The sequence below is a fragment of the Lacerta agilis genome, chromosome 1 (genome assembly GCF_009819535.1).
Source record: "Lacerta agilis isolate rLacAgi1 chromosome 1, rLacAgi1.pri, whole genome shotgun sequence".
Classification (NCBI taxonomy): Eukaryota; Metazoa; Chordata; class Lepidosauria; order Squamata; family Lacertidae; genus Lacerta; species Lacerta agilis.
In genome coordinates, this window is record NC_046312.1 from 28,875,644 (window position 1) to 28,997,539 (window position 121,896).

General features: G+C 43.3%; 2 protein-coding genes across 2 annotated transcripts; one reads left to right on the plus strand and one right to left on the minus strand.

Annotated features, from left to right (window-relative positions):
• Positions 1–37,910: 37,910 nt before the first annotated feature.
• Positions 37,911–94,920, minus strand: IFT43 (intraflagellar transport 43). The gene is made up of 9 exons (XM_033142443.1): positions 94,832–94,920; positions 94,201–94,287; positions 83,881–83,951; positions 63,330–63,365; positions 62,655–62,701; positions 41,055–41,127; positions 40,479–40,554; positions 39,844–39,906; positions 37,911–38,200 (listed from the first exon to the last, which is right to left on the minus strand). Exons 1-9 carry the CDS (start codon positions 94,871–94,873, stop codon positions 38,081–38,083), a joined length of 615 nt encoding a protein of 204 aa, XP_032998334.1. The 5' UTR covers positions 94,874–94,920; the 3' UTR covers positions 37,911–38,080.
• A 4,336-nt stretch (positions 94,921–99,256) lies between these two features.
• On the plus strand, positions 99,257–119,333 carry TGFB3 (transforming growth factor beta 3). The gene is made up of 7 exons (XM_033142430.1): positions 99,257–99,848; positions 106,952–107,115; positions 108,110–108,239; positions 113,175–113,282; positions 114,603–114,777; positions 115,473–115,626; positions 118,356–119,333. Exons 1-7 carry the CDS (start codon positions 99,503–99,505, stop codon positions 118,512–118,514), a joined length of 1,236 nt encoding a protein of 411 aa, XP_032998321.1. The 5' UTR covers positions 99,257–99,502; the 3' UTR covers positions 118,515–119,333.
• The last annotated feature ends 2,563 nt before the right edge of the window (positions 119,334–121,896 follow it).

Here is a 121,896-nt window from a genome sequence, read left to right on the forward strand (position 1 = left end):
TTACTTTAATAACTTCTCATCTCTGAAATTAAATCATTTAAAAATCAAAACTAAACATACTTCTTAAAATCTTGTTTTTGCTTCACAATAATCTATCACTCCTTAACTTAAATCAAATCTATTCCAAGTATAACTTCATAATAATTAATAATACAACTTCCTAACACAACATATTGCTTCTTATATCAAATCATGTCATACATCTTCTTTCACTTAGACTGCTGCTAATAAAAAAAAGATTCAAATATCTCTTCTCTAGTTCAAAAACTTAAAATCTTAACACACCGGCTTCAGGGTACCATAATAAACCATCCTAATTTTATCCTTAATACATTTCACCCTATCCCTTTTCTAACCATTTTCTTTCGCCATTTTGGGGTCTCCTCCCAAACGTTCCTCCATCTTACACCAAAATCATTTTTCTGAATGTCCTCTTTTCTTATAAGTCCACAGTTCCAGACATAGTCCACAACAGTCCTTACAGGGAGCATCAGGGTACGCAGATCATCACCTTCCAGCATCTCCGGTTCAAAATTCCGTTCCTCTTCTAATTGTAAATATATAAATCTTTTCCCCATCATTCCTGGGCTCTCACCCCAGGAATTGGATATAAAAAATCTTCTCATCCTGGGTCTCCCACCCCAACAGGACTTTTCATCTTCTCGGAGTTGCAAAAGCATTGTACTTTGTTCTTCAATAATTCCCTTCAGCTCTCTGCCAAGGTTTTCTTCCATTTTAACAATGTTTTGAATGGTCTTTCCTGTGAGATATAAATTGTCATCCTGATTCAGCAAGGTTAATTTCTGGTTCAGCAATTCTAAATTCAAAAAAATAATCCTTTGTTCGTGAGTCAGCCCAGAGTCTAAAACCAGCTTGAAAACGAAACCCAACATGGTAGAAGTGGGCATAGGGTATCAAGTTTCAGTATTTTTCCATCTTAGTCACAGTACTTTTCCATCTCAATCACCAGTCTCCGCAGCCATTTCCCCTGGAGTCAGGGCGAAAAGATACATTCTGTCCACTTTAAGAAGAAATATTCCCACCAACTTAAGTCCCCCAAAAGGGGTCTAATCAGTCTCACTTGTCAAAATCGAAACATTGTATCCATCACTGCAACAGCAGTCGCCATCAAGCAGTTACTTTCTTTCCACCAAAGGGAGAAAAACGGGCTTCCTTTCCGTCGTATCTCCCAGAGCGCCAAATGTCAAAGATAAGTTCAATTGTTCACGTACTCACGGCCAACAGGCTTCTTTTATTTTCCTTCTGCCAGGTAGAACGATATCGCTCATCGCGAGCGGCGGCCGCCGCTTCGCCGGTCCGGTTGGGGCATGCCTCCACAGCCCGGCTCCGTGGTCCCTTCACCCCCACTCCCCCTTTACAGGGGGAACGGGGGAAGGGTTCGGAACCATAGCGGGCTCGCCGGAGAGCCCATGCCGCGGGACGCTCGACCCGCGGTTTAGCGGAGCCCCGCTTTGCGGTAGCGGGGCTCCTACCCCCGGGCCGGCCTGAGTCACTTCGCTGCCGAAGCGACCCACGACCGCCCGCGATGGCGTCCTCGCCGGAAGTCCCCACAAAGTTATTTAAAAGGCCGTAGAATGTTAATCAGCCAAAGACCTGGTTGAAGATGAACATTTTTTTCCTGAGGCCTAAAGGTGTCTTCTTTCTTCTTTGGCGATCACTCGGAGCCGAGTAAGATTGTCTGGGGTGTATAATGAAGGTGCCAGATGAACCTCCCCAGAGAGAGCACACCACAAACACAGAGTCCCTGCAGAAAAGGCCCATTCTCATGTTGCCAACCTCCGGACCTCTTGTGGACGAGGCACACAAGGAAGAGCCTCAGATGATGATCACAAAGTCCAGGTCAGTTTATTTGGGAAGAGGCGATCCTTGAGGTATCACAGTCCTGAGACATTTAAGGCTTTATAGGTCAAAACCAGCACTTTGAATTGGGCCTGGAAACCAATTGGCAGCCAGTGCAGTTGGACCAAGACTGGTGTAATATGTTCAAACTGTCTTGCTCTGGTGAGCAACCTGGCCGCCAAATTCTGCACCAAGTGAAGTTTCCAAACTGTCTTTAAAGACAGCTTTACATATAACTGTAGTCCAAAACATCTGGAAAAAGGCTGGAGAAAATGACCCATCCGCTCTCTCACTTAATGCTATGTACAGATTTATGAAATTTGTGGTATGTAAAAAGAACAGGGGCAGTCAAACCCAACTTTTTCTAGAAGGTTGTCTCAGTCCTCAAGCCGGAACTTCCTGTCTTCCTGGACTGAGACAAAACTTCCTTATATGGAACTTTACAGTTGGGAGCGGCCAACTGTAGCTCAGGCCGGGCTCCATTTTGTCGCTGGTCAGTTGTCGTGTTGATCTCTCTCTCTGACAGTTTAAAAGCAGCATTACTAAAAATGTACCGTTGGCACTAGGCCAAGAGTAGAAAAGGGGGACTTTCTCTCATAAGGAGAAAGTCACCACACGTATATTGTTTAGTAACTTTTAAGCCTGCCTCTAGGATCCTGTGTGTGACTAGATGATTACTTGTGAGTAAACGTTTTTCACTTGGCCGAAGACTGTGAAGTGTCTTATTGAAAGAGGGATAAAAAGGGGAAGACACCAGGATAACATTTTTATGACTCTAGCGAGTCTATGCAAACTATCCGCTGTGCGTGTGAGGTAAAAAGGGAATGTTAGCTCTGCTGATATTATCGAGCTTGTAAACGCAAGTTGGGATAGGATATCCATAACAATATATCCTCTCCCACATCCCTCAACATTCCCACAAAACTTTTTTTTTTAACAGTTTCTTTATTGTTTTGCATCTTAAAAACAAATAAACAACAACAAAACTAGACACATAAATGAACAAAAAATAAATACACTTTTGTCATATTATGTGGTTTGCTGGCTAGCTTAAACTCTGCCGAGTTTTTTGACATTCCCACAAAACTGAGGCCTCTTTGAGCCCTTAAAGGCAACTAAACTACTCTGGAATGAGTTCTCCTGCCTCTTGCACACCTGAGCCATCATCCAAAGTAATAGGAAGGATTTTGCTACAGTTCAAGTACAGATGTGTGGTAAAATGACTATTTGGCTCTCAGTTGCACTTTTTAGTCATAAATTGTCTACTCTCAAAGTATTAAATTATTCAGAATTTCAAAATTCAGTAGACAAGGCAAAGCTGTGAGAACTAGTTTCAAATTCAGACTGAAGTAGTTTGCCATTCCTTGCACCATTGGCAAATTTGTACTGGATACAAATTTGAATCAAACCAAAAACTTCTACCCACTGTGCAAAAATAGACATGGCACCTATTTCCTAATGATATTTCTATCTACTGCTTTTGCTAGGTGCTCAGAGTGCTTCACAATTTTTGCCTTTCCAACAAACCTGTAAGATGGGCAGCATTATTACAGATGTATTACAAATACATAACCCACAGCAGGTGGCACTGTGGGTTAAACCACAGAGCCTAGGGGTTGCCGATCAGAAGGTCGGCGGTTCGAATCCCTGCAACCAGCTGAGCTCCTGTTGCTCGGTCCCTGCTCCTGCCAACCTAGCAGTTCGAAAGCACGAAGTGCAAGTAGATAAATAGGTACCACTCTGGCAGGAAGGTAAATGGTGTTCCCATGCGCTGCTCTGGTTTGCCAGAAGCAGCTTTGTCATGCTGGCCACATGACCCGGAAGCTGTATGCCGGCTCCCTCGGCCAGTAAAGCAAGATGAGTGCTGCAACCCCAGAGTCGTCTGCGTCTGGACTTAACTGTCAGGGGTCCCTTTACCTTTACCTTTACCTTTACCTTTACCTTTACCTTTACCTTTATTACAAATATAGCGTGGGCTGGGCACTTGACATCCACAGTGGCTTTGTCTAATGCTTTCTGCTGAGTTCATATCTGAGCTGGGATTTGAACTGGAAACAAGATAATCACTCAGGCTTCTAATCATCGGACTTTACTATTTTCATAAAGTTTTATACATACCGCTGATATTTAGGCAGGATTATATATTCAGGAAACTATAATGGCTAGAAACCATGAAGATACGGGCCAAACTACAAAGAGAAACTTTTCATGTAATAAGAAGCCTCAAGCAGATCCACAGAATGGGGAAGACAGGCAGCAAATTCTACAGCAGCAGTACAAAACACAGATCCTCCCGAGCTTCACAACCGGAATGACAGGTGTGCATTCCAGTGAACTGAATACAGTGCTGGCTGAGTCATCAGACATGTCCCTCTACCAATCTACATGGTTATAGAATTGTAGAATCCTGGAATTGTAGAGTTGGAGGGGATCCCTGAAGCAGTGGCATAGCATGGAGGGGCCACAGGGGCGATTGTCCCAGGTGCAAAATGGTTAAGGGTGCAAAATTTCAACACCCAGTGCTGCCTCAATACAGCGACATGCCTCCATTGCTGGGCTCCATTGAAAATGGCTTCTCCATACGAACCAGGAAATGACCTCTCCAGACAATGGAACAACTCTTCTTTTCTTACCTCTGCAGCTTTGATCTCTTGGGTGATGTGGACACCATTAGGCAGTTGAATGTGCATGCATACTCCGTCTGTTTCCCTCACACCTACCCCTCTGCATGGCCCTGGGCTCTGGCAACCCACGCTATACCACTGCTCCTAACAACTCTGTCCCTTTAACAAGCTGCATCTCTCAGGCACACCTATTTTGCGTCACAGATAGAAGAGTCTCTGGGAGCCCGGAAGGGCCTCTTGCAACTCCCACCCCCCAGACTAGCAGGGCCCCAGTCTTTCAGAGTAGTGTATGTAGCTCCATGCCCTCCTCCCCACACCTGCCGTTTAACAATGATGGAAGCTGCTGTCAGCACACTGCGACAGTAATAAACACTCTTCTTAATAACACAGGGTGTCCCTCTTATTAAAATGAATAGACTTCAGTGGCAGAGCCGGGCCACCTGCCTCACAGCCTGTTGGGGCTTGCAGCCCTCAAGCAGAGCAGTTTATCTGCTGTAAAATTACTAGTATAACACAGCAGCTCGTCTACTGCACCATTCTTTCCCACGGCACTGCACTACCTTGGCAGAAGAAACAGGTTGCCTTATAAATGGCATGCAGGCAGGCAGGCATGTCCATGCACCAAGGTGAAGGGGCAAACAGCAGGTGAGCACATGAGGGAAATAAGCTGTGAGCACACAAAACATGGATTGTTTAGGAAATGTGCTGTTGCTCAGAGCTTCTGGGCATGCCTTTAAAAAAGCAATAGTGATCACAGCCATGTGCAACACTATAAAAGACTGGTTACAAAGGCACCACCAGTACCCAACTCTTCCTAAAGGAGAAACAGTGGAGCAGCAAATGTTGTGCTCGCCCGTCAAGTCGGGGTGCTTGGTGCCCAAGGCCAGCTAAGTTATTTTGGCAGCTGAAACAGAAAATCCCACAAGCACCTCTCCACCTCCCTCGTCAGCAGTAAAAATACAGTAATAACTAACCATTTGGTGCCCTTTCATGGCACCTAAAAATCAGTCGCCTGCCTAATGATGGTAGTGAAGTGGAAGCAGTTTTTTTTTAAAAAAAACAACGGAGTGGGATAGTTTTGTTTCACACTTCTGCCCGTCCCACACTTTCTAGGCACAGGTCCAAGCAGGTTTGCCTTCGCCCTGCTGCTTTCCCCTGGAAAACCTGCTCTTTAGCACTAAATCAAAACAAACAGCAATCTGTGAAAATCCCCATTGCTGTTTGTTCTGATTCAGCTCTAAACCACAGGTTTTCCAGGGAGAAAGCAACAGAGAAAATGGAGGTGTGGATAAGCACCAAGATGGGCTCTATGGGAGCGGCAGAGCGTATGCCCATGCTGCCCAGGGTGGGTGCAGGGGCATGCCCCCATGGGGGGGTGGGGCACGGAGGGTACCCTCCCAGGCACCACAGTTCAGGGTAGGAGAGGGGTGGAGAAACTTCTGCCCACTCTCCTTCTGCTCTCTGCCACCGGGTCAGGCCTGACCTGGCAGCAGAGCTACTGCAGCCGGATGTGCCTCGCTGCAGCCAAGGTGGGATGCTCTCTGCTGCCAGGTCAGACCCACTCACCTGTTCTCCTCTGCTGGGTCAGGTCTGAGCTGGGGGCCAAGCTGCACCAGGCACAAGCACCGCAGCCAAGGTGCAGCTCCTTCTGGTGCAGAGCCAGGCTCTGATGAAGGAACCTTCTGTTTGCACCACCTCTTAAAACTGTGTCTGGGGCCACAGCACCCACCACGCTATGCCTCTGCTCTATGACAGCTGTTGAAAAAAGTGGCATGGTTTTGGTGTGGCTGAGAAGGTTTGGAATGGCATCCTAATGAAATGATGTGGTTATCTATACACCTTTTGTTACATGAATTAGCTCCAGTTACAGGTAGGTAGCCGTGTTGGTCTGCCATAGTCAAAACAAAATAAAAAATTAAAAAATCATTCCAGTAGCACCTTAGAGACCAACTCAGTTTGTACTTTGGCCACCTCATGAGAAGACTCCCTAGAAAAGACCCTGATGTTGGGAAAGATGGAGGGCACAAGGAGAAGGGGACGACAGAGGACGAGATGGTTGGACAGTGTTCTCGAAGCGACTAGCATGAGTTTGGCCAAACTGTGGGAGGCAGTGAAAGATAGGCGTGCCTGGCGTGCTCTGGTCCATGGGGTCACGAAGAGTCGGACACGACTGAACGACTGAACAACAACAACAAAGTTTGTTCTTGGTATGAGCTTTTGTGTGCATGCACACATCTTCAGATACCTATCTCTTCTATCTGAAGAATTGTGCATGCACATGAAAGCTCATACCAAGAACAAACTTAGTTGGTCTCTAAGGTGCTACTGGGAGGATTTTTATTTTTTATTTTTATTTTTGTTATGAATTAGCTGACAATGATTAAATCTGCCCCAGCCTGGGCAAATTTGCTCCCATTTAAAAGAAACACAAAACATGGTAACTTAACCACAAATGAATGAATGATAAACTTGCAAGCCTCACAAAGATAACACTCATAACTTAGTATTCATGTAACAGCCTCTACATATTTGCAGCATAATTCTTGATTAGCATACATGGCAGAAGATAGACCAGGATCTACTATTGGATCTCTAAGTGATTTGCAGTAGATCTGGAAGGTTGTCTGACTTGGAACTGTTTAAAAACAGCAGTGCCTATGGGCTTGTCTACATCTGAACATTATTCAGCTGTTAATCTTCATTTTCCCCATTTGAATTAGACCAGAGGGATCCGCATCTGCATTTATTTGACTTTATATATATGAGGAGCAACTTCATCCCCCCCACCATTCATACCAGTAGGCATTGCTTTTAATTTGTTGATTCTACGGTGCCAATTAGTTACTGATAGGGCATGTGCACAGATAGCTGCACATGCACCTTGTTTTTGTTCTGTTTTTTAATTGTCATTAAATTGTGCAAAAGTGCACAGTCAGGCAATTGTAAATGTGTTTGTGTGCAGTTTTCTGGTTTTGTGTAAATCTGAGGGACCAAAAGAATTATATATATTTAAAAGGCTATGCTCCTGACTCATCCTTATGATCATGATGGAAAATGAAGAAAACCAATTGAAAATCACACTTTTCAGATTGCTGCCCAACATATCCAGTGTAGAATTATTGTTTTCTGATTTTGTGTCTTTGCACACATTTCCTGTTGCTTTGTATGGGGCACTTTCTGTGTGTGAGAGAGTGTGAGCAGGGTGATTTCTGTGTGATGATATATTCAGTATATGTCTGAGCTGCTCTCTGTGTTTTTGTGTAGGCGCTAAATATACTTTCTCTCTCCTTCCCATGCTCCATCTTTCCCTCCTTTATATTCCTGCCCCTAGAAATATTTAATATGGTTTGCTTGTGCAGTTTTCTGACTGTGCAAATCTGAGGGGTCAAAAGGGAGGAAATAGTTTGGAAAAGAATTGAAAGCACTGAGGAAGCAGTGGTCGTGGAAAAGGGAGAAGCAGAAATTGACAACTGATCCATCTACCCTAGCAAAACACCAAAACAATTTTTCTGCAAATCTGAGCAGAGTGGTTTGGAGCCTGATTTTCCCCAAGTACGGTAGTTGGATTATCACTGTTTTGGGTTGTTGCAGTTTGGGGGATGATGCAGATTTTTTAAAAAATATTATCTTTATTGATTTTCACATTTAATACTACATATACATACTAAATTACGTTATATATTTTACAATTCTCCATTGATCATAAGATCTGACTTCCCTTCTCCCTTCTTCTGTCTTCTTTATGTCAATTCTTTATTTTTCACATTGTCCTTTTCCATTCTATATATTTTATTTCCATTTACAAACATCTACTTATAAATGGTCGAAATATCAATAAACCCTTCTGAATACACAGTGCTTATTGTCTATTTGTATATATTTGTAAATTCCATTTATTTGGTTTAAGTTTATTGTATTTCCTATTCTTTTGTTGTTAATATTCCAATAAAAGTTGTTGAATTCTCATTATGAGGTTTATTCCAATTCTACTGGTATTGTTATTTCAACACATTTTGTCTATATACACCATAAATTTTCCCCATTCTTTTTGAAATGTCTCGTCACCCTGTTGTAGAATACTCCCTGTTAATTTAGCTATTTCAGCATGTTCCATTACTTTCAGTTGCCAATCTTCCACTGTTGGCATTTGTTGTTGCTTCCAGACCTTTGCTAACAATAATCTCGCTGTTGTTGTCGCGTATAAAAAAAAAATCTGTTCATTTTTTAAAATATCTTCCTCCACCATCCCCAACAAGAATGCTTCCAGGTTTTTTTCTGAAAAGTGTATCTAAGGATCTTCTTTAATTCATTATATTTGCTTTCCCAATATATTTTCACCTTATCACACTGCCACCACATATGAAAGAAATTCCCTTCTTTCACCCCACATTTCCAGCAGTTTTTGTTTCCTGTATAATACATTCTTGTTAGTTTGGTTGGAGTGAGATACCATCTGTACATCATTTTTAACAGATTTTCTTTCAACAATGTACATGCAGTAAATTTTGACTCAGTATTCCATAACTTTGACCATTTTTCATATTCAATGTTATGTCCTATGCCCATTGCCCATTTACCGGTAGTAATAACACTCTTTATTTCTTCATCCTTTGTGTGCCATTCAAGTAAAAATTCATAAGTTTTGACAATATTTTTGTATTGTTATGTATTACTGCAGTTTCTAATATTGATCTTGTATGGTCAAATCCCCTTGTTTTTTTATCTTTAGTAAAAATGTCATTCATTTGATGATATTCCATTCACCCTGATAATTTGTCTTTTAATTCTTCATAAGGTCTAATCTTAACTGTATTATCTTCTTCTAACAGCATGTCTCTATACATTAACCACTGTCCTTTCATGTTTAATTTTTTAGGGGGCTGATGCAGATTAAATGGGAACGCAAACAGCTACAAACATATAGCAAGCTCTGGTGTGGACAGATTTTGCAATCTGTCTAACTCAATCAAGAAGGAGAGTTTTTCCTTTTATTATCAATATCACAGGTCTTGCACGACTATGTTAAATCAAATTGATCTCAAACAATAATTTTAAAAACTTAACAAACTGATTATAATAATAAAAACCAGAAGCACATTGGATGAAAAGTTTACTCCTGTGCTTAAATGGGTGATTTCAGTATTGGATGGTAGACAACTAATTCTAGGACCAAACAAGCTCATGAAACAATTAATTAAGTGAGGAAGAACAGGGTGGTCACTATTTTTAATTGTTATTTCTTATTTTTAGGAAAAGGAATTGAGTTGCAAAATGGCTCTGTAACCAGAAATGCAAATGAGTGAAAAGATAGGGCCCTTTACCCACCTTTCCCACAACTTCCACTGGACCTCGGTCAGGTCCATTGGAAGTACTGCTAAGTTGGAAAGGGACTAGATTCCACCATAGCGTTTTTCTTTTTAAAAAGTAATACCTACAGTTTATCAAAACCCCAAAACCTTGATCAACTTAATGCTGCAATCACTATAAACTATTTTCACCAAGATCTTGGTGCTTATGGTGGCAGTTTGATAGATTTGAGGTGCATCCATTTCGTGCATTGCCCGTCAACCAAACATAGCTGTGTGTTGCCCTTTAAGAAAGCACAATGGCTCTCGTGGAATTGATTGGTATAACAGGGAGCTGATATATCTGAGCCTGAAGTACGGTATCTTTTTCTTTTCTTTTGCAGTTCTCATTCAATAAATCAAGCTGTGTGAAGTTCTTTCTTGCCTGGAGACGGGGCAGGGAGGCTCTGAGCTTACAATGCCATTGATGTCTTGCACTAATAAGTCATACACTTGTAGGCAGTAATTAGCCCTTTTGTGGCACCAGAACGAGCAGCCTCTGAGCATACCCAGAGTGCCCTGAAAAAAGAGATATGCAGTTGTCAGAGAAATTATAAAGTTGCCTGCATGTTGCAGGAGAAGAAAGCTTCTGGACGAACACAGAGTGCAATGTATGTAACTAACTGAGACTTCACAGATCACATCCAGAGAGGGGGAACGGACTGCAGTGGGTGTTGAAAAAGGAGGGGACAAATAAACTAATGTGCACTAGCCACAGAGAGCCACATATGGGCAGATGGAAATGATTTAACAATTGCTCATGCTGTCTGCATAGCTTTCAGGTATGGAACCTTGAAAAACTATGTCTACAAAAGCGCCATTAGAAAAACTCAAACTGTGGTGTTTCAGAGGCTGAAGTGTGCATACAACCATAGAGATAATGCTACACCATAGGTAAAGCAAACCAAGGAAGTGAGGGAAAATTGCACAGAAGAAAGGAAGATAGGTAGGAGATCTGGATCTGGATTGTTCATCAGTGCCATGGATGGGTTACCTTGGCCATCTTTCCCAGGGAAACTGCTATAGAATTTTACAGCACAAACAGTTTAACACGTTGAGTGGGATCCAATGTAGTCATCCCATGAAAGGAAGGATCTTCTGTTCACAGAAAGAGAGTTGCAACTCTGCTTCCCTTCAAAGAAACTCCTTCCATGAATGAAGTACTCCCTGTTCAGATTTCCATCTGTAATTATTAAAGTCAAATTATCTGATTTACACAGAACAAAAAGGTATACCCATTTAATTTCTCTCTGCCTTGAAATTACTAATGGAAAAGGAGATTTCTTAGATGAGGAATTGGCAGTGTTAATATAAGATAAATCCCCAGGAAGAAGAAGAAGAATCATGCCTCAATCCAAAACAACATCTGTTTGGAAGAAAATCCCGTTGAATTTGATGTTACTATCTTGGAAGCATGTCTCTTTGGCATTCAGCCATGGATTTGCCTTTTCTCAGTTTAATTCTTTCAATTTCACCAAAAAAGCTGCAAGTTTTAAAACACCATCTAACAAGAGCTTTGCCATTTCGGAAGCGTACAAAAAACGCATTGATGAGTGTCTGCGTCGCCACAAGTGCTTCTTTCCCTCCCTTCATCTCCGTTCTGCAGCTTGCAACCCTGGAGTCCCCACCTGTCTCCCCATCTCTCTTGGACATGACATGTTTCATTCTGGGCTCCTCAATCTTCCCTATTAGGAGAGATTGCAGGTTCAGGGGACAGACATAGGCACCTGTCACAGCTGCTGCATATCACCTCTCAACCAAGCAATGGCCTCATCTTCTTCAATCTATCACCCCAGCTTCCTGCCACGTTCACTCTCATCAAAACGCTGTGAGGTTCCCCCGAGAGCCCCCAAAGATCTGCAAACAGCCCACTCTTCTTTGCTCTTAGATTGATCCTCTCCAGCCTTGTGGCAGGCTGGATAGATTGATGATGATTGCGAGGGATTCAAATGGCGACCAAAGAAATTGCTGACTAGGTGGCACAAAAGATGGCGGCGCCGGGGGTTTTCACGACGATGACAAGATAACAAAGTTATCTACACGGGAAAGAACTTCCTAGAAAATCCCTTATAAAACTTGCTTCCTTAGCAAGATCACTTTCTTAAAGCACTTAAATAAGGTGCTGACTGCAGGGATTGAAAATGCTATTTTAGCACATTTGATGTCTCTATAGAGCACTAAGGCCTGCAAACCTATAAGGCCAGACCAGGGGTAGGCAACCTAAGGCCCGGGGGCCGGATGTGGCCCAATCGCCTTCTTAATCCGGCCCGTGGATAGTCTGGGAATCTGTGTGTTTTTACATGAGTAGAATGTGTGCTTTTATTTAAAATGCATCTTTGGGTTATTTGTGGGGCATAGGAATTTGGTTCCCGCCCCCCCCCCAAAAAATAGTCCGGCCCACCACATGGTCTGAGGGACGGTGGATCATCCCCACGGCTGAAAAAGGTTGCTGACCCCTGGGCCAGACCATCTTGGCCCCTTAGAGATCAAAGAGCTGACAGGAACTGGGGCAGACTGGCCACCTGCATGGGTGGTATCCTAACACAAGGATAGCCCAGGAAAAATATTGCCTGCATTTTTTTGGATAGGAGGGAATACCCCCTGCATTTCTTTCTGGTTAGGTGACATAGAATCAATCTAAATCAGTGCCCGGAAATCAGCCATGTGAACTCAAATGTGGCAAATGTAGAGTTAAGATGGCTTGACTATTCCATATGCATATCACGAATTAGACCATGCTGCATTCTGTAACCCCAAAGGAGGTTCGCTTCTCAGTGACCTGTAGGTTGACCGTTCATCCTGATTTCTTCAGCTGTTTATCAAAGAATAGTTCTGATTTGTTTCTTGGGCAGTTAGGCAACATTGGCTATTTATTGAGCAATAATACTGATTTGTTTAGCCATCATGACTAGCCCTGTCCTCCATTAATTCGCTTAATCCCCTCTTAAAGCCATTTAAGATAATGGCCATTGCTACATCTTGCAACAGCAAAATTATGTGCCGTGCAATGAAGTTCTTTTGTCCATCCTGAATCTCTTGCCAATCGGTTTCATAAAATGACACCAAGTACATAATTAGGAGAGAGGGATAAAATAAAACTAAACTCTGGACACTTTCTCCACATCATGTACCATTTAAAAACCTTTATCAAGATCTCCTTAGGTATTTTGTCGTTGCTCCCTAAACTGAAAAGGAAAAAAAAAACATTTCCTGGGAAACTGCCTGATCATTTTGGTTGCCTCTTTTTGCATCTTTCCAGTCCCATATCATCCTTTTTTAGAGAGGGCGACCTGAGCCAAATATAGGATACCTAATGTGGCATATGGGCATTATGCTTGCAGTTTTAATTTTAATCCCTTTTTAAATAATCCGCTGCCTGCACGTCTTAATTGAACTATCTGTCACGATCCTGAGCTCATTTGCCTGAGTGATGTTGCTGCCCCATCAGTGAGAAGTTAGGAAATTTTGTTTCAACTTTATGTTTATTTGCATTGCCATTTTTCCTGCCCAGTTACAGATTTGGAGAAATCTTTTTGAAGCTCTTAACAGTTTTCACCATCCTGAATAATTGGGTGTTTCCTGCAAGCTTGGCTGTCCCTCCGCTGACCCCTAAGTCTTGGGCAAGCCCCTGGCTCCGTCCCTGTATGTCTCCATTTCATATTTTTGAAAGTAAAGAGTCAACTAAGGGTCAAAGACGTTTGCAGTATATTTCTGGAAACCTTTTTTTTTTACAGTGACAGTAACAAAGTCACCTGTCTGCAGGTAATGGAGGCGGGAGAGATAACAATTAGCATTGCTGCAGGAGTCTATTGGCCTCACTTAAAAAAAAAAAGCTGATTACACATATTTTTCAGAAAACTCAACAAAAGTTCTGAACTCTCCCTCTCACTAGATAAGTGCTTTTTTATTGTAGCTGTAAAGCAGGGGAGTGCACAGCCCCAAAATTGTGCAGGCATGCAGGTGGGTGAGTTGTATTTTTCATCATTAATCATGTCACAGAAAATAATAACAATGAATGAGCAATTGCACATCCCCAAATACAAAACATTGTGCTTTGAGAGGTGGGAAAATGCTGTGTCCCTCCACAACCTTGGAGCAAACATGTAACAAATGAGAAACAGAGACGCATTTATCGTACGTGAAACTGTGCGAAAAGGCCCTCGTTCACTTCAGGTGCTGAAGTGGGCTTTCGGAAGTTATGGAGCAATTGCAAGCCATGATGCAGGGCATTCCCTGTCAGTTTGCATCTAGAGGAGCACTGAACCACAGAAATACAGACCTCTATAGGTGAGTTGGATTTGTGCTCTCCAGAAAGCTGTGAGATGTCAAGTGCCCAATGAAGAAATTATTGAGAGCAAGTGTGTTTTTCTCCTCTTGCCCTCCAGACAAGAACTCATTGGTAGAGAGAGACCTCTAGTGATTGCTGGAGGGAGCCTGCTTCTCCTCTCTTCATGAGTTCCTCTACAAAGCTGTACGGTTCAGAAAGCAGCTTTAGCACTGTAACTGCAACTCTGAGCACATCCAAACGTAAGTGGGTGGATCCATTCTGAAGTATTTCAAAATTTCTTTGACGTAGCATGCCAGATTCCGAGGAAGGAGCTCACACACATGCTATCTACTATGAATTTGTTAGTCCATGTATCATAAAATAAATGTGCCTATTTTATTCTCCCATGTGTTAGATGGTCATGAAGTGAGAGCTCTTTCAGACAACCTGTTTATTGATCATTTATCCTGATTTGCTTGCACAAAGCTTATGTGGTGGTTAGACTATGTTCCGTCTTTACTGAGCATTCATTCTTCTTTGTTTGACGGGGTGGTTATTTGGCAATGAGCATTCATCATGATTTGCTGGTGCTGTGTTTATAAGTCTTCCCATTAATCATTCATTCATTCCACACTTTTGAATACAATTCCCCATCACTTTCCTAACTGCAAAAAGTGAGGTTTTTTGGGGGGTGGGGTGGATTTGTTTCACAAGGGAGACAGATTGCTTTATTCCACTTCAATTGTGCAAACCTAAATTTCTGGTATGTGCTTGATTCCGTCCCACAAAATACTGACAGTCGGGAGGCATCTTGCTGTTCTCCTCTTCAGGTTGCAGTCTTATGCAAACTGCATTAGTATTTCCATGTCAACATGTGCATTGGATTGGGCTTTTGTGTGTGAAATGCATGAAGATTGTCGTGTTTAATAAGCATTTGAAATGTGAGTTTTTTGTTCACTGCATATGCAGTGTAATGACTAACCGAGTGAAAATGTGATGTAATAGATTATGACCAAGGAGACCCAGATTCAAATCCCAACTCAGCCATAAAGCTCACTGAGTTGGTCACCCTGTCCCGACTTCACAGGATTTTTATGAGAATAAAATGGGAGGGAGGGCGCATATGTTGCCGTGTTGGCTAGTAGCAACACCTAATCTAGTTTTCTAGCACATATTCACAGTGTGAAATAGGGGTGGGAGTACCTGTCAATTCTCTCTGTTTCTCATTTTTCCAGTGGTAAATTCACTTCCTCACATTTTGCAACATTTTGCTTTTTTTATTTATGTTTTTTTAAAAATCATTGTGAAAATTCACCCGCATTTTAGTGGCAATTTCTCCAAATAACCACATATTTAAATGGAGTTTTCACTAATGTACACATTCTCTGCAAGCAATTTGCATCAATATAATGCATTTTTGTATGTTATTCTCACTAGTATCTTTACTTTTGTGCACGCTTTCCCCTAATATTTGCATTTGCATGAAAAAGTTTGGTTTGGAGAACTGTATGGCAAAATTTGGAAGAGTGCAAATTTTGAAGGATGGTTTTGTTTCACTTCTTACAATGTTTTGGAAAGTGTGTGTTTGACAGAGTCAGCTTTTTATGCATACTGAATTGAGTATCTCCCCCAATCCTAGTGTGAAATAAGCATGCTGACCAGAATCTACAGGTGAGGTTCACAAAGTCTCCTAAGTGGAATTTGCTGCCAAGGAGTGTGGTGGAGTCTCCTTCTTTGGAGGTCTTTAAGCGGAGGCTTGACAGCCATCTGTCAGGAATGCTTTGATGGTGTTTCCTGCTTGGCAGGGGGTTGGACTAGATGGCCCTTGTGGTCTCTTCCAACTCTATGATTCTAAATGCAATTGACCTGCGTGTAGGAAATCTGCAGCATGCAGCGTGGTCACCTGGTCTCTCAGCAGCTCCCTAAGCACCTTCTGTCTTTCCAGCCTGCTTTCCTGCATCCCAGCCTGCAAATGAATCAGACGGAAAGAGCTGATCTGCCTCCTCCCTACCGTCGCTTATTCCCAAATTAGCCCAAACCCCACCGAACCCCAGATGGGGACGAGGCAAACGATTTCTGCCTGGGCTCCCATTATGTGGGAGAATGTTTTATTTTCTTAAGGGGAATGAAGAGTAATGGGGGGGGGAGCGGTGGAAGTGCAACGCAGCATGTGTACCAGCAGCCAGACGGATGTCCTTGTCCTGCAAGGTTATGGATCTATTCTAGCTTGATTAAAAAAACAACAGCCACTCTTATGGAAGCTGGGGATTCATAAAACAAATAAGAGCCAGGCATCTTGCAGCAACTGCCCATAGTGTGGGAAGGAAATGGGTCATAGTGGAGGAAGTGTTTGCGAGCGACAGAGGTTATCAAAGAGGTGCATTTTAGGAACAGAGAACACTGTGAGGGAAAGAAGGAGATGGCCCTCAAAATCTAAACAGCCACTTTCTGCTCTGCTGTTTATGAGGGCCAAACTGCATGGGTCACAGGTGATTTGTGATGGGATCACCTGATGTCTTTTACTTTCACTAAACTCCACTGTGGGCAGGGACCCTTTTCGTGCCTCCTCTGGTTCTGGGAGACAAGTGGGGAACAGAGCCTGTCGTAGCAGGAGGGGGAAGCACCCGTGACTCTTCACCAGCCAGACTCACCTCTGCCTGTTGGCCTCCCTCCTCCCCTGCTTCAGCTTCTACCTCTGACCCTGGACTTCTCTCTGCCACAGACTCTCCCAGCTCACTAAGCCCAGTTACCCCTTCAGCTGCTGACACCTCCTCTTCCAAGTCTTTTCCCTCTTCTCTCTTCGACCACTCATGGTTGCCCCACCACCACTCCCTGGGCTCTGAACTTTCTGACATATGATAAATATTTACCTCACTTGAAGCCACAGTTGTGATAGGTACAAAATCATCTTCCTAACCCTGGCCCCACGGGTGGTCCAACTTTCATTTCCAGGGATGTTATGGGATGTGTCCTGATGTGAAGACTGCAAAGCAATGCAATGATCCCCCACCCATTCCCAATTCTATGCCTCTCCCCCCCCCCCAAAAAAAAATTATCCATGTATTCCTCTCCCCTGCAGACTGGCAGGCATTTTGCCTGTAAACAAACAGAAAAAAATAAACCCAAGAGCTCCATACTACTGTATTTGTTTTGCTCTCAAAGTACATTTGCTCACTCCTTGGCTGCAGCCCACTGGTCAGCTGTTCACTTAACAGTTTATTTATCTGGTGCAAAAGTTCGAGCCCTTCCCTTCCCCCATCTCCACCCGCCATCTGGCCATTGGTTTGGAAATCTGTTCCACTTGACCTCTAGCTGACCAAAGCTTCTCTGTTTCCACTGTCCTGCCACGGGCTCCTCTAGGCATTCCCAGCTCAGCTCTGGCAGTTTTAGCTGAATATGCAAATATCCCCCCAGCCAGCTGGTGTCTGCCTCCCAGAAACACATGTTCACAAGCCCAGTGGACTGTTGAGGAAAGGAGGGAGCAAATCTCTGCACCCAGGCCTGCGGGCTGAGGAGAGAAAGTGACTTTAGCAAGGAATTATACAGCAAACAGATGGGAGGAAGAGAGCGACGGGATCGGGAGGAACAGGCCAGATTGTCTGTGTATATGTACGTATGTGCTGTATACATATATTTGCCTGTGTGTGCTTGTTAATACATTTATTATAGTTTTGCTAGGCCTTCTCCCAACTGTGTTCTAACTGGGAAGTGTGCACCTCTATGAGGATACTTAGAATGAGGCTGTTTAATGATGCAAGAGTCTAGAAGGCTGTAAATCTATCCGACAATAAGGACAGACCACTAGCACAGCATACACAGTTCATGTAGTTCCAAGAACGGTAAGAAGCTGTTTGACATATGTTGTTCTTTCAGAACTTATTAGGCTTAGCACTGCTTCTTCTCTGAGACTCTTGGGAGGTTTGGAGGTGTTGTGTTTTGAAATGCAAGGCTTAAAGTCAGAACTGTTCGATAGCCATAGCACGTGATTCTCTTGATATTAAAGTATGACCACCAGCTACATATAACTAATACAAACATATCACTGTGGGGTGTTGTTGTTTTTTAACCTGTTAAATGTCATGGCTTTCCCCACCCCCACCCCCAAATGCTGGGACTTATAATTGAGTGATCCCTAGGCCAAAGTGCTTTAAATGGATGTTGAGGATGTGGCCATGAGGGTCACAGTGTTATCCGTGTCATTTGGCCTTGTGTAGGTTTTGGTTTTTTTAAGACCTAGAAGGCATGGAAGAATGAGCTGGTTTAGGGCCATGGCGCAGGATGAGATGGCTTTAATTCTTTGCCATCACCCCTATGTTCATGATCAGAATCAGACACCCTCACACCTGCAATTTGCAACAGGATGAAGGCCTCTATTGGCACCAGCCACACAAGGCCAACCACCACAAATAATATGACAACTAATGTTGCCCTTGCCCTGACACACACCAGGCTGCCCCTCCCCTTTCAAAAAATTACGTAATTTGAAAATCTAACTACAATACCGGTAATAATTTTAAGAACCTAAATATTACCTACATCTTTGTTAGAAAGTGAAGGAAAGTCTAATAGGACCACGTGTCCACAGAAAGGTCATATCCACACCATACATTTAAAGCAAATGACTTCCCCCAAAGAATCCTGGGAATTGTTGTTTGCTAAGGATTCTGGGAGTTGTGGTTCTGCGAGGGACAAGCTACAGTTCCCAGGATTCTTTGGGGGAAGTGATGTGCTTTAAATATATGGTGTGGATTTGAACCAAGTCAAGGCAAGGGCAAAGATCTGACAGCCCTGAACTTTTTATAAAAGTCATCCCAAGGAAAAAACTTCATTTTGAAGTAGTTTGACACCACACATTTATAAAATCCTTTAGGCGCTCCAGTCTAAACATTGCCTTATTAATATGCAGCCTTAATACCGAGAGGGCCAGGAATGGGAAGGGAAAGCTGGGGATCTTATTAACATTAGTCAGCAGCATATGGCTGTCAGTCCTGGCTCATGCTATGGAGAGCCAGTAGCCTACATTGTGGTGCATAAGACTGCTAAGGTTGGAGTGATCAGAGTTAAAATCCTATTCAACCATGGCCATGATGCTCACTGGGTGATATTGGACAAGTCCCTTATGTTTCAGCCTAACCTGCCCCACAAGATTGCTTTGAAAATTAGGAGGGTAAGGAGCTAATACCTTGTCCTAAGCTGTTTGGAAGAAGAGTGGGTGTGATTTTTATCAGTTTCAGGCGTCTCTGGCCAAGACAACTCAGATTTAGTTCAAAGGGAAGTTAGAGAACAGGTGGTCATAATTTCAATATACTGAGAGGACAAAGTTGAGAGGCTATGGCTAGAAGATGTGAAATATGCAGGTTTATAAACCAAAACAGATACAAAATTAATTACAAGCATAGTTTCTTCAGGTTTTAAATGGGAAGAAAGCCTGAGCTTCCCTTTTCACTGAAAAACTGAAGATAAATCCACCTTCCCTTCCCAGCCCAGCCCAGTCCTGGCAGTTGACAGCAGCAGTATGGTCCTTTAAGCAAAGCCCTTTGGGCTTAATGTTAACTTGGTTGGCATGTTCAGATGCAGCCAACAGATGCTGTTTTTCTTCCTGGCTGCAGGCAAGAACTATGAAATCAAGAATCACTAACCATCTCTCCAAGATGGGAAACGAGAAAGGCAGGTTAAATAGGGTAAAAAGGGACGCTCTAGTCAGAGAGATGGGAAGATGTACCGCCCTTGTGTGGGATGATGACATCGACAGATTCAACTGATAAAGAAAGGTTTGATAATGAACAAATAAAAAAATAAAGCACGTTAGTTCTGCCTGGCCTACTTGATCAGTAAATAGTACCAGAAGTTCCATCATATCCTGAATCTTCCCTGTTTCTCTGGAGGCTAACAGATGTATCCAGGAGATGGACTTACTTAAACCATCTGGGGACAGATGGCCCGTGAAGGCTTGCCTAGTTCAGAGATTCTCGGACTTCGGTACAGCAAGCTTCCCTCAGTTATGGGGGAAATAAAAATTGTTGTGTTTGTAGTTTATGGATTTGCCCCACCTTTAAAATCTTGTATTTTATCATTAGAGTCTTATTTGAAAAGATGGAGGGCAAAATGAAGAAAGGAAGGAATAAGGAGATGCACTAGAGACTCTAAGAAAAGAAGATGGACAGGGAGACTCTAAGAAAAGAAGATGGTCAAAGCAGCTATTTTATTTATTTACAGGTATGTAGCTGTGTTGGTCTGCCATAGTCGAAACAAAATAAAAAATAAAAAAATTCCTTCCAGTAGCACCTTAGAGACCAACTAAGTTTGTTCTTGGTATGAGCTTTCGTGTGCATGCACACTTCTTGAGATACACTGAAGCAGAAGTCACCAGACGCTTATATATAGTGAGAGGGTGGTGTGGTGGGAATGGGTCATTGGCTGATAGGAGAGGTAAACCTGTTGACGACTGTTAACGACGACTGCAATTGGCCTTGCAGGAAAAAGCAAGGGGTGAGATGGCTAAAAATAGCTTTGTCATGTATAATGAGATAAGAATCCAATGTCTCTATTCAGACCAGGTCTCTCCATGGTTTTAAGTTTGGTGATAAATTGCAATTCAGCAACTTCTCTTTCCAGACTATTTCTGAAATTCCTTTGTAGTAAGACAGCTACTTTGAGATCTTGTATAGAATGTCCTGGGAGATTGAAGTGTTCTCCTACTGGTTTCTCTGTCTTGTGATTCCTGATGTCAGATTTGTGTCCATTTATCCTTCGGCGTAGGGTTTCACCTGTTTGTCAAATATAGAGAGCTGGAGGGCACTGTCGGCATTTCATCGCCTACAGACAGCCACCCAATCTTAAACAACTCCTCGCCCACAATAATACAACAACCAGACTTAACATGGACACTGGTACCAGAGCCTGCAATAAACCCAGATGCCAACTTTGCTGCCACATACACCCAGACAACACCATTACTGGCCCCAACAACATCAAACATACCATCTCAGGACTACTGAATTGCTCATCTTCTAACATTGTGTATGCCATCAAATGCCAACAGGGCCCTTCAGCTCTCTATATTGGACAAACAGGCCACGACCACCACTTGTGCTAAACCTAGTGACAAATTCGCAACAGCTTCTTCCCAGGGTGTTGACTGCCAGAGTTTTGAAACTCCGATTCAAAGAGGGCCCTTGTATTTTTGCAGTGTCTCCTCAGCGCTGACAAACCAGGGAGAGGCGAGAGCAACAAAACAGCATCCGCTCCGGGGGAAAGGAGCCACAAAAAGCGACGGGAGAGAAAGAAAGAAAAAGAGGAAGAGAGAAGGAGAACGCGTTTCAACTACAGTTTCAATGCAAGCCGGAGTCGTTACCAGCTGGCATGGCCTCTCTGCTCGAAAGCACCAGCCAGACCCAGCGGGGCCAGGGCCCACTTGTGGGTTCAGTCAGCCTAGACCTGCGGAAGCTGACTCGGAGAGCCGCAGAAAGGCGGGCCGGCCGCCCCTCACCGGGGGAACCCAGCCTCCGTCCTTTGGAGCCGACAGATGCAAGGCCGGTCCCGCCCCGCACTTGAAAGGCGGCTTCTCTTTCAGGCCTCCCTCCTCTCAGCCGACAGGGCTGAGCGGCAGCGGGAGGCGGGGAGGGGCTGGCTGGGCTGCCTCGTCTCGTGTCTCGGCTCTCCCTTTGTGCGTACCTCCCGGAACGATTATTAAACGCAAATTACAAAAAGAGGTGACCCAAGCGATCTTTATTTCTTCTTTCAACAAGTGCTGCCCGGAGGGTCCTGATTCCCAATTCTGTTTCAATTACCGCTTGCCATTTTTTATCCGCCCCGCCCCACCCAAACACAAAGTGACTCGTGCCTGCAATTACCAGCCCCCGAAAAAGCAGAGCAGAGCCTGCCTGCCTGCCTGCCAACTTTTTCCTTCTGCAATGGCTGGGGGATTGAAGGCCTCAGTCGGTGAGCTATGGCAGCCCTGCAGTCGGCGGTGAGCAGCGCACATCCCCGCCCGCCTCTCGGCGTTCATCGCTGCTCTGAGGAACAACGGTAGGGCTCCTGGGCTCCTTTGCCAGGTGCACGCACGCGTCAGGATAGTCCAGGGGACACTTTTCTGTCCATAAACTCATCACAAACCCCTACAGAGATCCATGACTGCCAGTCATGTACTCTGACTTAGATTAGAAAATATACCTGTTCTCTCAGGCCAGACATTTTTGGAGGTTCTGAAGGGCCCCTCCAAACAACCTTTTCATTACATTTGCACAATGATTTCTGCTCAGGATGCTATCAGGGCAGTCATACACGTTCCAGCTTTCATTACTGTTCGCACCAGCAAACATTTTGGGGTGGTCATTTCCAACCAGTGCATATCCCCGTAACTTCCTATGGAAATGCCACAACTTTTTATCCTGCAAAATGTTCCTGTTTTTGTCCTATGTTTGTTGTGCAAATAGCCCCTCTGAACAGCACACACACCCAATGAGCATTTAAAGCATGTAACTTCCCTGCAAAGAATCCTGGAAGCCGTGTTTGTTAAGGATACTTGGAATTGTAGCTTGTTGGGGGGGGGGGAATACAGTTTGCAGGATTCTTTGAGGGAAGTAATGTCCTTTAAGGGTGGGAGCACACTGCATGGTGATGTGCATTCCGTGCTGGATGCAGGCGTGTCTTTTGGGGGGGGGGGTGCCATGCGCACGACATCATCCCCATGTTTTGTTGACCCACAATATTTGTTAATCTAAAGCAGGTTCTGCTGGGACAGTTATAATCCATTTTGTCCTTAGGATACTTGCTGCCTTCATTTGTAAATGGAGAGCTCTTTCTCAGGTCATCTATTGGAGCAAGCCTACAGACATTGCCGCTCTCCCCTCACCATGTTTATCTTGTTTGTGAATGAAATACTGTAGGCAAAATAGGAGGCAGTACAGTAATTCAAATGCCTGTGTGTGTGTGTGTGTGTGTGTGTGTGAATCCTCTGTATATCAGGATATATTGGCTACCAGCCATTTTATTGTGTTTTCACCTTCACAACAATCCTGGAGGATAGGTCACTGCTGTTCCCATTTTACAGATGAGGAACCGAAGCGGTGAGAGATCACAACCTGCTCAAGGCCACACGAGGAGTTCAACACTCAGGTGAGATTCATTGCACCCTGTCTGGATTCTCACTACTTCCTTCCTTTTGTGTGGACGGACGTGAAGTTGAAGGGGATGTGGTGCTGCAACTTGGCACGTTTCAAAGCTGATGTTTAATTGCTTTTACCACAAAGTCTGCTGTTCAGTATGCAATAATCAAGGACTCACCTAGACAGCCATTTTATCATCTACTACCAATAGTCTCAAACTGTGTGTGTATGTGTTAGTATCTTGTTAGGGCACATAAGGAGAACAAAAAAAACCATACTCCATGTGAAAATGACCATAAGATTGGGACTCTCCCTACCAAAATCAAGAGGTATGCCAACAATGTGAGATCTGGAATATTGGTATGTGCTGGGCGTCTACATTGTTTTTGAATAAAAAGGATTACCCCTCACAACCACAGCAATATATTTAATAACCTTCCAAGCCAAAAAAATAAAAAAGAACATTTTGTACTTTATTTTTAGAAACCAAGCCACTGAAAGACAGTGTTGTTTCGATCTGGTCAGACAAGGAGTAGAAGAAGATCCTGCCCCCACCCACATTGCACCAAGCTTTTGGTAAGAATTCTCTTATTTTGTTCAATCAGTGGAGTTATACAGGCTGCGTACACACTATACCTTGAAAACACATTTGAAGCATGTTTCCCTCCTCGAAGAATGGTAGGCACTGCAGTTTACTCCTCACAGAGCTACAATTCCCAGCATTCCTTCACAAACTACAGTTCCCAGAATTCTTTGAGGACGGAAATGAGCAACATGTGTGCTTTAAGCAGGCAGTCTGGTACTTAGGAGAGTGCCAGTGGCACCCACAGCTGTAGAATACAGTTGCCTCTAAATTTGAACCATAAATCTACTGTGATGAAGGGAAGCAGCAAAAGAACCAAGTTTTAAAAATAACAAAAACAAATTTAGGCTGAAATTCCAAAGCTGTTCAATTCAGAGCATCTGTATTATATTTGTGGGACATCCCTAGCAATTGAAAGTCCCACATTAATCACTTTTCCTGTTGTAACTGAACAGCTAGATCCTCTGTTCCACCAGTGTCAAGCAAATACCCTTGTGCAGCGTTTATGAAGTAAGTAAGTAAGAAAGAAAGTAAATAAGTAAGTAAGTAAGTGGCATTGCAAAGGGCAGGGCCGGATCAAACACTGACTCACAGGCAGGCACCACTTGTGTCCTTCTGCTAGCTTCAGGAACCTAAGCGAGCTACAACGCCTTCCACCAGCACTGCCATGACTACTAGGCTCCCAGCTTGAGGAAGGTGAGCAGGGGGAAATTTACAACCATGGTTATTGAGTGGTGCGTGAGCTGTTTGTCACACTGAGCCCTGGCACCTTGTCCTACCTGTGTTGTGCGTATTTTATTGGTGTTGAGCAGAACGGAGGCAAGAGCAGAGGGGAGTCTGGGAGGAAAGCCACTCATGTGAAAAATGAACCGAGCCAAACAGGATTGAGAAAGAGAGACATGTAGGGGAAGCGGGTGAAAGGGCCAGATTATAAAACACAAGACGAATGTCCTCCCTGGCAGCAGAGTTAGGCAGAGGAAAGGCTGGGGAGAGAGAATAGAGATGCTGCCTTGTAATGCTCCCACAAAAGGGACTCTTGACAAAGCCAGAAGTAGGGGGTTAGGGAGCCATAGGAGAGCCACATGGAAAATGCCCCAGGGTGACTGACTAGTCTGCTGGGATTTTGCACAAAAAGGCCCTTGCCCTGCGATCACCTGGGAGCCTTCTCCCTCCACCACCAACACCAAAGCAGAGGAGGGAGAGCAGAAGGTCTGTTTTGAATTTCACATGCTTTCCATCTCCCTGAATGCTAAACTTTCAAGGCAGGAGGAAAAAAGCAAGGGAGGGGAGGGAGAGAGAGAGAACACAACAAAATAAGCCTTGCTTTGTTGGCGAGGCCGATCCCAAGATTTCCTGTTAGGAACAAGAAAGGAAAGAGAGAGGAAGGGAGGAAGAGAAGGAAAGAAAGGGAGCGAGACGGAGGGGTTTGCTTTGTGCTTGCAACAAGCCACTAAAGGTGCATTTTTAATTAAATTTATACAAAATGTGTCAGTTTTATCTCTGTGTTTCAAACCTGACTCTTTTCTATCAAAGTAAAGTATTGATCTTCATTGCCCCGAAGCTACCCGACTGAATTAAACAGAATAAATAGAAGGAGGACTGCAAGGGCTTAGAAACAACTGCAGAGAGAGAGAGAGAGAGGCGCATGTTTTAATGGCTCGGCAGTCATTTGCTGCAATTAAAAAACAAAACCATTTAGAGGGGGCTGTTAACACCTTGAAGTCTGAAAAATCCTCACTTCAAAAAAAAAGCCCCAAAACAGCTCCCAGGCAAAACATTTTAATTGCCATAAATACTTCTAACCTCAGCCACGCACTGGTGCATATGCGCAAGGCAGAAACAGAACAAGGGGATTGAAGCAAGGGAGAGAGATGGGCCCAGAGATCTGCTGAACCAACAGGAAGGGGGGGGGAATCATTTGTCTGATATGGTATAGACAGAACAAAGGTGTCCAATAATAGATGACAAACACACGTATACAAAAGACTTGGTGATCAGACTGCAATGTGGACAGATGTCATATGCTTAAATGCTGAATTTGGAAGTATGCAGGAACAGAACAATATATAAACCCACACGCATTCTGATGCACAGAGATCTCCAATCTCTGCCGTAGTCATTCAACGTAATTTAGCATTGATTCACACATGCCTGTGCCTTGCTCCGTGATTTAGCATTCAGTAACTGGCAGATGAATGCGTGAACTGTGCCCACGGGCAACATTTTGTGGTGTTAAGGGATATGAAAACTTAGTTTGTAATACAAGTCATCAGTTTTGCTATTTAGGGGGCAAAGTGGGGGCCGAGCACAGTTCCTTCCCCCTGTGCATGTTCCAGAGCCAAACCACATAAGACAGGAGATCTGGAATCAGGTCTAGTGACACTTACTTAACGTTAAATAAACTTTTAAACTCAGATTGGACATCGCTGATATACTGTACAGTATATCATTCGAGCAGTCGTGGTAGCATACATGAATAACTTCCTTTGTTTTTTGGTACCGCTGAACCTATTATTCGTAAAAGGAAAGCTTCTGGGTTTTTTTAATAAACATTTTTAAAGCATTTTTTTCAACTCATTATAAATCATTTCCCAGGGTGCTTTTGCCCTTACAAGACCACCACATATGAAAAAAGGTACCTTCTTTCTCCTTGCACTTCCAACAGGCATCCAATTCTGATTTACACATCTTTGCTAGTTTACCAGGTGTCAGATAGCAGCTATACATCATTTTTGTGTGATTTTCTTTTATCACAACCTGGCAGTATTTTTAATTGTGTTATTAGCTCCATTGTGGCTAATAACAGCTTGAGAGTTGTTAAGGTGTTGGTGAGGCCCAGTTGCTTGGAGTACGTCATCCTTGTTCTTGCATTGGCTCCCCACTTACCTCTGAACCTTTAGGACCTTTATACTCCTAAATGGTTTGGCCCGTTTCTCCCATCTCATACTGCCCACCAGTTGAGATATTCAAGGATGGGGCTCTGCTCCATGTACCACCACTGTCAGAAGTTAGGTTGGTGGCTATGCATGGGACTGGGCCTCCTCCATGGTGGCTCTTGGGCTTTGCAACTCCCTTCCCTGGGCCACTTCACTTGCCTGTTTTTGGTGGATGGTGAAAGCCGTCCTCTTCCGTCAGACATTTCATGATGATCTATTTGTTCCAGCCCCAGCTTATCTCCTGTTATGTGGTGGATGCTGTTATTTTATCCTGTTCAAATTTAATGGCTTCTATTTTGTATTTTGATTTGTTTTCTGTTTTGAGGGTTTTGGGGCTGAACAGTTAAAAATAAACGTGTTTTTTTTTACAACAACAACATTTATTAGGTTTGTGAGGTCCATGCCTTTACACAAAACACCATACATCCCCGTTAAAAAGTAAACAATAAAATTATTAAAATAGGTTTAAGATTTTAAAAGCCTGTGCCGCGCTGTCGCAGCAAAGGGGACAAATCCAGACCAAACAAAAAACAAAGAGGCAAAAAATGAAACCCAACCCCCCCCCCCCCCATACAGGAAAGAGGATTCAACAGGTTAGGAGAGCGATGGGAGGGCCTTCACTGCCTCATTCAGGAACCTCACCCTGGTTTTCATAGCCCTCGCCATGAAAACCGCTACCACGTGGGTAATCCGTGGGTCAGCGTCCACCAGCAGAAACTTTACTTGGTCCTCAGAATTGACTAATGACTTGGGAATAGTTTGTAAGATCGCATCCCTGAAGGCCGAGTAAATGGGACAGTACAACAAGTAATGTGTGAGGTCCTCTTTGGTTCTCATGTGGCAAGGACATAAACGGTACTCTACCAGGATTTTTGCATATCTGCCTGCCAGATAGGCCGTAGGGATAGTTTGAAAACGGGCCATGGTGAAAGCTCTCCGAAGTGTGGGATCGGTAATATTCGCCAAGTAATTGGCGCAGGTTTTAACTGATTTCAGTCGGGGAAACCAGTGGGAGGACCCTGGGTTCTGTATTTTTGTGATGTCTAACAGGGCGTCTCTCTCCAGGATCCATTCCCGAACTTTGTCCGGGCTCCACAGTTTGAGTATATTAAACTCCGGTAGGGTGTATCTAACCAGGATATCAGATAGGTTTTGACGCCAAGTGGTGTTCTTTTGAAGAGAAACAAAGGCTTGTTTGGCCAGTAAGGTGTTCGAGGTGTTTGCAAGGTTGATGTAAAAACGTAAGAATCTCAAGTGGGCCCTGGCAGACACAGAAGGTAATCCTACCTCCACTCTCAAGTAAGCTGCCGGAGTTCCTTGAGGAAGGCCTAGGATCCTCTTGAGATAGTAATTTTGCAAAATTTCAAGCCGTTCCAACAGCCTCTGGTTCCACCCCCAGAGCTCTACCCCATATAACATCTGGGGAATAGTTTTCCCAACAAAAGCTCTTAGTGCCGGGATCACCAATTGTCCTCCCCGGGTATGGAAGAAGCTAAGCAGGGCACCAATTGTTCTTCGTGTTAGGAGGGTTACAGCCTTAAAGTGGGCTAGCCAACTAGATGTAGCCTGAAATGTAACACCCAGATATTTAAAAAAAGGGCACTGTTCAATTACATGTTCATCTAAAGACCATCTAAAAGTGTGGCGAGCTCTAGAGAACACCACAATTTTTGTTTTGTCGTAGTTTATCTTTAGTGAATTATGAGAACAGTAGGCTGCAATCCCCTCCAACATGCTGCGTAAGCCTCTTCGGGTGAGTGCCATTATAGCCATGTCATCAGCATATAACAATATATTCAAATGTTTGCCTTCGAGGGCTGGAGCCGATGACTTGTACTTTGCCATGTGCTGGACAATATCGTTTATATAAAAGTTAAAAAGAAATGGGGCTAGCAGGCATCCCTGTTTGACCCCTTTCTCCAATGGCAGAGGGTCAGTAAGATTTCCCGATGGCCCGGTTCTGATTTTAACGGTGGTATCTGTGTGTAGCTCTCTGAGAATTTTTAAAAGTCGTCTATCAATATCTGTTTCATATAATTTTTTCCATAGACTATCTCTACAGATTGAGTCAAAGGCGGATGTCAAGTCTACAAAAGCCACGAAGAGTCTGCTCTTATGCGCTTTTGAATATTTAGCTATCAGGGTCTGTAGTACCATGCAATGACCTATCGTATTATGTCCCTTTCTAAATCCTGCCTGTTCCTGGTTGAACAGGTTAGAGTGGTCCGCCCAGTCCACCAACTTATTTAGTAGGTAGCGGGTATAAAGTTTGTATGCGATGTCCAGGAGACTTACAGGGCGATAGTTTGCTGGATCTTGGATATCACCCTTCTTGTAGATAGGGGCTACCAAACTTAGTTTCCAATTTGCTGGAATTTTACATGTGTTATTTATTACCGTAAAAAGTTTGGCCAGAAAGATGGCCCACCATTGGTCATTTGATTTAAACACCTCAGGAGGGATCATGTCCTCACCAGGAGCTTTACCATTTTTTAATGTTTTAATTAGCTGTAGGCACTCTGATTCCGTAACAGGATCCCAGCTAGCTAAATAATCATTCTTCAATGGGAGGGGCAGTCTTGAATTAGCAGAATTTGAGGATGTGTATAGCTGGGAAAAGTGTTGAGTCCACACATCAGATGAGATACTGTTGTTTATAATTTTTCCTTTGGATGAGACTCCCTGTGCTATTATGTCCCAAAATTTTCTATTGTCTCGCAGTTTAATTGCCTTATCGAGTGCCACCCATTGTTCCTTCCTATAAAGGGATTTCTTGAGTTTTAAGGTGTTTTTATAGTAAGAGCGCCACCTGTGGAAATTTACCATGGATGATAGAGTCCTTTCCTGTTTTACCTTGTTTTGTTGTTTCCTGAGCAGGGATCTTAACTTCCGGCAGTCTTTGTCGAACCAAACCCCCGATTTGTTATATTGTTTGGGAGGCCTGGTGTTTATAAGTAATGGGAAGAGAGACTCTGAGATCAGCTGATATAATGAGAAAGGATCGGAGTTAGGTAAAAGACACTGGTCTCTGAGGGCCAATAAGTCTGGAGAGTGCAGGTGTTGTTTAATTTTAAGCTCCAGCTCGCTGTTCCATTTACGCCTGCGAGGGGCCGGTGCTTGAGGAGGGACTGCACAATGGAGATGTTGTAATCCCCCCCGATGCGAGGGGAGTTAGTGAGATTGCTATGGGAAGGTGGTCGCTCTCAGTTCTGTTAAAAGTGTTGAGACCCTGTGCCCTCTCCAAAAATTTTGGGGAGACCAGGATATGGTCAATCACACTTGCGCCACGAGGTCCGATAAAAGAAAAGAAACCTCCCGCCCTGTCCATATAAGTACCATGCAGGTTGTACAAATTATGCTTGAAGGCAGTCTCCAGTAATGTATTACCTGCCTTATTCAGGACCTTTTCGTCTGAGCTCCAAGGGATAAACCAGTCTGCCTCAGGCAGAAACTGGGTTTTGGAGCCATATGAGTTGATGTCGCTGCCTATCCTGGCATTAAAGTCACCTTGCAAATAACCAGAGAGTTGGAAGGGACCTCACTTGCAAAGAATCACAGAACAGGAAGGTCTGATCTCTGCTCAGTGCATGATCTGCAGTGCAGGATATACCTACAGCAGCTTGGATTAGATGACCATGCACTCAGCAAAGGAGAGGCTACCGTCACCTGTGGCAATCTGTTCCACAGTCAAGCAACTCTTACCATGAAGACATTTCTTGTAATGTACCCTAACCCAAAATCTGCTTCTCTGCAATTTCCACCCATTGGTGTTAGACTCGCCCTCTGGAGCAACAGAAAGCAAGTCTGCTCCACCTTGATGGCATGCCTAGAAAAGAACTGTGAAAGAAGGGACAATAGCTCAGTGGCAGAACATCTACTTTGAATGGAGAAGATCCCAACTTCCATCCCTGACATCTGCCGTTAGGGCTGGGAGTGCCACTTACGTGAAACCGTGGAGAGCCACTGCAAGTCCGTGTATAGACAATACTGAATTGGATGGACCAATGGTCTGGTTCAAAATAAGGCAGCTTCCTATAGCCGAAGAAACCATAATCACTAGACAGGCTCATCCCACCCATTTGGAACTATAAACAGCCTTTGCAGAAGACCCTCCTAACATTTCTGTAGACATTAGGGATCACATTCCCAGCCTCCACTGACCATGCTAACAAGGGTGCAAATAGGCATACCTATGGCCTGGTCATGAGTTTGGCCAAACTGCGGGAGGCAGTGGAGGATAGGGGTGCTTGGCATGCTCTGGTCCATGGGGTCATGAAGAGTCGGACATGACTGAATGACTGAACAACAACAAACAACAACAACAACAACAACAACAACAACAACAACAACAACAATGGCCTGGTCCCAGCAGTGACAATCGAGATGTCCTCCCTCTCCAAACTATAGAACTTACTGTGTTGCCCATCCACCTGCTCTTTAAGCCTGAAGATCTCTTCCTATGTATCAGGAGAAGCAATCAGTGTTTTCTTTGCACGGGGAAGAGTAGGCTGACCAGATTTCTTTAATTAAAAAAAGGGATCAGGTTTTATTTCAGATAAGCATGCAGGATTAAAACAGACAGAAAGAATAGACAAGGGGCAGCTGTCAGCACTCGTAACAATCCAGAGTGATTGTTAATAACGATAAGCAGAAGAAGAGGAATAATAAAGGGGTAATGAAGTGGTCTTGAAAGTGACAGGAGATGGACCTTGATAACGGGTTGTGTAGCCTTGCCTTGGAGCTGCTCTGGAAAGGCCTGCAGGAAAACTCAGTGAAAGAGTGAAGAAAGGCAGGAGACTGGAGGGAGAGAAGGAATTGTATGTGTTTTCTCAGGTTGCCATTTTTAAAAGGCACCCCGAAGGACTATGGCTGAGTGGTAGAACATATGCTAAGCAGATCCCAGACTCAACCCCAGCATTTCCAGGTAGGGTTGGGAACGCCTCCTATCTGAAACCCTGGACACCCGCTACCTGTCAGTCTGGTCTGACTCACTATAAGGCACTAAGGCAGTTTCCTGTGTTCCTGACTATGCTCAAGTGCCTTTAACAAAAGGCCACTGCAAAAGCATTTAGCCCTGTGTGCACTCTGGAACCTTGCATTCTTGTTGCCCCTCGGCATCTTGAGGAGTCCGTCATGTTGGCATATGCTGAAGTAAGATTCAATGGTCTTCAGCACCTGAAATGAGGATGGGGGGCATCTTGTCCTTTGCCTCAGGTAGCAAAACGTTTTGGCCCAGCTTTGACTTCCTTGGTGGGATGATAGCAATAGCCACAAATCAAGGCCCAGCAGCAGTTTATGCTAGGAAGTAGTGATTGACTGCAGATTCTGATCAAATGTATAACGCAGTATGTTTGCACAGGTAACTAAAAGGGGCACTCATCTACTAATCAGGGAACCATCACAGAGCCTTCCTTTCAGTTCAGGAGTCATCTTCTTCCCTCAAGCCGCATGTTGTGCTCTAGGGCAACTCGGCTGCAGTGGGTATGGCTCTGGCTTCCCCATCTACCTAGTGAATACAGGCTGCATGCCAAGGCAGAAAAGGATCGGGGGAATGCAAAAATTTGGCTCTCACTCTTTTGCCCTGTGATCCCGCCACTCCAGGCCACCGCAGCAGATGCTGGGAGCATATGCCATGAATTAATTCTGCTTTCCCCGAGAAGCTCCAGCATGAGGAATCATCAGAGTCTTTCCAACTTATTAACATAGCAACCTCCCTAACCTCCAATCATTTTGTCTCACTTAATGATGTAGCCTTTTCTGAGGTTCTGAGCTGGCAAGAGTCTTTTCTGTGAAAGTTGCTCAGAAATCTCCCTGATTTTTAGCCCCTTTCCCCAGATTTCTTGGAGATACAGAGCCTCAATGCATATCTAGCATTTACTATAAAATTGCTACTTGTATTTGATAGGGTTACTAATTTTAATATTGAACTCCTAAGGCAAGTCCATATACAAAATTGGTAGCCTCATTCACTGTGATGTACCACAGCCGCATATTCCTGCATTGCAGAGGGACTAGATCAGCCTCTCTCAGCCTTGGGTCCCCAGATGTTTTTGGCCTACAACTCCCATCATCCCTAGGTAGCAGGACCAGTGGTCAGGGATGATGGGAGTTGTAGGCCAAAAACATCTGGGGACCCAAGGTTGAGAAAGGCAGGACTAGATGATCTTCAGGGTCTCTTACAACCCTACAGTTCTATGATTCTATGCTTCTATTCTGTGGTTGTCACACAGTGACTCTGCAACTTGACAACAGAAGATTTTGGGACACTTGCTACACGAGGGCAACCACACCTGGCTACTTAATGCACAGTGGTGGCCACCAGCAGTTTTCATCTTGTCGATTGTTTACTTGCCCCATGAATAGTGCAACATGGACATATAAACTCACTCAGGGGGCCTGCCTTCATGAATATCCTAGCATGAGGGCAAGTGATCATCACTGGTATGATAAGGAGAGAATCTGACTAGGGTAATTAAGAATGGTTAAGTCAGAAGGGCAAACTTGAGATCAGCTCTAGAAAGGTAGTCGGGCCAGGTGAGGCAGATGCTAGTAGCATGATTGATACAAACTGAGGAAAAGATTGCAAGACCAAGAATCCAAGACAGAAACAGCCAGAAGGGGCAAAGAAGGAAGCAAAGTCTGTGAATGGCATGCAGGATGCTAACAGAAAGATACACCACTTGATTTCTAAGGCCCAAAAGAGGCGTAGTAGCCTAGAGATTCCTGAGTCAGGGCTTCAGGACATCTCCCAGAAGCTTTGTGATTGATGTCTGTCTATGGCTGATGGTCCTGAAATAGATCGTGCAGCAGGGAAAAAAAACAAGAATGTGAAAACACTCCTAATGTGTCAGAGTCACTATAGGTTTTATAATTGAAAATAGTGCTAGGTAGTGTTTTGCATCAGTGGGATGATTTCCACTTGTGCAACAGGACTTCCTTCTTCCTCCATTTAACCCGATAAATCTGTTCTGTTGGGTTCCTCCCCGCCCCCAGATCTGAGGGTGGTACGGTGAGTCCTGTTATGGAAGCGAAAGTTGTTCCACTTGTGCAAATTTAGTTTACACAAAGTCACATTTTGAATGCTTTGCTCCTGCTACCCTTTTAACAGACCTCAATGTTGATTTCAACAGATGCCGAATGCTGGAATCAGCTTGCATGAAATATGTCACTGATGCCATAACTTCAGTGCAACCGAGAGTAGTTACAAAACAGAACATTTTGCTCTGAGATTTTCAACACATGCAGATACTTTCCAGAGAATTCTTTTACAGATCAGGGCTTGCCATGCAGCTCTATCCCAGCCAGGACACCTGGGTGCATTGCAGCACATGGCTGAGAACTTGTTGGAGCCTCCAGTTTTGTCTCATTGTTTCCAGTTGCTTAGAGAGCAGTGATGATGCACAGCTCATCCTGGGACAGTATCAGGTCATGTGAAAGGGGAAGCAGTTCCCAGCCACATTCCAAAGTCAGGATCTTGCCAAAATCAAGATCCCGAAGAAACCTAGCAGAGAGAGATAGAAGAAGATGGGGAAATCACGACACTCTTTCTCCTACTGATGGTGGCTGGAGAATCTGAAAAGCAGGATGCTATGCATTTGCTTCCAAATTGCAAATTGAAGAGTGATGTGTTGAATTAATTGCACATAACTGACATAATGTATTTGGACTGCATCTGGGTTATTACGAACCTAGGAGGCTGCTTTATGCCATGTTAAATCAATCGTTTATGTAGTGCAGTGCTGTTTGCCATGACAAGAAGAAGAAGAAGAAGAAGAGTTTGGATTTGATATCCCGCTTTTTACTACCCGAAGGAGTCTCAAAGCGGCTAACATTCTCCTTTCCCTTCCTCCCCCACAACAAACACTCTGTGAGGTGAGTGGGGCTGAGAGACTTCAGAGAAGTGTGACTAGCCCAAGGTCACCCAGCAGCTGCATGTGGAGGAGTGCAGACACGAACCCGGTTCCCCAGATTACGAGTCTGCCGCTCCTAACCACTACACCAAAAAATGGCTTTCCACAGTTTCAGGCAGAATTTATTCTATGGTCTCCTGTATCAGTCCTGTGGCCTTCTGCATGCAGAGAACATGCTGTACCCCTGGCAGAATTTTGGAATATTGTGGCAAGGGCTGTGGTGGTAGGTTAACTTCTCCTATCCCTATCAAACAAGGGACCATATACCTTCTTCCTCTCTCTAATGCATTGGGCTGAAAAATATTGCAATGCATATAGGGGCAGTATCAAGTCAAAAGAAGATGCAGAATACAATAAATGAATACAGCTGGAACATATTCTGCACATTTCAGCATGGAGATTAGATCCATGGCTCCCCCTGATTTTGTGTGTCCTTGTTTGGAAGAAGCAGCCCTTTGCTCCTCCATTCCAGGTCTGTCCGCCTGAAACACCAGCTGAGCACTCCCTTGTATCCGAATGCAACAGTACCCTGGGCTCACACCTCCTTTTCCCTTTCAGATTTCACTTGCCCAGTATCTGAGTTCCTTTGTTTTCATGTTGAAATGAAGCAGACTTGAGTGCAGTAGAGGGGAGGCTGAGTGCAGCCAGAACATATAGAACAGGGTGTCAAGGGAGCTGCAGTCCACTGCAGTGACCCACTCCTGAGGCTGCTGGGGCCTCCTGCCCTTATTCTCAAGGTAGAGATTCCCTTCAGGTTTCTGAACGCTAAGAAGCGGGAGTGACAAACAACAGCAAGCGCAACCACAGCAGGATGCCAGCTAAACAGGAAAGCAGAGCACACCTGAGTTTGACCCTAGAAGATGAGGAAGAAAGTATTCCTACCCCAGTAAGTCCCACAGCTTATAATTAAGAATCGCAATACGCATTTTGTCTGTGTAGATCTCCAAGGTTTCCAGGTGTGCATCCAAGGGACTCAGCCACTTTGTTTTTCTGAATTTTAATGAGAGGCTTTTCAAGTGGGGTGTGGATGCTAGCCTATGTGTGGGTCTTGGTGGAAGAAAAGGCAGCGGGATGGGGGAAGAATATCATTGAAGATCAGCCCATGCCAAGCAGTTTTCTGTGCTCAGTGAACAAGGATGGTTTTTCTTCTACACATCTAACTACATGCATGCGTGTACAGATGGAGGACATGTCAACTCTCTGCCATCATCCACCCCCATTTCAGATCTTTGGGGGCAAAGACCTTAATTAAAAAAAATCCCAGCAGGGCTAAGAATGCAGAGCACCAGTAGATTTTGGACTTCAGGACCTGCTTCATGGCAGGAGTTCTTAAAGCACTATTATAATTAATATAACAAATGATGCCAACGGAGCACCTCACAGGAAGTCTGACTCCACCACAGGGGTTGGCCTCGCTCTTTCATAAATGAGGAATAAGCAGCAGTCAGTGATCCTTTTCTGAAATTTCTTGTGAACTTTTTGACGGCTCTGGGTTCAGAGCAAGCACTGCTGTAACTCCCAGTGGAATCTAAGCAAGAATCTGCCCCCCCCCCCCGCCCACAAGGAAGTCAGCCTTCCTTCTGCAAAAATTATCACTGAGCAATACAGTGATTTAAATCTACTACCATGATGTGTAAGCACCCCTGACCATGAGTGCTTTAGTCCAGGGGGCGGGGGGAGCGGGCAGCAAAGAAATCATCTCAGCTAGTCTCCAAATGGCCATCTGTCATGGATGCTTTAGCTGAGATTCCTGCATTAGAGGGGGTTGGGCTAGATGACCCTTGAGTCCCTTTCCAACTCTATAATTCTAAATAGAGCAATAAAGTATTGGGGCTTTTGCTCACCTTCCCACCACCCCATCTGAGAGACTTTTTTTTTTAAAATAGGGAGATATTGGCCCCTCCTATCCGCTCTCTAACTAGGGAAAGAAGAGGTAGGAGAAAATAGTAAAAAGATCCCAAGCTTGCAACTTTGGTGCTGGTTTACTTGTGCTCAGGATTATCTCCAACTAAGCCCTGTGTGCTGCTAAGCAGGTGAGGCTGGTCTGGAGGCTGAGGGGAAGTCCCTCCCCTCATGGTATCATATCATGACAACAGCCCTTCCTGGTTAGCAAAGGAGAGGCACTTCCTGAATGTCAAAGACCAATCCACCAGAACCTTCAGAGAACTGGATGATGGGCAGCTCCCCAAAAGACTGTTTCTGTCTCCTCTCCCTTTCAGGAAATGATGGGTCTTTGGTAGCCTTGCTTTCCTCACTTGCAGGGCATTTAACTTCCTAATGCTTTATACCTATTAGGGAGAGGGCCAGTATTATGTCTTCAGCCTGCTTTTAGAAGGGTTTCTCTGTTCTCACAAATATTTTTCCACATACCTGCAAAGTCCCCTGAGTATGCAGAAACTCCTACTTTCTCTGTTGATGGCCTTATTTCGCTGTCCTGCCGGTTTGCACAGGACCATCAAAAAAGAAGGGCTGACACTGATAAAAGCAAGAGGCGCTCACTCATTTTGGTTTGGGGAAAACAAGCAGACATCAAGATCAGCCAGGATCTGGGCTTTCAGTGAAATTCATAACAGAAAACTTCTGCTTGCAGTTTGCGTTTCAGTGTAGAACAAAGCTCAAGACAGAATGTGGTGTTTGGTGCTTTTTTATATGCATGCACCCATTATTGTTTCTTTCTGTGTGTACTTCACGATTTCTCCTCTACATTTCAAATTGTTTTAGAGCACATGCTAGGATTGTCACTCAATTAAATAAACCTTTGTCAAATTATCAATTCAATCTGCATAAATATTTTAGGAAGAATATATAATAGTTCTGAAAGAAAAAAACATACTTCCTTTAGGTCAGTCAAGATATGTATACGATAAATTGCAGGTCTTTGGAAGTCAATCTATAATTCGTTACGTGTACTTATATAAAAATATTTTTAAATGCTGTGCCCAATTAGTAACTCAAAAGATTTTTAATTGCAGTACAAACTTGTGGAAAGGTCCACAAGGTCTGGCTGCATGGGAATCACTGATGAAATATCTAGAGAAGGCAGAAATGGACAAATTAACTGATCTGATTCATAGGAGAAATGGTAGTTCCTAGAGTTCTATGTTTTTTGCAAAGTGGTAAGCTTTGACAAGATCTTGTTTTTACAGTATAAGTATTTTTATTCATCATCTTGATCAGATTATACTAATACTGTAATAGTAATACTCTTTTTAACCAATTAAACTGATTAACTGACAAGGTTGGAGCCCTCACAAACACACCATGAACAAAACTCCTGCTGAGATCTATTAAACAAGTTTATTAAGTGGACTAAAATGATTCCTCAGATACAAAGCATGGGTTCAAAATATAATGGCATTAGTAATCTATAGTTGTGTCGTTGTGGTTGGCAGCTGTGCCTGGTTTTCAAAGGAGGCACTCCTGACTGTCAAAGCTCAACGGCCAAGGCTCAAGCGTTCTTAACTGGAGCAAGGGTCTCCTCTTTTTCTGCCTGCCCCAAGTCCCACTCGCTCAGAAGCTCCGAGGCCACCTCTGTGTAGAGATGATTCCAGTCCCAGCTGATATCATCCTGCCAAAAAAAGAAAAGAAGAAATACTAAGTGGAGAAATTTCCCAAAGCATTGCTACACAGTCCAAATGGCGGAAAGAATGCCATGTCTTGTCTAAAAGCTAATTCATAGCAGTAACCCAAACTCTACTAGAAAGCCTGAAGGTTTGACGGTGTGTGTTAATCCATACCACTTGCAGTGCCACTATTTTATATATCACTGCCAATTATACTGCATATATGATCACAGTAATTGCAAGTCTTCTAGGACTTATTCCAAACAGGGGTTTGGACAGGTTATATGACTGAATTGACTTTGGTCGCCCTGATGGATGACCTTTATTGAGAAAAGGACAGGTGGAGGAGGAGCCTGTTGTTCTTACTTGATCTCTTAGCAGCTTTTGATACCATTGGCCATTGTATCTTCCTGAACTGTCTCCATGAGATGAGCACTGGGGTCACTGTTACACAGTGCTTCAGTTCCTACCTCCAAGGCTGGTTTCAGAGAATAGCGCTGGGCAATTATTTTACAAGCCCCCTGGCAATTGTTTTGTGGGGGGCTGCAGGGTACTACCCTGTCCCCAATGCTATTTAACATCTACAAGAAGCCACAGGGAGTGGTCATTAGGAGAGTTAGGGCAAGGGGCTAGAGGCCCAGCTGACCTCAGTGGCCAGGAGTGCCTTTTACCAACTTTAGTTATAGCCATTTCTGTACTGGGATAGTCTGACAGCTGTTGTTCATGCACTGTTAATTTTGATTGGATTACTGTAATGTGCTTTATGCAGGGCTGCCTTTGAGACTGTCCTGGAAGCTGCAATTAATACAAAATTCAGTGGCTTGACAGCTCACTGTGGCAGGATCTTGCCATATTATACTGCTGCTGAAAGAATTGCACTGGCCACCAACTGGTTACAGGACCAAGTCCAAGCTGCTGGTACTGCTGTGCAAAGTCCTACATAGCTTGGAACCAGGATACCTAAAATATTGTCTCATCCTCCTATATACACAAACACTTGCTACATTGTTCGTTTGGCACAATGTTGTAATCGGGCCTTTAGGGTGGAAAGATATGTTGGTAGATAACCAGTATAAATTTATTTTTAAAGAATAGTCCACAATTCCAAGAACAGGAAGCTTGCATTGTTTAGAACAGGAAGCGTATACAGTTGTACCTTGGTTTTCAAACAAATCCGTTCAAATTCCAAAATGTTTGGAAACCAAAGCATGGCTTCCGATTGCACAGACATGCCAGAAACAATAGTGGAAGCCGCATCAGACATATGGCTTCCAAAAAAAAAGTTCGAAAACCAGAACACTCACTTCCAGGTTTCGATCGTTTGGGAGTCGAAACGTACAAGTACCAAGGTGTTTGACAACCAAGGTGCAACTGTATGAGTAGAAAACTGCCAACAGGAGAGGATTGCAGCAAACAGAAAAAGAAGTAGTACATGTTCTGCATGGAGAAGGACTCAAAATCAATCCCTGGCATTCCTGGGTAGGGCTGGAGAAGACTGAAACCCTGCAGAGCAGCTGCTAGTCGAAGCAGACAACACTGAGCTAGATGGACCAATGGTCTGACTTGGTTTAAGGCAGCTTCCTATGTTCCTGTTCCTGCTGAGCAAAAATAATGGTCTAGTTCTCCTCTTGGTCCAGAGCAAACTCACCTCTCGTACATCCTGTTCTGGAGCTAGAACCTTACTGAGCAACTTCAGGTCAACCTCTCCATCCTGTGGGAGCACATAAAAACGTAATTCAGTTCCAAGAACAATAATGGAAACGCACAAATTGCACACGTCTGTCCTGCTTCTGGATAACTTACATTGCCACTAATGGAGCAAAGCTGTTCAAACGCATCAGCATCTGGATGAGAAAACCAATCCAAAGAGAAATTTTGGCACTCTAACATCTGGAAAAGCCTTTTCACCTTGGGAATGCTCTGCAGCTAGAACTGCATGAGAGCTTTCTAATTCTCTAGTTATCCACATGCTGAGCCTTGGCTCAAAAGTATAAAACGGAGTGTGCTTATTCCTTCTGGAGGGAAGGGAGCTCCACCAAAGGAATTATAACAAAGGGATGGACGCTGGATTTAAGTAAAAATCACTAAAGTGGGAAGTGAAGATGAATGCCCAAAGATGCCTTAGGAGACACTGCAGAGCATATACTATGCAGATCTGCCAAACAGGTACTTAACATCTTGTGTTCCAGAATGGCGCTATCAGTAGAATGCTCACCTTATTCACATGCTGCACTGCCACCCTGGGGTTTCTGGGAATATAGATTTCTATTTTCCTGCACTCACCAAGGTTTGGAAAGCAGCATACTTCATGAGGTCATTGTCCAGGTCACGGTAGGTCAGCACTCTGTTCACCTGAACGCTGCAATTGGGGATAGAGCAAGGAACCAAATAAGAGCACTCCACATCCCTCACCAGAATCCATATGTTCCACTTGGAATGGGTTTACTTGCTTTATTATTGTATATTCCTTAGTTGTAACCTGCCTCGAGATCTTAGGATGAAGGGCAGTTAAGAAATATTATGAATAAATAAAGCGGCTGCCATAAATAAAGACCTGGTCTTCATAAAAAGTTCGTATTTTTTGAGCCTGGCGTGCTCTGGTCCATGGGGTCACGAAGAGTCGGACACGACTGAACGACTGAACAACAACAATTTTTTGAGTTGACACACATATTCAGAGTCCATAGCAGCTGTTCTCTCTCTCCATATGAAAACAGAGTTTATCATAACCACCTGTTATTCGTAGCAACACCATGTAACTGCTCAAGCAAATCACAACAAAATCCGAATGAGTGGGGTCCACTTACAACTACCAGTTCAGCACAAGGATTTCCGTGGCAGTTGTGATCTTGCTGTTACCTGGGTGGGGCTGCAACCTGCATGGCAAAGTCTTCCTCTTGTACCTCCTCCAAGTCAGGGATCACTGGGATATCTGCAAGGGATGGAGGAGTCATAAGGCTGCAGAACTACCAAAACTTTCCCTAGTTTTCTCAGTGTGAAAGTAACGTGGAGGGGTCATAGCTCAGTGTTAAAGCTCATGCTTTGCACACAAAATGTCCAGGTTGACTTCCTGGCACCTCAAGTTAAAAGGATCAGATAGCAGATGGTGGAGAAGACCTCTGCCTGAGATCCTGGAGAGCAGTTGACAAGAGTGGACAATCCTGGGGTAGATGAACCAATGGACACCAGTGTAAAGCAGCGTGATATATTCGTACAATGTATCTCTGAAAACACCAGAGACCCACACTGCAGCGTAAATACCTATGTGGCTGCTGCACCCTCTTTAAATTTAAATGGATGGATTTCTGCTCCAGTGGGAGGAGTATACAGATCCCAAGAAAGAAAGAAAGAAAGAAAGAAAAAAAGAAAGAAAGAAAGAGAAAGAAAGAAAGAAAGAAAGAAAAGCAAAAGGCTCTCTGTGAAGAAGAAGAAGAGTTTGGATTTGATATCCCACTTTTCACTACCCAAAGGAGTCTCAAAGCGGCTAACATTCTCCTTTCCCTTCCTCCCCCACAACAAACACTCTGTGAGTTGAGTGGGGCTGAGAGACTTCAGAGAAGTGTGACTAGCACAAGGTCACCCAGCAGCTGCATGTGGAGGAGTGGAGACGTGAACCCGGTTCCCCAGATTACGAGTCTACCGCTCTTAACCACTACACCACACTGGCTTGAGATTGAGGGATAGCCAGACTGTTATGACAAACTGCCAAATACTACCCAGAGTAATGTTCTTGCAGTCATGTGGCAAAGCATATGAGCTCAGACAGCAAATAGAAGATGATCGGGATTATCTCTGTCTTGTTGTTGGCATCCATCTGTCTCAAGGGACGATGGAGTTCACCTCTGGGGGAGAAGTCAAATTGCTGAATTGGCAGCACTGAAGTAACCTCACTGAGGCACAAGCCTGGGTAGTGTATATGGAGGTCCTGGGCTGCCTAAACGACAAGACCCTCCCCCCTCAGTATCACCGGTGTGGTCCAAAGGAAAGCACAGCAATACATTTGGCACCTGCTTGACTGCAGGAGTTGCCGGAAGGAGGCATACAAGACGCCATCCAACTGCCTTAGAGATTCCACTCCAGATTCGTGTAGGGTTTACTCCTTAGCCTTTTCTTCTCCCAAAGATATCCCTGGTTTAGGTTTAGGATCAGAGTTTTCCTTCTCCTAGGTGGGCTACCTTCTCAGGTTGATGAGCCCCACCTGCCCCTTATCTCCATTGTATTTATGCGACAATTTGGACTGCTGGGCTTCATGTGACAAGAAGCTTCCTCAGGCTTTGCCTACATACATGGCTCAATGTTTTGTGAATAAGGCTGTCTCTCAGGACAGCAAGAGTGATAAAATTAGCTATATTTTCCCCAGGCAAATATTTATAGTTCTATGCAAGTACCTGCCTGTGTCCATCCAGCTCAGTTCTATCTACATTGGCTGGCAGTAACTCTCAAGGATTTCAGAAGAGATCTTTGCCAGTCCTACCTGGAGATGCCAGGGATTGAACCTGTGACTTTCTGCATGCAAAGCATGTGCTCTACCGCTGAGCCAGTGGCCCTTCCCCAAGCTGGCCAGCCAGCTGCCTGCAAGCAGCATCCAGCCTGCCAGAACGTGTTGACTATCTGCAGCTCTGGATAGTTCACACTAGACTTGGTTTCACTGCATTCTAATTTTAAATTTGAATAGTGGATTTCATTTTTCTTTTTCAATGCCAGACATTTTGGCCACCCTGGTATGATGAAATACTCCATAAACACCGCGTTTCCATTTCCAGTGAACTAGCCCTTAAGCAGCTGAGCTCTAAAGTATGCACCTCCTCTGGTTTTAAGATGCTGGCTATCCCTGACTTGTTCTGATTCTGAAAGTTGTTCCAGAATCATACATTCCTCAGCAAACTGGCTGGCAAAGCTTATACTGTGATCCTTTACTCCACTGCCTTAAATGAAGGGGAGATGGCGCCTTGGCAGTGAACAGGCTGCTTCCAATTTTATCCAGAACTGTGCTTTTCTAACTAAGCATTTGACTGTTTCCAGCTCTGCCCAGTCTGCAGCCCAGGCTGAAATGAATATTCAAGAGCTGGAAAGGCGCCCTGCCTGTGGAGTCTGGGGTTCAGGACTGGGTCTTTACAAAAATATATGTTTCCCCTTATAGCCCTCTCCCAGTTCTGAAGTGCACAGGTCCCATCTTCCTATCCGCTCTGCATCCCTGCAGGCTTCCCTGACCCTAGTGGAGGCAGTGCTGGTCCATCTGCAGCAGGGCAAGGGTTAGCCCGGACTCTTGACAAGAGGGCTGTTTGGAGCAACCCACACAGTGGGATTTCTCTCTAATTGGCTGCCTGGTGAAGGGGCTGAATGAAACCGAGACTGAAGCCAGAGCCAAGCTAAAGCAAGAGATGGTGACAGCTTGGACAATCTCTGCAGAGTTGTGCTTTCCAGCTCCCCAACCACTCAAGGACCTGTTGTTTTCAATGCAGCAGCTTTCAGCTCACAGCAACTTGGATAAAGAGGAACCAGAGCACTGGAGGTGCCATCTTTGTGCCAAACAGCACAGAGATACTCTGTGGCCACCTCCTCAGTGCCATAGCACAGGAAGGCCTGTCAATGCTCATGGAAGATTTGCATAAGCTTATTTCACAGCAGAGGCTCTGGCTGAGCAGGCCACAAAAGAATGACAGAGAAATAAAAAGTGGTGAAAGATAAGCTGGAAACAAATCTAAGACCTGAATCTGTAAGGATCTGGTGGCCTATCAAAGGTTTTGCATACTCAGTCATGTCCCTTTTAGGACCTGGTTCTTGCACAGAGAAACCTGCCTTTTAAGTACCACTTTCTGAGTGCAATAAGCTCAGCAGCTATTCAGAAAACATAAATTAAAGGTATTACTTGGGACCCCTTCATGCTACTCATTTAGTATGGCAAGTTCTGCAGCATACACTGAATATCATACTTGCTTGAAATTGGCAGCCAGCCAAGGCCAAACTGATTTTACTATGTGCTGTTAACTCACATTTTGCCAGGCAAAAAAGGCTTAATGCAATTCAGAAACCAGAGGATCAGAATCATGAAATCAAGAGGAAATACCAAGAATGATGAGGTGCCAAAGAGCATTAAACTAAGTAAGGCTTATTTCTTTTAGGTAAGGCTTATTTCTAAGTAGGGTGTATTTCTTTCAGGTAAAGCTTATGTCTTTTAACTTATTCGTCTTGTTCATTGGAAAAAACACACATAAATAGAACCCTGTATGATTATTATTTTTTAAAGATCTAAATGTGCAGGAAAGGGGCATTATTATCCTGCATTATTACTTGGGGAACCTCTTTCCCGCAAGTCAGATTAGGTCTGTCAGGCATCTTAATTTGGTCTGCCAGGCCATTTTCCAGAGCCACACCAACTTGCCCCATACTTTCTGCCATATGATAGCAGGGGTCGGGTAGGTAAAGCCTTGGCTGCAAAGGAACAGTTGGGAGTCTTAGGATGCCCACCTGATTGTTCCACTGCAAGCAGTTTTTGCACCAGACGCCTCTTAAATTTGCCCCCAAATGCAGTCCCCACTGGGATTGGTTCCACTTGGGAGTTCCCAAATGAAGTCAATCCCTGCATTTGACAAGAATATTTGCAGCTATGGTTTGAATTCAAGCAGTGGCTGCAATAATCGGGAGTGCACTTAGAGTACACTTCAAATTCTTTGAAACTTAAGGAAGATGTCAGGTGATTGACAGCTGGGCGGCCCTGCCCACCTGTCAAAAGTGGCCCACCAGTCAGATCAAGTTCTCTACCTCTGTGTTAGCACATATAGGGCTGGTAAAGCTTTATTAATAAAGAGCTATTCACAAATACAGCATTTAAGTCAGCCTTATTCTTTGCTAGAGGTTTTAGTGAAAACATATAGAACCTATTAAACATTTCTCAAGGGTGAAGTACCTTCATAAATTAGTTCCCTACAGATTAATCCACATAGTTCAGATAAGAGCATACAGAGAACAGTACAAGATGCATATCATCAGAGATGCTGATCAAATACAAGAAATCCCCCCCCCATTTAGTTTCATTTCATTTAGAAGCATTTGTTTCTAAAATCTTTATAGTAACTCACGCAGGTACTCCCTGAAACCACTGGCCCTGCCAAACAGTCTGCCTCAGGCAACCCTTGACCCTTGACCTGTTGACCAGTAACTGTATCCCCAATGTTCCCAATTGTTGTCATATGAAAATTCACAAGTTTCTGAAGGCAGAAGAAGAGATGCCTGATGGACTGCATCTCAGATAGGGAAATGAATCTCTATAGATGGGAAATTTCAACATGGGAATTGCTCTTAATTGAAATCCCTCAGCCCATTTCCCGCATTCTCAAATAATGATGCTAGACTCTGGAAAGGGGCCACATGAGAAGCAGGGAACAATGCTGCAGAGAGAGTAAAAAGAAATTGGTGGATTGAGTTTGCCTGGGAATCCTACAACTCTGAAAAACACTGACCTAGTTTGTTCTCAGGAATTATCCAAAGCCCTAAAATAATGCTCTCTGCTGTGCTATGCCACGCTATGTTCCCATTTATTGACCTGCCATTTTCAATAAGCAATTCAGCATGGGAACTCCTCCAAGTATAATCCTAGTTAGTTGCTGTATCCAAAGAATGCAAGAATGCACACCTCTAGAGCTGTGTACATACAAAACTATATAAGAGCAGAGCATGTAGAAAGTGAGATTTTGAAGGCCAGCTCTCTGGGTCCTCCCTGTTTTGTGCACAGCACTATGAGAGGCATTAAAAGCAAAGGAAGTGAGCTAAGTTATATATTTTAACAGAAGAAAACTTCAGCCAGACACAATTCTAATTTCTCTGCTGCTGCAAAACTTTGTTTTACTGAATGCTGTTACCTTCTGCATCACGTTTAGGGAATTTTAAACAGGCAAATGGAAGAAGGTATCTGATTGAAGATGAAGTTAAGTGAAAGAAATTGGTCTCATTTAGCACATGACAGGATTCATCTGTGTTCTCGAGTCCACTGAGGTAGCATCATGGGCGTTTCATATTCATGAGCTGCTGCGACACTGTGTCCCCGCATTTACAAAGCACCGTGTTCAGCAAATTCTGTCCCTGTGGACACCCCATGCATTTCATGGTCTTGTCAGAGAGACATCAAACACGCCAGTAACCAAATACCAGAAAATGGCTTTAATTAGTGCATCTCAATTCGATAATTTTTCCTTCTAAATAGAAAAAGGAGGAATAAAAATAGAGAAGTGGAAAGCAACAGGCTAGAGTCTTCAAAAAAATGCAAGGAACAAGGAATGGAGGCAGCTTCTGTGGAAGACACAAACAAGATTGAGTTCTCCCTTCTTTGAGGGTAATAAGCAAACCAATGGCCTCTCTGGACCACTGGCCAGGGCATAGATGGTGGAGGGTTACAATTTACTCTTCCAGCATCAGGTCACACTACCCATTGGTGATGCCATTCACAGAGAAGTGGGTTTCAAACCTTGTCATTAAAAGTCATAGCCCTAAAAATATGAAGATATCAAGGAAAAACAAAGGGGGGGGGCTGTCCAACTTCCTGAAAGCATTTACGAACAGCTGCAACTATGCCAACATGCTGACTACAGCCAGAAATTATCTAATAAGCTGCAGGATGATCTCATCACCATCCTAGCCCTTGCCCTATGCTGTGTAGTGCCAAAGAACACCACTTTATAAAGGCCTTAATTTTAGGAGAAAACAAAAGCAAGCTGCATTTTATTGTCTCTTATATAATCTAAACCTTGATATTTGGTTGCCTGTTCTGATTTGGGGTGGGGGAGACAAGGAAGCAGCAAACTCACACCCCCTGCAGCAAGGTTGATTCCCCTTCCACTATATGGTATAGAAAAATAATTGTTGCGCTATTGCCTCTGTGTTGAGAATATTCCAAAGAGAGAGAGAAAATCTGGGTGAACTCACTTTGAATGACTTCTTGGCTATCCTTTTAAATAGAATCATAGAACTGTACAGTTGGAAAGGACCCCAAGGGTCATCTCACCTGGGTCTTCTTTTTCCCCCTTTCTCAAACATGGAGGTAACATTTGTGTGCCTCCAGTCCATAGGGCAGTCAACATCTAGTCATTTAGATTCATTCATACTGAACGTTAATATAAGATCATAAGAAGGGAGCCCTGCTTGATAGCCTGAAGGCTGGATGTTCCCCACTCAGCCATTTGCTCCAGAAAGACACCATGTTCAATGGCACTAAAAGCCGCTAAGATTCAGTAGCGCCACATTCTTCTGTCTCTCTTCTAACACAGTATCTGTGCTAAACCAGGCCTGAATCCTGACTGAAATGTATCCAGAAAATCAGTTTAATTTAAGAGAGTCTGAATCTGGTTGGCCACACCTTGGCCAAGAAGGGACATATGCCACTGGGCTAAAATGATGGGTGCCTTCTAGGTCCTAGGGAAGGCTTCTTCAGGAATAGTTTTGCTAATGTCCCTTGCAGGTACCTGAAGATCACCCCCATCTTTCAAAAAGACATTGATCACCTTCCTGAGGCCACTTGGTAACCTTGGGCCAGTCATTGCCTCTCAGCCTAACAGGGTTGTTGTGGGGATTAAATGAAGTAGTGTATACAGGATCACTCTGCTCATGCTTCTGTGCCAAATAGTTAACTAGCTGTGTATGTTAAAGGCTCAGATTCTGGAACCAGTTAATTCCCCCCCCCCCAGCAACTCTGCCTTAATAAACAAATATTTGTGGCTGGCCATTTGCACATTGTACTGATAACAACTGTGGAATGTAACTGCCTGTAGATGCTAAAAAAGAAAATACATGGAACAGATTTCAGTTGTCCTCATATTAATTGTATAAATGTTGCCTGAGGGCGTGATGCAAAGATTACATCTGTAGATGCCATAAATTATTACTTTCTGGAGCAGCTAGTTCTGAGCTGTAGGTAACAAAAAGCAATTTCTCATCTATCACCAAGTGATATACACAAATTGGTCCAAACATTACCAACAGCTGGAGCACCGGAGAACAGGATGCTGTACTAATATAACTAAATGCAGTATTTCTGAAGCCAAAAATGTGTCTGAACTCTCAAATACAGTATCATTACCTTACAAAAGATAGGATACCAGTTTGGGGGGGGGGGGAAATGAATACTGAAGCTGCTACTGAAGTGCCTATAAACCAAAAATCAAAATAAAGGTATATCACCATTAATTAAAACAACACCACCACCAGAAAATGTCAACAAATGTCAAAAATGCAATAAAATGCCATTAAAAGACTAAAAGGCATGCTTTAAAAATAAATGCATTTTTGTTTAATCTTTAATTATGTGAAACAACAAACATATTACATATTATATTTTCCTCCAACTAAATCAAGACATATACTCATACAAGCTAATATGTCAGCAAAATTCTGGACTTTAGTATGCTATATACAAAATATCCCCTTCATGGATCACTGCCTTGTCGTGGCGAAGGGGCTTGAATTACTCAGGGAAGCTATGGACAGGTCAAGATGGACAGGTCATAGTAGAGAGTTTGGACCAAACGTGATCCACCTGGAGTAGGAACTGGCAACCCACTCCAGTATCCCTGCCAAGAAAACTCCATGGACAAAGACAACAGGCATATGAAAGATATGACGCTGGAAGATGAGCCCCTCAGGTCGGAAGGCGTCCAACATGCTACTGGGGAAGAGCGGAGGACAAGTACAAGTAGATCCAGAGCTGATGAAGCGGCTGGGCCAAAGCCGAAAGGACGCTCGGTTGCGGATATGCCTGGAAGCGAAAGGAAAGTCCAATGCTGCAAAGAAAAGTATTGCATAGGAACCTGGAATGTAAGAACCATGAACCTTGGAAAACTGGATGTGGTAAAAAGTGAGATGGCAAGAATAAACATTGACATCCTAGGCATCAGTGAACTAAAATGGACAGGAATGGGCGAATTCAGTTCGGATGACTATCATATCTACTACTGTGGGCAGGAATCCCGTAAAAGAAATGGAGTAGCCCTCATAGTCAACAAAAGAGTGGCGAAAGCTGTACTGGGGTGCAATTTCAAAAATGATAGAATGATCTCGATACGAATCCAAGGCAGACCTTTTAACATCACAGTAATCCAAGTTTATGCACCAACTACCAGTGCTGAAGAAACTGAAATTGATCAATTCTATGAAGACTTACAACACCTTATAGAAATGACACCAAAGAAGGATGTTCTTCTCATTATAGGGGATTGGAATGCTAAAGTAGGGAGTCAAGAGATAAAAGGAACAACTGGCAAGTTTGGCCTTGGAGTTCAAAATGAAGCAGGGCAAAGGCTAATAGAGTTCTGTCAAGAGAACAAGCTGGTCATCACAAACACTCTTTTCCAACAACACAAGAGACGACTCTACACATGGACATCACCAGATGGGCAACATCGAAATCAGATTGATTATATTCTCTGCAGCCAAAGATGGAGAAGCTCTATACAGTCAGCAAAAACAAGACCTGGAGCTGACTGTGGCTCAGATCATCAGCTTCTTATAGCAAAATTCCAGCTTAAACTGAAGAAAGTAGGAAAAACCACTGGGCCAGTAAGATACAATCTAAATCAAATTCCTTATGAATACACAGTTGAAGTGAAGAACAGGTTTAAGGATTTAGATTTGGTGGATAGAGTGCCTGAAGAACTGTGGATGGAGGCTCGTAACATTATACAGGAGACAGCAACGAAAACCATCCCAATGAAAAAGAAATGCAAGAAAGCACAGTGGCTGTCCAAGGAGGCCTTACAAATAGCGGGGGAGAGAAGGCAAGCAAAATGCGAGGGAGATCGTGAAAGATACAGGAAATTGAATGCAGATTTCCAAAGAATAGCAAGGAGAGACAAGAGGGCCTTTCTAAACGAGCAATGCAAAGAAATAGAGGAAAATAACAGAATGGGAAAAACCAGAGATTTGTTCAAGAAAATTGGAGATATGAAAGGAACATTTCGTACAAAGATTACCACAATTAAGGACAAAAGTGGGAAGGACCTAACAGAAGCAGAAGACATCAAGAAGAGGTGGCAAGAATACACAGAAGAATTATACCAGAAAGATATGGAGGTCTCATACACCCCAGGTAATGTGGTTGCTGACCTTGAGCCAGACATCCTGGAGAGTGAAGTCAAATGGGCCTTAGAAAGCCTCGCTAACAACAAGGCCAGTGGAAGCGATGATATTCCAGCTGAACTATTTAAAATTTTAAAAGATGATGCTGTTAAGGTGCTACACTCAATATGCCAGCAAGTTTGGAAAACTCAGCAGTGGCCAGAGGATTGGAGAAGATCAGTCTACATCCCAATACCAAAGAAGGGCAGTGCCAAAGAATGCTCCAACTACCGCACAATTGCACTCATTTCACACGCTAGCAAGGTTATGCTTAAAATTCTACAAGGCAGGCTTAAGCAGTATGTGGACCGAGAACTCCCAGAAGTGCAAGCTGGATTTCGAAGGGGCAGAGGAACCAGAGACCAAATTGCAAACATGCGCTGGATTATGGAGAAAGCTAGAGAGTTCCAGAAAAACATCTACTTCTGCTTCATTGACTACGCAAAAGCATTTGACTGTGTCGACCACAGCAAACTATGGCAAGTTCTTAAAGAAATGGGAGTGCCGGATCACCTCATTTGCCTCCTGAGAAATCTCTATGGGGGACAAGAAGCTACAGTTAGAACTGGATATGGAACAACTGATTGGTTCAAAATTGGGAAAGGAGTACGACAAGGCTGTATATTGTCTCCCTGCTTATTTAACTTATATGCAGAATTCATCATGCGAAAGGCTGGACTGGATGAATCCCAAACCGGAATTAAGATTGCCGGAAAAAATATCAACAACCTCAGATATGCTGACGATACTACCTTGATGGCAGAAAGTGAGGAGGAATTAAAGAACCTTTTAATGAGGGTGAAAGAGGAAAGCGCAAGATATGGTCTGAAGCTCAACATCAAAAAAACTAAGATCATGGCCACTGGTCCCATCACCTCCTGGCAAATAGAAGGGGAAGAAATGGAGGCAGTGAGAGATTTCACTTTCTTGGGTTCCATGATCACTGCAGATGGTGACAGCAGTCACGAAATTAGAAGACGCCTGCTTCTTGGGAGAAAAGCAATGACAAACCTAGACAGCATCTTAAAAAGCAAAGACATCACCTTGCCGACAAAGGTCCGTATAGTTAAAGCTATGGTCTTCCCAGTAGTAATGTACGGAAGTGAGAGCTGGACCATCAAGAAGGCTGATCGCCGAAGAATTGATGCTTTTGAATTATGGTGCTGGAGGAGACTCTTGAGAGTCCCATGGACTGCAAGAAGATCAAACCTATCCATTCTTAAAGAAATCAGCCCTGAGTGCTCACTGGAAGGACAGATCCTGAAACTGAGGCTCCAGTACTTTGGCCACCTCATGAGAAGAGAAGACTCCCTAGAAAAAACCCTGATGTTGGGAAAGATGGAGGGCACAAGGAGAAGGGGATGACAGAGGATGAGATGGTTGGACAGTGTTCTCGAAGCTACTAACATGAGTTTGGCCAAACTGCGAGAGGTAGTGAAGGATAGGCGTGCCTGGCGTGCTCTGGTCCATGGGGTCACGAAGAGTCGGACACGACTGAACGACTGAACAACAACAACAACAACATACAAAATATGCCTGGAATTCACTGTCACAGAACAAATTCTAAAAAATAATTTTCAAAAGTCCTAATCTTTTATTTTGTTAGACTCTAATATAAGTAGGTATCTTTAGCATTTGTGCTGTGTCCCAAATGTTTTTGGTTACAAAAACAACAACAACCAACTGAGGAAAACATCTCCGATGTTCTGGATATGAATAACTGAATCAGAAGCTTCTTCGAATTCCATTTTTAAAAATGAAAGACAATGAATGAGGTAAGGCATCAGTTGTTTATTGTCACAGTGGAAAAAGGTAAGCAATTGGGGAAAAGGTAAGCAATGGGGGGGGGCTGTGGAAATTTTACAGAGAGTACAAATTGTTCAAATCTCTGAAACAGATTGTGAGTTAGCAGAAAGCACTCAGAGAGCTGAAATAATGACTGAGAAACTAAGTGATTAAATTGATTTTTAATTAAGAGCAAAGTCTTTGAAAAAATAATCCCAACTAAACAGACAAGGCATTGGGATTTTAAAACATGCATTACCACAAGACAAGCAAAATAAGGGGCAAGAAATAAACTATGATGTATTACAGTGCACCTTTTTGAATATCTGAACTCATACTGCAATTCAGCCCCAAAACATCTGGGTTGCCAAACCAGAAAAGGATGGGAGAAATCGTCATCAGAACGCAAAAGCTCCATGCAGAAAACCCAAGAGATCAAATCACCATGTTGTGAGTGTGGAAACACCAAGAGTCCAGAACTCAGTGCTCATTCATCTGCTACATCCCACACCCTGCCTGCAACTCAACTTGGGTTCACTGCCATCATTCAGCCCCTTTAAGCAGGTTTCTCATTGTGCATTATAGATTTACTTCAAGTGACTTGTGCCAAAATCAACATGAGTTGACTCAAAACTGCACTTTTAAGCTGCTACTGTAATTTGGTCCTGTGAATTGACTCAAAGAGAGTCGAAAAAGGAATGTGGCCGTACTCCTGACTGTCAGAATAGCAATGGTGGAAATGAACAAATGGAGCTGCAGGTGTCTTGACAATTTTGATCGTAAGCAATCAAAAGGCCTTACTACATAGCTGTCAACTTCCCCTTTTTTTGCAGGAAATTCCCTTATTCCAGCGCCGTTTCCCATTGCAAAAAAAGGAAGGTTGACAGCTCCGCCTTACTCGTTAAGTTAAATGATCTTATTCCCATTGGTTTACAACTGGATCATGCCTGTTGCCTTCAGTATCTGTGTTCTATTTGTATTTAAGACATACCGAACTCCACTCTGGAACATTTTGTTGCAGTTCCAACTTGTTCAGACATTACGTTGCCCAATACTAGATCTTGCCAATGTTGTGTTATAGACTTCCTCACTAGAATGTGACACTAACTGCCTTTGGTGATAGGGGAACTGGCGAGATGGACCATTTATCTGACCTAGGAATGCTGTTCTTAATGCTTCTCCTTGTTCATCTGTGTGTCGTTTCATGCTCAGCACAACTACTTGGCTTTCCCCATCCTTTCAAAATACGCATATACTGTATGTGACATTGTAATTCTTGCCCACGTTCATTTTTAAGACAAAACTCAAGAGGTGATCATTATTATACAGTTTTATCCTACAGTTTAGTCTTTTTGCACATTGAGTAGAGTGCACAGGGTATGGAAGAAATAGAAAACTTCCTTCAGTAATGCCAGTTTGGTGGTTTTTGCCTTAATATGAGGCAAGAAAGAAGTTTCTTATAAGCCTCTCATTGAATTATGTTAGGGAGTAGGTATGTCTGATTCTATTTAATCCCTTTCATGCTCCACTGCAAAAAACAAGACAAACTACATTTCTTTTATGCTAAATTCCTTAGGTTTTTTTATTTTAAAAATCTTATATATATTTATTAAAAAATGCAGCTTTGATCGGTAGCACTCATGACATTTCCACATCCAGAAACTCCTCAGAAGCCCCCTCCCTCCCTGCACACGAGGCCACCACAGCTGACAGCCAACTGGGTTTGATCACAGCCACTTGGAATCGGATTTTCATAAGGCAGACGAAGAGCCTAACTGCTGCTTTCTTTCTCAGTCCTATCAGATGAGAAACTGGGGGGGGGGGAGCAGGTCCTGAGGGAACAACGCTACAATCAAGGGCTATGCGGTACTCTTGCTGTCCCTCTACAGCTGCAATTTTCAAAGAAGCTTGCCTCAGGCACTTTCAAATGATGGCGTCTCAATTCTGTAATCATATTTCAAGAGCTTTTTCTTAAAGGGTCTTTTAGGTAAACCTAGTCCGTCAACTACACTTATGGACTCAACAATCACAGCTGCAATAGGACTGTATATTTAGGGTTTCGCAGAATTGTGCCAGGAAAGCATTGCATGCCAAAAGCCCGTTCTGAAGCAGGCATGCTTATCACTGCCCATTACCATTACTTCAACAGTGTGCATTGTACCACTTTGGCCTTTCCAGGGAAACACTAAGCCCCTCTGTAAAGAAAGGGACTCCAAAAGAGCAGCACCACACTAATGTCTGGTGCCTACACACTTATGTCATTTCATTGCATGTATTTAATGTATTTGTATCTTGGTTTTCAAGACAAGTCTTCTCAAAGTGGGTTACAGCCACAATCTATTCCCTTTGATCAACCTTAGGTCAAGGTCTTTGTAAGTATCCTCACTGCTTGCCTGCCCGGTGACATCCTTTGATCTCTAACTACTCTTTAATGCTATTACAAACCTATCCTGCTGTCCAAACTACAGTCCTCGCTAAACAGAATGCCATGTTTAGAACAGTGTGGGCCAGAACTTTGGTGGCAATCCAAAGTCATGCACATGCCCTAGTATAAATTTGCGGCTGGCCAAATTCAAAGGTGCAAAAATAATTGTCACCTGACCTGATTGTTCCTTAGTCCATCCATTTTGTTCCTTGCTCACTTCTCATCTTAATTTCACCAATGCTCGGTGTTCTTCCTACACAGTTCCTTCCAATACCCACCAGCTCTATACCTCAGAATCTTAACGCTACAAAAAGTCTCATTGCTTAGCCATACTGTCCTGCTCCCCTCCAAAGTTTGGACCCTGTTATTTGTAAACAACTCTTAGTTTATGACTCAAGGGCTCCTATCTGTCTTGAGATCTCAATTTTTAAGATTAGTGAAAGGAGCTATAATACTTCATTGTGTATTTTTTAGGACTGATTTCTTGGAGATTCATTCCCCGTGTCTGCATTCATGGTATTGTTATCTATCACATGACGGTGTATGTTTTCATTCCACAGAGTGGGAAGTGACGGAGACAGGATGCTTGTGTTACTGTGTTCCGTGAAGTGTGACTGTTGTCCTTTGTTCTTTCTCTCTTTGCTAGAGAGAGAGGGAGCCATGTTGCAGTGCTCCGTGTGTGTTTATATGTAAATAAAGTAGATTAGCCAAAATGCTGAGTTGCTGAGGTCTGTTACGCATGCTGCGAAGACTCTGCGGATCCCTGAGTGTGCTAATGCTTTTTGGCATTAAGTCGCTGTGATGTTCGGACAGAAGAAAGCTTTTGAAGCTCCCGAACGATCAAACAGGAGGGAGGGAACATGCCAGGGTCCTACACGAGAGTAGGACGCTCCTGCTAACATGATTCAGCTTGGAGTGGCCTGTTTTGAGTTCTGCTGTAAATCAGACCCCAATCCCAAACTTGCTACTTATTAGTAAAGCACTTGTCAGTAGGGCAGGCTGTAGTTACAGGAGACAGAATAGAGACTGCAATCAGGTAGTTAGTTAAGGCACAGACAGAATCTGCCCCAAGGCACTGGTATGCCAGAGAAAGGGGTCAACCTTTTGCATCTGCCTCAACACCAGTCATCATTGCCAATTTGTTCCAAAGAGGAGGCACAATAAGGCATGAAGGCAGTTAAGGTAGCAGCTCTGCTGAAGCTATGCAGATCTGGGTCTGTGTAATAGTACCTGGATGGTAATCTGCCTTTTAACCCTAAACATGCCACCTTGAGTTCCATGACGGAATTAAATGTAATAATACATCCTAACCGCAGGCTCAATTCTTGAAGAGCTTGTCTTTATATTCAGGTAGGCAAAACAACATTATCCATGCATAAGATGGTGCATGGTATCAGCAGACTTGGGTGGAGATCCAGTTTTCAGAAGTACAGCAAAATATTTACAGTGGGGGGCTTGTGTGGGTGGGTGGGTGGGTTTTTGTGTGGGTGTATATCCAAAATCATCCCAATGAGGACTGAGCATCCTGAAGGACTTGGGGAGGAAAGAGGAAAAACAAGTGGGAGGGGGAATGGGTTGAGTATCTTAGAATTGTAAAATTGTAGAGTTGGAAGGGACCCTGATCCAACCCCCAGCAATGCAGGAATCCTGGGGTGAACAACCAACCTTCTGGTAACAGCCAGACGCACTGGCCTGTTGCGCCACTGGGGCATGGCCAACTGGCTGGAACACTGAAAACACTCTACAGTGCAACATTTCATCACAGGCCCCATGTGTAAATACATATAAGAAATTAAATGTTGCAAAGAAATTTATAGACTCATCAGAGACATTAAATCTGCCTCCCCGCCGCCCAATACCTGACACACAGATTGATGTCATGGAGGGAGTTTTGCTTCTATCCTAACCCTGTTCCCAAGCACAGTGCTTTAATTGCTTCTGGAGAAGTGAGTGGCCACCGTTGACTTCTGTAAAATAACAAAAAGGCTGCATTGGGGCAAAACACCACTCACATGAGGTACCAGGCTGGCCTGCCCATAATTACGTTCCTGGGGTCAACCGAACCCCAAACAACAGAATCCCTTTTTTTTCCTTTCTACTTTTCTTTTTTAAAAAAGCATTCTCTTGGCTCTATTTCTCAAAAAGCATATAAGAGAGTGGGACACTTGTGCAAAGGATGAAGTTGGGTATTACAAGGAATCAGAGGGAAGAGTCTGGGAAGAAGGAAGAATAACCTCTAGTGATGCCCAGAACTACCCACTCAGGAACTGACCACTTACCTGCAGTTACAAAAACAAGAAGGGAAACAAAAGCAAAATGCTGGGTTCAACCTCCAGAGAAGGGTCAGGGACCACCCCTTTCAAAATCCTTGTCCCCCCCCCCCCTTATGTAGGTCTATAGAGCAGCCTGAGCTTAGAAGAAGCACCTAGCTCTGGGAAGGAAATGCTCAACAGATAGCACTTTTCCATTTCACCTAACAGCCTGGCATCTTCCATCTCATCCAGGTCTATTACTGTGCTGAGCTCAGCCACTTCTGCCTATTTTCCCTGTTGACACGGATAGAAAATTGAGCAATTACCCTTAAATGCCTCTCTCTCAATTCACCCAGATTGCTACATACACAATATTAAGCCCCCAATTGCCCCTGGCCAAAAGTGGTTCAACCAGGCCTGTCCTTTAGGAATTAAACAATTTTTGTTGCTTGCAAGAGTTTATTATTCCTAGGGTTGTCACTATATTAAATCCTATTAAAGCAGACTTCCCATGGTGCAGTAAGCCACAGACCTTCTCTTTGAGTCTCAGAGCAAGAGGACTTACTTGGATAGAAACAAGGCAAAAGTAGCAGAGGAATGTTGCCTACTGACTTAGCACACATTGCTTATGCTTAGGTACGTTCATACTTACACACATGCTTGAGCACACAAAGAAGCAAAGTATTGACAAGATCAGTCGGTAGAGCATGAGACTCTTAATCTCAAGGTCGTGGGTTCAAGCTCCACATTGGGCAAAAGATTCCTGCATTGCAGAGAAATGGACTAGATGACTCTCGTGGTCCCTTCCAAATCTACAATTTGATGCTTCTATGAAGACTGTTTGCCTTCATTTTTTTCATGTGTGCAGACTTCCCTAGTGAATCCCAGTATCTGGGACAGAATTTGTATTTCTGAGAATCTTTGATTTTTAAGTAAGTTAGTTTCTAGTTTTCATGACTATGGAAGCACATTAGAAATACATTAGTAAATTCTGATTTTGGTTGGCACGCATATCTTTGGTATGACAAGATCAAGGCCCATAAAGGTTTCAAATTGCATATAATTAGAAAAGCTTTGTTTAAGGTATGGATGAAATATAAAGATTTACTTGAAAGGAAAACACCCAGATGGTTATCACCTCTAGAAGCAAAAGCCCATAAAACAGCAAATATGGATAGACAATGGCCGAAATATAGTGACATTTTGATACAAGAAGGAGAACATGTAAGATTAAAATCATATGACCAATTGAAAGGAAATGTAACAGACTGGTTACAGTATTACCAGATTAATGAAGTATTTAAGTCAGATAGAAAAATCGGTTTTCAGTTAGAAAAATCTAAGTTGAAGACGGAATTGTTAGAGCCTAGATCAAAAAATTTATCCAGAATGTATAATTTATTGCTTGAGTGGCATACAAAAGATGAAATGGTAAAATCAACAATGAGAGATTGGGCTAAGGATGTGGGGCACAATATTATGTTGGAAGATTGGGAAAGGTTGTGGAAAACTGGTATAAAATTTTTAGCGTGTAATATGCTTACGGAAAATATCATGAAGATGATGTACAGGTGGTATTTGACACCGGTTAAATTGGCAAAAATATATCATGGACAAAGTTATAAATGCTGGAAATGCAAGCAGGAAGAAGGAACTTTTTTTCCACATGTGGTGGACGTGCCCAAAGGAAAAAACTTCTGGGAAAAGATTTATAATGAAATGAAAAAAGTGTTGAAAAACACATTTAAAAAGAAACCAGAAGCCTTTTTACTAGGCATCCTAGGCCAAGAAATCCCAAAATGTGATAGAACTGTATTTATGTATGCCACAACAGCAGCTAGAATTTTGATAGGTAAAAACTGGAAGACAGAGGAACTAACTACCAACGATTGAAGAATGGCAGATGAAAATGATGGACTATATGGAACTTGCTGAGATGACCGGGAAAATCTGTGACCAGAGGGACGACCCAGTGGGAGAAGAATGGAAGAAATTTATATTTGAAAAAATATAGTAAGATTGAAATTTAGGAAGTACTTGGAAGAAATACTAGACTGCAGATAAAGAATTATGTTTAGTGTTAATGAAATGTGAAATAATGAATTAAGTATACAATTTAAGAAATAGATAAGACTTTTTTGGAAAATATGGTTGGACAATGTAAAGAAATTACTAAAGATGAAGAACAAAGAACGCAGGAAGGGTAGACGCGTGGAAGTCTAGCAACAATGTTAAGGAAAGAAGCAGTTTTTAACAAATAATTTTTTGTTTTTTAATTTTGCATTTATGTAGTTTGTATAGTTTTTGTTTTTGTATTTGTGGTGTTTGTAGTTGTTGTACTGGTTGATTTTATATGTTTTGTTGATGTTTTGAAAAAAGTTAATAAATACTATAAAAAAAGAAATACATTAGTAAATTCTGCAGAAGTGGAAATAACAGGTTAAGAATATGGCATGTAAGTCAGTTTAATTTGTACAAACCATCTTATATTGTTCTGAGCTCTGAATTTTTTGGCACAGTATTTTATTACTAAAAATAAGTGCTGAAAAATATTTATGTGCCACTAGAAGTATGCTATGCTCTCTGAACACAGAAAATATCCAGACCCCAACCAAAGAGTTACATTCTAAGTGAAGAAGACAGGAAAGAATTACCGGTATGCCACCCATGAAGTATACCTGCCTGTGTAGACCACCAGCTACACTGCATGTATTGGCAGTTTCACTTCATTGGTTGTGTGAGCTGGTTCCTTTTAAAAAATATATTTTTTATTCATTTTCCACAAAAAAACTACAACATACTTACATTAACAATATTGATATATCACATGTCACAATAAAGATTTTTATACTCCTATCTTTCCTCACTTGTTTACATGACTTCCTCTTTGTTGAATTTCATTATAATACATCTTTAGCAGTTTTTCAAATTCATTGTTAAACTTTAAAAATCCTAAAAATAATTAACTTCCTTATCACCCTCTATTTTTACTACCATAATTTTTCATTTTTGCTATTTTCATTATAAACCTAAGCCAGAACTTACTTCCAAATTCTTTCCAATTTTCAAATATTACAATATTTTTTAAATATACTTTAAATTTACTCCAATCTTCCTCCACTGTCTCCTCCTTCTGTTCCCGGACCCGTCCAGTCATCTCAGCCAGTTCCATATAGTCCAACATCTTCATTTGCCATTCTTCTATCGTCGGAATGTCCTGTGTTTTCCAATTTTTGGCAAGCAGTAGTCTCACAGCTGTTGTTGCATACAAAAAGAATCTTCTATCTTTTTTGGGCATTTCTTCACCAGTTATTCCAAGTAAAAAGGCTTCTGGTTTTTTAATAAATGTATTTTTAAATATTTTTTCAATTCATTATATATCTTTTCCCAGAAGTCTTTTACCTTTGGACACATCCACCACATATGATAGAATGTTCCTTCTTTCTCTTTACATTTCCAACATTTATTATCATGTGAATGATACATTTTAGCTAATTTTACCGGTGTTAAGTACCATCTATACATCATTTTCATCATATTTTCTTTCAACAGATAGCATGCGGTAAACTTAACACCCTCCTTCCAAAGCCTTTCCCAATCTTCTAACATTATGTCGTGTCCTATATCTTTTGCCCAGTCAATCATCACTGTTTTCACCATTTCATCTTTTGTATGCCACTCCAGCAACAAATTATACATCTTAGATAAATTTTTGCAATTTGTATCCAACAACTCCGTTTCTAGTTTGGATTTTTCAATAATAAAACCATTTTTCCTATCTTGCTTAAACATTTCATTTATCTGATGATATTGCAACGTCATTCAATTTGTCTTTCAGTTGATCATAGGATTTTAACCCGAATCCATCTTCTTGCTCCTCTAATGCATCCACATATTTTAAGCATTTACTCTCCATATTCAACTTTTTCTTAGCCTTAGCCTCCAGAGGTGATAGCCACCTGGGTGTTTTTCTTTCTAAGAGATCTTTATATCTTATCCATACATTATACAAACATTTTCTAATTATATGGTTCTTAAATCCTTTATGAACTGTTATCTTGTCATACCATAAATATGCATGCCATCCATAAACATTGTCAAAACCTTCCAAATCTAATACATCTGTGTTCTCTATCATAATCCAATCCTTTATCCAACAAAATGCAGCAGCTTCAATATATAACTTTAAGTCTGGCAGGGAGAATTCCTCTCTCTCTTTCACATCTGTTAATATTGTGTGAGCTGGTTCTTGCACCTTTCAAGTAACAAATGTCACCCCATTGTTTTGTTTGAGAATGAGCACATATTGATCAGTTCCTCATCCCATATGTGAAATTCTCTTCTCTTTGTAGGCAAGATTGGGTGGTTTTATTCTTGTGTTTGTGGACATTAACCCTGCAGGTCAGTTCTCACATGGACTGAGATTTAGTCATTTCAAGTTAAACGTAGCACCTGCTGGCAGAAAACATGTCCTTGCCTGCCAGGTTTCCTGCTGCCTTGTAAATGTTTCTCTACAGAAGCACCTTGAACATTTCTCCACTTCTCTTTGCTGATAAAACTGTTCCTAGGTGCTGGAAGCCCACAGCAAACCAGGCATAGCAGAAGCCCAGTCAGGAAGCTGTGGAAAACCACAGTTGCCATTAGAAGGAAAACAGCAGACGGAACATTGCAGGGCTGCACCTGCCCATCCTTTGCAGGCAGGCAGGATGCCAAATGGGCCAGACTCTTTATTTTCAGAGGTATTTTTGTAAGACTTTCAGTATTGTTCTTGAGTTGTGTGAAAGACTTGCCTTGAGGAGGCAAATGAGGGTGTTCAACAGGCATAGGAACAGTTAGTGGTACAGATAAATGGGAAATATCCAAGTTCTATAGACAATTTCTGCCTTATTTAATGCCAAAGCTAAACCCTTCAAACAATTCCCCATGTCCTGCCCCTAGGCTCTCATGCTACTGGTCTGTATCACATTTTCTCCAGTTCTGCAGCAAAGGCACATTTCCTGTAGCTGCTTCCCGTCTTCAACATTCTGGATACTTTTTAGGTGGGTATTTACTCTGGATCAAACACACTTTATTCGCTCACTTTTTAGGTGGCAACCAAAAGTCTTCAAGAGCCAAAGGTGAATTTGATGCTGGTCAGTGATTCTGAAGCATTTGGTCTGGGCGAAAAAGTGTTAATTCCACATATATGCTCATCTTGTCCTGAATTGGTGGTGACTGGCCAGGAGGGGAGCATGCTCCCACAGAGTTCCACAAATGGGACATGCCTGCACATACACAAAAAGCACTATGGCCCTGGTAGCAGAGAAAGTCACTTGCTATGCCACTTGCGCCTTATAGTAGAAGAAATACCTTTTATCTTAAACATCTTAAATTCACTTGACACCTCTGCTAGGGGAGATGCCATCCATCTTAATCTTAACTGAAAAGGCTTCCAGAACACAAATGTAGGCACCTCAGAGCTCCTCCAAACAATCTATTTATTGAGCATTCATCCTGGTTTGGTTGCAAGGTGTTTATACACCTTCCTGTTAATAATCAGTTCATTCCAACTTTTCAATAGCCTGTAATACACAAGGAGCAGGCTTGTTTTCTCCAGCTCCGGAGGGAAGGACATAAACCAATGGATTCAAGCTACAAGAAAGGAGATTCTAGCTAAACATCAGGAAGAGCTTTCTGACGATATGAGAGTGCTTGAGTTAAGATTCCTGCATTGCAGGGGGTTGGACTAGATGACCCTCTGGGTCCCTTCCAACTCTGCAATTCAATGATTCTATGATTCTAAGGGTAACAAAGCCACTTAATTTAATCCACTTCATTTACGCAAACCTACGGTAAATTTTCTGCTGAGCTCCTAAAATCCTTTTTAAAAATTCAGTTAGGAATGCAGGATCTTACCTTCTTCTTCATCCTCTGCCTCTAAGCTCTGCTGTCTCAGGCGATGGCTAGAAGAAACCATAAAGAAGACAATCTTAGAGGCATAACTATAAAATGATGTCTCCTGAAGTTCTGTTTCACTCTACTGGCTGCTGTGCACAACTTCAAAGACAAACAGAATAGGGCAAGGTGATGTGAGGGGCTGGAAGAGAAAGGGGAAATTGTGAAAATTCCCTCCACTCAGTTCCACTCGCAAAAGTGTAAACTAGAGAAAAAAGAGTTTTCTGAAGGTGGTGGGGCAGAATTGGATACAGCCCCCTGTGAATGATGAGGAAGGCAATCTTGGTATCTGTTCCAAATACACCATCACTGAACTTTTGCAATGTCAGTGGCAGTAGAGACAATGTGATGTACAAACAGGTTTTTTTGAGGGGTTTTGCAAATCACGCCTTCATAATCTAAAGATTCGGGAAGTCTTGAGAAGTCAGACTAAACTATTCCTTCTGAGCACTTAAAAAAGAATATGTTCCAAACTTCACTGAGCAAAGCTAACTAAACGTTGATCAGGTTTGCATTAGCAAAAAACTAGGAAGGTCTACTTCCACAGACAGAAAATAAAATACAAAGATGTCACGTTTGGCTGATTCTGTTGATATTTATGCAGAAATGTGGTGGATGGTGAAGCAAGAAACTTACTCTTCCACTTCTTGTTCTGTGGGTCTCTTTTTTGACCTGAAATACAAGAAAAGGCCATTGCTGAAAGGAGTATAGGAATATTTGCAAGGAAGCAGCAGTAGAGAAATGGGCTTTCAGCAACTCTTTTGAAATCTCTCCTAAGGAAAAGTTTATTTCAATGTAATCCTGGTAAAAGATGATGATGATGATGATGATGATGATGATGATTTCTACCCCGCCCATCTGGGTGGCTTTCAACAGAACATTAAAAACAGACTAAAACTTCAAACATTTAAAACTTCCCTAAACAGGGCTGCATTCAGATGTCTTCTAAAAGTCGGATAGTTGGTGTTTTGGTTGATGAGGGCATCTAGATATAACTCAGGATGCTCATAAAACCTAAATGGAAGCCTGTTAAGTAAAGTCTGACTTTTTGTAGTGCCCTCTGTGCAGCAAGTTTTAAAAAGCAAGGGGGAAAGTGTGGCACTTCCTCCACTTCTAAGGCCCAACAAGGCCTTTCATGTGATGACGAAGCAGCAGCAACAGCAGTGGTGGCTACCAAAATGGATGACTTTAAAAGAGGATTAAACAAACGCATGGAGCATAAGGCAATCAGTAACTACTAGACGTGATGACTGTCTTCTATCTCCACTGTCAGAGGCAGCATAGTTGTGAATACCAGTTTCTGGAAACCACCAGAGGGGAGAGTGCTCTTGCATTCAAATCCTGCTTGTGGGCTTCCCATAGGTATTTGGCTGGCCACTGTGATCCAGCAGAACTCTTCTTAAGTTCTTAAGAAACAGCAGGTGCACAAATGACTCATGCAGCCTTCTTTCACACTTCTTGTGTCAAATGCAAACTGTGTGGTGGAAATGCACAAATTTTTATGTTGCACTTTACACTAAAGGGATGTAGAGAGGTTGTACAAGTCACGCCTCACATGTAGACATTGCTGTTCTCCTGTAACATCTGAAAGCTGCTCTTTTTTAAAAAAGCAATGTCCTTTGTATGGGTGGGGGGAGTGCTAAGTGATGGAAGGCAGTCATTGAGCATGTTCTGAGATACAATATTCTAAAATTTACTGGTATATATTGAAAACATAAATAGATGGAGTGAGTGGGTTAAAACTCAAATCAAATGATGGGCTACTGAACAAAAAGGAATTAACAATTGTACAAGGAGTGTCACAACAAAATTGTGGCAAAACAGTTTTCATTTGGGTTCTCTGTTGCCCCGTAAAACTGCCCCTGAACACTAGCCCAAAGCAACAGCAATTTAAAAGAATAGAATCTGCAATCCTTATAGGAAGATTATGCCAGACTAGTGACAGGTACAAACACTTGAGAGAGGAGGCTCTCCCGGCTGTCCCTAGTTCATAAACAAAGAATTTGCTATTTAACCTAGCTGCCTTACATGGCCCTGGAAAAGGCTGGGCCAGACGCCTTGTGGTTCTGGCAAAATCTGGCTGAATTACCCAGAGTTCATCATCATAATAATGTGAAGTTGGAGGGAGAAGGCAGGGCGACAAGGGGGCGGGGGAGATGGCAGGCTGCTCTTTCGCTCGTTCTCCACCCCAGCAAGCCCAGAACTAATTCAGATCCGATTAGGGATGCTTGTTCAATATTCAAAATGTAAAACATGGAGGTTGCTGAACCAGCACTTTGAAAAGTTAATTAAATGCCAGGTTTCTTTTTAGCAGATACTCCATCACTTACTGATTGCTTTGACTATTTCACAGGATGAAGTTTTTTAACTCTGTGTACTGGGAAATACTCTTTTCTCATTTCCTAGAGTGGGGGCACAGCATGACCAAGAACAAAACAGGGCTTTCCTTTACATGTTCTGCCCGCAAGGAAGGACTGCCACCAAAAAAATCAAGAGGCAGTACTTTAAAGGGCTTGGAAATATCTGTCTCCTTAGCTTTTATAGAATCAGGCACTGTCTCTAAGTGGCAAATGTTTTCAAATGTGGCCTCAACTGCCACTATTTCTTGTTAATGTGAGATAGTATGGCACAGGATTCATTTTCCTACACCGCAGAGCTTCTAACTAGGGTGGCCATGTGTTCTGCTTTACGGAAAACAGTTCTTGGTTTGGAGGGCTGTCAAAGGACAGTCATCTATTCAAAGGCATCCTCTGATGGGCTTTCTAGTCCAAGTCTAGTTTAAAGATGAAGGACCATAAGAAGGAAGATCATGAGGGGCCTTGAAGTTGTCCCTCAACAACTAGAACCTAGAGAGAAGAGTGAGCAGGCACAGAGTCCACCTGGCCACAGTCTTTTCTAGTACGGTGAGATTATTTTACTTCAGTTTAAATTATAGTGATTATTTCTAAATTTCCATCTGTAGGTCTAAATTAGTGTGTATTAGAATGTCATAATGTTCTGAACTTTGTAATCTGGCCTGAGATTGCTTATGATGAAGGGCAGAACACAAATCCTGTCAATAAAATAAAGGAAAAATAAAAACAAACAGTTTACATTGTCACGAGTTAGTCACTGTGTGAACACACAAGAGAACCAGCCGGCAGAATGCTAATGGTAGAATGTCAGGTCTGAACACAGGGAACCCCAGTTCAAAGGTCTTTTCAGAAATAAAGCCCAGCTTTTGAAAAGGATCTCTCAGCCTAACCTATCTCATGAGGTAAACAATCGGGCAGGGGGGGGGTGACCTAACCTGAGGCTTTGGGATAGGGGAGGGAAACAACATGGATGACTACAACACCTGGTTCTGTCAAGCCTATCAGAGGATATACTTTTCAAATAGGAATAGCTTCTCTAAACACATTCATTTACACCCACTGATGCTTCCCCTCTTCTCTTTCCCCCTAAGCTACGCACCAGATTTTGGGCGAGGAGGCAATTCTCCTCCATAAGTGCCAGTGTCTCAGAGGTTAAGTGCTGAAGGGTGAAAGGCAGCACTAATGTAGACATCATCTCTGCTAAAATGTTTCTCTCCTATTTAATGGAATACTGTGGAGATTTAATGGAGATAAAATAGCCAGGTTCCAAGAAGAGCAAGGATGTTATATTCATGCAGGATGACAATGTTCAGTAGTTAATTAGACACCGTTAACCTGTTTTAACAGGGGACATAAGTGGGACAAATGTGGGCAAATGCCCTTGATGTTTTGTAATATCCGTAGCTCAACGCAGGCCCTAGTTATTCTTCCTTGTTGTGGTACAGTACAGTACATACAGCTGAGCACCAGGAGGTCAGCCTATTGTACAGGCATGCAACATAAAATGAATAAATTGCATATGAGTGGTGAAGCTGGTAAAGAACAGGGAAATAACATAAGCTACTCTGATAATATATTGGATATGGGAGTGTGTAGTCGAAGAGTGATTGGAGACCATCAATGAGACAGGTTTTCCAGAAAATTCCAAATTACACATTTGTAAGTTGCATAAGTAGTTTGCATGTAAAACTTTTCAGTTTGCATTGGGAAATTTTCTGATGCCCCTGAGTGATCTAATTTTAGAATGTTTTACTTGTATTTGGTAAACAAAAGGAAAAAACTTTGAAACAGTTAAACTTGCAATCCATTCTTTGTTACAAATGAATTTATGAAATGGAATATTTTTTCCCACGGAAAAATAAAATGCAGGGAAATTTCCGATGCCACATCACAGGGCAATATATGAAACAGAATGATTAGGCAGAGAAATCTGAACACCTTGAAGGATATCGCCTTCATCTTCCTGAAACCTACTCCTTTACCAGCCATTACTACTTGCAAGTATTATGTTCAGAATATACACCTCTGGGAAAATACCTGCTGACGCTAACAGTTCTCTCTAAAAAAAAGAAGGTAAACAATATCATGCTGGAACCTTGTTTTCTTTGCAGAAGTAAGTTCATCCTGTCACCCTTGACTGGATGTGGTCAAAAAACAAAGTCTGGGTAAAACAAGACACAATCAGGCAGCACATTTGCTTCAGAGAGAGGCAAAACAAGGTGAATGACCCATGAGATTATAACTCAGGTGAGCAACACATGAATAGCTCTGAGGTTTGGTAAAAGCAAAAGGTGCATTAACAAAATGGAATGAGTTGAGTGTTTGCACAGCAGTCAATTCTGCCTTCTTCTTTCCTACCAGACCTGTATTTTTAAAGCTGGGAGGCCATACTATCGTCTAACTCTGTCACAGCCCCCAGTCCACTTTGGGCAACCCTTAATACCCAATTTATCCATAGAGAATAAGTACTGATGGGGCCGAACTCAGTAGGACAGAGACTGCCAAGGCTGCAACTGTATTGGAGTTTGTGCATATTTCTTTGCAAAGTTTGCCCCCTTCTGACTAAACTTACAACAGCATTTCCATTTAATTCTCTTACCAGCAATTCTCTGCTTTAAATTCTTCACAGCTTCTCCCTCCCCCCCCCCCCGGCAGAAAAATACAAAGAGATCTCATGTTTTCTGGACTTTCATTCAATCATCCCCGCCCAGAGTTCAACTGCCCGTTCAGTTAAAAGACTCCCCCCCTCAGTAGTTATATCTGTCTTTCTTCTGTTCAACTTCATGAGCAGCTGACCCATCATGCATTGCAGACTGTGCCTCTGCATTCAAGAAATGATCTCGATCTCCAAAAAATTACTTTCAGCAATAATTCTGGAAACCAACGTTGACTGTCCTGAACCCTACGACAAGTGGTGTTGTACTCAAAGAGTCATGTTACTTTGAAAACTCCGAAAACAGAAGGCCAATGTAGGCACGCAGGAAGTACAGTGCCTAGTTTTTTCACTTCTGGAGAGTGACATACACAGACAGAGTGACCCAGTAGTGCTAGTTGTGAGGGATGGGGATCGACAGAGCTCTGCAGGGAGCCAAGGACTGGAATATCAAAGATGCTGTAGGTCCAGATGCAGAAGCTCTGTCATCACAGCTGAAGGGGATGTTTCAGCATGGCAGTGAACATACTTCCTAGCCTGTCTATGCCATTTTTCTTTTATGAGTGACCCGCAAAACGAAAGCCCCTTGAAGACGCCCTCTTGCTAGAAGAACAGAAGGGAAAGGAGAGTACTGATGTTCACAGACATTTTATTCTTGAAGAGCGGATTCATCAAAGGGAAAACAGAGCAATTTGTTAGGCTCGTAGCATTCAAAATCTCTCCGCTTCCAAACAAAGCTACTGAAAACATGGGGAGCTTTCGCAGATTGCCACTGGCTCAAGGGACGGAGAAAGGACAGAATTTTACTTCTTGCATAAACAGGAATGCAGCACGGCCAAGTTTTCAGTCCTTATGATATGGTCGCAAGGCCAAGTTTTCAGTCCTTATGATATGGTCTTGTGGACAGAATCTGCCAGAGACTCAGACTACAGAATCAGGACAGAATTTCCAGTGGCTAAGAGCAGCAACTACTTCTGCTTTTACCTGGATTATTGTTTTAGCTCCAAGACATTATCTGCTAAAAACTATAAATTTTTGATCAATGTAAAGTGAATGATTCTCCTTCTTTGTACAGACTACTCCAATGGGGGGGGGGAGTGATTTTAGTGCAATGCTGAAGACCCAGCTGCAACTGCCCAAATTACATGGGGTTGTCTATAACGTGTATGTTTTAGTAGGGTTACTATGAATTTTCTGCAGTGTTGATTTTGGAAGTAAAACAGCAGTTTTGGTGAAATAGTCTTTTCCCTATAGCTACTTCTAATGTGTGAATATTCACTTTTTAAAAATCCTACTTTACTGGATTTTACAGAGACACTGAAAACATTTATTATTTCAAAACTGATTTTTCATATGTGGTGCTGTATTGTTTTAACTGTTGTTTTAACTGTTGTTGTTTTAATGCTCTAATGCTGTAATGTTTTGGTTTTATATTGTGTTATTAATATAGTGTATACAGTAGTACCCCGGTTTACGCACACCCCATGTTGCGGACGTTCGAGTTGCGAATGCCCGCAACCTGGAAGTGTTTCTGGAGTGCGTGCGACCCGCGTGCAACCTCACACATGCGCAGAAGCGCTCAAATTGCGCTACTTCCGGGGTTTGGTTTTTTTTTTTGGTGCGTTCATGATACGCACGCCTGCGTTACGTACCACGACCCGGAATGGATCACGTGCGTAACCTGGGGTAACACTGTATTATAGTTTTGGTGAAAGCTATATTTTGTCTTGAAAGGCAACACATACATTTTTTAAAAAAAATCATCATATCAAGGACTATTGTTTTCTATTCTGTTTCAGTGTATCTGAAGAAGTGTGCATGCACACGAAAGCTTATACCAAGATCAAACTCAGTTGGTCTCTAAGGTGCTACTGGAAAGAATTTTTGATTTTATTGTTTTCTATGTCTGCTTCTGGTCTCTCAACCCCACCCTGGGATCACATAGTGAGCAGGAGGAAGTGGATTTGATTACGTGACTGCATCACTAACACAATTGAATGCGGGAAACGTGCTTCCTGGATTAACCACATTGGTGACCCTAGCCAATCGCTATGCTACATAGTCAATTAGATTTGACTACAGGATATCAATGAGAGTGAGATCAAGTGAGAGCAAGATGAAATCTTTACAAGGTAAAATAATTTCCCCGCCCTAGAATTGCCAATGATATTTGTGAAAATCTGGGGGGAATTTCAGCTCCGTCATTACTAGCACCAGCATGGTGTGCACTTTAGCCATATTCCACCCAGCAAAATCTCTGATCCTGGGAATGGTTATGCTAGTATATATCACTTCCAGGGTCCTTTGTCAGAGGGCAGTGACAGCAGCAAAATTCAAAGATGAACAAAGCAGCCAACTTTCTGACGTTTGCAACTTTATTCTTTTTCACAAAGGAGATTTATGATGAAACAAAAAATATTCGCATTATAAACACAAAATTATAATTAGTGGCATAGCAGCCTCCAACATCAGCTCTTTTACTAGATACAATTCAGATCCCGACTCTCTCAGTATTAAGCTATACATCAGGTGCTGTGTTAAAGCTCATAAAAAAAATTATACCACTCGCCTACGAATGTAACATCCCTGATAGATCAGACCAAAGACTCATGTAGTCAAGCATCTTGTTCTCCCAATAGCGAACCAGATGTTCTGGGAAACCCACAAGTAAGCCCTATGTACCAAAGCCCTCCCCTTCAGCACTCTCTCGCTCATGTTCTCCAGCAACTGGTATTCAGAAGCATCCTGCCTCTTATACAGTTGTACCTCTGGATGCGAATGGGATCCGTTCCGGAACCCCATTCGCATCATGAGCAGTCCACATCTCAAGCACCGCATCTGCGCATGCTTGCGCAATTTGGCGCTCCTGCGCATGACGTCATTTGACGCGTCTGCGCATGTGCAAACTGCCGAACCCGTTCCGGTACTTCCAAACCCGTTCCGGTACTTCCAGGTTTGGCGGGTTCATAACCCGCGACAAACGCAACATGCAGCATTCGTAACACAAGGTACGACTGTACTGCAAATAACAAAGAGCCATTGATAGCCTTATCTCCATTAAGTTATTTTAAAGCCACATAATTTGACTATCATCACTGCCTCTTGTAAATTACAGTTCACTGCGTGAAGCATTTCCATTTATTTATTCCTGGGGTCCCAAATGTGGTGCCTTTGAGCACCATAATGTCCTTAGTCACCTGCGAAGGCCCTGTGCCCTTACCAATTTTATATTATTTTTCTAACTTTGGCGTGGTGGGTTGTGTGGTTTTTGTTGCCTGTGTTTTCTTTGGGGTTTTTGGAGATGGTTGAGCATCGCCCATTTTTCTTCCTTGAAATGCCTCTTTTTTTGTGTTAATGTGTCTCCAGGCCCCAAAGGCTGGGAATACCTTCTCCACCCAGAACTTTCCACCATTCAGCATCCTCTCCTTATCTTTTGTCTGAACCATGCATTGTTTTATACACCTCGATCATGTCCTCTCTTCTTCAACTTTTTCCGAAGCTCAAAAGCCCGCAAAGTAACCTTCTGTCATACTCCATACATTTTATCATGTTGGTTGCCATTTTCTGCACCTTCTCCAGCTTTACTGTTTGACTTACTCTACTTAGAAAACAATGTCTTAAAATGATCAGGTCTTATAAGAAAAAAGCAGAGTAACAAAACTCTACCACCCTGCCCCTATTTTGTAAAAATCCTGCTCTTCCAGAATTTCTGGATAAAAAGTAGAAAAGCAACAACCAATGGTGATTACCCATATACCTCTAGGATTAACAGAACAAATAAACCCAAAGAACAGAACACTGAATTTACTCTACAGCCACCTTTGTACAGGTAGCAGATCCTTAAGTTAAGTCTTCAGCTTCCCCCTTTGCCTTTGCTTTTTTCGTGGTCTCAACATAAGAATTGGCTGTGAAAAGGCAAGGAGAGAACCACCCCAGCAATGACACTGAAGGAGAAGAGGACAGGAGCCAGTTAGCATTCCTGGAACATCCACTCTATAAAAAGAAGAAAAAAAATCCAAACCCACACGCTGCAGCTCTCCCGCCATCTTGATGCCCTTGATGCGTGCTGATGGCATGGAGGCGGCTGGCACCAGAACAGCCCAAGAGAAGGAACGAGAGGCCAATGGAGATTTATGTGAGGAGAGTGAGATGGACAAGGTAAAATTGTCAGGAGGAGTTGTTAGAAAGTAAAATATATTGTGACAATTCCACTCCTGCCGTTCATCAATAAACTGACAGATCATTTAGTGTCAATTAGGTGTGATAGATGGACAAGTCCCCATGATCCCGGGCCAAAATTAATGGCTGGGAGGGAGAGGGTGATTGAAAATGACGGCTGACATTGAGAAGAAAGTCCTGAAGGTCCCCAAGGGGCCATTACTTGCCTCATTCCCTTGCAGATCAATGCAGGGACAAACCCAAAAACAGACACTTCGAGACAAAACTTAATCAGACTTCCTTTCCTTCCTTCCAAGTTCTGCTCACTCACTCTGCTTCCTGCGCCCCCCGCCTCTCCCGGTCCCTGAGCAAGGACATCAACAGGTGGAAGCATATAGGGAAAGGCTTTCATCTAAAGGTAGTTAAGATTCAGGAGCCATGGCAGTGCCACCAGCAAGCCCCCTTCTTAGACTATGGGCTGGTTCAAACACCCAAAGGGGACATTTATTGGCTCCCTCCCATTTAAAATGTTGAATGGAGAAACCTCTCTATGAACCGGGAAGTATGTAGGTATCAGTAGCCGGGGCGGGGGGGGGGGTTCCATTGTAATAGTGGAAGTGGCTCCTACAGGATGCTAGCCATGAACAGCATAATTCTCTTAATTTTTAATGTCTTAATGGTTCAATTTGATTTGTGATAATAGTTACATTTTATTGTTATCTCATTTTTGTCTAATTTTAAGAAAATGTATTGAAATTTGCCATATTGGGTTTTTTATTTTTATGTCAACCACATTATTATATTAAGCAGTACATTTTTAAAATAAAGTATGTGGCGATATCTCTGCATAACCCCCCTCTATTGAATGTTTACTGGGGTGGCCAAAAATAAACATCCAATTTGCAACCCTGACTTTGGCAATAGAAGCTTTTGCTAGCATGAGAGGAGTTACTCTTGAGATTTTATCAGTTCTTAAGAGTCACTATGTACAAAGAAAATACGATGGCATTATTAATAATTTGAATTCAGAGCCCAACTTGTTCTGAAGACGTGGGATGGGAAACTATAAAAATTAGATCATCAATGGAAAATATCCTATTAAAATCAAATTAATTTCCATCTGTGATTAGCAGATTTTCACATCTCTAGAGTTGTCAAATTAAGGATTCAGTCTCCAGTTCGGTTTCCAGTTCTGAGGTGCTAAGCCTCAGGTGCTTAAATGCTTGAAGACTTGTCAGCCTCAACCACTTATTGCTAGCTCAGAACCCAAAGCTGCCACTGATAGATGTCTCTTTAACTTCACATCTTTCCAAAGACACTTCACCTCCCTCTAACCATCTGCAGAGTGAGCTCTCAAAACACTTCTGAATTACAGATGTTCTTGAGGTACAATCTGAAAGTTTTCATACGGAAAACTGCACCCCCAAAAAGATATCGTACAGCTGGAAAATGTTCAGAAAAGAGCAAGCCACACGATCAAGGGGGTGGGGCAGCTCCCCTATGAGGAATGGTCGCAGCATTTGAGGCTTTTTCCATTTAGAGAAAAGGTGAGCAAGAAGCAACATGAAATAATTTCAAAGAACTATACATGGCATGGAGAAAGTGGCTAGAGAGGGAAAAATCTCTCTTATAACAGTAGAACGCGTGGACATTCAGAAAAGTTGAATGATGAAAGATTCAGAACAGACAAATGAAAACGCTTTTTCATGAAGCGCATAATTAAGCTATGGAGGCAGTGAATGGCCACCAACCTTGAATGGCTTTGACATATGAATGGAGGATAAGTCTGTCAGTGGCTACTAGCCACGAAGCAGGCTGTGTTTTGCCTCCACAGTTGCAGGCAGTATGCTTCTGAATACCAATTTTTGGAAACCACAGGAGAGTAAACTGCTCTTGTGCTCCAGTCCTGCTTGTGGGTCTCCTATAGGCATCTGAAAGATGAGGATGTTGGACTAAATCAGCCACTGGCCTGATCCACCAGGCTCTTAGGTCTTAAGTACATTACCATCTTGCCTAGATTATTCAGGAAGAAAAACATTCATCCCTTATAGAAACATTTCTTTCTAGCCCCCACACCCCACCCCACCTTACAGGGGCTCAGATCTTGAATGTAAATCAAAACACATCAAATTTCTCCCCAAGGTCTGATGCCCCTGTTCTATGCATTCAGGCACCCATTAGAGAGATGTTATTTTCCTGTGCTTTAGTCTGATTCCTCTTTAATCATTTTGCTCTGTTCTAGTTGCTGGGTAATGCGCTGCAAGGTGGCTTCCGGGTTCTCCGCGGATCGGAAGGAGTGCGGGTTAGCTCTCAGGAGGTAACCCGAGTTTTGCAGGGATAAGGGGTTTGTTAAAGGCTAAAAACAAACACCCAAACACAGGACGATAAAGTTCTGGAGGCATAGATACGGCGGCGTCCAAAGAAGGTTCCCCAGCTCGGATACCGGACTCGCTTTGAAGAGTCTGGAGGGAGCCGGGTTGAGCCGCGGACGCACGGATTTAAACTAACCTGCAAAGCGCTGCCTCGAACTCCACGAAAAAGCGGAGAGACCTTCCGGAAAAAAGAAAAGAACTCCCGAAGGTCTGCAACATCAGATAAAGAGATTAAAATACAGAGAGAGAAAAGACACGGGAGTTAGCAAAGAGAGCGGAAAGAAAGGAAACCCTTCGGGCGCTGCGGGAGAAAATGGCGCGGGGCGTAGAGCTTTGAGAAGGAGGAACTGCTGAGTAAGTGAGACAAAGTAGCTGAGAGGTGGTAACGCTGAAACAAAGAGACAAACTGAAAGAGGAAGGTTCGCTTCGCTGGGAAAAGCCGAAAGGTACTGTAACGAACTTTAATGAACGGGAATGCTGTTTTTATGTTGCTGACAAAGAACTGACGAGATATTGGGCTATAAGAAAGAGACTCTGACTTTGAACTTTGAAACCTTGGAGAAACTTGAATTGTGGAGCTTTCATAGGGTGAGGGTTGCGAAAGACTGAGAACGCAAAAAAGGGTGGGGGAAAAATCCCGTTTGGTTCACTAGAAGCTGTACATCTTGTCAAGAAGTCGCTGGGATTAAGAAACATTGTGTGAGAGAGAGAGATACTAAAGACTTTACGCTGAATTATTAACGCCCCAGATTGAACTGAGGGGGGTAACAAAAAGACCTAGAGACGACCCAACATCGACCTACAACCTAGAGACGATCCAACTTCGACCCACCACGGGAAAAGTGGAAAGAGGAAGAGCCAAGCGGAGGAGGGGGTTATTGGAGGCGGCAGAAGGAGAAATAGAAACTCTGCAGACTGTGGGGCACGAATCCTAGACTCTGGGGATAAGAAAGGAAAAAGGGGAGAACTGACAAAGAATATAAAAGATAATACACAATGTACAAGGTATAATATATAATTGAACATATAATTGTATTAATTATACCAAATGTATTAGTGGAAGATTAAGTTGGTGTGTAAAGGGAAGAAAAACATTACTGGTAAGGCAGTGGAAAAAGCGACCTCTAGTGATCAAGGGGAGTATAACACACATAAAATGGCACATAAGGCTACAAAAATAACAACACCAATGGAAAGAAGGTCTTCTAAGGCGGAAATAGAAGGGGAAGGGGATTTGGCCAAGATATTATCTGAAATAAGGGAATTAAGGAGAGAAATGAAAGAAAGTGAAAAAAGTATTGGGGAAAAATTGACGGAAATTGTGACAGAATTCTCAAGCCAAATGAAAGATTTAAGCAGTAAAGTACAGTTAGTGGAAGAACAAACTAAGAAAGTTCAAAAAGAAGTCAGGGAGAACAGGAAAGAAGGAGAGAAATTTAAGGCAGAAATGGAGAAATGGGAGAAAATACAAGAATTAACTTTGGACAATATTGCACTGTTGGAAATGAATCAAAAAATACAAAATGTGAAAATTAGAGGTTTAACAGAAGAGGCAGGGGAGAATTTAAGAGGGAAAATTGTTGAAGAAATAGCTAAACTGCTTGATTGGAAAATGGAAGAGGTGGAGAATCAGATTATCAAGGTTTTCAGGATTAGGCCTAACCCAACTCAGGGAAGAGCAAAGAAATACTCAGGAGACTGCTTAGTAACCCTCAACTCTATGGAAGTAAGAAATGAAATTCTAAGGAAAGGGAGAGAGACAAAGTGGATAGTAAATGGGAAACAAATAGTAGTGTTTAAAGACATCCCGAAAAGGTTTTTGCACAAAAGGAATCTTTATAAAGGATTGACTAAGATATTGACGGCAAATAAGATAAGATTCAGGTGGGAATATCCAGAGGGAGTGTCTTTCTTCTATAAAGACAAAAAATTTAAGATTGACTCTATCTTGGAAATAAAGAAATTCGGAAGGAGATATAAGGAATTAGGAAAGATAGAAGGAGTTGAATTGGAGTCAGGTGAATCGGAGTCAGAAGGCGAAAACGAGATACAAGAACAAGAGATTAAAGAGATAGCCTCATAAAGATCTTGCAGCTTTTTCTTTATAGAGATAATTAAAGTGAAATAAAAATTTATTTAATTAAACGAACAAAATGGTGGTTAAAATAATTTCGTGGAATGTGAATGGCATGAATGATAAAAATAAGAGAAATAAAATTGGACATGTATTGGAAAAACAAAAGGCAGACATAATATGTCTGCAAGAAACTCATGTGATAAAAAAACATAATAGAGTCCTTAAAAACAAAAAACTGGGAAATGAATTTATATCCTCGGATACTCAGAAAAAGAGAGGGGTGGTGATATACGTAAAAAATAAATATGAAACGAAGCAAATCTTTAAAGACAAAGAAGGAAGAATTTTAGGACTGCAAGTTCAAATTGAAGAGGAAAAATTAATAGTCGTAGGAATCTACGCACCAAACGATAATAAGGTGGAATTCTATAAGAAATTAGATGAAATATTAAATGATTATATCGACTGTAAAATTATACTGATGGGGGACTTCAATGGAGTACCATCTTTGGAAATGGATAGATCAGAGAAAAAGAGAATGAATCAAGGGAAACTGCCAATGATATTCGAATTGATGGCAGAAAAGAACGGTTTAATTGACATATGGAGATGGAAAAACCCAACGGTGAAAGAATTTTCATTTTATTCAGATGCAAATAGAAGTTGGAGCAGAATCGATCATATATGGACAACGAAAGATTTAACAACCAGAGTTAATAGAGCAGAAATATTACCAAAAACTCTGTCGGATCATAGGGCGGTATGCATGGAGTGGGAGACTAGACGGAAGAAAAACTTTAGGTGGAGAATGAATGAAACTATATTAGATGATGAAAAGATCCTAACAAAAGTGAAAGAACAAGTAAACACATATTTTGAATGTAATTTAAATAAAGGAACTGACATAAATGTAGTATGGGATGCCAGTAAGGCAGTAATAAGAGGTTATCTTATCCAGCAGAGTTCAATTAAGAAGAGAGAAAGAGATAAATACAAAGAAAATATATTGAAGAAAATAAAGGAAGCAGAAAATCAACTGGCTAAAAAACCGGAAGATACAGAAATAAAACAGAAATATAAGCTACTATTAGCACAAATGGAGGGACTAATAAACCAGGAGGTAGAGTGGAAAATGAATATACTGAAATTAAAGAATTTTGAATCTGCTAATAAAACCGGAAGATGGTTAGCTTGGCAGTTGAAGAAGAGAAGGGAGGCAACTACGATAAATAAAATCATTCAAAACAACGAGACATTGGACAAACAAGGAAAGATAAAGAACGCATTCCTGGAATTCTACAAAGAATTATACAAAGCACCAAAAGAGGATGAAGAGAAAATAAAAAAATACCTGGGAAAACATAAATTAAAGGAAATATCACAACAACAGGTAGATATGCTAGAAAAACCTATAACAGAAGAAGAAATCTTAAATGCAATTAAAAGTGGAGAAAATGGAAAAGCGCCCGGGCCCGACGGACTACCTATCAAATATTATAAAAAATTGAGTGAACAGATAATGGCACCATTGAAGGAAGTAATATGGAATGTAGAGAAGACAGGTCGGATACCTAAGACATGGGAAGAAGCCCATATTACTTTGATTCATAAACAAGGATCGGAACAAACAAACGTCAAAAATTATAGGCCGATATCCTTATTAAATTGCGACTACAAAATATTTACAAATATATTAGCACAAAGATTGAAACTGGTGCTGAAAGATCAAATACAGATGGACCAAAGAGGCTTCCTACCGGGTCGACAGCTAAGAGATAATATGAGGAATATTCTCAATATAATTGAATATTTGGATGAAAAAATAGACAAACAGGCAGCCCTGATATTTCTAGACGCGGAGAAAGCGTTTGATAACGTCTCATGGAGTTTTATGAAGGAAAATCTGAAGATGATGGGTATTGGAAAGAACTTCATGAAGTGTATAGAGGCGATATATAGAGATCAAAACGCAAAAATTATTGTAAACGATGAAACTACTCAAAATTTTAAAATAACGAAAGGAACAAGGCAGGGCTGCCCATTATCACCTTTATTATTTATAACAACTGTAGAAGTCTTGCTTCAAAAAATAAGGAAAAATGAAGCCATAATAGGCATCAGACAAGGCTATAGAGAATACAAACTTAAGGCTTATGCAGATGATATAGTCTTAACATTACAAGATCCGCAATACTCATTAAAGGAAGCGTTAAAAGAAGTTGAAGAGTTCGGGGCCCTGGCAGGGTTGAAATTAAATAAAACAAAGACAAACATGATAGTGAAGAATATGAATGAAGAACAAAAAGACCAACTGGAAAAACAAACAGGAATAAAAGCGGTGAAGAAAGTGAAATATCTAGGCATTTGGCTGACAGCAAGAAATCGTGATTTATATAAGGATAATTATTTAACGACGTGGAAGGAGATTACAAAAAACTTGGAAATTTGGGAAAAACTTAAATTGTCATGGTTGGGGAGGATAGCCACAGTTAAAATGATGATCCTGCCTAAAATGCTTTTCCTCTTTCAAACTATACCAATTGTGATGGGTCAAAATCAGTTTAAAGAATGGCAGAAAACAATCTCCAGATTTATATGGCAGTGCAAAAAACCCAGAATAAAATTTAAAATTATGACAGATAAAAAAGAAAGAGGAGGCTTTGCACTGCCAGATCTTAAGATCTATTATGAATCAGCCTGTCTTGTATGGATAAGAGAATGGCTTAAGCTAGAAAACTCAGATTTATTAGATCTGGAAGGCTTCTCAAATAGATTCGGGTGGCACGCATACTTATGGTATGATAAAATTAAAGCTCACAAAGGTTTCTTAAACCATACAATAAGGAAATCATTATTTTTAGTCTGGAACAAATATAAAGAATGGTTTGAGAGAAAAACACCAAGATGGTTGTCACCTCAAGAAGCCTTTACAATAAAAAAAACCAATACTGAGGGAAAATGGATCACATATAGAGACATATTAATAGGTGATAAGAAAGAACTCAATATAAGACCGTATGAAGAGATTAAAGACAGGCTGCAAGGATGGTTGGAATACTGTCAACTGCATAGTGTTTTCCAAAAAGATAAGAAAGAAAGAGGATTTGATCAGGAGGAGACACTGTTAGACAAAATAGTGATGGGAAATGACTCCAAGATCTTGTCTAAAATATATGAATTTTTATTAGAGTGGAATACCAAGGATGAAGAGATAAAAAGTGTCATGATTAGATGGGCAATGGACCTAGGCCACAATATTGAATTTGAAAAGTGGTATAAACTGTGGAATATAAGATTGAAATTTACAGCATCAGTACAGTTGAAAGAAAATATATACAAGATGATATACAGATGGTACATCACCCCAACTAAACTGTACAAAATGTATAAATCAGGAAATAAAAAATGCTGGAAATGTGGGTTGAAGGAGGGAAACTTCATCCACATGTGGTGGAATTGTATTAAAGTGAAACAATATTGGGAAGAAATTTACAATGAACTAAAAAAGATCTATAGATATTCATTTAAAAAACTGCCCGAAGCATTCTTGTTGGGTATGGTAGGAGAGGATGTAGAAAAAGAGGATGTGACTCTATTTATGTACGCAACAACAGGTGCGAGAATCTTATTGGCACAAGTTTGGAAGCAACAACAAATCCCAACTGTAGATGAATGGAGACAAAAAATGGTGAGCTATATGGAAACAGCAAAATTGACAGTGAAAATTCGGCAAACAGGAAGTGGAACATATGAAAAAGAATGGGGAAAATTTCTATTATATTTGAATAGAATATGTGGAATTTGAAATAGTAATTAGAATCTCATCGCTTGATCTAGAACACTTTATTGAGTTGGAAATATATAAGAATATAAAGAGGAAAAGATGAGGACAAAGATGAAAATAATTAAGAACATAGGATAAAAACAATAAAGAGGTTTGAAACCGCAAGAACTGAACAAAAGAAAGAATAAAACAGAGGAAGAAGGGGGGAAGCCGGAGGGGAAAGAAAGGGGGAGGAATAGGGAGGGGTTCAATAATGACAGATTTGCATTGTAAGAAGAATGGAACTCATAGGAGGTAAAAAAGAATATAAGGAGGATATACGACACAAATATATGGAATGAAATATAAACTATGGAATAACAATGTAAATATAATTGACGAGTTCTATGTTTGTATGTTAAAGTAAAAATTTAATAAAAAAGTATGATATAAAAAAAAAAAATTTTCAAGTTCTGCACATTTTAATGGTGAGTTTTATTTACTGTATTGTTTTTATCCATCTATATTGTTATTATATTACGGTCAGCAATTTGGAGCCTATTTTGAGGAAAGAAAGCAGGATAACAACATCATCTCTGGTACGCAATTTAGTACAGGCAAGTTTCTGGCCCCCAAATGAGGTAATTAGGCTACTATCCTATATATACTTGCATGTGTCAGTAGACAAGCATAGGATTGTGTTGTCAATCTAATTATTCATGCTAGTTGTCAATCCCACCCTCCTCCTTTCTTGTTCACTGTGCTTTCTGTGCTGATGGGGCTGGAAAATATATCATATAATATCCCTGTGAAATTCCTTTTCACTCTTTCCAATATTGCTTGTCTGGACAAATCATTTAGAATTCTGCATCAGTGTGATTTTGTATAAAAATTCAATTGCAACAGCAATAACAACAACAATAATAATAGCACTTTATTCAAAGTGCTTCACATACATTATGTTATTGTAATCATTATTACAACTATGTAAGATGGTAAATATTAGTATCCCAATTTTGCTGATGGAAAGTGGCTTATCTGGGTGAGTTTATGATAGAAGTCAATATTTCAATGTCCTGCAGATTTTCCAACTACACCTCATACTCTTAGGCACTACTCTACATTAGCTCTGCTTAAAAACAGTAGTTTGCATATTATTTTAAGTTACAGGTAGGTAGCCGTGTTGGTCTGCCGTAGTTGAAACAAAATAAAAAGCACCTTAGAGACCAACTAAGTTTGTTCTTGGTATGAGCTTTCGTGTGCATGCACACTTCTTCAGATACACTGAAACAGAAGTCACCAGACCCTTATATATAGTGAGAGGGTGGGGAGGGGTATTACTCAGAAGGGTGGTGGGAATGGGTGATTGGCTGATAGGTGTGGTAAACCTGTTGACGACTCTTAACGACTGCAATTGGTCTTACAGGAAAAAGCAAGGGGTGAGATGGCTAAAAATACCGTAGCTTTATCATGTATAATAAGACTCCAATGTTTCTATTCAGACCAGGTCTCTCCATGGTTTTAAGTTTGGTAATAAGTTGCAATTCAGCAACTTCTCTTTCCAGTCTATTTCTGAAATATTATTTTAAGTGTTCAACCACAATGAAGTAAAATGTGTCCTTTATTTAGGCTATGCTGTTTAGGGTGCTTTGAGAAGACTCTGATAGGTGCAGGCAGGGACTTCATGAAATGCGCTTCATGATGCTCTTGTACTCCTCTGGTCCCAATTCCCCAGCTATAATACAGCAATATAGAGACCTATCCACTATCTCTCCTAGGAGAGACATAATTAAGACTACAGCAAGTAAGTAATATATTTTTACTTTAAGACAAAGACAACATAATATGTTTCATGTATGGAAACAAACAGAAATCAGGAATTTATGACCTGGAAACTGCAATTAATTCAGAATGCGGCAGCTAGACTGGTGACTGGGAGTGGCCGCCTGGACCATATAACACTGGTCCTGAGAGATCTACATTGGCTCCCAGTACGTTTCCGAGCACAATTCAAAGTGTTGGTGTTGACCTTTAAAGCCCTAAACGGCCTCGGTCCTGTATACCTGAAGGAGCGTCTCCACCCCCATCGTTCAGCCCGGACACTGAGATCCAGCGCCGAGGGCCTTCTGGCGGTTCCCTCACTGCGAGAAGCAAAGCTACAGGGAACCAGGCAGAAGGCATTCTCGGTAGTGGCACCCACCCTGTGGAACGCCCTCCCATCACAGGTCAAGGAGATAAATAACTATCTGACATTCAGAAAATACCTGAAGGCAGCCCTGTTTAGGGAAGTTTTTAACCTGTGATATTTTAATGTATTTTGATATTTGTTGGAGGCCACCCAGAGTGGCTGGGGGGACCCATCCAGATGGGCAGGGTACAAATAATAAATTATTTACTATTATTATTATTAATATTGGTTGGTTGTTTTGTTTGTTTGTTTGTTTTAAACAAGATCAGAGAAAGGAACAGATACTAACTGTAACAGACTCCATAAAGCAGATCTCTAGAAACTACTGTGTTTTTAGAAAGGTGTCGTGGTGAGTCTCTCACCGCCATCCTCCCTTCATTCCACTGAAATTTCCTAACATGACTACTCTTTGTCAGGCGCCTGATGATCTCTTCAGCAAGCACATGCTCTTTTCCCCTTGTGTCTTATAAATATAATGCATGAGCTAACATAACGGGCCATTTACTGTAAGTCTGTTTATCAAAAGGTAATGATGTCATGAAGCGCCTCTGTGTCCATCAGCTTTCAGAACAGAATTGGAGTGCCCTCTGCTGGTTGGAGATTGTCTTTGCCGCAGAAATAATATATATTAGGACTTCAGCTGACTGTATGCTAAGAGTGGGTGAACTACATTGAGGGCAACTAGACCACAATTTCTTGTTCGCTTTGCTGTTCATACATGCTTTGAATTGTTCCTCTTGTTCTGTGCAAGAATTTGCCCTAATCACTAGTTTCAGTCCTCCTCACACACCTTTCTTGCACACTCTTGAGCAAATAGGGCTACAGGCAAAACGTATTAACACACCTATGTAACCTTTTTTTGCTCTCAAGCTGAATTTCAGGGTATTAGTGTTATATGTTTATTTATACCCTGCCTTTCACCCTGATGGGACTCAAGGCAGCTCATACTGTACATAGAAACAGGAATAGCTAAAAACGTAGAAAAAAACCACAGTTAAAAAAACAATTATATATATTGTTTAAAACATACAAATCATTACAATAAAAATAGCACAGCAGGGCACAAGATTAAACAAAACAAAACAAATACTGGTGTTAATCGTGGGGGGGGGGGAGCTTTACACAGTGTTTACCTGAGTTATATGCACTTCAGTTTCTTTAAAACTTGGTATGTGGAGGGTTGTTTTTTTTAACAGAAAACTAACCAACTATTCATCTAGTAAGAAATAAAATGTCCTCATTAGCATACTCAAACTTAAGCATTAAGTCTGGGCATTCTTTGGGAAGGAAGGGTGATTAAATAAATAATAAAATTAACAGAAATTTGTCATTTTATTTCTTTTGGTATGCCAAAGCTGCTGAAGACATTCATGAGTTCATCTCTGCCAGCTTTGTTGCACTAACCAGAAGAAAAACGGGCTGGGACAAGTATGAAGGGCATCTTCTCTGCAGTCACTGATGTCAGAGGAAATGGAATTTAACAGCCTAAGGAAATGCATCTAACAGGGTGTAAAGACCTAAGGAGCAACAACCAGGAAGATATTTGCTATTCTAGGAAACTGCCCCAGTGACCACAACAGCACACTTTCAATCATTGTTGAGTTAAACAAAACTGCACTCACTTGGAAGCGCTGACGCCAACCGAGCCATACCATACTTTTTGCCGCATTTTTTCCGGTTTAGCTGGCGAATGCTTACAGTAGGCAGCAAGCAATATGAGGGAGAAACAGGAAAGAAAACCTGGGTTATTATTTTATTATATAATAATAATTCGTATCCTGCCCTTCTGTCCTACGAATGGAACCTCCAGGATGGCTTTAACCAATCATAACAAAATCAACAGTCAAACAAACTCATAATAATAATAATAATAATAATAATAATAATAATAATAATTTAAGCAAATAATGCAGACAATATAAATGGTACAAGTTCAGCAAACATTTATACAATAAAGGCAAACATAGAATCATAGAATCATAGAGTTGGAAGAGACCACAAGGGCCACCCAGTCCAACCCCCTGCCAAGCAGGAAACACCATCATAGCATTCCTGACAGATGGCTGTCCAGCCTCTGCTTAAAGACCTCCAAAGAAGGAGACTCCACCACACTCCTTGGTAGCAAATTCCACTGCCGAACATCTCTCACTGTCAGGAAGTTCTTCCTAATGTTTAGGTGGAATCTTCTTTCTTGTAGTTTGAATCCATTGCTCCGTGTCCGCTTCTCTGGAGCAGCAGAAAACAATAACTGCTTAAATTTGTGGAAGTGGGATTTCCCTTGGGATTAGGCTTTGAAGAATGAGGCAGCCCTGGCCAAATCCACAGCAGACACATTTACACCAATATTTACAAAACAGATTTCTCATTCCAAATTCTGATGTAGCATATCACAGAAAACCTGTATATACAGTAAACTCTCTGAGGACTTGCATAGTATCCTAGTCTCTTCCTCACTAAGAAATTGTTCTACTTGTTCAAAAACCTTCAACATCTGTTTGGCAAACCCACCCCATAACCTGAAAAGAGCTAGTGCAGGGCAGTGACTAAGAAACCAATCCATCCCTGGTGTAAATCTCACCAAGTGACCTAAGGCAAACCTCTCTCTCTCTCTCTCTCTCTCTCTCTCTCTCTCTCCCATCTGAAATGTACCACCAGAGATTGAAGGTTCCACATTCCCTCATGATGAGAAAACTAGCACATGTTCTAGCCAGACTGTTCTCATTTTCTATCTGAAGTTTTAAAAAAAAATGTAGGGGAGCATTCAAAATTATTATTTCCCTTGTGCAATCTAAACAGATACAATCCATTCTACCACCTCAGCACTTTCCCACTTCATTCTGCTACATGTTTGGACCTGGCCTCAGCCCAACCAACTCCAGTTGCCACATCTAAAAAAGGATGCCACAACACTGGGGAAAGTATACAAAGTGCAACCACAGTGATAAGTCATTGAATTGTTTTTCCTATTATGAACGGTTTTAAAGCATAGCGGAAAATCTACTATGGGGGAAATCATGTGACAAAGTTTTATAAAGTTATGAATAGTGTGGAGACAATGGTTAGATTCTCTCCCCCCCCCCCCATCCTAGAATTTGGGATCACGTAATAAAATTAGCTGGCAGTAGTTCAGCCTGGCAAAAGAAAGTGGAATTTATGGTACCTAAATATTCAAAACATATGATAATAGAATCAGAATTATAGAGCTGGAAGGGACCATGAGGGTAATCTAGTCCAACCTTCAGCAATGAATGAATCTTTTGCCCAATGTGGGGCTCAAACCCTGAGATTAAGAGCCTCATACTCGGGGCTTTTTTCCAGCCGGAACTCATTGGAACTGAGTTCTGGCATCTCTTTTGCACATTCCAGCACCTCTGCAGCATTGCGATGTCCTTCCCCTAAAAAACTTTGGTTCCGGCACCTCTTTTTTCTATATATAAAAAAGCCCTACCAACTGAGCTATCCTAGGGGATGGACCGCTGGGTTCATGGCCTGCTAGTGTACTTTCCATTTGGTTAGCCGTTCTTGGAATAGGGATGCTGAACAACATGGACCATTGATCAGATCCAGCAGGACCTTATTTTCTTAATAGTTGGTTCCCCAGCTGTAGTCCACAGTGGTGCACTCCTGCAAGGATTACCACATGTTGTTAATACATGTTTGAGCTGACTATCAGGAACTCTAACAACATTTGCAGAGGTGTAAAGTCTTCAGGTCACTTCAGCTTTTTCATTGCTAAAGGGGGTGAGGGGAGAACATTCTGGATTCCTCCAGAAAGTAGCAAGAGAATAGAAAAGATCCCGAGGGTCTCTCAAAAGCCATACACTCTGGTGGAAAGGCCCAGCATCTTCTACAGGTGAGAGGGGGAAATTGTTTCTTGATGTAATGTTTGTGACTGTGGGAAATAGACAATACTTGTCATTGGGGTCTGTTGCCTGCTGGAAGAAGGGGGCACGACCCAACATAGCTCCCTAAGGAGGAGCAGAAATAGTAACTCTCCAAAAATAAACAGGGAGAAGGAATGAGCTGCAGTTTCAAATACCAGCTTTCTTCAGCAAAGGGGGCGCGGAAGGGCAGAGGGACAAACGGATAGCTTGGAACGCAGGAAACACCTTCCTTATATGGGCTCATCCGCAAGCGACAGAGCTCAGTCGACTGGAATGACTGTGTCACAAAATGTGAAGCCTTCAGGGGCTGCAGTGAATGGAGCTTTCTGATCTTTAAACGATTCCTCCAGATTCTTAAGATGCCAAAACCAAGAGGCTGTAGTGCCAAAAAAGGAGCATTTCAAACTGGGATGTTTCGGGAAAACATACCACATATGGATGTACATGCACACATACACAAAAGAGCCTACACATAGTTTGTCATCCTACCAAAATATACCACCAAAATATACACAGAACCTTCTCATGGAATCACATTCATTTGTCTTATATGCAAGCACTGTAACCTATTTACTGTAAAAAAACAAAAACAAAAAAAACCTTTTACATGGAGGTGTCTAATAATATTCTTTGTCCGCTGCCAATAAGTAAATTGCACATATGTACGTCACAGTACAAGCCATCCCCAGGCAACACGCCTATCCTGCTGCTCCATCTCACTGAAAAGTGTACTAACAATCCTTTCTAAAATGGAAATAGGAAGCTCAGATGGCTGTAAGTGCAACCCTTTCCAAAGCCCAACAATTAAGGCAATCCTTCAGCGACACCCACACCAAATTCTATCCTATTCCTAACACAGCGTATAACCCACCATGAAAAGTGCCTCACAAGTGTTCCTTGAGGCATGGGGAACAACTCCCATCAGCTCCAGCAAACGTGGCCGACGGCCAGGGATTATGGAAGTTGTAGTTCAGCAACATCCAGAGGGCCAATGGTTCCCCACTACAGATGTCTCCCCACTTGTGTGCGATCAGCATGTGCACTCCTTCTGACATGTGTGCTGTTTTCAGTGCTGAAAGGGAGAGTGGAATGGGGTGGGGCAAGGGCTGGGGCAGAACAGGGGAATCCCCACTCACATGAGTCTCAGTGACACGCGCAGCAGCTGGGGACAGAGGGAGCCCTGCGTAAGTGGGAATTCCCCTGTATATTATTCATATTGTGAGATGGTTTCCATGACAAACAGAAAAGACAAAGGGATGCAATGCAGTCAAATAGCTCTGGACATTAGTTTTAGGGTGCCCCCCAATTCCCAGAAAAGAATGGGGAAAGTTTACAGAATACTTGGATAAGGTATGCAAGACGTGAATATTGACATATAACTCACGGCGTATAAGAAATGAAGAAGATATTATAAATAAATGTTAGAAGGTGAAAATATGTAACATGGGAGGATATATAATTTGGAAGTGAGATTGATAAAATAATGAGAATGGTGTAGAGGGGAAAATCTAAATGTGTGGAAAGGAATTTAAAGTGCGAAATATAGATGTAAGATATAAGGAAGACATAATATGAAAGAAGGGAAGTTCATGGAATTAAAATTTAAATGTTTTGTGTGATATAATTTTTATTTTTTGTATAATTCTTATTTGTAAAATTATTGTAACAATTCTTGGTTTGTATTTAGAAAAATCAATAAAAAATTATCTACAAAAAAAGAAAAGAAAATGAGTTCCCATGAGCAGAAAGGTAGATCAGCACAAAGGGGACAAGAGAAGTCAGGAGCATGAATGACAATGTGGATGTGTCTTGTATACATACATGCACAGAAAAGAAAGGAGGGCATTTGTGAATATTATTATTATAATTAGTACTAATAATATTTCTATACGGCAAACCCATAAAATATTTCTATGCAGTGAACAGAATTCAAACTAAAACCAATTTTAGACGGAATAGCCATCTCCCCATGTCACATAGCAATGAGGAAAGTTTAAAAAGCAGTTTGTCATGTTTTAAGAAAGTGAATTCCACTAGGTAGCAGAAACCCCTTGCATGGCACTAAGGAGCTCTTTGGATCTAAGCCATTAAGGGGATCATTGAAAATGATTCTTTTGTCTTCAAACTAATTTTGTATGCTGGGTTTTAATACATTTTTTAGGAATCTAGAATTATACATTATGCAGTCAAGTGCAAGCTTTCCAATAGTAAGAATATTCTGACGGACTTAACCTGGGAGACAAAAGTTGCAATCTTATGGAACACGTACTTTGGAAATAACTCCCATGGAATTCAGTGGGATTTACTTTCAAATAAACTTGACCAGGATCTGAAAATAATAATGGAGTGGTGAGAGAGGTGGAGGAATGAGGAATGTACAGAACTTTGAAACTGTAAAATGTGGAGCCATTTGAAGAAAATGGTATAAGGGGTGTTGATGGCAACAGGCAGGTCAATAAACAGCCCTTAGATCTTTGTATAAGGTAATTTGGTGAGAGTAGTTTCAAAAGAGTGAAACAAGCAAAAAATAAGATCAAGCAGAGACCTGGGGGGATAAGTCACAAAGAGTTATAAATTATATGCTTGAAAAATGTGTAAAGGAAAGAGACACACAGAGCAATAAGTGGAAGGAGTGGGATCAAAGGTAGCTTTTTCTAGGAATGGCAGAGATTTGAGCTCTTGAAAACAAAGAGGAAGAAGCCAAATGAACGAAAGATGTCAAGGCACACAAAAAACAAGGTCAATATATGGAAGAGATTGCAAGACTGGAATATAAGAACTTTAAAATATAAGAAAAGCCTGTTGGATTAGGCCAATGGCCTATCTAATCCAATATCCTGTTCTCTCAGTGGCCAACCAGATGCCTGTAAGTAGAACTCAAGTACCAAAGCACTCTCCCCTACTGTCTCTAACTGCGGAGGCAGATCACAGCCATTAACAGATTTATCCTCCATGAATTTAGCTAACCCTCTTTGAAAGCTATTCAGGATGGTGGCTATCCCTGTTTCCTGAGGATGCAAGTTCCATAGATTAACTACACACTGTGTGCAGAATTACTTCATTATCTTTCAGGAATCTTCCAACATTCAGCGCTGAGTTCTAATATTATGACACAGAGAGAAAAAAACTTTTCTCTCTCCACTTTCTCCATGCCATGTATAATTTTATAAATACCTATCATGCCAATTCCTACTTGCCTTTCTCAAAATTAAAAAGTACCAATCATTGCAAACTTTCCTCATAGGGGAGCTGCTTTAACCACTTTATCATTTGATTGCCCTCTTCCAAATGTTTTCCAGCTCTACCATATTCTTTTTGAGGTGAGAACTGTACACAGTATTTCAGATGCACTTACAGCATATATTTGTATAGCAGCATTATGATGTAAGCAGTTTCATTTTCAATTCCTTTGCCTTTTTCACAGCTGCTACAACTTTCATCAAGCTATCCACTATGACAGCAAGATATTGTTCCTGATCAGTAACTGCTAGTTCAGACCCCTTGAACATATATATGAGATTCATATTTTTGCCCTGGCAAGCATCATTTTACACTTGTTTACACCCATTCACTCAGTTTGAAGAGGTCCAGCGTCTTTTTTATAACAATGAACAATTTTGTATCATCCGCAAATTCTCTCACTGAAACTGAACGGGGTCAATTATTGTATCTTCCAATCGTGTCAATTTTTTTCAGTGGAAGCCATTACTATATAGAAATCTGAATATACCTCTTTTGCTGATCACTCTGTGTGATGGAGGCCTTTTCAACCACGTTTGTACATGAAACACATTTGTTCACTGAAAACAAATATGGAGTCTCTTGCAACTTGAAACACCTCAGTGGAGTTCAGATTTAAAATCCTTTGAATATCCTTCTTATAGGCTAATTTGACTACACAACTCCTGACAGCAAGCTGCAATTTTATCTTTCCCACACATCATGTTGCCAGGATCCAATGATCCCAGGCTTCTCCCTCAGGGGGCATATGTAGACCCATATAGCCACAGTGTCCTAGGAGGCAAGAGATGTGTGGTGTAACAGTGTTCAGCCAATGGTTCCCTCCTTCTTCCTTCAGTGGGCTCAAGTTGGAAACTATTCAAAGAATGAAATAAATGTGTGGAAATACTGTAGAATTTTAATATAAGTTTTTCCCATGGCTTTGTGCTCAACACTCAGCAATCATCAATGCAAACTAACAGCGAAAACTAAAATGAAATGGGCTGGGAAATAAAAGATGCTTAAGAGAGTTATTTTGGTGAGGATGATGAAAAATGTTATTGAGGATAAGGAGATAACCCCAGCAGGCTGAAAATAACTAGGCAGCTATTCAGGGTGCCAGGGGCTGACGAGAAGGCCTTGGGGAGCTCCAGGCTGAATGAGGCCAGAGCTCATTCGAAATAAGCCGGCCTAATTAGGGAACATGAGTTCAACTACATTTTTCAGATTCCTGTTGGAGAATTTGGCCATATTCCTAGGGAACAGCTGGAAGCCCAACACTTTTGCAGGCCTTTGGGTAGCTTCAGGAGGAGAAACACTGATCCATTACACAGAAACCTGAGTAGAACAGGCAATGCTCACCTATCCTGATCCTCTTCTGATGGAAGGGACATCTCTCCCACCAGCCAAAGCTCAACTATGAATAGGACACAGCAGTATATTTCAGTCCAAGAACTAGTGAGTAGATATGAAAGGATATTTAGCAGTGAAGTCATTCCCAAGGAGCTAAGCATTAACACTGGCTCAGTGCATTGCATGTGTGAACTACAATAGTCTGAATGGAGAACAGCAATGTCATATCATAGCAAGTGTAGATTGCCATATATGTATGATGTGACTCGACGTGTGGGTCTTATGTACCACAACTGCATAACACGCTGCTCCTCAATTGTGGCTCGTTGTCCACAATCACAGTGTGTAGCAAGTTTGCACCAAACTGTAGCACTGCAGAGGGTGGACAGTTCCCATGATGGCAAGTCTGAGATACAAAGAGTAACATTACATCACTCTATGATACATCGCCAAAAGCAAAACTTTGGCAGAATAGCACAGTAGGACCGTTTCACACATGACTTTCTTAGGTATACCCTAATATTCTAAAGTCTGCATCTAAAATCTAACATATAACATATGTAAAAGGTAAAAAAGACAAAGGACCCCTGGATGGTTAAGTTCAGTCAAAGGCAACTATGGGGTGCAGCACTCATCTCGCTTTCAGGCCAAGGAGCTGGTGTTTGTCCACAGACAGCTTTCCAGGTCATGTGGTCAGCATGACTAAACCACTTCTGGCACAACAGAACACTGTGATGGAAGCCAGAGTGCACGGAAACGCCGTTTACCTTCCCACCGCAGCGATGCCTGTTTATCTACTTGGATTGGTATACTTTCGAAGTGCTAGGTCAGCAGAAGCTAGGACAGAGCAACAGGAGCTCACCCCATCGCGCAGATTCGAATCGCCAACCTTCCGATCAGCAAACCCAAGAGGCTCAGTGGTTTAGACCACAGCGCTACCCGCGTCCCTATAACATATGTGTGAAATTATGTACAACATAATACTTTTTTGACTGATTCTGCCATTGATCTGGTTGGAATCATAACAGATTGTGGCTTCATTCTAATGAGAGCATGCCTCAGTGAACTTTGGGCTCATGCACTCATGACTGCCCTCCTCCAGTGTGGTTGTAAGGAGATCAGAAGCTTTCACTTCTATTTTTTATTAACCAGTTTGTTGTTTCATCCAAACTTGACAAACTGTGGTTGATCTTAACTATGGCTTGTTTATGGAGCTGTCTGGTTTCAACAAACCATAGACAGGCTAAACCATAGGTCAGCTTTCAGATGTAACACTAAACTGCAGTTAATCAAAACCAGAATCAAAACCTTCTGACCTCTTCCTTGAAGTCATGCCAGAGAAAGAGTGGGAGGTAAAGATTGTTGTGGTTCATTCCCGTCACAATAAACCATGGTTTACTGTATGGCAGTAAGTAAGCAATCTTCTCAAATGTGCTTGGCAGACCAAGGTACCACCTTACAGTCCTTTTGGCTGCCACTGGCTTAGCTGCTCTGATATCACAGGGCACCTGTGCAGCTTTTGGATTGGCTGCTGAGGGAATTTGGGAAACCTTAAGAATTTTAATGCTATACTGATGAGCAACTTTTGATAGCTTAAACCACATAAATATTGCCTAGACAACATGGGTTTTCAAATGACACCTTTTGAATGAAAATAGTTTCAATGCTTTCATAATTTCCCAATACAAACAAAGAACAATTGGTGCTTATGTGTTATGGCTTGGTCTCTTCCACAAACGCGAGATGACTTTGGCTGTTAATTATTTCAGATTTATTGCTAAAACAACAAACTAGGACGGAGCTCCTCTACTCATTGTCCTCCCCAGAAGATGGAGTTGCCTGGACTGAGCTCCTCCCCCTTCCCCAGCATGGAAGCCCCCACCTTCTTTTCCGGTACCTTTCACGCATCTCAGCCACTTTCGAGACCTATGAGATTTGGGAGAGAATGCTTCCTGCATTCCAATGTCTGACTCACTATTGGAGTTCTCACACAGCTGCCTGTCATTCTGACCCAGTCTTTCTTCTCCCCTTTGTTCTCCCCCTCCTCTCTGCCTTCCACTGCTAACTGTCCTCTCCCCCTGCCTGCTTCTTCTCCTGTCAGCATCTGAGCTTCACTGACATTATGAGATAATACTCAAAAGGCATTCATACAAATCAGCCTGATCTATGTTGGTAGCAGAAAGCATTTGCTGTAAGGTCAATTTTCAAGTCTTGGGGAACTGTTAGATAGATTGGAAACCAAGTACAGAGCAAACAACTGGCGTAATGAAACAGTATTGTTTCAAGAGGTATAGGCTGATTCAGGTTAAGTCTTATTAATTCACATAGGTGCACTGATTTGCATGGATTCCTTATGTAGATGCAATGAACAATATTTTAAACTTGAAATTATTTGTGTTCACAGCCTGAAAACCTCTCAAGATCTCCTAGCTCCTAACTCATATTCACATTCTTCCAGCCCATCAACTAGATTTTCTTCCTCAAAACCAGATATGATCCTTTGATCCCTTGCTTAGCTTAACTGCCCAACTTCATAAGGCAACTAATGCTTCTGATATAGGCACTAGTTAAGAGAGATACAGTCACCAGAGAACATATAGACGGAGAAAACAGACCAGCTTCTGCAGTAGGCTGAGGGCCAGAATGTCACCAACTACAAAGTCTAATCTGCAACAGAGGTACGGCTATTCACTATGAGTCAGTTAATGTTGTTAGCTGGTTTTCTCATAAAGGGCTCCTGATGGAGTGTTTGGCTGTCAAACAAACAGACCAGTCAGAAGCAAGATTTTGATTTTTCTTCTACTTTCCAAGGAGGTCCTGGCACATCCCAAAGATTTCAGCTCATCTGCTTCTCAGATAGGGTGCCATAATTCCATATTTAGCCATGAAGACACAGTAAAACTATGGAAAAGAAATGTCTGTTGGAGCAATTGAGAAAGCTATTCCTTACTTTTTTCAGTGCAAGAGAACTCCTTAAATCAGGGGTGGGTAACTTGTGGCCTTCCAGATGTTGTGGGACTCCAGTTCCCATTAGCCCCAGCCAGCATAGCCAATGTTAAGGGATGATGGGCACTGAATTTCAGCATCTGGAGGGTGGCACGTTCCCCATCCCTGCCTTAATGAAAACTTCGGCTGAATGGATGTTACCTACGAAAGTCCCCGCCCCCCTCCCCAAATCACTGTTCTAATTACCTACTAAAATGGAAGCAGAAGAGGAGAAATAATAGTTGCTGTTCAGTACACTTCCCATAAACATCTCGTTGGCCACTGAGGAAAACAGGAGGCTGGGCTAGATTGGTTTTTGGTCTGATCTCTTCTATGGGCTCTTCTTGTGTTCTTACTCTTATGCAAATTTGACTTACAGTTAAGATCCTGGTTATAATAACCTGACGCCTCGTCTTCTACCCTAGATGAAGTCATTCAGCATGTTTGATGTGAAACTAAGCCCAGGTTACAATCGGTGTTGACCCATCCAGTTGCACCTACCTGCAAAGCTGGAGAGTTGGTCAGGCTAAGATGGTTTTCCTCTGGGGCGTAATCCTGGTGAGCTCGTCGGCCCATCTTTGCTACTACCTACATGGAGGAGAAAGAATGATTCAAAAGGGGAGCTTCAGTCACAACATGTGTCAGTCTCTAGGGAAGTTCATATATGGCAGGCATAGGCAAACTTGGCCCTCCAGATGTTTTTGGACTACAATTCCCATCATCCTTGACCACTGGTCCTTATAGCTAGGGATCATGAGAGTTGTAGTCCCAAAACATCTGGCGGGCTGAGTTTGCCTATGCCTGATATATGGCGGCTCCTAAAAGAAAGCCAATAGGAGTGAATGAGGTGTTTGTTGGATTCCAGCTCCCACCAACGGCCAGCGACTCTGGGGGTTGCAGCCCCTCAACACCTGGAGAGCCATGGCGGATACCTCACCCCACCCCAATCTCCGCTATAAAACAGGGAAGGGGCCACCAGGAGGGCTGTTGCCTCGGGTAACCAAAGCCCTCGGCCGGCGGTCCTCCCCTCCGGGAGATCGGGGAACAGGACAAAAGGCAGCGCGGGTAGGCCTCTCCGTCGCCATGGCAACTCGGGCCGCGCCCCCTCCCGCTCTTCTTTTTTAGTTCTTACCCCCTTGCAGACTTCTTCGTCTAGCTCCAAGTCGTCGTCCATCTTTCAGACCGAGCTGCTCACTTCCGGGAGAAAGTCCCGCCCCCCGCGCGTCCTTAGCAACCACTGATTTCCCTTAAAGGGACCGCAGCTTTTTCTGTAGTCCGTCCACAGTCCCCGTTGCAGTTCGGTCCCCGGACGTTGTTGGACTACAACTCCCGTCATCCCTGGCCTTTGGCTAAACTGGCTAAAGATGGTGGGAGTTGTAGTCCAACAGCACGCGGGGAGCGAGGGAGGGCCCTTTACTTCCATCTCCCCGGCTCTCACCCGGCAGCAATTTTCCCCCAGCCAAGCTAAGCGCCTCCTGGAGCCGCAGTATTTTGTCCGCTTGTTAACGTCGGAAGCGCCTGGCAAGCCCGGATGCCCGAGAGTCCCTGCATGCCATTGATTGCTCTCCGGTTAACAGTCCTCAAGAACGGTTCAGGGCTTTGCCCCGAGACCTACTGCGAATACGACGAAGACAGGAGAGCCTGTAAGCCAGTGCCGAGTGCCTCTCCCTAGAAACTGAGAAACTAGACACACACGTACACGTGTATTATGTATTCTGCCAACATTGTTATGGACACAAGAAAAGGGGGCGTTCGTGGTGGATGGACATTGTTTTAGTTTGTTCTTAAAGGTTTACGTAATGCTTGTCACATCATCCCTGTCAGGCGGGGCTAGGGCAGAAAAAAAGACTGAATAATAACAAACCCGAGCACTTGTGGTATAAAAAGTTACAGGATTTCAAAAGTCGTGGAATAGGCATCGGCTGGAAACGAAGCGCTATGACCGACCACCCCAAAAAACTTCACAGAAGGCAGAAGCAGGCGATCGAAAAAAGGATTGTGTATGACCACCCTGATAGCACCAATCATCATGAATGTGCAATAAAAGGGACTTCTGGAGAGACCAGGCTTCCTGAGCACAAAGTATAGCTTTCAAGGGCTAGCCAGCACTTCTCATTTGAGCCATTTCCAGCTGTTAGCTTGTTGCAGAGGCTGATCGCCGTAGAATTGATGCTTTTGAATTATGGTGCTGGAGGAGATTCTTGAGAGTCCCATGGACTGCAAGAAGATCAAACCTATCCATTCTCAAAGAAATCAGCCCTGAGTACTCACTAGAAGGACAGATCCTGAAGTTGAGGCTCCAGTACTTTGGCCACCTCATGAGAAGAGAAGAATCCCTAGAAAAGTCCCTGATGCTGGGAAAGATGGAGGGCACAAGGAGAAGGGGACGACAGAGGATGAGATGGTTGGACAGTGTTCTTGAAGCTACTAACATGAGTTTGGCCAAACTGCGAAAGGCAGTGAAGGATAGGCGTGCCTGGCGTGCTCTGGTCCATGGGGTCACGAAGAGTCGGACATGACTGAACGACTGAACAACAACAAAGCTTGTTGCAACAGAAACAAACCAACAAACCAAGGGTCTTCTATCACATTGAAGCTGAACACATTCATCGGGTGCATCTGTTAAAGTGGGCTCTAGTCCATAAAAGCTGATGAAACATGTTAATAATTAAGGTGCTACTAAGTTCTTCATTTTGGAAAATGAAGAATAAACAGAATTATTACTTATGACTCCCTGCCTGCTCCACCCCTTATTTATTTTATAACATGTTAACCCACTTTTCTCACAGAGGTTCAGCACAGTGTATAATTCCACCCTCTGGAAATCTATGGGTACTCATATGCTAGCCATAAAGCAGTCACATGAATGTTCCATCACCACATAAACTTTTGCTAAAAGCACAGCAAATCGAGTATAATTTTCCATTCTAGTGATTTGGACATGTGGAGTTTTCTTATGGTCATTTCTGTTAGACTGGCAAATGGAACATGCATTGGAGTCACTGTTCACTGAAGGTCCAGTTTGATCATGGTTATCAACCCCATACGGGGAAATCATTTACTTTTTTATTTGGGTTTATATTTGCATTTTTTTTCTCCAAGGAGTTCAAGCTAGTGCACAAGCCCCTCCTCATTTAATCTCCACAACAACCCTGTGAGGTATGTTAGGCTGAGCAGCAGTGAATGGCCAAGCTTCATGGTTGAGTAAATCTCCCAGGTCCTAATCTGACGTTCTAACCACTACACCGCACTGGCTGTCTCATGAGAAAAGAAGGACGATTTCTCAATTATTATTATTATCCAAGGGTTTAATGGGTGATTGGTGGTTCCTGTTTGTCTGCTTACTCTAGTTTTATATGATTTTAGACCGTTTTTAAAGAGTAGGGTTGTGTTTTTTGTTTTCTTTTAAACTAAATTTTATCATGCTTTTGTTGTTCATTTATGCTGCATTTTGTTAGCCACTTTGAACATTATTTTACAGTAGTGTCATACAAATATATTAAAACAAATGCATCTCACTTGTGCTTATTTCTTTCTAAAGAAATAATTTCTGGCATTTTTCCACCCAAAGAGTTTCTAAAACCGTACAACAGGTGTGCTATTTCTGTAGCAACTACAAAGATTTCTCATATGATGGAAAGGTCACATTAGGTAAGCTTTAACTTTCGAGATGCTGTTTAGCAGCTGGAAATAACTGGGAGGCGGATACCACGCCAAGTACCCAACCCACACTTTTTTCGGCTCAGGGACAAGCTTTCTTGGAAATCGCTCCTATATATAAACAAGGACGCCTGGAAGCTACTTCACCAGCGCAGCTTGTCCGCCAGAGGGCACCGTTCGCTTGCCTTCGTTACTCTTGACACTCAGCCTCCGGAGATGTTTGTAAAATAAATGAAGCGGGGCCCGCCGTGATCAGGTCTAAAAAGTGTGCACAGCCTCAGCCTCTTCCCTCAACTCACAATCTCCTCTCCGAAGGTGTACAATATTTTAAAAAGGAAAGCAGAACCGGGGGAATAAACTCGCCAGATTGCGTACATTCCAGTTTTGCGAGATCAAACCTTGATGTCTCTCCATCATGAAATTATTAGCACAGACATAATTACCATGTCTGCTCAGAAGTAAGCCCTATTGAATTCAACGGGGCTTACTCTCAGATAAGACACTGGCAAGAAAGTGACTGAAGGCTGGATACCAAGGTCGCTGTCCCCCCTCTTATTGTTGGCATTTAGTCATTCCCATGGAAGAATCCGGATTCGGACTACATAATTCGGCCACAACCCATCCATCCTACAATCGTCCCATTGGTTTCCGCCAAGTTTCCTTCCGAGGAAGGCTGCGGTCCTCAGCAGAGCACCAAGAAATCAATTCCATTTGAACCAGTGCTTGCGCCCCCGCCCCCAATCCTGTAAAACTGTGCAGTGAAAGTCGGGGTGCAACTGTGTTTCGGATCACCATTCACACATACTTTAAACCCTATCTGCTGGCAACGACAGAATTGTGGACGCTTCTCCCCCGCCCCCAAATGCGTGGCGTGGGATTGAGGCTCCCATCGGTGGCGGCCACCCTCGGGTGAGAGGGTGGTTGGTCTGGATCCATGAATCTGCGCGCACGCGGTCAGAAGCGGAATTCTCTGGCCAACCTTTCATTCGGGGGTGGGGGGGGGAGTTGGCAGCATACATGAGAAAACTTGTGATGCCCCCCCCCTTCCCGCAGATGAGCGAGAAACAGGGCAAGCACCCCCACCCTAAATCAGCGCAGTGCGTGGGCGTCAATGTGCCTGTGTGCATGTATCCCCCCCCCCCCGGCCTTTCCACAGGACGCGCCTGTTTAACACATTAGAACTGTGCTGGACGCGCAGGCTGGGCTGGGAGAGCTCCCTCGCTCGCTCCCCCTTTGCCCGTCCCAGAGACGTCATGGGAGGGAGGTATAAAATTTCAGGCGAGAGGAGCAGAGAGAGGCAGTGTGTGTTGTGAGGGCGCGCAAAGGAAGAGGAGGAGGAGGAGGCGGCGGCGGGACGGGGTGGGCGCGTGAGAGAGAGAGAGAGACGCGAAGGGGGCTCGGCGCCGGGGAGCCCCGTCGAGCTCGAGGGGAGCCGTGGGGAGGAGGGGAGAGGCGGACCAAGGAGAAGGAGACGGCCGCCTGGCACCTGGAGACGGCGGAGAGAGACGCAGGCAGGCAGGCAGCCGGCCGGCAACCAGCCCAGCCAGCGCCAGCGGGTCTCCAGCGACGGCGCTCTCTCTCTCCCTCCCTCGATGCCGCCAATGAAGCCGAGGCGCAGCTCGTGAAGCGCCTTCGCTTCGGCCCGGCTGCCGGGGGAATGGCGACCAAGCGGGAGGCATGAGTGGGGCGCGCCGGCCGCCGCAAGTGCTCTCCCGGGCACGCCTGACACGTGCGCTCCCGGCTGCGCCTCCAGGGCTCCTGGCTCCGGAGCCACGCCGCGCCGTGTAATTGTGAGCCCGGGGAGCAGCGGGGGCACGCAGGCGCGGCGGTTGGAGCCCCCCTCGACGGCCGCTGTGCGCTTTCGGACTCATGGAGAGGGATCCCGGCAGGGCGAGGCGCCGATCCGCTCCCTCCTCCCGCTCCTGTTGCCCGAGTGCTGCCCGCGCTTCTTCCTAGAAGTCCCCCCCCTCGCTCCCGCGGCCGGGGAGTTCCTTCATGCACCTTCTCGCCGAGCGCCGCCAGCCTGCAGGATCCGCCTCGTCGGCGGCGCCCTTTTGCGCGCGCGCGCTCTCCGCCGAGGGGGCGTCCCGCCGCCGCTTCCTCCTCCTCCTCTCCCCGCTCCCTGCCGTCACAGCGCCTGAAGATGCACTTGCACAGGGCTCTGCTGCTCCTCTCCCTGCTGAGCTTGGCCACCGTCAGCCTGTCGCTGTCCTCCTGCACGACGCTGGACCTGGAGCACATCAAGAAGAAGAGAGTGGAGGCCATCCGGGGCCAGATCCTGAGCAAGTTGCGCCTCACCAGCCCCCCGGAGACTGTGGGGCCGAGCCACGTGCCCTACCAGATCCTGGCTCTGTATAACAGCACCCGGGAGCTCCTGGAAGAGATGGAGGAGGAGAAGGAGGAGAGCTGCTCCCAGGACCACACCGAGTCTGAGTACTATGCCAAGGAGATCCACAAGTTTGACATGATCCAAGGCTTCCCGGAGCACAGTAAGTCCTGAATCCTGTGTAACCAAAAGGGTTTTTGTTGGGGGATGATGCCTAAGATTTGCAGCGGAAAATCAGATCCCCAGAGGCTGCCCAGGTGGCTTGGAAGAGATGTTTCTATGCAACTAAAAGCTCCAAGGTGGGGAGAGGATTGGGTGAGCACATCTGACTTGGGTTACTCTTAAGTCCATTTTAGGGATGGAAAGTCGAGGCAGAGTGGTATGGTTACATGGGTAAACTGGGATTTGAACCCAGGTTTGAAGACCTAAGGTTTGGTTCCCTGGGTTATTCTGGTTCTCATAAATGCCTGGGAATTCCAGGTTGAAGGGATGGAGAGAATTTCTCTGCCTGAGCTGCTGAAATCAGGAAGGCTGTGCCTTGGCAGCTGAAATGCCTTTTCTCTGGGATGCAGAATCCTGTCCAGCCAAGAGGTTGGCAACAGCTGCCCATTGCACCACTGACTGCAGTGCATGTGCTGTGAGTGTATGCCAGGGCAGTTGTGCTGTTGCAAGTAGTATCCTTGCACATGGACAGCCTTGCACACATATCGGCTATTCGGTTAATCTAGCATTAGATGCACTGTCTGTCTGTGCAAAGACTTATGTGTGTTGCCAGCGTATGTTTTGGATGCACCCGTATATCCTAAGCAGCCATGAGTCAGGAAGGAATGTTTGTGTGTCCAGGTTGAAGTCGGGGGAAGCATTCGAGTGAGAGAATGAAATGCATCTGGCTGTGAATTTGTGGCAGATGTACGGAAGTGTGGGTCTGGCTGATTTACATGTAAGCTGTGCGCTCTCTGTACATTGACTTTTGTTCAGATGTATCCATGATTTTTGTACCCGCAGTAAACACTTTTCAAAACTGGGCCTGGAATCTTGGCAGACGCTTAGAGTGCATAGGCAGGTTTTCCAATCATCTGGGGGCTGTGAGATCCTGGCAAAAGCCATGTTTCCTTTTGCTGCCATTAGGTGTCCTCGTGGGCTCTTGAATTACAGCACAGCGGTTTGGGGGTGGGAAGAAGGATGTGGCCAAGTGCTGTTGAGGGAGGGGTGCCGAAGGCAGCAACCGGAGGAGGATGGCAGGAGTATCTTTCAGGATGTTGATCAATGTGAAGAGGCTGGAGGAGCTGTGGAAATGTGGCTCAAAGGCAGGCGCCCAAACAATATGGACTTCGATGTTGCGCACACTTTGGGAGCAAGTCCCATTGAAGAAAGAGAGCCTTGCAGCTGAGTAAATGCACCCCAGGAAGAGGCTGGCAGAAGACTAACTTGCTTTGAACCCCTGAGCTATGGAAGGCGCAGGCACTTGCTGTGGAACAGCCCCCTCCCAGCAGGTGAAGAAGCCGGAGCAGCGGTTGGCACCAGGGCAAGCCAGAGCTGAGCCAGCTCTCAGTGTCTTGGAATAACATCAGCCCCAAATCCAGCCAACGAACAGGAAACCGAGCCAATGTCTAGAAAACTAAAGTAGGAGGGGTGGAGGGAAGTGGGAAAAGAGAGACTGAGAGGGAGAGCGGGAAGGGATGTACTTCAGGATTGGGAGAGAAAAGGCGTTATGAGGCTTGGAAGCCAAAACGTATCCTTGAAGGGCTGAGCAGATACATTAAAATGTTCCATATGTGAGTAGCGGTCACCACAAATACTGGGCACAAAGTCTTTCCTTGTGGGGTACATGCACGCATACATGGAACACTAGGCATAGTGAGGTAAGCCGAGTTGAGTGGATTTGGGTTATGTTTGGCATGTGGCGAAGCGGGCATGTGGCAAGCAGGGGTGGGCATGATCAGGCATAGCCACAACTGTTCAACCCACACTTAGATTTGCAGCCGTAAGGGGAATGTAAGGGGAAATTGTTCAGCCACTGAAGCCCTTTGGCTCAGCTCCACTCCATCCACCTCCCCAACACACCACTGTGGTCGCATGACCTGAGTAACGCAGGAGCTTTGCACAAAAACAAAACGGTGTGGATGTCTTTGCAGGCAGTAAACCTTTTTTTTTTTTTACAAAGTGGCTCCCCACACAGTTTGGGCAATCCCGGCTTTGCCAGCCAGCGCTATCCCCACCTCAACAAAGAGGGTTTGTGTTAGCATGGTGGAAGTGGCCAAACCATGTGAGGAGCCACTTTACACAGAGAGCTTTCCATGTGAACCTACTACGCACTTTCCTTTTCAAGAGGGGAACCAAAGCCAGCATCCAACAATAGATGCATGCTAGTGTATGGACTTTTGACTGCAGAAACTAAGTTCCCCCACCTCTCCTCTCTCTGTGTTGAGGGCATGCGGTGGAGAAGGAGTAGGATCTTTTATGGTTGGGTGCTACCCCAAGTTTCCAAATGGAGTCTAAGAAGAACTGGGAGCAGCCCAGAGAGCAAGCCGAGGGGAAGCATGGAGGATGAGGAAAAGGAGGTGGAAAAAGCTGGAGTAACAGGGCAGCCTCTTTCCGATGCAGAGGAGATGGTCGCTGAGCTACTAACAGGAAGGAAGCACAGTAGAGCAGCCAGATCCTCTTTATCAGTGGCAGGGAAAAGGAAGGTGCTGAGGAGGCACCACAAAGATGCAGATGCTAAGCAGATGTTGTGCATCTGTGTCTCCTCACATGGAGGGGTGGTAATGTGGAGTCCTAGAGGCTGAGCCTATGCAGATGCGGAGTCACATCAGGAGGTATCAGCTTTTCTTAGCGCTGCTGTTGCAATGCCAATGCTGCGATGACAGCCAACCATCATTATTCTTGCCCAGCTTCCCAGTACAGTGAGAAGTTCCAGAGGGGCAGCACCTACCTAGATTTGGTTTCCTTTAGAAGGGTCGCTGGAGACTGGCTGGAGTTTTGTAATCTTCAACATTATTTTCAAATACACTGGTGGAGCATGCAGTAGGTGGAAGCGCACGTCTTGAACACCCTGGAAGTTGACCCAGCTGCTCCACATCAACTCTCCAAGGAAGAGCAGCCAGGACCCCAAAGTGCTTTCCACATCTGACAAGAGGGTAAAACTCATCTCAGAAGTCTCTGTTTCTCCCACGAAAGCAAACCAACCCTGCTGATTTAAAACCTGATTCTGTTGTTCTGTTTGTGTACAGAGCCACATTACATCAGGTAGGGGAAACAGAAGACTTGAGGAAGATCCAGCCATTGAGAGCAACTGAACTACAATGTCCTGAACAAAATCTTAGGAAGCAGTAACTTTCCCACCAGCTGTGAAGGAGATTTCGACAGCTCCTTCTTGCTCCATTAACCCACTTCTGTATTTTGCTCAGTGGGTCCTGCCTCTTCTTGGTGATGTAAATTCCAAACCCAGAGCCAATTTGCACACTCCAGTTTCAGGATCAGTTCTCTGAATGATCCTTCTGAAAACAGTTTGGGAACATATAGCTGTTGGGAATGGGTCCAGGGAAGACCTTGCACCCAGAACCGAATGGAAGCTTCAGAGGTGACTGCTTGAAATGTTATCTAGTGCAGGGGCACATAGCTTCTCCTCTGTTCTATCTACCTGCATACTGGTAGCGAAGCCATTCAGGAATATACAGTAACATATTCACACATTACATTCCCACAAGTATTTGGGTATAACGACTGCAAAAAACAACAGCATGTGAACCAGTCCTGTTGTTTCGTGCTGGAATAAGGTATTAAGGTGCCAATGCAGCTAGATTCATTTGTGGAAGTGAATGATTCCTAATATTCATTTGACCAAAGCACTGCATAAAAGTTACATGATTAATGTCATGGTTTTGTTTTGTTTTGTTTTTTAAGTCAGAATAATTCATCTAAATGGATGAGGGAAAGAGAGGTGTCAATAACCATTATTAATGGATCTACATTTATGGTGAATGGGAGCCTATGACCCGGCAGATCCTGTTGGATTCCAGCTCCCATCACACCAAGCAGCATGGCCAGTAGTTGGGGGCGATGAGAGGATTGTAGCCCATCAAGATCTGGGTGTCCACTGGCTCCACACATCTGATGCAGAAGGACCATGCCATTGCCCCAAGATGCTCTTGATTAAAGTTAGACTCACCATAAATAGGAAGTTGGAACCCACAAATCACCACGAAGAAGCTGGGGAAATGGAGGCGAGGTTGTCAAGATCCTTTTGTAATAGATATGCCCCCCCTCATTTGCTGCAAGTGGAAACATGGCAGCTGCTGGGCTTCTCCCTGCCATGCAGCTGTGCTGATGCTCATGCAGATTAAAGCCAGTGGGGAATGCTACCTAGAGGAAAGGAGGAAGCAGATTAGTCAAGTGAGACATGGAAAGGTGGTTGGCCTATTCAAAATGCTACAGGAGTGTACTTGGGTGCAGAGAGAGAAAGCACAGGCCAAGACTTAAGGTGGAAGGGGTGGCGAGGCTCTCAGAAGAAGCTGGTAGAGAGGTGCTGCCAGGTAGAACTGGGTTGCTCTGGCAGAATGGCTTTAGTCTACCGGGCAGGTACATGCTCAGTCTGTTACTGTGTATCTCCACAATACAGTGATAAGAGCTGAGCCACAGACTCCATGGGCAAAGGTGTCACCTCTGTTGGTCCTTTGGGGACCAAGTTGTCTTCATCCCAAGAGATGCCGCTGAACTTAGATCACTGGGAGAAAGGACGGGGTTGAAATTTAGCCATAGCAAAAGCAGGGATCTGCCTTGTAGAAGTCTGTGGTGCTCCTTGCCACTTGCCTGAGCATCGGATTTGGTCCCATGTCTTAAAAGAGAGAGGAGAGAGAGAGAGAGAGAGAGAGAGAGAGAGAGAGGAGAGAGAGAGAGAGGAGAGAGAGAGAGAGAGAGAGAGAGAGAAGTGGCTGATGTTCAACTTTCCCATGGCTCTGTCCCTCTGCCAGGTGGTGATTCAGAATGAATGCAGAGCCAAAGCCAGCCTCCTCCCCATCTTTCTCCCTCAGGAAGTGGGGAGAGCCTTATTCCATGGAGGGTTTCAGGATTGATACAGGCAAATCTGAGCTTACACACACAGGAAACTGTTCTGGCTCCAACCATCCACTAGATACCTCGCAAGTATTTGTCCTGTTCCAGGACTTCGGTCCAGCAGGGGAAGTGAGATAGCAGGAGGAGGAGAGCTTAGCTCCGATAGGAAAGCAGACCCGATATTTTAGGAGCAGCTTCACATCCTGGTTCCAGATGGTGATAAAAGAGGAAGTTCCCTACGCATGCACACAAACACGCCCTGCCTCTCCAGCATTTCATCCCTGGGACAGTAGTGCATCGCAAAGAGAGAACCGGTGGCTGCGGTCCATGTTTAGCCTCAGCGTGGCAGGCTTCCCAAAGGGCCAGGCATGCTTGTCAAAGGCAGCTGAGAACACCACAGTTGTGTGCCTCTGGGGAAGCCGCCTCTGTATGTGTGTGAACTAAGGACCCTGCCCAGCCCTCTCCTGGTCTTTCTAAATATTCCAGTCTGACTTTGGTTACAAGGGTGCAACTGGCCATCTTTTACTACAGGGACAGGCAACCTGCAGCCTTTAGCCTCTGCCCAAATTCATGTGGCTGTTTGCAAACAATCTAGCCATCCCCCAGAAGCTGGATGGGCAGGAATGAGAGAGGGAGGGAAGAAGTTTCCCCACTCACTTTTGGCTCTGATCCTGCCCACAGCCTTGTCTCCCACCAGCAGGCAGTCCTTGGCAGATTACCCCTCCCCACTCCCAAAAACCCAGGTTTTTCACTCCTGCTTTCCTATGCATGTAAACATCTATCCATTGTAAGTTTTACAATCGTTGCTTGTCCCAAGCATTGGGAATGGAATGGGTTTAAAGAAACGAACGAATGTGCAGTATAAAAGAGAAAGAGAAAACTAAAATGCAACCAGTGTTTTAGTAGTGAATGTCGTGTGCTTGGGACAACAGGGCTTCTTTGTTCCTTGATGCCGAGAATTGTAAATCCACCTACAGAAACAGCAGCTCAGTAGCTACCTTCCACACTACCTGTGACTTGGTGACTGCATGGGACTATTTCACACTTGGTGCCCTAAGCATGTTTGCTGTGGCTTTATTGGTCCTGCAACAGGGTTCGTGGCCGTAAGCATGTAAGAGTGTGAAAGATTTGCATTTCCAAAGTAATGGCGATGCTGTGCCATATGTACAACTATATATACCCATGCATACCTAGGGAATCCCCCAAGGCTGTAGAAACCATTGTCTTCTTACTGGATGTCCCTGTTTCTTCTTCCAGTCTGGTAGTGAACTTGGGTGGTCAAGTGCCTATTGGAGACTGTGATGGTGCATTCCCCTCGCCTTTGTTACGTGTATCCAAGTGATTCTTCCATGAGACACGGAGACCATCCATACCCCTGAGCTACTGCCAGGAACGTAGCTATGGGCAAAACGATACATTTTATTGAGCCACTGTAATTCAGTGCATTGTAATTCAGTGAAGTTCTTGAATTTAACATATAGTTTGTTGGTTTATTCCAGAGGTCAGCAAACTTTTCCAGTAGGGGGCCGGTCCACTGTCCCTCAGACCTTGGGGGGGGGGCTGGACTATATTTTGAAAAGAAAAAAATGTTAACGAATTTCTATGCCCCACAAATAACCCAGAGATGCTTTTTAAATAAAAGGAAACATTATACTTATGTAAAAACACGCTGATTCCCGGACCATCCGTGGGCCGGATTTAGAAGGTGATTGGGCCGGATCTGGCCCCCGATCCTTAGTTTGCATACCCATGGTTTATTCCTTGCAGCGGAGGCTGGTCCTTTAGAGTGAGCAGGGCACTGTGCCACCAAACACAGGCTGCCCCCATTTGCCTACAGGGGGTGGTCCTGGCTGTCAGTTTCCTCCTGCTTAGTCTCAGTCTTGCCCAGGCAGAACCAGCAGGGAAGGGGGTGGTAATAAAATGAGAACTAGTTGGCTCTGCCTGTCATTGACTCCAGCAGCAGTAGGCCTCCTCCCCTGGCATCAGCTACCACACTGATTCCTTCAGGCCAGCATGACAATACTGGAAGCAATGGGGATTTTTCTCCTGTGCAAGCATCTACAATTTAGGGAGAAGCATCAAGGTGCAGCTAGACCGTCTCAACTATTAAGAACGCTGTCACCAAGTGCTGAATTTATGCGCCTGAGATCCTCCCATCTGTTGGATTATGGGCCATCCTGGCTAATAGGTTATTTCGGTTCCTTTTTCACTTAGATGAACTGACTTACTGCCCCAAAGGCGTAACTTCCAACCTGTTCCGTTTCAACGTGTCTTCGGCAGAGAAGAACAGCACCAACCTTTTCCGGGCTGAGTTTCGGGTTCTGCGAGTGCCAAACCTCAGTTCGAAACGCACAGAGCAGCGTATCGAACTCTTTCAGGTGAGCAAGCTCAATGCTGGGGCAGAGTGAAGTGTCTAGTTGCCATGCCGTCCCCCCCAAAAAACATAAATGTTGACACTGGGATCCTCTGTTATTAAACACCATTTAATGTTATTTCTCATAATGGTGTTACAATATTCTGCACCCAATGAAGAAATGTGGGAGCGGAAGAAATGTGCAAAGCTGTAGTGTTAGGGGAGTGTTTTGTAAAAGATCTCTCTATCCTCCTCCCATTTGTTTTCTACATCTGATTTAACTCTCGCATTTAAAGCAAATGCTGCTGTACTTCAGGGAATAGCCTGATGTATTTAAAGAAATAATAGAGCATTGGAACATTGTATATGTTCCAATGCTCTATTGTTTCCTTACATACATTAGGACTCAGGGTTTCCCAAACTTGGGTCTCTGGCTGTTTTTGGACTACAATTCCCATCATCCTGGAATGTAAGCCTTGCATAAATGGGGAGTTGCCTGTACAATGTATATTTGGACACTTAGTGCCTTCTTTGCCAGCATTGCTTTTTGAGTGTTTGTGGTGACACGCTGGAAGCAGAATCCTGTAAGCAGTGGCACAAGACCAGCTGGCCCATGTGCAAGGAGACAGCACATGTGGAATTTTCCAGCAGTTTTCCATCCAATTAGCTGCCGCTTGCCTAGCTGTTGTGCAGCAGATCAGCCTTCAGCTTCTTGACTGGCCTCCTTGTTGCATTTTATCACACCCGGTCAATCCTCGTGTGTTCTCCTGTATATTTTCACTTCTTCCTGTCTAAAGCATGTACCAGAACTTGGAGGGATTCTCCTCTGCATTGAGCAGCAGCTATTTTGATGCGTTCTTGGGCTTCATCGCCTTCGCATCCAGCAAATCGGTAACACACAGGAAGCATGCAAATGTTTGTGTGGAGAGGATTGTCCTAGTCCGTTCTAGTTTGGGAAGACACACTTGCTGCTGTTGCTGAACTGAGCAGGGGGTCTTGTGTGTCTCTTCCTGATGCAGATCCTGAAGCCTGATGAGCACATTGCAAAGCAGCGCTACCTCAGTGGCCGGAATGTGATGACGCGCGGCTCCCCGGAGTGGCTGTCCTTCGATGTCACGGACACAGTGCGAGAATGGCTTTTGCATAGAGGTGAGTGCAGCGGGAAGCAGGTTCAGGAACCCTCTTTGTCTGCATCAGGTGGTCACGCAGACACGTCCGTCAATGACTCGTCACCGAGAGTGAACTACTCGCCATTCACAGCAGAATGTTTAAATTGTTTCCATTTTTATTTTTGAGTTTCCTGACCCTCTGTCTGCCTCTCCCAACAAAATGGAGGCAAGATGTTATATTTTGCCCCGAGGGGGAGGCAAGCTGCTGCAGAAATAAGCTTTCAGACAAGATCTATTTCCCATTTTTGTTTTTGTTGTATAATTATTATTGATAATTTAATAATAATTTGATATAAATGGCTTTGTGAAGTTTAAAGGTAAAGGGACCCCTGACCCTCAGGTCCAGTCGTGTCCAACTCTGGGGTTGCGGCGCTCATCTCGCTCTATAGGCTGAGGGAGCTGGCGTTTGTCCACAGACAGCTTCCGGGTCATGTGGCCAGCATGACAAAGCCACTTCTGGCGAACCAGAGCAGCGCACAGAAACACCGTTTACGTTCCCGCTGGAGCGGTCCCTATTTATCTACTTGCACTTTGACGTGCTTTCCAACTGGTAGGTGGGCAGGAAGTTTAGTAGTATATAAATACCGGTACCTCAAATAATAAGTAATGCAAGAGAAAGGCATTGCGCTTGGCACGATATCTGTGGCATCCAGTCATATTTATTTCGACCTCCCCATTCCTCTAAGGGGCTCTGGGTAGCATAAACTTCCTTCTTTATCCTAATATCGTTCTTCTTTATCCCTGTGAGGTAAGTTAGATTGAGAGGGAATGGTCAGCTGAAGGTGGCTTGGTGGCTGAGTGGGCATTTGAACCTGAGTCTTTCCAGTTCTAGTCCAACAGCTCTACAAGCCATTCAGACATGCAAATCACCATTTTGATGCATTATGCTCCCTCAGTGACTACAGCATCTGTGAAGCAAACAAGAGAGTCTAAATTTCACCAGTAATAACTGTCATCGATTCATTCTGTTTGATGAGGGTGTAAGCATTCGCTTCAGATATATGAGTAATTAACTTCTCTGGGGGGAAGGATGCTTTTGAGCAAAGCACTTCACTGGATTTCCATCATCCTAAGTAATAATGCTGTTCAGAGAGTTCGCTGATCGATAATTATGTCCATTTCTCAAGTAGTTCATTAACCTGCTCCAGTTCTTAGATAAACAGAATGAAAGGCCAAAATCAGGGGGAGAAATCCTGTCCACGCTACAGAAAATCAAGGCAACTAATTTGTAAGGGAGTCCCATACTTGTTAGTTGAGAGTGCCCCCCCCCACTGCTTCTGTGGCTGTTCTCGCCAAGCCACTGCCAACTCAGTTGCTTAACTCTGCTGTTGTGCACTGCCCCAGTGCCCCTACTCAAATTTCACGGAGGGTAGACCAAACTAGCCCAAGGAAAGTTGGAAAGGTCAGATGGGTGGGGGAACCCAGCCACAAAGGTCTCGTGGGCAACTGGTATCCTGACTGCAGGTGGAGGTGGCTGGCCTAAGACTGCCAGTAAGCCAGTGCCACTGATTCAGTGGTACCACAAGCCCCTCAGAGCTGTGCCAGGGTTGTGAGGGGGTCTTGGCAAAGTGCCATCGGATTGCCCCTCTGCAGTTCCCATCTTAGTTTTCTCAAAATGCTGTGCCTTTGAAGTTCCGTCGTTCCAGGGCACTGTGGGTTAAAAGGAAAACGTAAGCCCTCACTGGTAGCTGCCATGTTTTTGTGACATGATGACTGTTTTTTGGTTTTTTTTTTAAATCAACAATGTTTGGGAAAGTTGGGGGACATGCCATTTCAGAAAAAAATAAGACCCTGAAGCAGAGATCCTGTCAGATGTCACCATTGGAAGGCTTAACCATTGATGTACCACCGCCGCTGTAGCACCTCCATTTTCAGATTTAGCGCATGTAGAGGCCATGCTCTACATGCACACACGTGTTGCACTGACACACCCTTACGAAGGTGGAATTCGTGCAAGGGGGTGCACCAATGGTCAGCTATGATATTGGGCTAAACCCCATGGTGAACCCGAATGCACGCTCATAGAACACGCATCGAGTCGGTGTCTACTCTGTCTTAGAGGAATTGGCAAGAAATTGGCTCCTGTTTAGCACAAGAAGCTGCTGGGCATGAGGGCATCTTGAGGCAAGAATATTGATTCATAGTTGGCCTGTCCTTGCAGGTACAGTCGTATCTGGATGCCAGTCAAAACCGGTATGCAGGCAATAAATTCTAGGAGGAGAAGCCGATTTTACGCTACTTATATTTTTCTTGGCCAGAGTCCAGGGACTGAACTATTGGTAGAGCAAAGCTGTTAATCTGACTAGTAGCATGCATGTCGCATAGCTTTTGATGTAGGTGACGCTTGGAGATATAAGCAGCAGGTACCTTACCCAGGGCTTTGCGGCTTGTGCAATATAACAGTTGGTGCAGGGCTCGGCATTCATCAGAGAATAACAGGAGAAATGCTGGCAGCTACAGAATTCAAGATGTGGGATTCAGCAGCTGCCACCAGCTGGGAAGATTAGACAGGTGCCGAGATCCAACGGCTGCTTCTAGCTTGATCCTCGAGAGCCTTAGACAATTCCTCTGACTGCAGCTAGCAATGTCCACTTGCGCAGTATATGTTGGTTACTGCTATGCTTCTTTCCCCCACCCCTTGCCAGAACTTTCAAAGTCCATGACAATGCAAGGCAACTTCAAGGTCGGAATTACGTATGTTAAATGGATAAACTTGTGTTACTGTTCCCAACAAAGATCCCAGTTGCAGCATTTAGGGTTTTGTGGTTTTGGTTTTTTGTGGGATTTCTGACTTGTGCTACAGAATTCCAGAAAAAAGCTTCCTTGTTAGTCTCAACCATTTATATAAAGACAAGGACAGGAGAGTCGTACAGCCTAATGCTGTTCATATTTACTTAGAAATAAGTTCTGTGGGATTTCTCCCACCAAATTATCATAGGTCTGGAGCCTTGAGTGTCAAGAGTGTCTTTTGTGTGTTTTCTGATTGGGCTCTAAATCTTATTATGAACACAATTCAGGAAAATCCTGCTTAAATGGATGGACTTATGCAAATTCAAAAGGACATGACCATCCAAAAACTCACTGGAACTTGAAACAGCATCAAATTGGAGCTGCTAGGGATCGGTGGATCTCTAAGTGTTGGTTTCTATCAGTTTCTCATTTTCCCAATATTAAATTCAGTTCTCCACATCTACATATATGTATTTTTTTTAAGTCCTCATGAAAATCTATTAGCATTTGAGTGGGCATTTCTCCTAATAGCCATACATTTGTATGCAATTTTGCCTAGTACACACTTTTCCCTAAAGCAATTATGCCTAATATAATGCTGCTTTGAACATTATTTTCACTAATATATGTATTTTCAAGCATGCTTTATCCTTTTTCAGAAAGTGCAAATTTAGTAGGTTCGGCTTTAAATGCAAACCAAGGCTGCATTCACACACAGTTGTTTATTGCATTTTCATGTTGCTTCCCTAGCTGTTAATTTCCACATTATATTTGAGCTTCCACATGATGTAAAAACTACTTCTGGAACTATAGTGAAACATGGCAAAACTATAATGGAATATAGTACAAGTTTAGCTCCTATTTCCATAATACCGTATATTGCGGTGTATAAGACGACTGGGCGTATAAGACGACCCCCAACTTTTCCAGTTAAAATATAGAGTTTGAGATATACTCAACCACAGATTTTCCACCCGGCGTATAAGACGACCCCCAACTTTTGAGAAGATTTTCCTGGATTAAAAAGTAGTCTTATACGCCAGAATATACTGTATTTGCAGACTGATTTTTTTCTGGAAGCAAATTACCGTATATAGAAATGAGCACTAAACTTGCACTATATTCCACTATAGTTCCAGCAGTGGCTTTTATGTGGTGTGGAAGCTCAGATGTAATGCAGAACTTAAAAGTTAGGGGAATTGAATAAACTGCCCTGTGAATGCGAATAGAATCAAATTTCTCCGCCATCCCTAGAAGGCTTTCAAGATTGCTGCCAAAGAGCAACCTGGGTCTGCTTACCTGCCTCCCCCCCCCCCCCCGGTCTCTCTCCATAGCATCTTCCCTGTCTTAATGTCATTACATTATGCATTTTCCTATTCCTGCCACTGGCAGCCAATGTTGGGGAGCAAAGGTTAGGAACCTGGATGATGTCAGGACATGAGGTGGCTTCAGCTGTGCAACATGGAGCAAGATAGGAAAATGCAGCATTTGGGCAGAAAGTCCATATTCGCTGCATGTAAAACTCCGCCCCCATTTTCAGCAACACAGGAGAATGTCAGTGCTGTTGTCTCCAAAGAAATTAAACATTGGTGGGACAAAGGAAATGGAATTGCCGAAGAACTGTTTGGATTGCAGGGACATTAATTAATAGACAAGATAAAAAATTGTTCCTGTACGCAACAACAGCAGCAAGAATGTTACTGGCACAGAAATGGAAGCAAGAAGAATTACCGGTGATGGAAGAATGGCAGATAAAATTAATGGACTATGCAGAATTAGATAAGATGACAGGAAGAATTCGAAACCGGCGGGACCAGGAATTCCTGAAGGATTGGACTAAGTTCGAGAAATATCTGAAAGACAATTGTGAACAACAAATCACGCTAGTAGGCTTATAAGAAGTTTTGTAAGGTTAATTTTAGGAAATATTACGGAAATAATTTTGGATGGTAATAATTAATTGTTGAGATAAAAAGTAATAGTGAAATTGGAAATACAGTAAGAAATTTGAAAATTTGAAAATCCTGAGAAGAGGTTGATGGAAGTCAAAAATATGTATAAGAGATGAATATAAATGGATGTTTAAAAGAATGTATGTAAAATTTAATAAAAATTGTTTTTTTAAAAAAAGGATTGCAGGGACATTAAGTTGTTTAGTTCTCATGAATTCTTTCTCTCCAAACAGAATCTAACCTGGGACTAGAGATCAGCATCCACTGCCCATGTAACACCTTCCAGTCCAATGGCGACATCCTGGAGAACTTGCATGAGGTGCTGGAGATCAAGTTCAAAGGTGACAAGGGAGAGATTGGAAGGGGAAGCAGCAAAATAGGCTACCAGGAGAAATGAATCCCATCTACACCTGAGGGTTTTTAAAAACATTGTTTCTGTGTGGGTTTTGCTGTGTTTCTTAATGATAATCTGTGTAGGGGTTGTCCTGGGAGGGCAGGGGGTACATCAGAAGTGTGGAGGCACACATACCTCACAAATGCATGGGTTTAATAGTAATCTCCTTTCTGTGGGGAATCTTGCGAACTGTAGTTTTGTGAGGGATGCTAGGCATTTTTAACAGAATTCTAAGCACCTCCCCCAAACAACAGTTCCCAGGACTCTTTGGGGGAATGGCCATGACAGAGAAACTGGCACAGAGTGCTAAAGTGAAGGGATATATTAAAGGGTGGATCTACTATGAAACTACTGAAGCCTGGAGGGCCCCCAAAAGCAACTATAGTCCACATTGCTTAATTTTTTTAGGCCTATTAAGACCCAATTTGAGTCACACTACTTAAATGGATTAGGTTGTTTGGTTTTTTTGTATATATTTCAACAGTCCCAATGTTTTAAGAGTCAGTCACACAGATGTTGTCAAGGTGTGGTAATCTGTCATGGTACAATCCCAATGAAGAAGATAACAGTGGTTACCCCGCCTCTTGGTTGCTGGTTGTGAAGGGGCCTCTATGACAGTTCAAGCTTCAGGGCCCCCAAAATGTAGGTCCACCACTGCATATATGTCTTATTGCATAAAGGTGTGCAAAGCAGATACATTGCTGAAGTTAAAGTCTCTCTGGAAAACTTGGTTCTGATGCTTTCTTGGTTTGACTCTAGTTTCCAGCTGTCATGATGTGGGCATGAAGAATTTGGGCATCTGGCCTGAGGTGGCACAGGCAGCCAGCCGCTGAGTTAGGTTCAACATTAGCAGCTGCCTGGCTTTGGGCCCTGGGCTGTGGCCACGATACCCACAGGCTTCACATCCTGGATATTCCTTCTGCTGCACAGTTCCAGTCATCTGACATCTTCCTTAAGCCATTAATCTTCCATGGCCTTTCTTGAGACTGAAACCAGTAACAAGAGGAGCAGATTAATGGCCCCACCACTGGTTTACAAATTATAAAGCAAATGACCCACAACACTTGGTTTCAGGCTAAGAGGAAACCTCGTTTCTCCTGGCAAGGCTGGCTGCAGTCCTTACAGAGGAACCTCACAGGGGCCAGGCTGCTGGAGAGTTTCCCAAGCTGCCCTCCTGTTAAACATCCTTCATGGATTCCACCATTTTCCGCTGCATCTCTAGAGCAGCCGTGCGGTTTTGCTGATGGCCTTCCCCTTCCCCTTTCAGGCATTGAGAGTGAGGACAGCCACGTGGGGCGCGGGGACTTGGGGAGCTTGAAGAAGCAGAAGGACCTGCACAACCCCCACTTGATCCTGATGATGCTGCCCCCCCACCGGCTTGGGAGCCCCGCCCTGAGAAGCCAGAGGAAGAAAAGGGCGCTTGACACCAATTACTGCTTTAGGTAAGCGATGGATCCCTCTCATCATTGCCTTCCAGCTCATCCCTGGGGTTAACTGTGGCTCCACCTGTTTGCTCTGCAGATGCAAGGCTGGCAATTGGCTAGTTTTTATTTTGTTTTCATGTTTGCACTGTGATGGGGAAACGTTCTGGAAGCCCGATGCAAAGCAGGGATGGCTGGTTCAGTCAAATATTGTGGCCTGACAATGAGGGGTGCCTTTGAGTTTCGCATTTCCTGCTTTGCACATGCGGAGCTCAATGGTTTGCAATGTTTCCCTCAGTTGTGGTGAAATAGGAATTCAGGGTCACACACTTCTGATCCTGCCTGATCAAAGGACCCACACTCCTCCCCCCATGTGCTATTTTGGTGGTTCCCCTGATCCTCCCCCCAGAGCCATTTTTTGGGGGGTGGGTGGGAATGCTCCATTGTGCAATAGGAAGTCCTTGCCCAGAGCTTTCGCTGATGGACTTGTTAGGCAAGTAGTTACAAATTTAACCAATTCCAGTCAGGCAGCAAAATTTAATTTGGGCTGCCATATTCAGCTGGTAGGCTTCAAATCCAGCTTGCTAGGTCACTAGTCTGGCCGACTTCTTGTTTGGGCTACCAGCACCTCCAGCACCAAGTGAAAACTGTGGTGCAGAGGAGACGTTCCTCTTTCTCCAAAGCCCTTGATTCCATTTCAAACCCTTTTGTTCCAGGAACATGGAAGAAAACTGCTGTGTGCGTCGCCTCTACATTGACTTTCGGCAAGACCTGGGCTGGAAATGGGTCCACGAACCCAAGGGATACTTCGCCAACTTCTGCTCTGGACCTTGCCCATACCTCCGCAGTGCAGACACAACTCACAGCACGGTACATTAATTCCTTAATATTAGCAGGGAACCTAGAATTTGGGAGATCTGTCTCCCCCAACTTAAAAAATAATAATCCTATTTTTCTAGAGGCTCACAGAACTGTTGTTGGCATCCGTCTGTCTCGAGAGACAATAGAGTGCGCCTCCAGGGGTGAAGTCAAACTGCTGTGTTAGTTCACCGGGTCACAAGCCTGGGCTGAGTGTAGGGAGGTCCAGGGCTGCCCGGATGACAAGACCCCCCCACCCCCCGTCTTCGCTGATGTGTTTCAAAGGAAAGCATAGCAATACATTTAGCTGCAGAAGTTGCCAGTAGAAGGCACATGAGGCCTTAGGGGTGTGAGTTTGAAGGAAATCTGTATAGAGAAATGGCATTTTCTAATTCTTAGAGCTATTTTTAATTTTCTTGTTTTATAATGCTCAAGACTTTGATCTGCCTCATGTTTTGAAGTGTTGGCATGACTGATGGAAAGGCACTCTGCGGGCACTCAGAATCAGTATCAATTTAGGCTTCTCATAACATAATTCAAAGTTCAGAGTGGAGTAGTTTGCTAGCAGTTGGTATTCTACGCAGGTATTCTTCTGTTTCACATGGAGTGAGAATTAGATGTAGTCCTGGGTTCAGCTACCATCTCAGCTCTGTACTCACTTTCAGGCCTTTGGCAAATGGCAACCTCAGTACTGTAGTTGCCTTTCTGTAGAATGGATGCGCCTTTGAGCGAACTTGAGAATAATCGTTGACGTGTCTTGGTTGAGGCTGCTCTTCTCGCATGCATTGTCTCCTACTCGTGCTGCTGAATACACCTGGTTGCCTCTGGCATGTTTCCTCATGTCCTCTTCATATTGGAAATGGGATGCAAGTTACCATCAATGTACTTCTGTTCCAGCTGGAATATTTTGGGTGGGGAACGAAATAGAGGAAGGGAAGGTGTCATATGCATAACAAATGTAATAAGGTACAGGATGTGCAGGAACTACAGAGCAGGAAACGAAAACTGGGAAAGGGGCAAGACGTACAATAGTCAGTGGGATCCTTCCACCCAAACCCATCCTGATTTCTGAGATAGGTCAGATGTTGCATATTTTAAGCTTTGCTCTCACCTGCGCAGGCCACAAACTCCCCGCCCCCAGTGATTCTGGTATAAGTCCCTGAAATTGTGTGGCATAGTAGAGTCTAAAATCCATAGTGCAGTTGCAGGGACGCATATTTCTAAGCACTGCAAGCATTTCCTGGTTGTATCTATGTTATCCCTAGTGGCTGGTCTCAGCTGCTCAGTCAAGCTGCGTTGGCATCTGTACAGCATAGGCAGCTTCCTTTGTTGCTCGATGACCCAAAAAGAGAAATCCCTGAAGAAGAAGTGGTAGTGTTTTTTTCTGGCAATATACTTGGCAGCAGCAAGATTTTAAAGGAGGTTCATGTTATGTATGTCATAACCTCAGACTAAGATGACAGAAAACCAGTTCATGACAGATGGTGCTATGGTCTCAAGGGAGACATTTCCTAGAGCATGTGGAAAGGGCAATACTTTATAATGGAGAGAGGGCATCGTGAGAGTTTCCCCAACGCAGCTCAATAAAATGCTATTACTTAGGTTGTGAGCCCTATGGGGATAGACATGACCCTAGATGAAGCTACCATAAGCTGCCCTGAGCCCACAGGGCAGGGCAAGGTTTAAATATAATTAAGGAAAAACACACACAGTGCAAGAGGATCTGTTTATGAGGAGTGAAGGGAAGTTCTGGATCCTGTTCCCGAAGGAAGAGAACCCTTCACTGGTCAAATTCTAGTAATATGCAGGTGTGCCAGTGGCACGGTGAAGCTGTGAAAGAGCGGTCAAAGGTGTCCATTATGGGTAAGCCGGGAGAGGGGATTCTGCAACCCTTGTCATTTCAAACCTTAAAGGAATGATTTATGAGGGTTTAGGGAGAAGCTGAGGACTAGAATGTGTGCCATCATTGTTAGCATTAGGCAGGCTTCTGTAGACTGAGGAAATTTGTTTTTCTTTTACAGTAAGGCAGACTCCTCAGTATTTAGAGAGGCATTTTTAGTAGAGATAAAAGCAGATTGTGACTCCTTCCCCCATAAATCACCAACACCCCTCTTGCATGAAAAGCAGCAGCCTTTGGGGAGAAACACTGCTCTAAGGTTAGATGTTTAAAAGAGTGGTTCAGATCCAAGACTAAGGAGGAGGCGGAAGAATCTGTCAGAGTCTCCCAGGGCTCTCATCTGGCACTCCCTCTTTTTCTCTCTGGCAATATATGAGATGGAGCAGAGAGAGACCTCATTGGATTTGTAGAGGATTCAAAAAACTGGGAGAGAATGTAGATATCTGAGAGGGACTGGATTAAATCCAGCATGATCTGGAGATGCTGGCCAAAGCAAGTTGATTTTTTTCAGCTGTTTTTCTTGAAATTCAAACAGGGCCATAGGATGGTTACACCCAGGGATTTTTGTTTTTAAAAGAGCAGGCTTTGCTTATTCGAATGCAGAGTCGAGGTCTGAGTGCTACAGGGCTGCACTCGTGTTTCTTACTTCAGGCTGGGCTTTACTCAGCTGCTGCAAATTAATAACCACATTGCCTAACAAGCTGTTAAATATGTTAGTGGCGGAGCTGGGTGTGGTAAGCTACACAAGTTTAAGATCATTGAAGAGAAGCATGTTTTTCTGCCTAATGGCGATTTTTGTTTTGGCCTAAACAGATTCGTGTGTTTTTCCTGGTTGCTTTTCCAGGTACTTGGCCTATACAATACACTGAATCCTGAAGCATCTGCCTCCCCTTGCTGCGTGCCTCAGGATCTAGAGCCTCTCACAATCCTGTACTACGTTGGAAGGACCCCCAAAGTTGAGCAGCTCTCCAATATGGTGGTGAAATCCTGCAAATGCAGTTGAAAGGGACCCAGTGCCAACCATAAGCCGAGAAATTGCAACGATCCGTTCTCTGCTCCCAGGTCAAAAAGAAACAAGTACTTGAAGGAAGGTACTGTAATCTGGCTTTTCATACACTGCAGTCAAGGACAATCTACCCACTACGAGGAGACCTTTAATAAAAAACAAACAAACAAACCCCCACCTCTCTGCCTTCATGCCTCTCTTTTTCTTTGGGAGTTACTTTTGCAGTATGGAGGCTGGGGAAGAAGACACAAGTACCAGCTACACATTTAGTGGACAGACAAAAAGAAGCAAACGAGGAAAAATTCACTGAAGGAGGGGACGATTAGCAGAGCTGTGGACATTTGGCAGGAACAATGGGACTTCTTACCCCACCATTGACTTCTCTGCGAGCCCAGCCTTTCCTACAGAGTAACGAAGATTTCCTTATGAAGGAACGTAATATTTCCTTAGAACCAGAACATAATGGACATAATTATTCTGCATACAAATGGGTGCAGGAGTCAGTGGTCCCAACTTCTCAGAACGACCACTTTAGAGAGGACCTCTTGACTATAGTGAATGAATTTTCACACAGTTTCTCTCCTCCTGGAGTCCCTGCTCGATTACCTCTGGGTAAGAGTGGGCAGCAAATGCAGGATTCTTCAAAGTAATCTCTAAAGGATCCTGCACTTGCTGTGGTGGCTAAGGTATTGTAAGGAAATCTGCACATCTCTTGCACAAGGACCTGGCCCAGGCCACACCTGCCAAGGTTTTATTAAAAAGTATTAACCTCAACTATTGTAAAAAAAATAAATAAATATTTTTTGGAATTGGGAATTTTCTGTTCAAACAAGTTGCTTGGTCACAGGAGGGGAATGGGTAGATGCACCAGAACTGCCAAAATTGGCTCCTTTTTGAAAGCTTGCTGTTCTTGATAAGATATCTTTCCTGCTGTGGTCTGAGGGATTAGACAGCAGATAGAACTTGAGCTTGTTTTCTGCTGAGGATGAAATCGCTTAGCTTACCATGAACATTTGGTTGATTTTGGTTCTTAGTGAACTAGTCAGATCACTTTACCGTGAACATGATAATGACACTGTTTACTTCAACCGCATTTTGTTCTCCTGTGAAGCTGCTTTATACCAAAGCTATTCTTCATTGTCCCATTATGTTTGGGGCTGCCGACTCTGGCTGGTAGCAGCTCTCCATGGTCTCTGGCAGGGGTCTCTTGCAGCTGTGCTATCCCACATCGTTTTAAGTGGAGAGATCAGGAATTCAACCTGGGACCGGTTCCATGTGCTCCACCATTGACCTCTTTCAGGAATGAGGCCAATAAAAAGGGGGCCAACTCTGCTCTTGTTGCAGTGCCTATTGGTCCTTTGCCCTTCTACTTATGTTTCATTTTCACATACTTAAGTGAGGGGCTGTGACTGATCTGCAGTAATCCAGTTCTCCTTGCTTGCATTTCCTCCTTTTCCACCATAAGCCCCACTCCATCGCTGTGACTCTGCTGTTTATGCTCACTCCTCTGCTTTTTTCGTGTGTGGTCTCCCATCTACATCAGCCCTAGTACCAAGCTCGCCTGCCAATGAGATTAACCTTCTGCCCCTCACTGTGGTCCTGAGCCAGACTAGGGTTCCCACACCTGTAATCTGGACTGGAAAAAGCTTCCCCCAATATTAATAGCTGGTGCAGGCAGGCAAAAGTTGGGAGCATGGAGGTGAGCACGTGTCAAGACCCTGATAAGGATTGGGGTGTGTGGGTGTGCCTCCAAGTTGCTTGTTGTTTTTTTTAAGCCTGCCATGCAATTGCTGCTAGTCTGTTTCGTTTGACCCTTAGCCAGATAAATACTGGTGATAAAAATCCATGTGGACCTCCCCCCCCACGCAACGTTTTTTCATAGGTAGTCTTCAAGGACAGGGGGAGCACATTTGACCCTTACCCTGGCAGCAGTTTGAGCTCACCCAGGTTGAGATGCACTTTTTCTAGAACTTGGAGAGTGATCTGTGCCATCGCCTCTGCGGCCCTTTCAATTAAACCCCAACCAAGCTCCTGTAGCCCAAGTCTATCGCTGTTTGTTCTCTACCATACTTGCTTTAATTCATAATTTCAAGCATTTTTTTAAAGGGGTGTGAAAAACTCTAGTTAGAGCAGCTGGGCTGCTGTCAATCCATCATACAAGCTTTCTTTGGCTGAGTGCCTGTGACAGGGAAATTCGTGCTTGGATAAGAGGATACTTACCCACTCATTGCCTAACTTTTGGCATTTTGATTTCTCTTTAGGTCTCGTTGACCTGTAATCATGTTCAGACAAAGCAAGCGGCTCTTGTTTTGTTCTAACTTTGTTGCACGTTTTAATTCTAGAGGGCAAGCAAGATTTCTTCATCCCTCTAATAATGGAATACCCTTTTGGAATGGGAGAACTAATGCTGTACCTATGAGGACACACCACTGACTTGTGTGCCAGCATTTTAATCGTATTATTTTTCCAGCCTCCCCCCCCCTTTTTTTTTATTCTGACCCTGCTTTGAAAAACAAATGCTGTTGAATAGCAAGATATTATCCTTCTGGGCAGAAACTAATTGAAAACACGTTAGCGGCCCAGCACAATTTCCCCCACCAGCATAGATTAGCTGATACACATTTTGGGTTTCACATGCTGATGTTGCATTTTTATTGCATTTCATGGCTAGAGACTTACCCATTCTCCCATTATCCTCAGTCTCCTTTTTCTATCAGCAAATTGTGGAGTTGCTCTGTTCAGCCTTTTCCCAGGACCATCAACCCTTTCCAGAGCATTGGGCTTAGTCTGGAATTTCCCAGCATAATGAAGAACTAAACTTTTCCCTGCCCCATTCAGTATCATAAGCAAGGAGTTTTATCGTCAAGGGATAAACAATTTGGGATGTGATCTATTGATTCCATAAGTTTTGTTTTTCCAGTGCTGATGTATTGTAGCTTTCTGGAGCTTGGTGACACCAGAAAAGTGTCCCTCTGCTTCTGGGCAAACTCAAAGCATAGTCAAAGGACACAATCTCAGCCATGTCTCCATGACTGTTTGAACCTATCACTACATGAATTTGAAGGAGGCAACTGCTTATTGCCCATGATGGACAGCACAGCTCAGTCAGTAGAGCATGAGACTCTTAATCTCAGGACAATGTGTTTGAGCCCCATGTTGGGCAAAAGATCCCTCCATTGCAGGGGGTTGGACTAGACAACCTTTGTGGTCCCTTTCAACTATACAATTCTATGATTCTAATGGCACACATGGCTGCCTGACGTCAACTGGAGTGAGACGTTTTCCTTTCTTTCAGACAATGACTAGGATGAGACTTTTTCTGCATGTTTGATCCCTTACACTTAAAGTCTCTACCAGGACAAATTCCCATGGATCTCCA

Excerpts from the sequence above, each read along its gene's own strand:
- IFT43 (XM_033142443.1), bottom strand. The coding sequence starts at position 94,873 with ATGGACGACGACTTGGAGCTAGACGAAGAAGTCTGCAAGGGG. Across the intron at positions 63,366-83,880 it reads GTTGGCGTCAGCGCTTCCAA|GTCAAAAAAGAGACCCACAG; the intron begins GTGAGTGCAGTT and ends CTTGTATTTCAG. Across the intron at positions 41,128-62,654 it reads GGCAGAGGATGAAGAAGAAG|ATATCCCAGTGATCCCTGAC; the intron begins GTAAGATCCTGC and ends CATCCCTTGCAG.
- TGFB3 (XM_033142430.1), top strand. The coding sequence starts at position 99,503 with ATGCACTTGCACAGGGCTCTGCTGCTCCTCTCCCTGCTGAGCTTGGCC. Across the intron at positions 107,116-108,109 it reads AGCGTATCGAACTCTTTCAG|ATCCTGAAGCCTGATGAGCA; the intron begins GTGAGCAAGCTC and ends TTCCTGATGCAG. Across the intron at positions 113,283-114,602 it reads GCTGGAGATCAAGTTCAAAG|GCATTGAGAGTGAGGACAGC; the intron begins GTGACAAGGGAG and ends TTCCCCTTTCAG.